General features: G+C 40.8%; 5 protein-coding genes across 8 annotated transcripts in view; 4 read left to right on the forward strand and 1 right to left on the reverse strand.

Annotated features, from left to right (window-relative positions):
- Positions 1-5,809: 5,809 nt before the first annotated feature.
- LOC117451980 (dmX-like protein 1) lies at positions 5,810-62,680 on the forward strand. Of its 2 annotated transcripts, XM_034090374.2 has the most exons (51): positions 5,810-6,146; positions 7,102-7,335; positions 8,224-8,349; positions 12,009-12,086; positions 12,631-12,709; positions 12,854-12,998; positions 13,281-13,347; positions 13,599-13,783; positions 14,666-14,870; positions 16,337-16,520; positions 17,133-17,309; positions 17,556-17,794; positions 18,613-19,330; positions 19,795-19,916; positions 20,376-20,465; positions 20,822-20,924; positions 21,047-21,166; positions 21,465-21,683; positions 22,456-23,672; positions 23,889-24,150; positions 24,327-24,460; positions 24,857-25,043; positions 25,165-25,275; positions 25,865-26,034; positions 33,072-33,169; positions 33,307-33,472; positions 35,471-35,599; positions 35,751-35,889; positions 36,829-37,604; positions 39,354-39,452; positions 39,816-39,983; positions 41,394-41,582; positions 41,846-41,922; positions 45,959-46,080; positions 46,982-47,239; positions 47,688-47,890; positions 48,240-48,388; positions 48,616-48,701; positions 48,796-48,997; positions 50,241-50,358; positions 50,755-50,817; positions 52,605-52,691; positions 54,810-54,928; positions 56,084-56,228; positions 57,625-57,685; positions 58,114-58,241; positions 58,737-58,814; positions 59,035-59,126; positions 59,276-59,328; positions 59,664-59,881; positions 61,847-62,680. In XM_034090374.2, exons 2-51 carry the CDS (start codon positions 7,249-7,251, stop codon positions 62,075-62,077), a joined length of 9,279 nt encoding a protein of 3,092 aa, XP_033946265.1. In that variant the 5' UTR covers positions 5,810-6,146; positions 7,102-7,248; the 3' UTR covers positions 62,078-62,680. The 2 variants fall into 2 exon arrangements, with proteins under 2 accessions (XP_033946265.1, XP_033946267.1); XM_034090376.2 differs by lacking the exon at positions 50,755-50,817.
- A 2,308-nt stretch (positions 62,681-64,988) lies between these two features.
- Positions 64,989-97,299, reverse strand: hsd17b4 (hydroxysteroid (17-beta) dehydrogenase 4). The gene is made up of 25 exons (XM_034090378.2): positions 97,154-97,299; positions 95,824-95,877; positions 94,143-94,250; positions 93,431-93,490; positions 93,319-93,340; positions 93,097-93,143; positions 92,706-92,790; positions 89,192-89,379; positions 87,740-87,831; positions 87,487-87,511; positions 87,032-87,160; positions 83,085-83,188; positions 77,133-77,245; positions 76,855-76,978; positions 76,637-76,688; positions 76,224-76,295; positions 73,680-73,783; positions 73,532-73,597; positions 73,085-73,154; positions 72,356-72,462; positions 69,021-69,107; positions 68,854-68,940; positions 68,578-68,716; positions 67,371-67,498; positions 64,989-66,116 (listed from the first exon to the last, which is right to left on the reverse strand). The coding sequence occupies exons 1-25, from the start codon at positions 97,203-97,205 to the stop codon at positions 66,027-66,029; spliced, it is 2,205 nt and encodes a 734-aa protein (XP_033946269.1). The 5' UTR covers positions 97,206-97,299; the 3' UTR covers positions 64,989-66,026.
- Positions 97,300-97,992: 693 nt separating this feature from the next.
- Positions 97,993-111,452, forward strand: prr16 (proline rich 16). The gene is made up of 3 exons (XM_034091668.2): positions 97,993-98,745; positions 102,254-103,298; positions 109,701-111,452. The coding sequence occupies exons 1-2, from the start codon at positions 98,608-98,610 to the stop codon at positions 103,103-103,105; spliced, it is 990 nt and encodes a 329-aa protein (XP_033947559.1). The 5' UTR covers positions 97,993-98,607; the 3' UTR covers positions 103,106-103,298; positions 109,701-111,452.
- A 12,064-nt stretch (positions 111,453-123,516) lies between these two features.
- On the forward strand, positions 123,517-128,477 carry pheta1 (PH domain containing endocytic trafficking adaptor 1). 2 transcript variants are annotated; one of them, XM_034091446.2, is made up of 3 exons: positions 123,517-123,656; positions 124,157-124,245; positions 125,588-128,477. In XM_034091446.2, exon 3 carries the CDS (start codon positions 125,623-125,625, stop codon positions 126,514-126,516), a length of 894 nt encoding a protein of 297 aa, XP_033947337.1. In that variant the 5' UTR covers positions 123,517-123,656; positions 124,157-124,245; positions 125,588-125,622; the 3' UTR covers positions 126,517-128,477. The 2 variants fall into 2 exon arrangements, with proteins under 2 accessions (XP_033947337.1, XP_033947338.1); XM_034091447.2 differs by having other exon boundaries at positions 124,163-124,245.
- Positions 128,478-131,026: 2,549 nt separating this feature from the next.
- sh2b3 (SH2B adaptor protein 3) overlaps positions 131,027-134,364 on the forward strand; it is a 43,674-nt gene continuing 40,336 nt past the window's right edge. For both annotated transcript variants that reach the window (XM_034091151.2, XM_034091150.2), the window contains exon 1: positions 131,027-131,309. The gene's annotated coding sequence lies outside the window, so the exon portion shown is untranslated. The remainder of the gene's footprint in view (positions 131,310-134,364) is intronic.

Genomic DNA, 134,364 nt, shown 5'->3' on the forward strand with positions numbered 1-134,364 from the left:
TCCTCTGACAAAAATGTGTTTCAGTTTCCAGTTTGTATGTGAAAGCAGCAGCGGGTGTTTAGTATCCCTGTTGCATTTTAGAGATCAGCTGCAGACTCAACAAAAGATCTGTGAACAGAAAGAGGGACCCTGGAGTTTCTGAATATGTGAGAGAAAATGACAGAGGGACATTTAGAGTGATGTATATCAAAAGAGCAAAAAGAGACAAATAAATGGCTGTGAAAGGAAAGAGAACTGGCGAACAGATGGAGAGGAAACAAAAAGTGAAAATCATAAAGGCAGACAAGAAGAAAAAGAAAAGGGGTGGGCGATCATAAAGAGCTAAAGCTGCTTCCAGGAGTAAAGGTTGAAGAGACTGGAGAAAGTTCTGTTGTCATCACAGACAGAGGACGGCAGGTGATGGAAGGATAATGACAGAGGGAGGAGCCTGCTTGACCTCTGCTGACCTCTGCCTGGGAAGGGATGAAGGAAGTGGGCGCAGCAGCAGCCCTAATGTGATGGGATATCCTGCCGCCTGCCTGCTCACCCCTCTTCCTCCGACCGTAATGTCTGTTCCCATCGTTCACAGTCACCTCTGCAGGATGAGGCTCAAGAGCAACACAAACACACAAGATACCCTCATGCACACCTTGTGCAGTGACACACACATATTCACTTTGGATGGATTCACATGCCAATGTACGCAGGCCTTCACACATGCTGACAGTCAAAAACACACAGACAGAAACACACCTCCAAGTTGACTCAACAACATTCACAGCCAAAGAGACATTTACTCAGGTCACTGCATTACACAGAAATGTAGGCCAGTGTTGAAATCATCGTGCAGATGAGGAGAAGTCGGTAGATACCAAAAACAGAAAGTCTGCCAGAGTGTACTCACAGAAACACTATTACGCCGTGCAGCTGGTTTGGTTTACTGAGTGCAAACAATGCCCATTATACTTCTATCCCAAGTTCACTTTTACACACAAAAAAACCACAATGAAAGCTAATAATTTCATGAGTGTTTAAAGGATACTCATAATTACCTTTTCATTTTGTGATTACAAAAGCCAAATGTTAAATGGGGAGACCCTTCAAAAGAACAGTTGTTTTATTTGCCATTAAGCTTCATTATGGTTAGTTGCTAACGTTCCTGTCTGTCAGACAAAGTTCAGCAACTTGTGGGTATTTTCTCCTGTGGAAAAGCTGCCTTTAGCTTCACTCTGCTCCCCCATTCACCCACCCACAAAACTTCAAAGCAAGGCCACACTGAAACTTCAAGCCCATTTTGGCATTGCCCTCCTACCTCTAGATCCAGTAATTACAGCTCATACAAGACATCAACATTATTACTCGTCAAACCACGGTATAATAATACCACAAAACACTTCAAAGAGACAACTCACATTTCAAGGGAAAAATAAAAGCTCATGGATTATGCATTAGAAAGGACTATATCAACCTTCCAAAGCAGCTGGGGCTCGGTTCATATTATCTGGAGCGAGAAACAAACTTTATCATAAAGATGTATGTGTAATTTGAAAATAAAGTTAACATCATTGTTAAAACTGAGAAGGCCAGTGGTTTAGGTTATTTTTACCAGCTTGTATTCAGTACTAGCAATGTGCTTACTTAACATATAACAACAGGAATGTGTAGCAGTCAAGGGTGTGTTTGGTCTTGAGGTTAAATTGCAGCGCCTTGAGAGTTAGGACATCACCACCCAAGATTACTTTGTTTAAATATGTATCAATACTGCCCTCTTGTGTCTCATGTTTACATTTTAAACATAATGCAAAGAAACTGCCCTTTCTATTTGTATCCTTAACATTTGTTATCCCCCCTAATTAGTTAAAAATACAACAATTTTGCACCAAAATCAGGAAGCTTGTGAATATAGAGAGCAAATAGTTTACTGCCCCCCCATTCTACCTTTTTAAGAGATAAAGGAAGATAACAGATGCATGTACAAGAATAGATGAGTATCTCAGAAAATATAATACAAGCATCTGCAATACACTTAATGAAGAATTTAACACTATAGACATCAATTGTACAACGACAATTGGAATTAAAAGAAATAAAGACCAGATTGCATTTGAGAGGATTTAATTGGGATAGTATATTTTCCGAGTGTCATCAAATGCAATACATGTAGTAGGAATGCAATGAAGCGTGGGAAAGATCATTGATGTTACTGTCAGTTGACAGCAGATAGCATAAATATGTATCTATGTTAGTTGCTAAATTATTGGGATAGAAGCTAAGATGAAGAGCATTAACTAACAACCATAACATGGACTGTGTTAATAAATAACCGCACTGGACTAGTTTTATATTTTACAATTTTAACAGTCTGGTAGGATTGTAATCTCTTGTAGTGCTGCTGCCAAATGTTGTTTGGGAAGTGCGCAGAGATTATATTTGTAGGACCTCCTCTAACTTTTAGCTTTCTGCCCCCAGACTGGAAAAAAAGCTGAGGCTGAGAATGCATGCACACAACTGGCAACTCTTTATAAACACAACATTATACAAAATTCGGCAATTCAGTATCAGCCTGTGTATCATTTATATGTTTTGACAAAGGAGTGTTCTAACCCAAACCTACAATGTTAATAGACTCGTTTCAGTTTGTAGACCATTATATATTTTTCTTTTTTCTTGTTGGATGTCTACAAAAAGAATATGTTGCTGGCAAAGGACTCTAACAGATACTCTGAGGATTCAACATCACACTGAACAGCAATATCCTTTACACAGAGGACAAGAGTTTGTCAATGAAATAATTCTCTTTTATTTTCTCTTTGAATGTTGCTCAAAGTCAAATCCACTGGTGGAAACTAACTGAGGTGGTTATATATGGATTGTGTGTGTGTGTGTGTGTGTGTGTGTGTGTGTGTGTGTGTGTGTGTGTGTGTGTGTGTGTGTGTGTGTGTGTGTGTGTGTGTGTGTGTGTGTGTGTGTGTGTGTGTGTGTGTGTGTGTGTGTGTGTGTGTGTGTGTGTGTGTGTGTGTGTGGCATCTGTTTACATAGTCACGTGTGGGGACTCGCCTCCCTTATGGGGACAAAATGGAGGTCCCCATGAGGGGAATCATTAATTTTAGGGTGAAGACGTGGTTAGGGTTAGGGTAAGGTTAAGGGTAAGGGTTAGGGTTAGGCATGTGTTGGTTATGGTTAAGGTTAGGATAAGTCTCCAGGAAATGCATGAAAGTCAATGTAATGTCCCCTGAAGTGATGTATACATGGTACAGATGTAGCACTGCAGATCAGACTCACATGGGTGTGTCCCAGTCAAAAGCCCAGCGGATGCCAGTGGCTGGGGGTGTTGCCAAATTGCTAGAGGGCGTTGCCCAATTTCCCCATTTGTTCAATTACAGGATTTAACCATGAGATGGCGCTTCATTCACAAAATACACAATGGGTGTTGTAGAAACATCAATATTTTAGATCAAATAAAGTATATAGTTTGCTTTATGCAGTATATTTCTTGTAATATTGTTGGGGTGTTTTTACACAGTACAGTAGATTGAAGTAAATCAACTTATACATTAAGATAAGATAAGATGGACCTTTATTAATCCCCTGGGGAAATTCAGTAGTTCAAACAGCAACAGGGTGAGAGTGAAAAACAGGACAGCACAGATTCACACAGATTAATAAAATCAAAAATGAGCTATAAAAATAATAATAATGAGAAACTATTAAATAAGAAATGAATAAAACTAAAATGTAATTATCATATCATATATTATAATGTTTTGTATTATTAAGTAATATCATACATTAACCCCATTATAGCAGATGCCACATTGAATGGATGTGTGTGTGTGTGTGTGTGTGTGTGTGTGTGTGTGTGTGTGTGTGTGTGTGTGTGTGTGTGTGGTGTGTGTGTGTGTGGTGTGTGTGTGTGTGTGTGTGTGTGTGTGTGTGTGTGTGTGTGTGTGTGTGTGTGTGTGTGTGTGTGTGTGTGTGTGTGTGTGTGTGTGTGTGTGTGTGTGTGTGGTTATTTGTAGGTGTGTGCACAATCCAGTGTGCAAGAATGTTTATATTGTCAATGATCAGTATTTACATCCAGTACAAATACATATAACCTGTGGTAATACAGTGGTCATATATGTGTGTAAAATCTGAAAAGCATTAACAATTTCTAATAAATCTTTAATAATGCTGTGACCTACTTCCTGACTATGAAAACAACCGTTTTATCATCACCACTATCCAACTGCCATGACGATGAATGTCACAACCTTCCCTAATGTCACCATCATGTCAGCCATTTTATTTATTTATGAAGACCGTCAGTCCCATTTATCTCAACATGCTTTAATTGAGTTTGAAGCCACTAAGCCCCTTCCCCCCATCCTCATTCATTTCCACATTCAACAGTGTTTTGCCCATTACAGTGACTTTTGGGTGGACAATGCAAACAAGAAGAAACTAAGAATCAAGCTGCAGGCTAAATATTGTGAAACACATACATTATTATACTTTGTGCTATGTTTATTCTGTGTTTGGTAAATGTCATATTTAAATTAGCTTTACCATATTTGCAGGTCTTAGACCACCTTTAGTCAACCTGATAATAGTCATTGTTATTTTCAACCAAAAATAGTAATTGTGTGAAATAATTTCATGCACATACTTGTATTTAAGAAGACACATGTGTTTAGATATAATACAAACAAATACAGAAAAAAAAATCATAATTCATTGACATAATTCATTACGTCAATGTGAACTGGAGTACAGTGTATTGAGCAAGAAGGACACCCTGTGGTCATTCAGCCAACTGCAAGACGTCCACTGACCCCCCACAACACCTCTGTCCCTCATCTCATGCCATGACAATAAAACTTTATAAATACAGTCCATGCAATAAATCCGAAATTCTACAACCTGTTTATAATCAACAGTGTGTTACATAGCATGATTTCAGATATAAAATGTGATGTTGTTGCTTAGTTTACCCTGAACTAGTTGACAAATTGCTATACAATACTTAGATTTAAGACTTCTCATATGCTTGTGGTGATGCTGTGCCTGTGGGTGTGTCCGTTTACATCGCTCTTACCAAAGTTGGGGCTTCAAACTATTTAAAATAAATGTATGCAGATCTGAGTTTTCTTAGTTAACAGATGCTGGTGGCTCATCTTGACACCTGTGAATAGGTTTATGTTGTGTTTGTTTCATTAACGTAAATGATGTGTTCCATGTCCAAAATTACCTTCTTATTATAGCTGATACTTAATCTATATTCTTCATTTATTTTCGATTTATGAAATACTTTCTTATGAAAATACACGTTATGTAATGTCTGGCCTGTTTTCCTCAATGAACAAGGACATTTGTTTAGAAAAACTATTTCCCAAATATAGACATGTTTGTAACATCTTAACCATTGTCTGAACAGATGAAAAATACTCACATTTCAAATAGCCAATTGAGTTTGAGCAAATTGGATGATTTGAGCAATGTGTTCATTCAAATAGTTTAAACAAATTCCAATAACGCCCGAACAGAGAAGCTGTTCACTAACATCACAATCTTTAAAGGTCATAATATAGGACCAAAATAACAACAACGAAAACAAATGGTAACCTTTATTAGGCCTACGTAATTTATTTGTACTGAAGCAGGTGAATGCTTTGTATGGAGCTAATTTCCTGCCATTCACTAACAAACTTTGTTAGTGAATCATGAGGCATTTGTTTTTAGTTTGTTTGTGGAGTTATGGCAGGAAATTAGCTCCATAGGTTTGCAGATCTCGCGCTGCTTTTGGTGAAAATGCAACTACAAAGACCACAATGCATTGCAGTGAAACAGTCATGACACATCTTCAACATAAGGAAAAGCTACTTCCTTGGAAACGTTTTATTTGCTAACCTTGGGGAGAGGTTTGCTCCTTCTTACGGTTATCATTTTGAGAAGTAATTTAAAAGCTTATTGTCTTGGCTCGCAGGAAATGTCAGGCACTGAATGTGTGCGTTAGGTGACCTACAGCTAGCTTTCTAGCTCGGGAGCTAAAAACGTACGCGCTAACGCTAGCTAACCGAGGGGACCGAATATGTAACATTTAACGTTGGAGAGCCACTTTTATCAACAACAGCAGCTGGAAGAGATACGTGATATCGCCAGTAGCTGTTATAAAGTAACTTCTCAAAGTAAGTAGTGCATTTCTGTCTCTAACACTGCTCATGTTACGGTGTTTATGTTATTAACTGCAGATGGCTAGCTTAACTTGACAGCTAAGTTAGCGTCATGAATCGACGACTTAAAAAGGAGGTCCAATGTATGAAATGTTTGCTTAAAATCATCGAGACACTTAACCAAGTATATGTTTTATCAATACGGATCACGGTGTTGGTCAGATGTGGTGTCATTTGCTCTGTTTAATGTGCTGCCGTGTTTATCCGTATCACGTGAGTCGCCACAGCACAGGCTCACTAACATTTTCTGCAGGTATAAAAAAAGCCTTAAATTACTGTTCTTTGTGATAATGGTACAGATACAACTTTGAAATGTAAGTATTTCTAACTTGGTACTTGGGAAATATATTATTTTATCATGTAAAGTTGAAATTATATTCATTTATGTAGTTTACACCCCAACAGTGAGATATATATTCAGTAAAGCTTGAGGAGGCGTCATTTGGATTAATTAATTTCATGTTACTTTTTCGTTATTCCTGTCTCTGCCTAAAGCAAAGATTGTTGAACAAACACTGTTGTAAAACACAGGGCAGTAATATGCCTTGCAGAGTTGCAGCTAGGTGTGTAAAAGTCTGCACAGTGGTGACCCACTTAGTTTGGTGACACCTTTCTTGCACCCTTTTAATAATGGCCTCTTTGTGTCTATGAGCTTTGTTGCCAGCATACAGAAATGAAATTCTGTCAAACCTGTGTTGGTCAACTCAACCTTAGTACCTTTGTTTAACTTGTAATACAAATTTACATTTATGATAATATAAAACATTTACAAACTGATGACACACTGCTTAAAGAAACCATGCCCCCTGAGATTATATGACAAATCATTTTGTTGTCATGAATTATGCTATATGCTTTATCTTAACTGAAGCAAACCATTATCTGTTTACATCTCTCTTTAATTTTTCAGCAGACCTATAGAGACGGGAATTCTCTGGATACAGACGAAAATGAACACATCCTTTCCATGGTTTCCCATGAACCTCACCTGGAGTGGGAGGGTGTTGTGAAAAGGGAAAGAGGAGGAAGGAACACAAGGGGATTATAAACAAGAGTCATGAATCTCCATCAGGTCCTCACTGGGGCTGTCAACCCTGGAGACAATTGTTTCTCTGTTGGCAATGTCAACCATGTGCCATTCACGGTAAGATATTTCAAGCTCTGGAAATATTTCCCTTCCAGACATTTCGGAGCTCAAATGCTGAGGATGTGGCAGAACTATCAGAGTTCTGTTCATTGAGTTGTTTTAAATATAAATGTAGTAGGCCGAACAAAAGTACAGTATTTCTAAAAATAAAAAATCCCTGCTAGCAAAACGGCTTTGCTAAGGGTAGTGTTGCCCTATTGACTAAGAATAAAACAAAAGTTGTGATCCGTTTGCCATGAATACATTTTTTTTTAAAAAGTAAGCCTAAACCCTCAAGTAGATGACAGCCTAAAAACAATAACCAGAAAATTGTATTTCTGTGTGTGTATTCGGATACTAGTGGATTTGCATGACTAAGTAACCAAGAAAATCCCAATATAATAATCATTAGCCATTCCGCAGGTGAACAAAAAAATGTCCACCCTTTATAAACACATAATATATATAAACACTTTAGACCAAGGCATTTGGCAAGTTGCAAGATGTTTTGTTGTTTGTTTGTTGACAGGCCTGTGTTAGCTTAAGCCTTACTTTTTTTTACCAATATTTGTTTAAAATTGCAGGAAGTCTTTGTTTACTGAAGGTTTTAGGGCTCTGTCTGGAATACAAAGGAAGGACATTACCTCCTTGCTCTCTAAACTCTATGAGATACTACTGCAATGCTATTCAGAGAGTGAATCAATAGGAGAACTATTTCTGTTCACCTGTCCTCTTGTGAAGGAGTCACCGTGAGTCACAGCTCATGTGAAAATCTCCCTCTGAGAGTCACAGAATTAGGGCATTGCATTCTAATCTTATTCTTAGGGACACTGGCTCTAAAACAAGTGTAGTTGAAGTGACCTAACATCTCTTTCCCCTTCCTGCTGTCCTCTTGTCTCTTGATAGGCTTATGCGTCAGGTTGTGACGTGGTGATTTTGGGCAGTGACTTTGAGCGTCTGCAGATCATCCCGGGGGCCAAACATGGCAACATCCAGGTCGGCTGTGTGGAGTGCTCACTGCAGGGTGGACAGGTAAGCAGAATGGAGAGGAGTTCTGTCATGGGGGGTTCTCAGGCTGCAGTGCAAACCAGGATGTTCCAAATACCAGATCATATTTGTTCAGCACAAACATTTCAGTTTTAAGTAATGTTTTTGGAGGTCAATATTGTGTTGTGGATTAATGGAATATAAAGCTCTATTAAGATGGCAACCATGTACAAACAGTGAAGAATGTGTGTGATATAATAATATACAATTATTTATACCTAACTCTTAAAGGTGGGGTAGGTAATTTTGGAGAAACCAGCTTGAGTGCGCTAGAATTTGAAAATACACAGCCGGAACAAATCTGCCACTTCCTTATAGAGCCCCTCCTCCAACACACACGAACGCGCACATGACCAATGAGGGCACGAGATAAGTTTGTGCACAGATGGAAGGCTGACAGGCAGGTAGGCCATCCAGTTATTTTAGCCGGGCCGGCTCAAATGATTGGTCGTGCTTTTTACAGTACTACGGCTTCCACAGATGACATTTTTTTTTATGGATTTTTTGTCAAAGCACTTAAGATATTCATTGCTATCGGGATGTTAAGAGCATTCCATGGAATATAACAAATTGTATCTCGAGCCGGTTTCTCAAACTTACCTACCCCGCCTTTAATGGCATACCTGATTCAACAAAATTGTGAATCAGTCGGGATGAAATGTTTTTGTTCTTCCGTTTGCTTTAATGACCACACAATAGGGGATTGTTTTATGCAAGCACAGTTCACAGGGTCAGAGGAATAATATGTATCTGATTTGTCCATCCAAAGAAAATCTCCTAGTAAGTCAAGTACATCAAACTGCAAAGCATTAAAAGCTCAGCTCTGAATCGTGAATGGGTGGGCTAAAACATCTAGCTTGTATTGTTTTGATATCAGTAGAAATTGTACCAAAGAGGAAATTATGTCCAAAAGCATAATAACTCATAAGCACCATACTTCTCAAACATGACAAAGCAAGCCTTCCTGCTTTACAGGAAGGCTGCTTACAGTCACATATTTTATGATTCCTTCTAGCTACTTAGTAACAATGCTGTGATGAATAACATTTGGAGCATTCCAGGATTACTATATCTGCATACATTTGACAAATTAGTCAATACATATATTATTGTTGTTCGTGAAGCTTTAACCAAGTTAGATCCTAAGAAACCGGCTGGCCCGGACAACGTAGAACCTTTCTTTTTAAAGATAGCTGCAGATTGTATTGCTCCACCTCTCACTACTCTTTTTAACCTCTCCCTCAGCACTAACACAATTCCAAAATTGTGGAAGTCAGCGTATGTCCTGCCTTTGCTAAAAGGAGGGGAGGCCACCTTATTAAATAACTATAGGCCAATCTCTAAGTTGTCAGTTCTGGCTAAGGTTCTTGAACGCTTAGTGAGTGAATAGGTAAAGGTGTTTTTATGTACAAATGACATCCTGTCTAAACATCAGTCAGGCTTCAGAAAGCAACACAGCACTATCACTGCCACAATGAAAGTGGTGAATGATGTGGCGAGTATTTTAGATAATAAGCAGAGTTGTGCAGCTCTATTTATTGACCTTTCAAAAGCGTTTGACACTGTCGATCATCACATTTTAAAGCAGAGGCTAGCCAGTATAGGCATGTCCAGCCATGCAGTGGGGTGGTTTGTAAACTACCTCTCTGAAAGGTCCCAATGTGTTCATTTTGATGGGCTGTCTTCTGAGTGGTTGAACATTGCAAATGGTGTTCCCCAAGGTTCTGTTTTAGGTCTACTTTTATTCTACATCAACAGTTTAGGTGAAAATGTGAATGAAGCTACTTTACATTTGTATGCGGATGATACCGTGATGTACTGTGCAGGTCCCTCCATTAAGGAGGCTGGTGTTAAATTACAGGCTGTTTTTAACATTATTCAGACTCAGCTCTCTGAGCTAACGCTTCTTTTAAATGTTGAGAAAACCAAGGTAATGCTGTTTTCTAAAGCTAAAAAGACACCAGAGCCTGTTTTAGATATTGTAACTACGCAAGGAATAAAACTTGAAGTGGTTGCCTGTTACAAATATCTTGGTACCTGGCTTGATGATTGTCTCACTTTTAAACTTCATGGGTTAGGCTAGGTTTCTTTTTCAGAAACAAGTCCTGTTTCTCGCTTGAGGCCAGGAAAAGGCTAGTCACTGTGACCTTTTTACCTGTGCTGGACTATGGTGATTTGATGTATATGAATGCACCTGCCCATTGCCTGGTCAAGTTAGATGCTGCGTATCACAGTGCACTAAGATTTGTGACAAACTGTAAAGCATTAACCCATCACTGTACCCTGTATGCAAGGGCTGGTTTGCCTTCGCTAACTGTACGGAGGCTCAGTCACTGGTACATTTTTATATACAAAGCCATGTTAGGGAAACTTCCATCTTATATCTGCTCCCTGATCTCACGGAGAATTGTAAGTGGCTACTGCCTGAGATCGAATGCTGTGGTTTTATTAAATGTGCCAACTGCTAGGACTGTCTTAGGGAAGATAGCTTTTAGATGCGCAGCTCCTCTGTCTTGGAATAGTCTGCAAATTAAATGGAAACTGAACAATCTGGTGCCACTAAATGTTTTTAAAGCTCGGTTGGATGCTACTCAATCGGAAGCTATTGGTACCTGTTTATGTGGATAATTATGTAAATGATGCGGTCTGATGTCCTTTTGTTGTTCTATTTATGTTTTTATGTTTCATGTGGAACTACTTGAGCAGGTCAACCTTGAAAAAGAGATCAATGATCTCAATGGGATTTATCTGTATAAATAAAGGTTTGAAATTAAATGAATCATACAAAAGCGTAGTTGTGACCAAATAAAGGTGACTTTATTTTTTAGAATTTTTTTTCTTTTTGCTGCTCAATTGCAGAGCCATGTTGACTGTTTTTCTCCACTGAAATTGGATTGTAACGTATCCTGAAGAAATAGATAATTACCTTCTGTATCATTATGCCATGAGCCATTGTCTGTCTCTATGAGACTACTTTGTGTGTGTGATGGCTTGTTTGTGTGTGCCTGTGTCAATTAAGACATGCACATTTACCCGTGTGAGTGTCTCACTCCTTCACAGTCCTCATTCTGTGACATCCAGCACATTATTTACCTCAATAGAGGCATGGCCCGACCTTATTATGCCCACTGCAACAGAAATGTCAGCCATTCAGTCGAACAGTCGACGGTTGCTTCCATGGAAAGACCTTGAGTAGTGCATGAATGTGAGGTGTGCTTTTGTTAAACAAGATGTTGACTTAACACTAGGTAGTTATGTCCTCGAGGCATTTTTGGTTTGTTTTCCAGGTACTATACATATTTACTATTGAGGCATGTCACTGTCAAGCTAATGTTCTTTAGTTAGTCTTCCTAATTAGGATCTTGAATAAGAATGTGCACTCATTATTTACTGACCAAATCTTCATAGTATTTAAATTGTTTTACTTTTACGTAAACATGCAGTTAAAATCTTCCAATGAGATACATTTTTTAAATGTTTTAAGCTTTTCAGATTGTAATTTACAAGAATAATAGTATTGGTAATGTATAAAGTGTAGTATTATTTGATTTTGAAAAATGTGTATTCAGTGAAATCGTTCATTCTGTATCAGAAACGCATGTCTTAAAATATAACATGTTTCCTTTTATTTATTCTTCTGATAGATTGCAGCTTCCTATGGAAGCATCGTGTGTGTCTTTGAGCCCGTTCAGCCCCCAGATCAGAAGGACACATCGCTGCCTGTGAGTAGCCTGCATTATCTTTCAGTCCCAATCAAGTCATGCATGCAATCACATTCTCCTGAAAAAGAGACCTTTTTCTTTCAGACAACACTTTATTTCAAATAAAGCAGTATATTGTTCCTTCAAACCCAACGGAAATCACCAGGGAAAAACATATTTCAAAGAACCATCCTCACAGAAATATTTCAAGAAGTTCTGCAGCCCTTTTGTTCTTTGTTCATGTTCTACAGTTAGTGCAGGAGTCCTATGTTTGCTACATCATTGTTAAACCGCCTTCTGTTCTTAGAGAAGTCAAAATATAGTCATGAAGAATGGAAATCTTTTACATATCCTAAAGAAGCCAGTTCCTCTTTTATGGCAGAAGGTTTCCTGGTGGTACAGCTGCTGTCCATGTGGTCTGATCACATGTTGCTCACATGAGAGCAGCTTCACTGTTGGTGTATGCACTTTTGCTACTGATATAAGGGACAAAATAACATGTTTTATAATCTACCAAACGTTAAACAATCATAACGTTTAACATTGTCTTATTCTTTGTGTACAGAAGTTGAACTGCCAGTGGCAGAAGACTGGTCAATTTGTGTTGAAGTCTATGGTACGGAACCTGGCCTGGCACCCCACAGGTACTTTAACAGGAACATACTGAATATTATACTCCCTCAAATAAGTGTTGGTATGTCAAACCTTCTTGCTATATATGCCTTTTTGTATGAATGATATGATGGAGCATGTCAGTCCTCACAGTGAACGTGTTTTTGTGTTTCCAGGCAGCACCCTCCTAACAGGCTCTAGTAGCCTCCAGTTGTGGTCTCATATAGATGAAGTGAACGATGAAGCTGAAGAAGGAGGAAGGCAGAAAGAGATGACCATAGGAGACTTTCTTTCAGCCTGGAGGTGCATCTGGGAGAGCAAGTAAGAACAAACTCTGAACATGATGCCGCCTATCTCCTTAAAGAGGCTATGCTTCCTTTTTTCTAAGGAAATAAAAAAAGGTGTTTCCCCCTATGTATGTGCTTAGTACAAAAAAAATTGATTTGTTTTGTGGTATTATTTAATACTCCAATACACTAATACATCTAACCTTAGATGTACTTGTTTTGTAATTGAATGCATTTCAAATAGTTTTAGTGTATTCAACACGATTTAGATAATATTTAATATTGATAATACTGTGTTTTTGTTTTTTGTCTGTAGGACAGCCTCTCCAGTGAGTTTAATGAAGTTCTCTCCTGATGGGGAATTCTTTGCTACTGCTGGACAGGTAAGTCAAGCTTTCGTGAGTTCTTTAATATCCTACACATTACAGAAAAGCAGTATTATAGTGATATTTCGATTAGGATGCTATTGTGTCCAAGTCATATTTGCACTCTCTTTTCATATTGATTCGTTAACTAACCAGTACTGCCTTTACAGGGGTTTTATTTTTAAGTTTTCAACCTAATAGCTTTAACTTCTAATGGCACACTCAACAACATGGTATCAATAATTGCCCTGTTTCCCTCTCCTCTTCAGGATGACTGCCTGGTAAAGGTCTGGTACAGCACCGGTAAGTGGAAGTTGGGTGTTTCCAGACGCTTCACACCTCCAGAGCCCAGTGACAGTTTCCAGGCAAAGCTGGCCTTCTCCTTTGTCTACCTGGCCCATCCCCGCTCTGTAACTGGCTTCTCCTGGAGGAAGACCAGCAAGTACATGCCACGGTATGGACCCTCGATTATTCCAACTGGACTTTGTCTCGCTTTGGATTGATAATTATGCATGTTGTTGCCTATATTTATTGTTTGTTTATTTGTTATATGGTGCTCTACTACATTTACTTTCCTACATACTTGCCATTTATCTCAACTAGTTTATCTGTACCTAAGCTTTCACAACTGAACACTACTAAAAAAGCACAAGTTAGAACATTTTAAAGTAGGTCACCCACAGTGCTGTATTAAAGTCTCACATTACTCTTTGTTACAGCACTGCTAATCTTATGTGACCTGTAAATGTTCTCTTGTCAAATTATTATGCGACACAGTTCACAGCAGGTTTAGCATGCAGCACTATTACTTTGGAAATGACTATAAAGAGATTATTCTTACTCTACCATTTCTCAGAGAATGACCACAGACAGTAAGACTGTAATGACCATGCGGACTTTCCAGTAAGCTTGTTTGTGCTATTAGGCTTCAGGAAGTACAGAAGTGGTGATCCGGATTGTACCGCTGGGTTAAAGGCCTGTCATTGGTTGCAATAATAAAACCGTTTCTATAATTCTATCTTGGGCAGCTTGTCTGTTTTGTTTTAATTGACTTAACTTTTGCCTTTTCAAATAAACAAGTGTAACATGTCTGTCATCAGAAGGGATTAGATGTAATCACATTTGTGTCACCAGTGTCATTACTACTCCTTTCTACCACTCTTCACTTTTTGACCTTACTTATCGCTCTAATGGTGCTTCTTCTTTGACCTGCTATCGAGTACAGCAATAAGCATTTGTTTATAAAAGTTATTTCTGACAGGTTCAATCCCCTCTTCTAAACCCTTTTCCATTATCCTTCCTTTACCCCTTCCCCTTCCCTTCTCTCTCCTACCAGAGGTGCAGTGTGTACTGTTCTGCTCACCTGCTGTAAGGACAGCGTGTGTCGGCTCTGGGCAGAGACGCTGTTGCCGGGTGACAGCCTCCTCTCAGGTTACCACAGCAACCACACTTCTGGCCAACACAATGACACACCAAGATCTGCTGGCCCTTCTTGGAAAAACGCCTGCAATGGGAAGTCTCAAGGAAAAATGGCACAGGGAGTAAGTTACAGTTAATACAAACAAAACTCTTACCATCATTGTTTGAAACAACTAGCTAAAACAAATGCAGTCTAATAGAGCAGTCAAGCAATTCTACTTTCAATTTTGACAGAAGTTTACATTTAAGTATATGGTCTTTTTTGAGGCTGTAGTTTGCAGCATAATTGAATTGTTTTATACTGAATGCTGTTCATAATATTTTGTCCACCCTTATTGGCATAAATGCAGTGGACAAAGTATTAGAGACAAAAAGAATCTGAAGCAGTTTTATATTGAGAATATCAACATCATTTTACTAAAAGTGAGAAAATAAAAGGCAAACATGCTTTGCCCTATTTAGCTCTTACTAATAAGCCAGACTTGGTAAGAAAATAGAAAAAAATGATGAAGAGGCTCGTGGAGTTTGAAGGGAATTTGCTATCTGACATGAATATGCTTTTAATGCTTTGTGCGGCTTCAGACAAGCATCAGTGAAAGATATTGGCCGTTTCTGTAATCCAAGCACTTGAAAAACATTTTTGAGCGTTTTTTTTCATTCAGCTACTGCTAACTCACATCTGTTCTGGTGGTGTTTTCTGCTTTAAGTGACCTAGAATGTTGCTGTAAGCCTAGCTAGGACTCACACACACACACACACACACACAAAACTGGCACCCATTTTGATATGGTGATTAAACTCTATGGGTCTCACTTGCAAAAACAGAGTTCACGGCACATTAGATTAAAGTAAAATTGGTATGTAAATGTCTCCACTGTGCCTCGAGGAGAGTCTGTAAGGGTACATGTCTGGAATTATTCATTAAAATCACAGACTGAGCCAGATAACCAGGCAGTAGTACGAAGTAACTCTCCCAAAAACTGAATAGATGCAGACGAGAACAATTTTAGTGTTTTGCCTCAGTGGGGATTTCATGCAAAATCTATGAAGAGGAGCGAGGCGATTTGTTTGTTTGTTTGCGAGTCCCCACAGGACGCAGTGATGTGGGGATTTCACCACAATCTCATCTTCCAATAATCAAATTAAATGATTTTTTTTTTTTAAAACGTTGTACTCATCAGCATGTACTTCATACAGAATTTAAGATTTCGGCCCATATTTCACTTTTGACAAATATGTCCTTTTCAAAATGGAGAATGCAATTTGGATTAATTGTTCGGCCCTTGTTGATAAGGGGGAAGTGTTTCCCATCTTTGCCCGCCATATAAAACACTTGTTGCTTTTCAAGTTATTCAATACATTTAAATCTCTGTGGAGATGCATGCAATATCTCATTGTCTTTGTGATTGTACATACCTTTTTATAAGATGGAAAAGCACACTGAAGGACGCAAGGCAGCATACATTCATATGATAAAGATTTAATATCTGTCAACAAATCAGATTTTCAGCACATAACAGCTCTTAGAAGTCACAATACATTACACTTGTTTATTAATCTTCTAACTTGAATAAAACATTTTCTCCAGTCAAATTTTCAAGAATCATTGCACGCCTCCTTTCATCGGGATGTCCCCCAGCCCTCTTTGACTAGCTGCCTGCCTCACAACCTGAGCCGACACTACAACCACAAGAGGAGCAGCAGCAGCAGCATGCCCCACGCTAACGCGCTCTGCCACTTCCACATCGCTGCCAGCATCAACCCTGCTACAGGTTAGACTCACACAGACATTATTATCTTTAACTCGATTGTTTTCCTTTTAATCCTCCTTACAAGCATCTTGCACAACACCAACAATTCTCCAAATGTAGTGAAGAACTTCAAGCCACAATATGGTAGAAAGTACTCCTAAAGAAAAGGACACCACAGAAAGTATTGAACCATATTATTTATTCACAAACCCCTGAGACTGCATAGATGGTTAACTCTGCTTGAATAAAATCAGCTGGAGGTCAGAGGGCTTCAACTTTTTATTTCATATGGCAAGAAATGGTGTAAATTTGTTGCATTGCCTGAGGTTGTTTATTTAACATCGCAGTGAGTTGTTCTGTTCAGCTACAGCTGCTCAGTGTTTCCCCCTCTCTGATTTTGCATGGCACTTTATTTAGACCTGAAGCCTTTGTGCCTTGAGGCTGAGAAGTGCTGTAGAATAGGATTTGAATGCTTGAATTATATATTACCAAACTTCAAATGATATACTCATCATTACATTTAATTTGCTACAACATATACATTTGTGCCTGCATGCCCCTTATCTAATGTAATGTAAATGTATGTAATACTTAGCTTTTTTTTCTCCAAACGTTGTAACCTCTTTATCACAGACATTCCTCTGCTGCCCTCCATCTCCTCTCTGAGTGCCGCCGATGATGAAGAACCTGGAGGCCCTTTTACTGTCCACTGGCTCAACAACAAGGAGCTTCATTTCACTTTAGCTATGGAGGTCTTCCTACAGCAGCTCCAAGGCAGCCTGGAGCAACAGAACGAATGCTCCAACGAAGGTACAGAATATAAGGATCAAACATTTGTTTGAAGGGGTGTGCAAATGAAAATGTAATAACACTACAGTTTTATGCTCGACATGAGATCGACAATATGATTTGTTTAAGCTGATGCCGATAACCAATCCATTACCTGCTCTGCTTCCCATGGCTAATGCAGACAACCAATACATTTACATTTGATATGGCCTATAGTCTTCTCAACTGAATTTTCAGGATTTACATTATGATTTGTATCTCTTCCAGAGCCTGAGGATGAGGAGAACTGTGATGAAGATAATGGAAGCAGGCCAGTCGACTCCCAGGAACCTGAGGCTGTGGAGCTCCCCCTGGCAGCGGTGAAGCACCAGGTGAACGTGCTGCTGGAGGAGTGGAACAAAGGGGCGGACATGTTGTTCAGTATCCATCCCATGGACGGCTCTCTGTTGGTCTGGCATGTGGACTGGTTGGATGAATACCAGCCAGGCATGTTCAGACAAGCTCAGGTACGTTCACTGCTGATGTGGTTTAACTTATGGTTTTAAGAACATAGTGCCTCACCTTTAACCGATTTTAGATCCAAATAAACACACTCTTTTTCCTACTTTGAATGGTCACACTTTAAAGATTTCAATTGGAAACTATTATAAAGTCATTGAATAAACTCTGAGCAGACCTTCTCTTGGTCACTCGTGGTTGTATTCACAATTGAAGCGCTTCTTGGGGAAATAATTAATTTATCTTCTCAATAAGGCTGTGAATCATTTTGACATCTGTGATTTTTTCTTTTAATGGTTTCTCCTTCAACTGAGGAGACGTATTCTAATGATGTGCTACTTTATATCATTCAAAAGTCCCAGGATGCATTTCTATTAGTGGTGAAATAATGAGTTCCTCGTGACAAGGCACCGAGGGAGTCAGGCGAGGCAGCTAAATGAATCCCTGGTTTCATTGACATTCCATTTGATTAGGCCTGGCTGCTCGAGTTAGATAAAACGCTATTATTTAAGTCACATCTGAAGAGAAAACGAAGAAGGCTGTTTCCCTCAAGTCTCCATCACTGTCTTAGTGACTGAATTCATTTTTGAAAGACAGTTGTCACTCAGCTTCTGTTCTGAATGTGTTAGTTAGTTAAATGAGTTCTGTAGCTTCAGTGCCATCTGGGTCATTATCACAGTCACACAGGACCTTAAGCTCATATTGAATGCTTCTTTAAGCTCTAATATAATAAGTTGATTGACTGAGCCATTCCTATCATTAACCCCGGAGCCTTATGTTTAATTTACTCTAAATTAGATGCTATCTTGTCTCCTTTCTCTCTCAGGTTTCCTTTGTGTCCCGTATCCCTGTGGCGTTCCCTACAGGTGATGCCATCTCCTTGAGCCACAGTGTGGTTATGTACGCCTGCAACAAAAACGTAGATCTGGCTATCCAACATGACAGACAGCGACCACCCGGGAGCACATTGCCTCAAACCAAATCGGCTCTAATAAGCTACAGAGGCCAAGGAAAAACTGCACCCAGCAGTAGTCTTCGACTGAGCATCTTCACCCCAAACGTCCTCATGATCTCCAAACACTCTGACGGCTCCCTGAACCAGTGGGCAGTCAGCTTTGCCGAGGACTCTGCTTTCTCCACTGTGCTCAGCGTCTCTCACAAGTCACGGTACTGTGGCCACCGCTTCCACCTCAACGACCTGGCCTGTCACTCTTTGCTCCCTCTCCTCCTCACCACCTCGCACCACAACGCCTTGAGGACGCCCGAGGCAGACAGCATCCTGGCTCCCCCCGACACCTACTCCTCTGGTTTCTCTCACCCTGCGTCTCTGCCCCGAGGGTCACGGCCCAGCAAGTCATCCCTGGGTGTAGTTTCCCAGGATCCAAATGCCATCTACAGCGAGCTTATATTATGGAGAGTAGACCCCGTTGGCCCGCTGTCTCTGTCAGGCGGGGTGTCTGAGCTTGCTCGGATCAATTCTCTCCACGCATCAGCGTTTGCTAATGTAGCCTGGCTGCCCACGTTCATCCCCAGCAGCTGTTTAGGTGAGAAAATATAATGTATTGTCTGGAGATTGTTAAAGCAACATATGATAAAGTACTTGGCAGTCAGCCTATGAATAGACACGGGTATCTTTTTGAGATTTGTTCTTTTGTTTACCAAGTTGTTTTTGTTTCTTACTACAAAGGGAATTGTCTTTTGCTGAAATATGCTTTGGGACATTAAATCCATAAATATATCATTTGTTCAGATCAGTTTGTGTACCCTCATTTGTGCATAAATAAAAGGCTCCTTTTGAAAACAAGTCAATGAAATCCATGAAGGCTTTTACATTTCAAATAATATCCCACTAAAAACATTGTTGCTGGATTGGATATAGTCTTTAAAACTTTAGAACAACAGTCTTTGATATATACAATATTTGCTTCTTTGTTAAATGAACTGTACCTAATTGTTCTATATTTAATTTTTTGGTTATTTGTTGAAAACACTGTCTTACTCTCTTTAGGTGTGTACTGTAACTCTCCCAGCGCCTGCTTCGTGGCGAGTGACGGCCACTCACTCCGGCTGTATCAGGCTGTTATCGAAGCTAAGAAACTCCTGAGTGAGCTCTCCAATCCTGAGATATCAGTAAGTCCTCAAACAAGTCTCTGCAGCGTATGTTCAGCAAATCAGTATTTCCCCTAGGACCTTTTTAAAGTGAGGTAATAAAATAAAGCTAATTTGCAGTCTTGTCTAAGAAGTGTTAATGTTTGCCGACTTGAGTTAATCGTTACACAGGATCATTTAATAATGTGAGAAATGAGATGAAAATACTTCTAACCCAATACAGCAGAGTTTAAGCCCTAAGAAGTAATGGTTGATTATTTTCTTTTTTTATGATGTATTTATTTAGTCGTTTTATATTTGTTTCTTTTTGCATAACATATAAACAGCTTGCTCTGGCTATTACCATTAACTTGTTATCAAGCACAGCAATGTTGATGGAAACCTTTCTTCTCATTATTAATTTGAATGATTTTTCTCATTTGGCTCCCTATTTGAACATGCCCTAATGATGTGTCAATGTTAATATGTGTTTCTCTTTAGAAATATGTCGGGGAGGTGTTCAACATCATCAGTCAGCAATCCACAGCAAAACCAGGGTGTATTATAGAGCTGGATGCCATTACGGACTTTGTGAGTATACATAAAGAAAAGTGGAGTCTAATTAAAGAACCTTACCTTTCTCTCACTCTGATCTGTCTTACAGTAAAGAGACTGTAAACATCTTCATTAAAAGGATATTAATGGAAACTTCCCCTCTGACATACAGAACATATTAACTCTAATATATGTAAAAGCTATACTTTAATAAAGACCATTGGTAGGATAAAACAGTCTCCAGTAGACTTCTGAATCTCCGTGAAAGGTCAACCATGATAAACTGGTTAGTAGGCAGTTTTCCGTGTGTGTGTGTGTGTAACGCTAACACAGCTGAGTGTCAGTTTGCCTGTACATTGTAGCTTAATAATATCTACTGTTATTCTTTACAGCAGGGGAAGCAGACCCAGCTTCTTCATGTGTTTGAGGAGGATCTGATCCTCGGCAGTGAGAGAACGGAGGACACACAGGAAACTCCTGATTCCCCTCACACTGGTACAGACAGAATAGTGTTTTTCCACTTAAAAATGTCTATCATAAAGGTTTAGTATTTGCACCACCTTCAAACATATTCACAGTGGCACTGTTCATTCATATTCTCTGTGTTTCCCCTGCAGCCTCAAGCGATACAGCCTTCTCTGCACGTTTCTTCCTTGTTGTGGTCGAATTGACCCCGACAGGTCGCTCGCTCCTCCACATGTGGCATCTCCATCTCGCTGCCCGACCCATCACCACGGGTGGGTACTTTAAACAAAATACTCTACAGGGTATGGGAAAATGTTCTTATCATTGTCAAATAAGTAAGACGGGCTAAACAACCGTTTTTCTCAAAGAACGGGAAGCCTGACAAATTGATATTGTACATTATTAAGCAGTGTCCCACTAATGTGAAGTTTTGAATTGTGTTATTTTTGGACTGACCAGGCATCATTTGTAATAGTTTATGAACATCCTACAATATATATTTATATTCAAATGAAAAGAATGACTAATGTCAAAAAGTAAAGTGAATCGATTAATTCCTTTTCCCCACAGAAGAGACCTCGACGAAGAACGATTCCAGCTCAGCTTCTGATATGAACAGCTCTACGTTTAGCTTTGACACGTTCGGTTCTCCAGTACCTCAGAAGAGTAAACCCTGCACTTCAAATCTGCAGAGTGCCTGTCGCCTCAGCCTCACAACACACAGGCTCTACAGCCAAGAGATGGCTCTGCCAGAAGGGGTGGAGGCCATCAGTGTGACACCTTCAGCAGGTGAGGGACAATGAGGACACGCACTCGTGCACGTAATACAAAAGTCTGTGAACAGCACCTTGTAGTGACATGCAGTTTCGAGCACACAGACCCTGAGCACAACACAAGGCTTTTTAAGTATGACAGTGATTATTAATTATAGTAGTTGCAGTATTGTGATCATTTGTAATGAATAAAACAAGATGCAGTAAGCCAGTATAATAGCTGAGCACAGATGTGGACACTTAGCAGCTTTTTTAGGCATTTACAGACACCATTATTGAGTAAGGTGCACATTTGTTGTTGCCAGGGGAACTTCATTTCTAAAGAAATTGGCCTTTAGTTAGAAAGTGATTGTACACATTGACCTGAATAACCTTCTCGCAAACATATTGATATTCTGACTAAGAAAGAGCTATTGATCCAGAAAGATGTTTTTTCTGTTTTTGTAACTATTAAATATTTTTCATACTGACAAACATGGGGATATTTTTCAGCAATTTATACAGGACTTGGATTATTTTCTTTTAAAGTTCACATGAATGATGATTTTCAAATCTGTCGAGAAAGCCCACAAAATATCCAATACACAGGCTTTTTCTAACCATGCAATCGCCTCAGTCCTATATACATTTAGACAGTTTATAAACTGTTTTTAATGTTGCTATCTGCACAGCCTATAGCCTAACTAAACCTTTTTGAAACTGAAAAACTTCACAGAAGTTATAGTCTGAAAGCAAATTACATTCTGTAATTAAAACTTCATGCAGAATAACAATGTTCTTCTTTGCAGGTCACCTGAGCGCATCATGCTCTCTGCCAGCTGATCGTCTGCCTTACCTGCTCGCTACTTCCTGTTCAGATGGAAAGGTGCGTTTCTGGAGGTGTACAGTCATGGAGCCTTCAAGTATGGACAACCTGGTGTACCAGTGGGAAGAGTGGCCTCTGCTGGTGGAGGGAATGCTTCCTAACAGCAGCGCAGTGAGTGTGCAAGGTCATCCCATAGAGGTGAGCTGCTGCCACTCGGGACGGATTGCTGTCGCCTACAGGCAGACACCAAACTCCCCTCTCAACTCAACACCTTACCTGAACTCTCAGGGACTTTTGACTTGTCCTCCTACTCTGGCCTGCTCCCCTTTTATAAACAGTATCAACACCCACATGACCCCAACTGTGACTGTACAGCATAGCCCAAATCTCACCCCCAGCCCCAACCAAGCAAACACCAATGAGCCATTGGTCCAGGTCCACATCAGCATCTTTCAGTGTGAGTCCACTGGTGGCTCACAGTGGATTCTAGAGCAGACCATAGTCCTGGACAGCACAGAGAGTGCCAATATCCCAAGTGCCATGGACTGTCCTATACCTAACCAGTACTGTCCTGCCTCTAGTAGTGCGAGCCTGGTTCATTTGGACTGGGTCTCGCAAGAAGACGGGTCACATGTCCTCACTGTTGGTATCGGCACGAAGATTTATATGTACGGCCGTCTCTCTGGGAAACCTCCAGAACTGGGTTTGTCATCAGAGGCCAGTAGAGACCTGAGCTCGTCCCGTCTGGTTCTACTGCGCTCAGTCAATCTGGTCTCCTCTGTGGAAGGCTCCTTACCCATTCCTGTGTCCCTCTCCTGGGTGAGAGATGGCATTTTGGTAGTAGGCATGGACTGTGAGATGCACGTCTACTCCCAGTGGCAGCCCCCGGCCCCACTCAAAGCCAGCGTTGCCCAGGACACAGACATGAGCAGCAGCGTCTCCTCCATCATCTCTGCCGTCAGACAGAGCCAGGAGGAGGGGCTCAGCTTTGGGGCCCCCATGTCTACACTGGCCCCTCCAAAAAGGGCCCTGACGAGATCCATGATGAGTCTTGCTCAGAAACTCAGTGGGAAGAGAACAGCTTACGACCTGCCGCTGGAGAAGGAAGATTCTGGGCTTTTTGAAGCAGCTCACCAACTCTTTCCCACTCTGCCCCAGTACCACCCTGTACAGCTGCTGGAGCTCATGGATCTCGGGAGGGTACGTTAAAGAAATTACTTAACTAATGTCTTATCTTTTCTTGTGATGATTTCCTTCCATAAAATCACTCGGCTCAGTTTATTACATTTCATAAGGTGTGAAGCAGAAATAACGCAAACTTAAACATTTTACAAAATAATGAAAAATTCAGATTTTCACCCTTTGTTGTGACTTATAATTTTAAATATATATTGTCACATCATCCGTCTGTCTAAGGTTCACCGTGCCAAAGCCATCCTGTCCCATCTGGTGAAATGCATTGCTGGAGAAATTGTGGCTCTTAAAGACAGTACGACCAACCCTGAGAAACGCCTGCGCTCTCGAACCATCAGCGCCGGAGGCAGCACGGCCAGAGACTCCAAAATGTTCAGCAAAGCAGAGAACTCCCCCCCTGACTACACAGAGATAAGCTCCATCCCTCCGCTGCCTCTCTACGCCCTTCTGGCAGCCGATGATGAGGACACGTCACCAAAACCTGGTGAGGGTTCAACTTGTGGTTTAATAATAATAATAATAATTATCCTCAAAGTGTAAGAGACTGAGAATAATATCCCACTCTTTGGTGAGAGTCCTGCTCTTTGCTATTTTATGACAATCTACTCTTATGAAATGCATATCTTGTGTAATGTGTCTCCGTCTTGTGTCCACCTACAGATAAAGTGGGCAGTGTGAGTGGAGACAGTGGGCACGGTTCTAGTCACGCTGATGTCTATGATGAGCTCTTTCAAGCGCCCAGCATCGTGGACCTGGACCCTCTGGAAGATGATCAAGAGGAAACGGGAAACAAGGTCCGTTTCTGTTGACTTATGCTTGGTTAAAGATATTTTTAAAAATGAGAGTGGACAGCAACATTTTTGGCTCTTTTGGTACTTGGGTTTAAAAGCATAGATATGCATAATTGCGCATGTCAAGTTTCATTTTTTACCTACTGCTGCCTTAAAGGCCCACGACAGCCCTAGCTAATGCATACAAAATCTATCCTTGTGATGGCTAGGTCTCTAGATATTGCCAAAAGATTTACACATTTAGAAAAGCTTGTATATTCAATAAATTAGTTTTGAGTTTCAGCCATAACATATTCTCTGTTTTATCCTTATTTCCTGTCCCGCTCTATTTTATGAAACAAATAAAAAATGCAATTCCAATCATTTTACAGACTGTCCTGTCTTATTTCCTATCTGTAGGTTATTGACCTTTCGCAGTACAGTCCGACATTCTTTGGTCCAGAGCATGCTCAGGTTCTGTCCAGTCACCTCCTGCATTCCAGTTTGCCCGGACTGACCCGTATGGAGCAGATGTCTCTCATGGCGCTGGCCGACACCATCGCCACCACAAGCACAGACCTCAAGGACAGCCAAGGCAAGAGTAAAGGTACTTCAGGAAAATGACACAACAAATAAGGCCTCTTGAAATAGATAGACCTGCAGAAGATAAGTGCTTCACAACATCATGTTTAGAGGTTGTAATAAGAGCTGTCTGTCTGATTGACCAGGTGGTGAGACGCTGGATGAGTGCGGTCTGAAGTTCCTGCTCGCCGTCAGACTCCACACCTTCCTCTCTACCTCGCTGCCTCCAGCACACCGGGCACAGCTGCTACGGCAAGGTAACGTGGGGAAGTGGGTTTCAAATAGCTTTCATTGGGGGCGTTTTATAGCTGATGCACACTACATTCAACTCATTGTACAGGGCAAATAGAATATATACATGTTCTAATCCAACAAGAACTATATTTATGTTGCTCAAAATTGGCAAATATTGTCTAAAATGTCCATCATATTTTCCCCTTGTACGATTTTGCAAGACTTAATTTTAGTTTCAAGGTAGCAGCCTGAAGATTTGTCTCCCGGCATACTACTTTTGGATATATATTCATTGTCCACCTAGGTATCATAGAGGTATTTCTATAAAGAACTCTAAAGCTAGGCATAAGAGGTTACTGATGTCTCCATTGTAGATCTTTGACAGTAAATGTCTAAGCAAAAAAGGTGAACAAGAGGCACTTCATCGCTGTACACTACGATGTCAATTCTCAATGGCCCCTTGCACAACATTGCAGCTGGATGATGCAACTCACTGCTTTTAATATATACTGCACATCTGCTTTTACTCACTAAACAGTGTTGATACTCTACCTATGAAATACAGAATCTTCTCCCTTTTCCATTCTTTAATTTTTTCCCTTCTCTCTTCAGGCCTGTCGACATGTCATTATGCCTGGGCCTTCCACTCCGAGGCTGAGGAGGAGCTGCTGAACATGCTGCCTGCTCTACAGAAGGGAGAGCTCACCTGGCCGGAGCTGCGCTCCATGGGCGTGGGCTGGTGGCTGCGCAGCACCAACAAGTTACGCAAGTGTATAGAGAAGGTGAGGCGTCCAGTGACAGTAGTTAACTAATGAATGCACTCAGTAGAGATCTCTCAGGTGTCTCTGCCGTTTGTCCCCCGTCTAGACGCAAGTGCATCAGATGCATTCTTCTCTCCTATGTAAAAAATCCTTTTAAAGATGCTAAAATCCAATAAGTTGTCACATAAAGGCTTTGAAGGTTGGCCATTACTGTTAGTCTACTACAAATAAACACGACGTTTATCTTCTGTTAACTTGATTTATTCCATCAACGTACATAACACCAATACAGAGCCATTAACGAACAGTGGACCTCATGCTCCAGGTCTCACACAGACTCACTGCGCATGCGTTACACAGCCTCAAGAGAGCAACCTAGACTACCGTATATCCTGTAGTATAGGCGCAAAGAGATTACATGTTAACAATCTCATTCTATCTTTTTAAAGAAATACACTAAACAAAAATAACTTTACATTGCATGAATCATAAAACAATCATACAGTGACTTAAGGCAAGGCAAGTTTATTTATATAGCACTTTTCGACGCAGGGTAATTCAAAGTGCTTTACAAAAAAGAAATGAAAGACATTAAGCATTAAAAAAGAAAAGCTAATAAAATAAACATTAAGGAAAAATACCTGGATAAAAGTTACAGTGCAGTCTAAAATATGAATAGTTCAATTAAACATTACAAGAAAAAGTACATGGATAAAAGTTACAGTGCTAATAAAATAAACATTAAGGAAAAATACATGGATAAAAGTTACAGTGCAGTCTAAAATATGATTTAATTTAGACAGACTTTCTTCACCATATTTTGCTCGCATGACATCCACAATCGGACCCTCAGGAGGCTGTACACACCCCCTCCCCTGCTTTGCTTCCATAACAAAGTCTTTAAAGTGTTACCAAAACACTCCGTGTTACCAAAACACTATTTTTCATCCGTCGATGCCAGATATTCCAAATATCTCTGCTTTCGAGCAGTCCCTCTCATAAATGTCATGGAGTTTAATTACGTTTAGAAAAAGTACATGGATAAAAGTTACAGTGCAGTTTAAGATATGAAAAGTTCAATTAAAAGCAGCGACAAAAAGAAAAGTCTTCAGCCTGGATTTAAAAGTAGTAAGAGTTGCAGCGGACCTGCAGGTTTCTGGGAGTTTGTTCCAGATATTTGGAGCATAATAACTGAACGCTGCTTTACCATGTTTAGTTCTGACTCTGGGGACAGAAAGCTGACCAGTCCCTGAAGACCTGAGAGATCTGGATGGTTCATAGTTTAGCAGGAGGTCAGTAATGTATTTTGGGCCTAAACCATTCAGTGCTTTATAAACCAGCATCAATATTTTGAAATCTATTCTTTGACACACAGGAAGCCAGTGTAAAGACTTCAGAACAGGAGTGATGTGGTCCACTTTCTTAGTGTTAGTGAGGACTCGAGCAGCGGCGTTCTGAATCAGCTGCAGCTTTCTAATAGATTTTTTAGTGAGACCTGTGAAGACACCATTGCAGTAGTCGAGTCTACTGAAGATAAAGGCATGGACAAGTTTTTCCAAATCCTGCTGTGACATTAGTCTTTTAATCCTAGATATATTCTTTAGGTGATAGTAGGCTGATTTAGTAACTGTTTTAATGTGACTGTTGAAACTCAGATCAGAGTCCATGACTACACCTAGATTCCTGGCTTTATCTGTTGGTTTGAACATTGCAGACTGAAGCTCAGCGCTAACTTTTAAACGTTCTGCCTTGGCTCCAAAGACCATTACCTCAGTTTTATCTTTGTTTAATTGGAGAAAGTTCTGACACATCCAGTCATTGATTTGTTCAATGCACTTACTCAGTGTTTGAATTGGAGCATAGTCTCCTGGTGAAATTGTTACGTAAATTTGTGTGTCATCTGCATAGCTATGGTAACTTATTTTGTTGTTCTTCATTATCTGAGCCAGTGGTAGCATGTAGATGTTAAAGAGAAGAGGCCCCAAGATGGAGCCTTGAGGAACCCCACATGTCATATTTGTCAACTCAGATGTGTATTTACCTATAGAAACAAAGTTGTTTCTATCCTTTAAGTAGGATTTAAACCAATTTAGAACTGTTTCCGAAAGTCCCACCCAGTTTTCCAGTCGGTCTAGTAATATGCTGTGGTCAACAGTATATTAACAAATGTTTAAATTCCCTGAGTAGTCAACATAAATTAGGGAAACATTTAAGAAACAAATACATAAACAAAGGTGTTTTCAATGTTCCATTTCAACAGACACTTTAACCCAGATCCCATTGTCCTTCACTGAGTGCTTTTAAGAGCACAAGAGCCGAAGCTCCTTTTTTTGTGAGACAGTCAGCGAGCTGAGATTTTGTGTCTGACCAACGCACCTGCTTGATCCTCTTGCTCTGTATGAGCTCCTTAATGCTACTGATTTCCAACCTGAGTCTCTTCTCTGTGACTTGTTTTGTGGACTTGAGCACATCGAACAGAGAGTGGTTATCAGTCACACAGAGTACAGGGGGTGCATTCAGTCCAGCATTTCCAGTAGTGAGCTCAGAAAATAGTGTGGCTAGAAAAATTGCATTGTCTACCCCATCTGACATGGCAAGAGTTTCCCCTGCAAGGGTACTGCGAACCACTCGTCTGATTTTCTTTGAATGCCAACAGAGGGGGGAAAACTTCCCTCTTTCTCCCATAAGTGTTATAAAAGTACCTCCCTGTGTACCTCCGTCTGGGAGGTTTCCAAATGAAGCATCACTGAAAACTATCAAGTTCAAAGCATCACTGTTTCCCAGATGTTGAAATCTGAGTGTCACCTTTTCAGACTTTAGTTTACGGATGATCTTATTAGCATCATGAACAGACTGTACTGTTGCCCCTTTTATATTAGAAGCCAAACAACATGAATCAAACATTACATCAGGTCTTGTCTGTTTAGCAACCCATAGGATCTGTCCTATTTTTGATCATAACTGCTCTCTCTCAGTTTCGTTGAGGGGTTCATTTCTCTGTGTGGCCCGACTTGCTTGTATGGGAATAGGCTCCAGGTTCTCGATGTAACTTTGTTGATGTACCTGAACTTCACCGTTAACAGTTACCAAATCCATTCCTACATAGGAGAACTTTTCATGCTCCTCACGCCCAACCTTGAATGCAGACTGCAGTTGGGGGATCACATTGGATGAAAAGTTTGATGAGCCTGCCCAAAGAAAATCATCTACATGACACGCAAGCACCCCAGTGACCTTACATTGCTCATCCAACCAGTAAAAGACTGCCGGATCCACCTGTGACACTCTACCACCAGTACTCAGCATGATTTCCTTCACTTTCTTGTACCAATATAGTGATGCATCTGCAAGACCATATACACATTTCTTTAGTTTCCATACAACATGTTGACATCCTGCCTCTAGAGGGGGGCGGATATAAATATCCCTGGATAGCTCCATACCTTGCAAGAATGGAGATTTGATGTCCATAGAATGGACTTCCCACTGGTTTTGACATATCACTGATAACATAAGTCTAAGTGAATCTGTGGCACATGTAGGGGAATCTTTCGGTAAATCTTGAATATTCAGCTCTTCAAAACCTCTGGCAACCAGTCGGGCTTTAGGCACTATACCCTTGGGAGTGTCCTTAAGACTACAAACCCATCTGGTGGAAATGCATTTCTGCCCTGCATCTTCAACTTCCTCATATACATTATTATTGTGCCAGTTCTTTATTTCTTCCTGTTTAGCTGCATCAAATGAGATGTCTTTGGTTACAAGTACATCAGCTTCTCTGTCTTCTGTTTCAATGTTGAGATTATCAACCTGTGAGATATCAATTGATTCCTTTTGCCCATCACTACCATCATTCTCTAGATGTTGCATGTTATACCAGGTTTTATATTTCCCCGTAGCCTTGCCTGATCTCCCTAAGACTCTTGCTTTAAGTAGAGTATTGTCACCTCTGTTCATATATGTTACAGTCTGTCCTGTTTTTAAACTCACACCTGCAGAAGGGGCAGGATTATTATGGGCATTAGGCCTATGCGCCATTTCAGTTTGTGTTACACTACTCAAAGTATTTGGAGGATCGATCGCTTCACTTGTATTGGCTTCCCTGTCACCGAATTGTTGTTCATTCTCTGTATTTTGCTCACTGTCTAAACTACCAGTTGCATTGTTTATACCTTGCTCACTTCCTGCTTCTGTGTCAGCATCATTTTGTACCATTTGCTCTTCATTAACCTTTGTGTTCACCTTGGAAAGCCTAGAGTGATGCACTCTCACTAGACAACCACCATGCCTCACAAAAACAACAGCCCCATCCTGACCAATAACTATCCCTGGTCCTTTCCACTCAGTGCATTCAGCTCGTTTGTAATACACCTTGTCACCCATCTCATATTTCTCATCTGTGGGTCTGAGCTGCTTACGTAGTGCTCGTCTTATCCTTTCTGAGCACTCTGCTTCAGTAAATGCTTTTCTAGAGGCATGCAAGGCTGAAATGTGCTCTCCTACTCTAGCACTCATAGTGGTACCTTCTAGCGCAGGTGGTTTATCAACCAGTACAGAAGGAAGGTTGGGGTTCTGGCCAAACACCAGTTGATGAGGACTGTAGCCGTGCAAATTGAGCATACTGTTCTTAGCCATGAGAGCCCAGTCTAGGGCGGTTTGCCAGTCACATCCATTTTCCCGTCTGACCTTCTGGATGATGTTGGTGAGGGTATGATTGTGTCTCTCCAGTAGCCCATTGCTCCAGGGGCTGTATCCAGCCGTGGTTTTTGTCTCAATGTTAAAGTTCTCTGCCATGTCACGGAACTCTGCATTGTTGAATTCTCCTCCATTGTCACTGTAAATTCTCCGTGGTGGGCCGTGGACACTGATCCATGTATGAAGGAAAGAGTTCACCATCACAGAGGAGTTCTTTGTTTTCACAATGCTTCCAGCGCTGAAACGTGTAAATTGGTCAATGATGTGGAGGTACCATAAACTTGGTTCCAACTCGTGCAGGTCCACTGCCACCGTTTCATTGTACTCTGAAGCCAGAGGCAAGCCCACAGCAGGCTTCGGCTTGGTCTTGCTGTATCTCTGGCATATGTCACATTCCTGTACTATTTGTTGTAAAATAGTGTCACAATCTTTGTCTTTATTTCCCGAACTGCGGAGGAGTCGCTGTAGTCTTTCTGCGGAGGCGTGACCAAACTGTTTGTGTAGTTTCAGGAGAGCTTTGTGTTTCTCATTTGAGGTCATATTTTCTGTGACTGTAAGGACCTCATCTTCATTCTGGCTGTCTTCTGTGACTGTAAGGACCTCATCTTTCATTTCAATTTGATTCAATCCTGTGTCCTTGTCTCTGATATCTATACAGTAGTGTCCTGAACTGGTGAGTTCAAGAGGGATATTCTGTTTAAACATCACAGCTCTATCATTCTCCATGTCCAAGATGGTTCCTGCCCTTTTCAGTGAAGTCTTACTCAGAAGTAGTGGGATATCAGCTTTGACTACTTCAGTTTCCACTCGACATTTTGTCTGTCCTATTTTGGCAGGCAGGTGCAGTATTCTGGAGGAATGCACTATATTTCCATCTCCAAAACGGAATGGTCTGGAGCTTGGAGTTTCACTTTTCACAATCTGGTTCACTTGACTTTGACTGAGATCAGCGACAAAGCTGTCCAACCATTTTTCTCCACACACTGTGCGGGTACATGCAGTGTCAATGATAGCCGTCCCTAAAGACTCAGTTAGGAATACCTCTGATTCAGACAGTGAGGCTTTAGTAAACAGTGTAATGTCACATTCCTCTACCTTTGTTCGATCTTCAGTTAGCTTTACTTGTTCGCTACTCTTGTGAGGACAGTCTTTAGCCCAATGGAACGTGCTCTGACATATAGCACATTTTGATCTCTTACCGAACCTATCCAGTGGATTGGTACCCTGTGACTGTTGCCTTTGTTGTCCAACTTGTCCAAACTGCTGCGTTGTTGGACGTCTGAATCTTCCTTGTGAGCGTTGCTCTGTGAATAACGCTTCATCGTTAACATGTATTCCGTTTGATGTGCCGCCTTGCACTCTCCCCCCAAAGATCCTCTTCAGCGCGGACTTCATTGCAGCAAACGTTAAATCTGTACACGCAGTCAGCGCCATTTGTCTATTTTTCTGGTCTAGACAAGCCGTGTCCAAAAGTTTAAAAGCTAGCACGGCGTCAGGAAGAGTCATGTCGTACTTTTTCATTCGGTTGTATCGCTGTTCAAAGTCAATCACATAGTCCGCCATGGACACGGAGCTCTCCTTTTTGATACAGTCAAAAAAAGAGTAAGCATCGTATGCGCGGTCTCTCTCTTCTTTGAGAAACATGCCATCTAGTTTTGCTAGCAGTGTGTCCATACCATTGTCGTTGTTCAAATCCACAGCGGGTATTTCCATGGCGATGTCCCTTGCCCTTCCTTCCAGCCCCAGGACAACGGCGAGGGCTTGTTTCTTCTTATCAAGTTCAGTAACCAGCTGCCAAATGGCGATTTCATTTTTCCAACACTCGTATGGTCGGGATTCGTCGAACTTCGGTGGAACTTTGTAGTTAGCAGTAGCCATCTTCTGCTAACCATCCTCTGCTACCAATGTTAGTCTACTACAAATAAACACGACGTTTATCTTCTGTTAACTTGATTTATTCCATCAACGTACATAACACCAATACAGAGCCATTAACGAACAGTGGACCTCATGCTCCAGGTCTCACACAGACTCACTGCGCATGCGTTACACAGCCTCAAGAGAGCAACCTAGACTACCGTATATCCTGTAGTATAGGCGCAAAGAGATTACATGTTAACAATTACCGTTGGCCACACTGCTCCCCGGGCGCCGTTCAAAATGGCAGCACACTGCTCCTAACACTAGGATGGGTCAAATGCAGAGAAACTATTTCCCCACGAGGGATTAATAAAAGTCCATCTTATCTTATCATTAGTGTTAGCTCTATCTACTGCATATTGATTGCTCATCAGGTAGGTGAAAATTACATTTAGCTGAGGTTTCTATAAAATAAAAATGTGTTTTTTCCTCTGTGTTGTCAGGTTGCCAAGACTTCTTTACAGAAAAACAATGATCCTCTGGATGCAGCTATATTTTACCTCGCAATGAAGAAGAAGGCAGTGGTCTGGGGATTGTACAGGTAGGAAAAACTGTTATTATTGCATATAAAATCAATCTTTTTCCCCTGCCTTTTGAAACAAGATTGTTTCTGTCAGATAACTAAAGATCTATGACACAAGTATTGTTGTTTTTAATTCATAATGTCTTTCTCTCCAGATCTCAGAGGAATGCCAAAATGACAGAGTTCTTCCGCAACAACTTCAGTGAGGACAGGTGGAGGAAGGCAGCTCTGAAGAACGCCTTTTCTCTGTTGGGGAAGCAGCGGTTCCAGCATTCTGCAGCCTTCTTCCTTCTAGCCGGCTCCCTAAAGGATGCTGTGGAGGCAAGTGGAAAATAGACACACTGTTTGCAAGAAGACTTGTTTCGTTCCACTTGTCAGCCCTGCTTTCAGTCAAGTGCTCATTTTAAGTTAAAGGTCCCATGTCATGGCCATTTCCACTGATCATAATTCCATTGTTGAGGTCTACTAGAATAGATTTATATTGTGCAATTTTCCAAACTCACATTGGTTTCTCATACAGCATCTCTGTAAACTACGTGCATTCACTGAATTTCACTCTGCCTTTAACGGCTCGTTGTAGCTCCAAAAGCGCCAGCCCCCACCCTCCCTGTGAGCACAGTGTGCTCTGATTGGTCGGGACATTACATTACATTATTACATTGCATTTAGCTGACGCTTTTATCCAAAGCGACTTACAATAAGTAAGTGAAATCGCGCGCTGAGCTCCGTGGAGGTGTGGTTTCCTTGTTTAGCGATACACAGCCGAACTCATCCTGAGCACACACAAAGTCACAGCCGAAGTAAAAACAATAAGTGTGGCTTGATATTGAGTAAGAAAAAGGTTGATAAGCGCTGTGAGAATGGGTCTGCAGAGAGAATTTCCCAACGGTCTGTTATCAGCCTGCAGCCAGGGAGGAGAAATCAGCAGAGCTGCCTGCACTGAGTGTGTGAGGAAGTCCGTGGATTGGTCAATTTGGACCAATCAGCGGGGGCTTAACGTAACGGCTCCACTAATTGGTCCATTTGGTTCCGGGTAACGCATGACTGTATCGCGTCATAGCTCTGGGCGCGGCTACTGGCCATTCCTACGTCACAATACCCAGGAAGTAAACAATGGACAATGACGTATCTTCAACGAGGCGTTTTGGGGAGGTATTTTCTGTGTTAGAGTTTTACTTGCTACAGGGTGTACTTTGAGGGTTTTGACTCTGCACACCGTTTACATGCATAAAAACCTTCATAACACACAAGGGGACGGGTAATAACTGGAAAAGCATGACATGGGACCTTTAATTCAATTCTGAAGCATTGTACGCACGTCTTTTTTTCCAATAATTCCTAGTCAAGGGTAGTGTTTGACTGCTTAATATTAAAAGTGGAGAAACCACATTCACATAAACGGATCTTGGCTGCAGTATTTCTGTAGCGTGTGGCATCCTTTTTATGATTGAAACGGCTCAATAGATTCCCACATGGGCTTCTTTGTCAAGCGCTTTTAGCACAGTGCAGAATTATTGATGCTCTTGGGTGTTGCGGTCTATCCGGCTTTTGTGAGAAGCATGTTGATACATTTATAAACCAGCATCAACACATTCTTGTTAAAGCCTTGTGAATGGGGACACTACCTACTACCTTCATTTCTTGAAAATATACTTGCATCATTTTTGTTTGTTAATGTGTACAATTGCGTATCATTATGCATAGTTGTTAAAAGAAAAGCTGTAGTTTAAACGATGTACATAGCTGTACTCGGTTTACTGCTATTTATGCTGGTTAGGTTAAGCCACAAAAACACACACAAATCTCCATCTTTTTGCTCGCATATCAAGAGGGATGCTCCGGTCATCTTGTTTGCTTAGCCCTTAATTCATCAAGGACATTTCTGTTTTGAACATCCCTGAAGCAATGGGTCTCATTATTTAATCTGTGTGAGTAACTGGAGCTTCTCGGAGCATTTTATGTAAATGAGTGTCACCCAGGTAAAGGGCTATCATTGACTTTGACTCCGTGGATGGGAGGTAGTCTCATTTAAAATGCAGCTCACACCTCACCAGTTGGGAGCAACAACAACCTCAGCTATTAACTCTTTGCATTGCGCTGAGACTTTATTTCTAGCATTATTGTTTGCTTATTTTCTTTCCTTTTCAACAGATAAACAAACCAGAAAGCTATACCTTCTTATATTAATTAGTCCTTCTTTGTCCGGAATATACATTAATTGTCTGCTTATCTCACACAATTCAGGCCTGTGTGAAATGCTCGGAAAGCTTTTTTTAAATGAGAACAGTCAGTGAAGAAATGCTTTTTCTCCTCCTCTAGGTGTGTATAGAGAAAATGCAGGACCTACAGCTTGCACTGGTGATCTCCAGATTGTATGAGTCCGAGTTTGAAACGGCATCCACCTACAAAAAGATCCTCCGGAGAAATGTTCTGGGACAAGACAAGCAGGTTTGTGTACATCCTCCTGAAGCTTGTGTTTTTACTGTAGAAGATGCACATCTTCATTAAACTGTACAGTGTTATTTGACTCTCCAGCATTTAGCTAATTAACGAACAGCAGAAACCATAATGAGCCATTGTAATTCTCCCCAAATGTCAGATTCCCGCCCAGAAGGATCCGTTCCTGCGTAGCATGGCTCACTGGGTCCTGGAGGACTACAGCAGAGCGTTGGACACTCTCCTCGAGCAGCCTGCTGACAGAACCAGCTCCCGGTCCACGGAAGGCAAATGTGACACAGGTAGGTCTGCAGTGCTCTGCTTTTATTATTCCTCCATTCAAATGTATAATTAGGAAGGTAGAATGGGGAACTTCAAAACAAATATAAACGTGTGTTTTGTTCTTATTATGCTAAAGTTTCACTCTTTATCTAATACTCAATTTTTTTTTTAGGAATACCTTATATGGAAGGGAAAAAAACGAATTTTTAGTAGAATCTGACAGTTTCAAATATCGCAATCTTAGAGTCGATGTAGTGTGTACTCCCTGAAGCCTTTAAGATATTTGAATGCTCAAATTTCCGGCCTTTCAAATGCAGCATTGCAGGTAAAACACAGGGGGTTCGACTATACTGCAGAATGTATTTTTACACTGAAAGGATGAATCTACTTTTCACAAAAAATTGCTCAGCTTTGCAGCTATTTTTGACACTTTAGGTATATGTAATTGTGAAAGTAATTACAGCTTCTCGCCACAGGAGACGGTTTAAATTAAAAAAAATGTACACGACTTATGAATGGATGAAGAACTGAACTGAATATGAACCTCACTTTAACTTAGGAGCCAAACCAGTCCCAGAGTCACATCTCTGTGGTACATGCGTTTCATTAATGATGTTCTCAAAGCCCTTTCTTATAAGCTTACAGAGCAGGAAACACTGGCTTAAATTGAAATGGCTCCTATACTTTAGGGATTAGGTTGCTGGTTTTCAGTATGAGTCATACAGACCTGGTTTTTGTCAGTCAGCGGCTCTCAATAAGATGACCGTTTTTGAACTAGTATCTCCACTCTTTACCAGGCTTTAAGTAAACACAGAGGGCTGTTTTTCACTGTTTAAGTGGTTACATGGTTGGATGCCTCAATTTGTTGAGAAGTTCAATGAAAATACAGCTCAATTTGTTTTTGCAGGTACTTTTGTTAAAGCAGTAAACACAAATAACATGTTCTGCTCCTTTGACAGGCTCCTCTTCAGTGTCTGCCTGTAACCCTGAGGTTTTCAACTTTTACACCTACCTTCGAACCCACCCACTCCTCCTTCGCCGCCACTTTGGCTCCTCGGAGAAGGCTAAAGTTGGACTGACCGCTGAGCGCCGCAGGGCAGACTCCATCAGCCTGGAGGAGAGGAGACTATTTTTCACAGCTGCTTACGCACACCTTCAGGCTGGGTGCCCCATGCTGGCACTTGAAGTCCTCTCCAAGATGCCCAAAGTCCGCAAGCATTCCAAACTCCCACACCATGAGGGTGCAGGCATCGCGGCTGAACTCAGCGTCGGGAGCAAAAATGGAAAAGGTTCAGAGCAGGACTGGTCTCAGTCGACTCTGAACGGCTACGAGTCAGACAGGAACAGCTTGTGCAACAGCCGCTCAGATTCAGTGTTGAGTTTTGACTGGAGCGGCCAGCCGTCGATGGCACATCCTGATGAGCCCCTGGAGCTGAAATGGGAGAGTGACAAAGATGATGATGATGAAGAAGAAACAAAAAATGGTAAGAGCGGCAGAACTGAAGACGGCAGCAGTGTGGATGCGCAGGAAGCCATGTCGCCGCTCATTGAGACTGTGCCAGGAGAGGAGAGTGAGGATGACTTCCTCGCTCCTTCTAATGACATCTTGGCGGCCCAGCTGAAATTCACCGCCTGCCTGAAGATCATGACCAATGAGCTACGGACACTGTCCACGGGCTATGAACTGGATGGAGGGAAGCTACGTTACCAGCTCTACCAGTGGCTAGAGAGAGAGGTAATGGCACACACATTATTAAACACTTAAACATACTAAAAGGTCAACTCCATAATATTTGTTTAGTTAAAACCACATAACATATTTATTAATCCGAGCACTCCCATTCATGTAGCACCAACAGTTCTTAATATTTGTTTCATTTATGAACGGTATAAACTCAGCAGGGAGAGAAGCATATAAACAGCTGTTTGCCTCTTATCAGGGGCCCTTTCTCATTTCATCAAATCCCCCTCCTCGGTCCTCCGGTAGTGACCCGGAAATGAATTTCAGCGCGCCATGTTGAAGGACATCTCATTTCTCTAAATGCACTTCAAGGACCGAGGATCGAGCGTCGAGGAGGCTCTCTATAGCCATAACCGAGGATACACTGATGGGTCCTCCACGGTCCTCCACGGCTCTCCACGGCTCCTTCATGCATTTCCGGGAACAGAGATGTTTCAAAGAGTCGTGATACGCGGCCGGACTTATCTCAGCCAATGAGAGCTCTGCATGCATCCCCTGGATATTATTTTATTAACTGCTCTCATCGCTACGTGATGTTTACAGTGAGAACAGCTGTGAGGTCCGTGCAGAAAGCAGAGCAGTGTGTATAATATGTATCACTCAGTATAACAGGCCTACTCTCTTTATTTGCTGTAGTTTAGTAGATATCTACAAACAGTCGATATTTTTCTAAAACCATTTAGTGCTTCACATAATAAAATACACAACGGCTGTAGCCTGATTATATGCTTTAGGTTAGGAGCTGTGTGTGTTGTGTAGGTGTGTGTGTTGTACAGTGCGTAGATACAGACAGGTCTCAGTTGGTTTGGTGTCCTCTGCTTACTTTTAATACTTGTAAATAAAACGTTTGGCCCGTAATTTATTTTCATCATTATAGCGAGGGGAGAGGGGGGGGATATATCCAGTCTCTGATAGTGTTACGTTATTATGAGAGTGCTGTTTGATTCTGAAATTGTATATATATTTATACACACATGTATATATTTATATTATATTTATATAAATATATACGTGTGTGTGTAGCCTGTTATTGACTCATTATACCGCACTGTGAATGAATCAAAAATATATAAGTGGTCATGAACACATCTGTCCATCAGACAGAGGGCTGCTGTGCCTTCTGTCATCATTGATGGACGGCTCTTTAAAATGACCGCTCAGAGGGGAGGAGTTCTCATTTCTCTAACCGCCTGCTGCTTCCCCTCCTCTCTCCTCGGTTCCCCTCATCGGCTCCTCCGTTCGCATCTCCTGTGGGCGGGACTATGTCTCGAGGATAGGAGTCGAGGAGGGGAGTTAGAGAAATGAGAGAGGCCCATGTCTCTGTTGTTGACTGTTTGTTTTCTCAGTGGTTTGCAACAATTGGAGGAAATTCAGTTGGTCCATAAAGTTATATTCACACCCAAGCAAAGAAAGCATAAATTCATTCATTTATTTTTAACTGATTCGATGACCTTGTAGTTACAGATTTTACCTTTATCAACCCTGGTTTGGTAAAGCATTAGTCTGGCTGCACCCTTAAGTTCACTCAACTAAAGTGTTAAGACTTGCATGACTCCAACTCTTATCTTTAAGTTTACTGTTTTAAGATCTGATCTCTCTGTTAGTGCATATAAACATCATATTGATATTGAATTTCTCTTGTGAATTTGTTCTGTTTGCAATTTGGTAAAACGTTTTGTCTTTCTCTCCCACGTATGCAGGACAAATTGACCCTAATATATATGTTGCATCTTTCTAACCCAGGTCGTGGCTCTCCAGCGCTGCTGCAGCTACAAGCCCTGCTTGCCAGAGCTGTCTGCCCCGGGGGGGGCGGCTGTCTCCGGGCTGGGCGAGGAGGAACAGGTGGGTGTTCATAGTGGAGGCTTATAGAGTTGTCCGATGTTCATGACAAAAATCAATGCAACACAGCGGAACAGTTTGTCTTGACACAGTTTGAAAAATTGAAAAGATTGTTGCACTGTTGACCTTGGATATCTCAACTGCTGCAGAACATTTTGTTCTATTTCAGTTTGAAGAGCAAATCGAATTATAAATGGCTTAACATTCAATTCTAACTATGTATTTAAATACATGTCATAGACCTGCTACTTTATTCATTGTTGACAGAACACATTAATGTCTGTGTTGTCAGCTGGAAGACATTGGCTTATTTACATTGGTGTTGATAAATCTGACTATGAAACTAATAAAGTAAACATTTCCCAGCCGGGGAGCCCTCGTGCTGACATCCAGAGGAGCAGGTGGCACTGGCTGCAGAGCAACCAGCCCCTACTGAGGATGTTTCTGAGCTACTGCAGCCTACATGGCTCCCACGGAGGAGGACTGGCCTCTGTGCGCATGGAGCTCATTCTGTTGCTTCAAGAGTCTCACCAGGTAAATACAAATGCAAACTAGCAGCCACTGACGGACGCTTTTCAGCGGCTAAAGTTAGTACGGCGCTGTCGTTGATGTCACTGTAATAAATGAAGTTGCTGATGAAATGGATAAAACAATTGGTCTCCATCGATAAGTCACTTAATATGGTATTCTTGACTTAACACTCAGAGATTCTTTGCTGAGATGGGATGTTAAATGTATTCACTGTTCCTGGTCGGCTTTTGTTTTTGTATCTTTGTTTTAACATATCATAAAGAATGAAATATTTCTGAATAAAAGGGACATACGGCTTATCACTAAATATTTTCCAAGTCAATTTAAGAGGCTGATCAGTTATACATTTACAGCGTGCCTGATTCTCCTTAATAAAGGTTGTGCAGCCTCACCAAATCGTATAAGTCAGTTGGTCTGAACATACCTGACTCGACAGATGTTAAAAAAACGTTTTGAAACACCAAAACCAATGAGCTGCATGTAAATACATTTACACTGCAAAGCAGAGCTGCAGTATTTTCGAACAGATCAGAGAAAGACGAACATGAAACCATCTGAAACGCACGCTCACTCACTCAGACCCACTCATCGTGCACTGGCGATAGTCCCCCCCCCCCCCCCCCCGAGTACTGGGCTGGCAGGTTGTGCTGCTTCTCCGAGCTCCTGAGGGAGACCTTGCCTTCGGCTTACTTTTCGAAGAGTCAAATTTCAGGAAGTAAACAACTCTCTTGAATGAACGAACCGTCAACTAGCACTGGGAGTTCTGTCTACTCTTCCTTTGATTCTGAAATCAAAGCAGTTGTTGTCCCATCTCTGGTCCCATTGGTTGTCAAGTTTCTCTATTGTTGTCGAGGAAATGTCAGTGTTTTTCTTTTTGTCTAAACTTCACTCGGTCTGTAGAGCTTCTGTTTGGGAAGGTTAGTACAACTGAATGTGATTCATCAAGCGTGACGAACATAAGCCTGTGGTATTCTTGCACACAGTCATGTTCAGAGATGGAGTAAACGCAGACAAAACCAGGCACCCCTTTGTTGCTATCTCTTCTTTTTAGGTCTTTAAATGTCATTCACACATGCACTAGAAAACACGTCATAGAACTCTCTCAGTATTAGAGGGTCTATGATTTTGTTTCACAGATCAAAGCATCACCTCTTATATCCCTGGTCCCTTTGAGAGCTGTCTCTTTTACCCTGTAAAAAAAGGATTGATATTGAAATCTCTGCTCTTACTTTTAAGGCTAACTGTGGTGTGAGGGTGACTTGTGGTTATGCAGTTGTCCCTTTGCATAGGTGCTATGAGTCTTTATTGTGAACACTTAAATATTTGTTGTTGTTACACATAATCTACATTGTCAAAACTAGCATTTGTATTAGTGTACCTGTAGACGCCTTACTCTCTGATTCCCCCCCACAGGATGACTCCCTGCAGGCGGTGATGCCATGTTGCCAACCAACATCCATCCCCCTCCTGATGGCCTGCACGGCAAACGTAAAGACGGTGGTGGCCAATCCCATCGTCTACCTGACCAACCTGGCTCATGACATCTTACAGACCATCAATTCACTGGACTCTCCTCCACACCCTGATGTTGTCAACAATGAGGTAAGGGTGGATAATATAAGCGTATTGCAGATATATGGGTGTCATCAAACAGTATATGTTGGCGACTAACTAATAATAATCTGCAGTACAGATATGAAACATATATGTTGGAGGTTTTGACGAAACATGGCCACAATTGTGAAATTAAATTGTCATCTATAAAAGGTACATTTCAGGGTTCTTTTTAAATGTTTGTGTTTAATTGACTTAGTTTTTGTGTACTTCAAACTTTATTTAATGCATTGGATTTCCCTTTATTTCAGATCTACGTGATGCACACATTGGCTGCCTCCCTGTCCGCCTGTATCTATCAGTGTCTGTGTGATGGACACACCCACAGGTTAGTGTCCCAAGTAGTGTTCATTTTGTCAGCTATTTTTTTATTTAGTTTTAGTCTTAGTCCTGTGTTAAATTTCCTCATTTCATATTTAGTCACCTTCATCCTGTTTTTATTTAGTCAAGTTTTAGTCGACTAAAAGTCTGAGTATTTTAGTCAAAGAAAACTAATTATTTTTAGTCTACTTTTTGTCAATGAAAACTGTTGAGTCTTTTTTAGTCATCAGATTATATAGAACATTTCAGTCAAACTAGTCTAGCCAAAACCAATAATTTGTCATTTTAGTATATAAATAAATAAGATTATTATCTTGTCCTTATTTGATGAAAAACACAGGTTGAATGATTGAGCAGCTTTGCAGAGAGTATCTGGTCAGGTTTGTGGTGTTTTTACCAGCTGTGTTATGGCCACATTGCTTCCCTTCTGAAGAAACAATGCATTCGCTTTTTTTCTCCGCCTCATTGTAGCGAAAATGGGCCCAAATATCACATCGTTTCTTTCTCCCAAGCAGTGGTGGCTTTAGACTTTTTCGGTGTCAGTCATTTTGACGGACAGGATCGTAACATTTCCGTCATAATCCATTATTACCCGTCGAGTGCACAATGCATCACTCACTCGCGCTGACGGGGGGGTATTCGGTTAACGCGAGTGCGACCACTGCTCCTAAACCCTGTTGTTGCCATTTTATTTTCTGTTAAATAAGGTTAGTTAGACCATGAGTTAGACCCGAGTCTTCCTGACAGTTCACAGTGTGCCACTGCCCGGTGTAATTCAAATGTACCGCCGGGCGCAGCACAGACACACAGCTGCTGCCCTGCCGCAGCACCGGAAATGGAACTGCTGGGAGAAAAACTGACTATCAGAAATGTAACGTTATCTTTGATAATATTTCGTCTCCTCATTTTTCGTCAACGAAAGTAAAGAGATTTTCGCATAGTTTTTATTTAGTAAACTACATTTTCGTCTCGTCACTTTTCGTCAACGATATTGCATGATTTTGTTGCAGTTATTATTTACTGCCATCTCGTCATCGTCTCGTTTTCGTCATGGAAAAAAAGGTTGTTGACGAACATATTTCGTCATAGTTTTAGTCAACGAAATTAACACTAGTCCCAAGCTGGGATATTAAGATATTGAGCATCTGGGCTGTCATGTCACAGGGGGGGCGGGGGGGGGGTTACATCTGCAGCTTCATAGTGAACTTTATTGCATCATTAATCCTGAGCAATTGTTGAGCCATCTACTTATTTTGCACATTTAAGGGAACATAGTTTTGCCTATCCCATGAACCCAGTGTCTGAAACAATGCTCTCATTTAGCCTGACTCTTAAGGGTTTGAGTTCAAAATGTGCATCTTCTTCCTAGCTTCTCTCCGACCAAGCTTCTTGAATTCTTTATATGACCTAAGTGATGATTACTTTGATACATTCTTTTTTAATTTCCCGCCACATTCACCTTGATACAACTCCATAACAGCTCTATAGACATTGGATTATTTATCAAGAGTGATCTGACTTAGCTTTCCTATTCTTCGCATTAGCATTTGAAAGACAAAATGATGTTGATTTGCACCCTCGTGTTGGTGTGTGCGTCTGTGTGTGTATGTGCCTGTGTTTAAACTTATTGGAGCAGAATAATAAGAGAAAAGGGGGAAGGGACATGTCTACTGGTAACCAAGCTAAAAGAAAATGCACACATCTTAAGTCAAACATAAGAAATATAATAAAGTAGTAAAGGCTTTTCAAGATGACTTTGTTTATGGAAAACGTCTCAGCGTCTAGCACATGCCCTAGGCTGCTTTTACAAAGTGCTATGGTGGTGTGATTTAGGACATTGATAGAGAAGAACATGTTGGTCACTTGTCTGATGAGATCATGTTGAAAATGATTAATGATATTCCCAAGGGTGTTGTTTGTCACCCTTATTGTACATTTTAATTGGATGTTTTACCCATAGTCTTTGTTAAAGACGTGTATGTACTATAAACTCCAATCACTTTCACAAAAACCCAGTGGGATCTTAACTTTGGATGGGTGGTTGCGTGTGTTTGTATTACAGCTGTGCTGCTGTGTGACTTCCTGTCATGCTTCTGCCAGACTGTTTGATATTGTACCAATCATTTTTATTTATGCTTGACCAGACTGGGACCTTTAAAGCAACAGTGCTGTGACCCCAGAGATAGTTTTGCTTGTATGGATTAAAAATTGTCAAAAAGACAGTTTTTAGAGAAAACATTCATTATTCTTTCAGCGGAAAAAACGCAGTGGATTGCTGAACTTGTGCTTCTGTGTCTTTCTCTTGGTGTGCAAGAGAGACTCAGGGATAAGACGGTGTGTGTGATTTTTCAAAAAGTATTTCAGGATATAGGTTTCTATGGTTTAGAATAGAGTTTCCACCACGTTGGCAGTGTTTTGATACATGTCATGCTCTTTACTGTCGGTTTACATGTTAATTCAGTTTAATTGTGTTGGTACTTCCATATATATCACAGTATATAGAGGATACTGTGACTGTACATTTGCAGTGCTTTCTGTTGCATCATACAATTATTTTTGATTCAAATTTGTTCTGAGAAATCCAGACAGACACTTCTTCTGAATAAAGTTCTCTTGGTCTTTTAGATTATTTTCGATGTGGAGTCAACGGTTGATGTTTTTTAGCAGAGGCTTAAAGTGGATTTATTGAATGTTGAAAACTTAAAGGTGGGGTAGGTAATTTTGGAGAAACCAGCTTGAGTGCGCTAGAATTTGAAAATACACAACCGAAAAAAATCTGCCCCTTCCTTACAGAGCCCCTCCTCCAACACACACAAACGCGCACATGACCAATGAGGGCATGAGATAAGTTTGTGCACAGATGGAAGGCTGACAGGCAGGTAGGCCATCCAGTTATTTTAGCCGGGCCGGCTATAATGATTGGTCGTGCTTTTTACTGCGCCACGGCTTCCACAGATGACATTTTTTTTATCTATTTATTGTCAAAGCATTTAATTTATTCATTGCTATCGGGATGTGAAGAGCATTCCATGGAATATAACAAAGTGTTTCTGAAATAAATGACATACCCCACCTTTAATAGACTCCCTGCCGTGTTATACATCCCATATTCCCTGTTGTATTTCTTCCGCAAGAATCCAAGGTTTTTGTGTTGAAAAGCAACTTGACGTGAGAAATTGAGTACTGAATCTTCCGTCATCAGAAAGCTTTTTCTTCTCTACCACTGTGACGAAGGTAACTTCGTCACTATGGACTGACGGCTTCGAGCCGGGTAATATTGCACTTTATTAGCATGATTGTACAGTTGACATTTGCACATGATTTATACTAATTATTGAGGTAGTATTTTTTAACTGGTAGTATTTATTGGAATGTCGTCTGGCAGGTGCTGGTCGGGTCCTCGGCTCCGCCTGAATAGATAGGGGAGTTTGCGAGAGCGCCGGGAGTAGTTATGCTGGTGTAAGGATGACAGCGGTTGAGAGTAATCAGGGTGCAAATAATATGTTGTCTGTGGCTGATGATTGTGTGCACCTGGTGTCCTGTGTTGTCTCCTCCCCCCTCACCTGTGTCTTGTTAGTATGTGTGTATTTAGGTGCTGTTTCCTTGTAACTGGGTGTGTGTGAGAGATCCTTGTGTCGTGTTAGGATGTGTGCAAGGAGAACAGCAGGATTGAGGCTGTGAACTTTGTGTACATGATTTTAATAAATGCCCACGTCGGGTTATATTTTTGGACGTTCTGCCTCTGCCTCCTTGCTTGGTCTGGGACGCTCAACGGCCAGTCTCACAACCACCAAATGGCATAGATGGGTCGCTAGCCGGAGATAAAGCCATTAGTATTTCATATCTTGACAGAACAGACTGTTGTTGACTCTAACTTTGAAAACATCATCCCTGAATTCAGATCAAAGTTAAAACCTTTAGACATTTTATATATTTACACCACTAAAATACATATTTGAAATTCCACTTTTCAGTCAAACATTGAATGTTTAATATGTGTCCTCATACTGTCTTGTGTGCTTGCTTTCTTTTGTCTCCCTCAGCCACGTGAACCACTTCACAGGAATCGTGTATCAGAGTGTTTTGCTGTCTCAGAAGCAGCCTGCCCGAACCGTCAGCATGGACGAGTCCGTTCAGCCCAACACCCCCCCCGCTCAGTGGCCAGGTAATTCAGCCAACACTAACCTCAGCTTAACCAGCGTTAAAAGAGAAAAGCATATTTCTCAAACAAGTAAAAGACCCAAACGAACAATGTATTCGTCCAACTGTCAGTAGTACTTATTAACTGCCTTATAACTGCCATTTATAGTGAATATGTAAAGTTTGATAATAAGAACATTTAAAAAAGGCTTAATATTATCTTAAACAAGCGGTTGTTTTGAGAATATGAGCACACATTGCGTTTGCAGACGAGTAGTTTGAGTGTACAGCATCAAGATGGTTTATTTTAGATTGATCAAATAAACTACACTGCTTATGTTCATTCAAATAAATGAAGATGCCACCCAGTGCAGCGATGTGGCTCACGCCTGTTAGAAACATCAATTCATTGTTGTCTTTTCCTTTTTATGGCGTGGCATTTGTTTGCAAAAGGAAATCATTAGTATTGTCAGCCTTTTTTGCTAAAGTATTAATGAAAATGTTTGGTTTATTGCACATTTTAACATATTTATATATATATATATATATATATTACATTGCATTTAGCTGATATATATATATATATATATATATAAAAAACACAACTGTGTCCCTTTGTTTGCTGGTTTTTGTCTGGCAACTGAAACTAAATCAACAGCCTTCTCTTTTGAATAATCCTTTTAATGAATTGATCAATAAGTGGACATACTGTACATTTGGCTTTACATTCTGCTTTCCCTCATTTTAAAGGCAAATTGTTGACGTTTTTTGCATCTTTGTGCATTGGATATTTTATTCAGTTAGCTCAATATCTTTAGTCAGCTATTTTTAAATAATGTAGTATTTTTTGTTTACCCATTGAAAGTATTTATTAAAAGCGGTTCCTTCTCCTTCCCCACTGCTCCGCCTCCCTTGCTTCTCTCCAGGTATCGCCTCCCTGATTCGCCTGTTGAGCTCGGCAGGCGAGGAGAGCCAGCCAGGCTTAGCTGTGCTGCTCTGTGAGATCGTGACTGCTGTCTTCCTCAGTCTATTTGTTCACGGCATGGCCACTCACTCAAGCAACGAGCTGTTCCGCATCGTGGCCCACCCTCTCAACAGCCAGCTTTGGGTGTCGGTGTTCGGAGGAGGCGCTCGGACCCCTGTCATAGAGAAACCCACCAGCCTCACAAGAACACCGCCACCAGGTTGGAAAGGATCTGATCTAGTTTTCCTTCTCACAGTCTTCCTTAGTGACTGTCTCTCTGTGAGGGTTTTTCTGGAGGTGACCCAGCAGCTAAATCAAATCAGTCCTGCTAAATGAATCAGGTTCTTGTCTGTAGGTCAAAGTGAAATCCATTAACCTATTAGTGTGGGAGCTGTTTCCCTCACACTCTCATGGTTGGCAGGAAACCTAACCTACTATACCTTCTGCCTATTTGACCAAATGTCTACAACAAACTACTTTTCTTGTACATATTTACGATTTACATTTCAACATCTAAAGCTAATGTCATTATCATAAGCCATGATAGAAAGTAGGCTTGTTATTTGTATTGTATATCATTTGTAAATGCACAAGTTGGTAGAGGTGGAATTGCAGCTGAAATCATAGATGCAGCAAATTAACAAACATCCTGTCTCTCGACACCCCAGCCTCACCAAGCGGCTCAGACAGGAAGTCCAGGCGGTTCAGACTCCTGTCCTCACGCAGCGGATCCAAGGACGAGGCGGGGATAGAGCGTGAGGGCCCATCCAGTCCCAAGCACAGCCCTGTAGTGAAACAGGAAGCTACCTCCATCTTTAAAGAACGGTTTATCCCGCCGGAGCTCAGCATCTGGGATTACTTTATCACCAAGGTAATCAAGAAGATCGAGAACAAACCCCAAAGCTAGTAAAACATGGCCTTTTCATAACCACTGAGTGTATTACATTTTATTACGAAATAAATCAAATACGTGGTTAATGTCGAACAACGTCATTATATTTTGACAGTATTTTGATTATAATTAATATTTATATAGACTGGGCGTTTATAATTTGTATCTACCATATCGACCTTTAACATGTTGTACAACTGACCAGTAGTAAACCAGGTAAGCAACAGCAAGATGGGAAGCATATTTCTTCTATTCTTTGGATCATTTAGTTTAGCCAAAACCATTTGCCTCTATCTTAATTTTAGTTTTATGTTCTTCTGTCTTTTAGCCTTCACTGCCACAATCAGAAAACCAAATTGAATACGACTCGGAGGAGAGCCAGGACAGTCAAGATGAAGAGGAAGATGATGATCAATATGAAGATGTGTTTGACCCCAGCTCTCCGCACAGAGAGCATTCAAACCACAACTCATACAGGTAACGACACGGCACTGAGCGCATATTACTGCAAAGAGCGACTCATCTTCACCTCAATTCAACCTGCCCTCTGTAATCCCGCAGCTGTTTTTGTGTTTGATTTTCTATTCAGTAGCACTGCCAGAACACACTATTATGCCTCCAGTTTTCAAGGGGCTTTGAACCCTGTCAGAGTATTCATGTCCAAGATTGTAATCTTGTTTGTAATGTTTTCTTTCCCCTCTCAGTTGGTGTTTGATGCGTCTGGCAATGGTTCAGCTGGTGTTGGTCAACCTCAAAACCTTTTACCCAATGGCAGGATATGATCTATTAGGTAAACATAAGAAGGCACGCACACTGTTCTGTACAAAGTCCCAGGATGTGGTTAAGAGCTCATCTTATTGCCTTCTTGCTTCCACTTGACGCAGACCTGCCTGTGTGCTCTCCTCTGTGTCACGCTGTGCTGAAGACGCTGCAGCGCTGGGAGCAGGTGCTGCAGAAAAGGCTGGAGATCTTCGGGGGCCCCCCTTCAAAGTACATCTCCACCACCCCCCAGGATGAAACCACGGCGCCTGGCCCCGCCCTGCTCAGACACAAGGCCCTGTTCGAGCCTTCCAACACCCCATTCAGGTACAAACTTGAGCGGTAGCCAATAGTGCGTCAACATGCTTCTTAGATGGTCCCGAGTTTGGAGGATGTGTTTCCGACTTGTGTCCTTGTTTTCAGGGGCTTTAATAAGTTGTAAGGCTATAAAGAATATGTGTTGTATGTAATTTCTCGGAGCGTTTCAACATCCCATTGATCCCATCTGTTTCCGAGTTATTTTTCGGATTTGAGGAGACGTTAACCTGAATCTGAGGGAACTCATTTGTCCAATTATTCAGACGCCAAATGAATGCAGCCTAAAAGCTCTATCTTGAAGAAGAAGATTGAAGATTCAACTTATTGTCATTACGTAGTACAGGTACTATGTAACGAAACGGTTTCTCTGCATTTGACCCATCCTATTGTTAGGAGCAGTGTGCTGCCATTATGTACGGCGCCCGGGGAGCAGTTAGGGAACGGTGCCTTGCTCAGGGACACCTCGGTAGCACTTTGTCTGTCCGGGACTTGAACTGGTGACCTTCCAGTTGCCAAGCCAAGTCCCTATGGACTTTGCCACCACCGCCCAGTGTTAATGGAAGTGAAGGATAATTCATGATTCGCCCCATGATTCCAATCACTCATCCAATTTGTTTTTGGTTCTTACTCCGCCATGCAACGTCTTCCATCAGGTAGTTCTTCTGCAATCCTGCTGATATACCAATGTGCACAAAAACTCGAGCAGGAAACATAACCTCCTCGGCGTAGCTTGAAAAATATTTGTTTATTTTATGAGAAGATTTAAAAAAGGTATTAAACTTGGATTGAATTTGAAAGTACTTAGCCTTAGTGTGTTTTTGTGTTGACAAAGCAGATGACTTATCTTTTATGATATCGCTTGGAGCCTACAGATAGACCCTTTTAAACATCATGAATAAGTGATGCTATTCAATTGATTGCATTTTAGCATTCAGCACCAGATATATCTGTAAGACACATCCATAGCCGTTAAATGTATCTAGAAATTGTCTCAAGATATCCATGGAATCTAAGCTTTATCCTTCATCTGACCCCTATCGATTTCCACATGGCCCGCACAGCACTCTCTGAAGGGATTTACTGTTCTCGGAGCATTGTTCTGTGCATTTGAATGTGGAGATTTCATATCAGCACCGATGGCTCAAATCTGACATGATATCTCGTATCACGTGTTGTTGTGCTTCAGTGATCTGATGCAGCTGATTAAATGAGTATTAGTGTTAATATGCGGGAGGTGTTGTATTATTTTCAGGACCAGCCACCATTCAGCGCTGCCAGTGAAGCGCCTGTGGCAGTATCTGGTGAAGCAGGAGGAAGTGCAGGAGACTTTCATCAGAAACATCTTCACCAAGAAACGGGACCCCAATGAGGTACCAAGTGTTTACATCATGCTGACCCTCTGCATGAAGTGCCTCCATGTTTCACAGCTAGCACATCCTAATTAACCCTGAATAACACATTGAGTATTTTGTTATGCTAAAATTCACAAGCATCTGTATTTGGCCCAAGGCAAACTGCATCGTGACGGCTTTTACATCCCTATTGGTGCATTCATTATTTTTATTCTGCATGCCACCCTCAGGTATTATTACCGCCTCCAGTTGCATGTTGATGCTTTATTACAATAATAACACCCTGTTTGATTAACAGCAAAATAATTCATATTCTGTTTGTGTTTGACTGCATGGTTCATCACTGGTTGTTGTTCTATGTTGTGTGTGTTTTGTGTGTGTGACTCCCCTGTGCTGATTCCCCAATCATTAAAGGCGAGTGAGGACCAGACTGACAATATGAAATGTTCAGGGATTGAGGAGACAGGAAACCATCAGGTACTGCTGCTTCAGATTCAGTGTGACTTTATATATAAGAGTGGGATGGGCTCCAAATCTCAGTTTTGTGTCTTTGGCACCAATTACTGAGAACTGTCAAGAACCAAGATCTGCCCCGAATGATTTGTTTAGATCTATTCATTGTTGCACATAGATAAAACATTGTTTTAAGAAGTGCTAACTTATACACTAAATTAATTGTATAGTATTCAAACTGATATTTGGAGAAAACACAGAAACTCAACCTTGGAGATTGTAATCATACAAAAAAATGATTTCTTTAAGTTACAACATGCCATTTGATTGTTTTTGTAGCATGTCAATTAAATGTTTATTTTAAGCCTTCATTTAGGATTGCATGATTGTGACATGCAGACTGCAGGAAGTACTTTCAAATGAATTCACTTCATATGACAATGGCAAAATGATCAACTTTGTGATTAGTCACACATATTACCCCCAAGCCTTTCAGCATGTGACGGCCCAGAGCATCACTCTAAAGGTTTTTGATAAAAGACAATTGTGGAAGCTTAAAGTTTACATATCTATATATTTAACCATGCCCGTCTGATCTCTGGTAACTCAAAACAGTACGTAATACAGTATGCAATACTTTGTACTTTGTGTACTTTTAATTTGTGCAGATGTTGAATACTGTATGAAACATAATTCACATCCCCTTACTGTAGTGTGGGCAGTACAACGTATACCATTGTTGGATATGAGAACTGCACATCATGTTCCTTCTGTTTGCCTCCTACTTGGGAAGAGTAAATGTGAACTGTCACATCAAATCTCAGAAACATATATTGTCATCTTCACAGAATTACAGTATGTCTATTTTCTGGGCAATGAACACTGAATGTTCCTGTCAGTGTATGATATTAATCCAACATCTAGCTGCCTAAATGTGAATGTGAACCATACATCTGAAATTGCTCTGTGCGTTGATGCTTCAGAGAGGTTTCTAATCTTCTGGCTCTCGCTGTGCACGCTGCCACATTGTAGCTACTCCATTTGGCTCAGTGTTAATTAACCCAGTCCCTCGGAGGACAAGCACAGAAGCTGAATAGCTTCTGATTAATGGGCCAACACTGTCGGAGTGAATCTGCTCCCCATAGGGATTATGTGCTCGGCCAAAATGGCAAACCACCATATTTAGATTTTTGCAAGTCAAGTTTTACTTTATTCCATCTGACAGAAGAAGACATGGTCTTTTTCCCTTGAATAAATGCAGTAAAGACTTTAATTCAATCACATGCTCAAAGGATGCCTGTCGGACAATAACATCAACATGTTACGTCTCTATACAATATGCATAGCTACAGAAAAGCCTACTTTGCCACTGCATACATCCCGAAGGACCTCCAGTGCACAGTGTGTGCTAAAGCTAATCGCTCCAGGGCTGTTGTGCTCATGCAATCTAATGGCACTAACCCATTTATGTTGGCTGCTGTGGTTAACAGGGTGGCCTGATGCACCTCACATGTCATCTCTTAACCTGTAGAGGCAAGATAAACAAAGTGCACATATAACATAGTGTAGAAAACAAAGAATAGGCCTGTGATAACATCAGCCCTGTTGTCTTCAGCTACAGCAAATGATTTGAGACTTCATTCATCATCCCCTCTCATGGATGTTGTCAGATCATTGGTTCTGTAACTTGAAAGGAAATGTGCCTTATCTGAAGTAATGGCTGTTATTTGTCCTCTGGAAATGTTTACCAACCTATCAACCATAATAATTGAATCTCCATGATTTGTGTCCGTTTGTATTCCTTTGTGCAGGCTGAGTCAGATCTGGGCTCCCCCGGAGGGAAGTCACGCATCATCCACAAGGAATCTGACATCATCACCGCCTTCGCCATCAACAAGGTACAACCCTCACACACAGATGCCAGTGAACTGTACAATATAATTATATCATCGTCCATTCATTGTCTATTTATCTGGCCATCTGAGGCCTGTACGACGAAGCCGGATTTTTGCTTAGCGTGCTAACTTCAGGGAAAACTCGGGGTTTCCGGTCCTACGACGCTGGTTCTCTTTTTAGCGGGCTAGATCACCATGGTAACTTCTGCTGAGCGGCTAACCTGCCCCGGAGCAGGTTAGGTTGCAGGCTAAGAGCTCAACTCAGTGAAAGCACCGCCTGCTGACCAATCAGAGGTCAGTGTACGGAGTTTAAAGTGATCAAGTCATATTACAGGAGAAAGGAAATACAGAAAAACTGCCGTTGCAGGAAAGACGGCCGGCAAAAATCAACTGACTGTGTGAACGTGAACATTAATAGAATATCACCTCCCATCTTCAGAGCAATCTGACTGTTATAACATTAGCGTTAAGAAAGCTTACTTAAATATCTGCCACAACAAAAGTAACCGGATCAGAGTAACATTAAGTACAGTCCGGGGCACTGTGAGTGCAGACGTCGATGTGTGCCAGTATCATTCATATCACATCTGTATCACATATTTCCTTATCTGAGTCAGCTGAGCCGTATCTGGCCGTGCAACACTCACAGTGTCACATACTGTATGCAGAAGTATTATTTTAAGCAACACATTAAGTTGACGAAACACTCGAGTCAAATGTAATGAAAGTCAGATCGTGTCTTAGACGGGGCAGTGATATCATAAACCTGTTAATGTACGCATTCAAACTTTTTCTTTTTCCAGCTGTATTCACCTTGCAGGTGCAGCTATGTGGCTTTTATCCTGGATAAAGTGTTTAAGTCATGGATGTTTAAAGTTTAACTTCTTCATATGTCTAATATTATAGTTGACTTTTCATTCAGGAAGTATGACGCTGCGCTGTCAGTAAGCTTCTCCATGTTTGTGATTGGTCGAATGCTCCAGATACCACCCCTTTCATGTGAACGCGCACCTAACTAGATAGGACACGGCTGGCTTGAGCGATCCACTTGATAACCCCGCGTCATAGGACCACTTAGCGAGAGTGCGTATGTGTTTGGATTAGGCCAAACATCTCGGAGCTGTTTTCATCAATATAGTTGTATTACCAGAGTGTCAACAAAGTTAAAAGGGGTCTGTCGTTGTGGCAAAAACCTACTAAGAATAATCACCCATTTCTACATCCTCCAACGATTTCTTTTTTAAAGATATTTTAGATTTTGGAGAACTTGGAGTTGAATTCAAACCGGCTTGTTAGGCAGCGGGGACTTCATATGGACTGAGCTATCCGGCGCCACCCCCAGCCCCTTCCCCTCCTTTTTTCCGAAGGGGAATTTTAGCATCTTTCAGCTCATTGTTTTGGACAGACACCGCCTAGTGGAGCGTTTCGCAGCTAAAGAGCCAGACATTTCCCTCTGGTGTCTGTGGAGACCAAACACAGATCTGCAAGGAGCATGCCAGAAACACAAAATAAATGTTATTGTTGCTCTTAGCCTGCTGGATGTGTAAACCGATTGTTTCAATTTGCTTAAACGTTATAATATGTAAATGTTACTAGTCCCAGAGTGGCAAATCTAAAACATTCAATACAGCAGTTGATGGCAATAATGCTTTGCAGTAGAGACAAACAACGTAATAAAATGCTCAGCTAACTGCTGAATGTTTTAAAATGTTGGGGATTCAAACTGAATTTTTACAAACTTCATCAAATTAACTTTGTCCAACAGTCTCAGAACACACTTTTTCAATTCAAAGCACATATGAAATCCTTGGCCAGTGGCACAACTCTTACACCATATCCTAGCCCCTTTGATGTTGCCCGTGTTTTCTTTGTTTGATATAGGGAGAGGTTCACACGGATTATTTTACTTTAATGTAGCTATTTATTTAAAGGGAAGCAGTGCTGCTGGTGATCAAAGGAAGGTTCACCTCAGGTCATCATTAAAGGAAGTTTGATGGTTTTATGGCCGCAGGCAGAATGAAGTTGAAAAAGTTAAATTAAGTCGCCCTATTTTCCTCACCCTTATCGTCTCTGTCACCCCTCTCTCTTTTCCCATGTCATGTCTGTCTTTCTGTCTCCCAGGCAAATCGTAATTGTTTAGTCATGGCCTCCACCCATGACATCCAGGAGTTGGATGTGTCATCCATCTTGGCCACACAGATCTTGACATGGATCGATGACGAGGAGGCCGAAGCCAAAGGGTGTGTGTGTGTGTGTGTGTGTGTGTGTGTGTGTGTGTGTGTGTGTGTGTGTGTGTGTGTGTGTGTGTGTGTGTGTGTGTGTGTGTGTGTGTGTGTGTGTGTGTGTGTGTGTGTGTGTGTGTGTGTGTGTGTGTGTGTGTGTGTGTGTGTGTGTGTGTGTGTGTGTGTGTGTGTGTGTGTGTGTGTGTGTGTGTGTGTGTGTGTGTGTGTGTGTGTGTGTGTGTGTGTGTGTGTGTGTGTGTGTGTGTGTGTGTGTGGTCTGTCGTTTGCTGTGAGAGTTCACCCAAAGTAACATCCACTCACTTTTCACCCTCATGCCAAGAGAGCTAAATTGAGTGTGGGCTGGCGATAATGTGATTGGTTCTGTAATTGTGTAGGTGGTGGATATGCATCTCTATTATGTGTTTATTATTGCATGTGCCACATTATTAATAGATATATTTGTGTATAGCTGCTTCTTTCTATGGACAGGGCCACTTTCCGTCAGTGTGCGTTGTTCTAATTATCTTTTGTTGTTGTTAAAAACATCAATTTAAAAAATAACAGTATACTTTTTTATTCCTGCCTTTAGTGTTCTCTTTCTTGTCCAATGTTCCATTTCTTTACTAAAAGAATGATCCTGTTCTGAATTCAGAAAGCAATGTATGGCATTTTAGCAGTAAACTGAGAGCAGCATAAAGAGTGAACTGAGAACACTTTGTTATCTGATTCATCGCAGGGAATATCGTTACTGTGATATCCAAAGTGTTGGGGTCCTCATATTGTGTATCCCTAATACCTGCTACCAGTTATATTTACCAATAAATGCACACGTTAACTTATAGACAAGATCCTTCTGGTTTGATTGTTATTTTCCATACAGGGTTATCATTTCTTCTTGGAAGACTTTCCTGTGTGTTTAAATGGCTAATTTAACATCCGACCAACTGGGAAAATGTGCCTTTCATTTTTGCCACTGATGCATTACAGTGATTTTAATCACTTTCCATCGACTCTTAGGAGAATAAATAGGTCAGTTAAAGAACATTAAAATCTGAACGCACAGAGATAGCACTGATATTCATCTTTTTTTTTCTTCTCGTTTGTCCCTTTTTAAGATTTCACTAGCTTAATGAAATTCATTTCACAATTTAACCTAATATTTTGTCCCTGCAGTGTTGCCGATGACTTCCTGGTGGTGCATGCACGCGATGACTTTGCCACCATCCACGGCACCACGCCGTACACTCACAGCAGCCCGGGCACCCCTATCAACATGCCGTGGCTGGGTGGGGTGCAGACAGGCCGGGGTGCAGCCGTGGTGAGCAGCTCTACATCTAGTGTTGTGAGATGAATTTACCTGAGCTGTTCTTTGCCCCATCTGTGTTCTCATGCTTTAGTGATTTGCATATTTACATACCTGACAACTCTTTCACAAAGCATCTTACATTGCACCCTTGGAGCTTGAATGTAGGTGGATGTGTTAAGAGGGTGTCATCCATTTAAGAACAAAAGTGCTGTTCATCAGCCAAGTCTAAGACTACCAAACCAGTCTAGGAAAACTACCATGAAATGATAAAATGGCCCAAAACCAAAGCTAGATAACTATTTGCCAGATACCTCAATGATAATTTAATTGATCCTCTACTGTTGTAATTTGGAAATGAATCCAAATCTATTATGGAGTTAAAATAAACCTTGAAAAAAACCATTAGTATTATTTCCACAGGTTTAATATACTATACACACATTTTCTGGATTTGATTAATGAGGTCTGTTGCTCTGGATCTGCCCTTATTTGTACTGGAAGCAAAATCCTCAAAGCAGTTTAAACAACTTTAATCAATAATTGATTTTAATCTGGCCTCAGTTTACCAAAAGCGTCTTGGCTACGAACATGAACTTCCTTCCATGATTTACAAAGTAACACAGATGCTCTGACTGCTACAGCTTGGAGACAGCAGGTTCTGTCATTCTTATACTTGTATTTATAAAAACAGAAACATCTTTCAAAGCCATTTTACTGAGCAGATACATTTGGCATTAGCAGTCAGCAGGGGTATTTATTTTGGTGGTAGCAGTGTTTTGGAAACGAGTCAGCGGTGAGTCATGTTGTGTTGATCTCGATAAGCAGAGCGGACAGTTGGAGCCCTAATTACTTCACCAACCAGTCAGGCTGGAGCTCAAGGTTGGAGCAGAATACGTTTACAGACAATAATAAATAAAATCCCTGGCAGACATTGCTGTTAATGTCTGCCTTTCTTGGCCACCAGTCAAAACACATGACAGGAAATAATAACAGAGCTTCACTACATTAAGACAATTTATGCTACAGTATATGATGGTAGAGCCACCATCCATTTATGCTGTTACTTATGCAGCATTATATATGTGCCTTGGCATAATTACGATTAGCATTTTCTGACCTCATTAATTGGATTTTATCTACAGATGAGCCTTTTTTAGACCTTGTTGGGTAAATGTTAAGGCACTTTTAACATTTACATAAAACTTAATGGCAACCCCATTAGTTTAACAGAGAGGAAGCTGCAGTGATGAGAGCTTTAGTATAGCGTCATATTGTTTAAGTGTCGACTGGTACATTGTTCTCTGTTGTAAAGAACTAACGTTTATCATAATAAAGTTTTATATTTGTTTCTACTGAAGTTGGCTTACTAAACATCTTCTTCTCCTCCGTTTCACTTTTCGTCACCCAGATGATCAAGAGAAATATCAACAATGTGAGAAGAATGACCTCCCATCCCACACTGCCGTACTGTAAGTACGACTGTCGGTGGATTAGAACCGTAAATGCATATTACATTTGCTATAAGGACATCATGTCTCTTATGTTAAAGGGGCAAACTAACAAACTTTATCATGTGTAGATATCTAGCAAGTTTATTTTTTTCTTCTCGTCCCAGTTTGGTGGATTTAGTAAGGCTGAGTGAGCCCTGTTTGTTACATCACTTATCAGTCATCCTGCAGAGTGGGGATTCAGTTGTTAGGTGTTTGGCTGGGATGATTCCCAGCACGTCAAAAAATGGCTGTTTTCTTTGTTTGTGAATAAACCATTTCCCATCCATTATACATATGGAAGATTTTGCGGAACTAAGAAATGCTAAAACCTTGTGTTGGGACTTGCATTCTCGTTGAGATGCACGGATAAACGAGCTGACGGCACACTTTGTTTTTCTGTATTTCAGACCTGACAGGGGCACAGGATGGAAGCGTCCGGATGTTCGAGTGGGGCCACTCCCAGCAGATCATCTGCTTCAGGAGTCCAGGCAACTCCAGAGTCACCCGGATACGATTCAACCACCAGGGGAACAAGGTGACACCTTAAACACTTAACCACCACACCCAGAAGTCAGACTATTCTTAGCTTTGAACTGCTTTGTGATGTGAGGTCTGATTTAGCAACATATTCACTCTTTGCCGTTCAGGCACAAACCTCAGTGGGGGGTTTGGCTCGAGCACATTTTGTTATTCAGCCGAGTGATTCAACTGCTCTTAACTCAGGCAGTCGCCTCGAGCTGATAACTTTCTCAGATGGTGCTTCTCCTGTGCCAGTACCGTCTTCTCTGGCCAAAAGAGTGAAATATGCTTGAAAAAAAAAAATTGGAAGAACCATCAGATTTAGATTTTAGTTTGAGTGTTTGTTAGTCGCTGTTGACGTGTTTTGGAAGATAGTTTGAGAACAAGCCAAGCCAAGTCACGCAAACACAGCAGGAGGACAGTATGTTATTTCTCTCTGATGTAAAATAAAAGATTATTCTAACTTTATTTGAGCAAAGTCTGATATATGCTCTCTGGATGTTGTTTTTAGTTTGGTATCGTGGATGCTGATGGAGGTTTGAGTCTCTGGCAGACCAACACCAGTGGGACTGCTCCCAAACCATACCTGGTAAGAGACTCACTGAGCCGATGGACCTTTATTTAACCGACATGTTTCTCTTTCAAGATATTATTATTATTAGAAATGTTATTTATTTTTTGATAAACCCCTTGAGATGCACCATCTCGTTTTCAAGGGGGTGCCGATGTTCTCGCACTTTCTTCCTGTTATTCTAATGTGTTGTTTAATCTCCTGCTTCTCTCTTTCCTTCTTTGTTCCTCTCTGACAGACGCTGCATTGCCACAACAAGACAGCAAACGACTTTGTCTTCGTGGGCTCCTCCTCCCTCATTGCCACTGCAGGACTCTCAACAGACAACAGGTTCGAGAGGAGAATTTTCCAATTGAATTATGTTTCATGAACTTCTAATGAACTGCTGCATCGTTTGAATTCAGCTCCACTGCGCTGTGACCAGTGATAATGGCCTGCCCTGATTGGATAGTAATATTGTTGTTCTTTCGCCTCCACAGGAACGTGTGTCTGTGGGACACTCTGGTGACTCCTGCCAACAGCCTGGTGCATGGTGAGATGCAGCTCAGCAGAACTGCTTATTTGATGAATCACCTAAAGCCATCTGCAATAATACTGCTAATCATTTAATAATAAAAAATATATAGATAACCCCTTTCCACCGTCTCAAATGTGAATATTCACTTTTTTAAATAAGAAAGTTGCTTATATACTGTAGTAGTAATTGGTTTGGAACTGTTGGTGGAACACAACAAACAAATGAAAGACATCTGCTGAGACATTTGTTTTTTTATTTTGCAAAAATAATTGGCAGAGAAAATAAACATAATTTCCAGCCCTTATTCCAAATATTATCCTAAAGTACAAATATCCCATCCTTCTCCTCAGCGTTCTGCTGCCACGAGTCCGGGGCCACGGTGCTCCTGATGGCCTGCAGACAGCAGCTGCTCATCACGGGAGGGAGGAAGGGCTGGATCAGCGTCCTGGAGCTCGCCCCCCGCCACCAGCGCCAGAGCTTCCTGGCTCACGACTCCCCCGTCAAAGCTCTGGCTGTCGACCCCACCGAGGACTGCTTCATCAGCGGGTCAGCTGAGGGCAACATCAAGGTATTAACAACACCTGTGTTGAATACATTTGATAGATTTTGAGATGTATATTTCATTGACATTAAGAATAAGATGGACCTTTATTAATCCCCGAGGGGAAATTCAGTTTTTCACTCTACTGGTAGTATACAATTATACAATTACACACATACGCCGGAAATACACACACATGCAAACAGGACCTATGCATTGATGAAAAGGTGGTAGAGCATAAGGGCTGCTAGTATTCTGGCACCAGGGAGCAGTTTGGGGGGTTTCGGTTGGGTGCCTCGGCAGTGCCCAGAAGGTGAACTTGCACCTCTCCAGCTGCCAGTCTCCGTATTTTTTGGTCCAATCGGGACTCGAACCAGAGACCTTTTGCTGTCCAAGCCAAGTCCCTTCAGACTGAGGCAAGGTGGGTTCCTAAATTACTTTTTTTAATATATAAAAATATATTTATAAGCATCTTTTTTATTGAAATCCCCCCGAAATAATGATTTCAGTCTAGACTTTTCCCAGAAAGTCATTGTTTTACATGAGTGATTCACTGGGGGCAGTAATTTGTAAGAACTTGGATTATAGAAACAATTTTAATAAAACCCTCGACACGAAGTTCCCTGTACCTGTCAGAAGAGTCCTGCAGGGCGCCTGGTCCCAGGAGGGTGAGTGTCTCCCCTCCCCCCCCCCCCCCCCCCCATCAACAATCAGATGTCGCACATTCATCCCTGGAGACACTGAGCCCTATCAAAGTCATTCAAACAAATGTCGCTCTTATGATTAACCACCTGCTGGGACGACAGTGTGAATGACGGGGACTAAAATGTAAGGTGAAAGCGGCGTGACGCAGTTAGAGCGCAAAGGAAAACGCTTCGACTGAGCAGGCAGGAGACGTGACGGTCTGCAGATATTATATCCCCACAGACAGCAGCTCTTTCATCTTTCTGACTTAAATGTGTTGGCGAGGATCACACAGCTGTCACTCCAAGGTTGACACTGCAGACGTATGAGAAATGGTGCAGTGCACATCTGCTTGAAATACAAATGGCTTTTATTCTGGATGATTGCTACCAGAAACTCCATCATCTGAGGCCATTCATTGTATATCGACTGATTGGAAATGTAGCGTGGGTGAGCTGCAGATTTCTGAGTATTTAAAATGTTGAAGTGATGAGATGAGAGTCCATGAAAGTGGAAAATTAACTAACATAACAGCCTTCAGTCTTTGAAATACCTTATCAAATAATAAAGCTCCCAGGCCGGGAATACCACTCAAACAATGCAAGTTGCTCAGAGCTATCCGTGGTTCCCTGAAGATTTAAATATTTGAAAGCAGGTCACAAATGTCTAGAATTTATGTTTGGTGTATACATTTTTTATTTAAAGTGTATTTTTACTAGGCTATTTTAAAACATTGATGTGTGGAAATATATGCATAGTGTATACACAAGTACACACATATGTGTATCTATCGAATGCTACATATCAAATTATTAAGGAATTATTGCACTTATACAATGGCCACTTTCCAACAAAATGCAAATATGTAACCAAATACATATTAAACAGTTTTTAATTTACTTATAAAACACATTTGTGAAATAAACAGACGGGGTGAGCATTACCTGATTTGGCTATTCAACAAAGCAGTGTACATGAGATAAAGCTAATTCCTGAGTTTGAGGATCCTTGTGGGGCAACACCTAGCTAAATAGGAAAATGATTTACAAATGAAATTGAAATAGAGAGAGAAAGAGACATTGTACTGGTAGCTGGAACATAAGTCCTAATCATACTCAACCTGACAAGAATAAAATGGTGCTTCATCCTGATGTATAAGTACCTTGGGAAAATGGACAATCAACGTAGCAGTTGAATGCTCCACTGTCGTGGAGCTCTGTGTTTATCCTCAGAGGTTCTTCAATATGCAGCACTTAAACACAAAAATAATCTCTTTGTTAACTTTTCTCTTCCTCTCTTCTCTCCCAGATCTGGAGCCTGGCCACACAGTGTCCGCTCTACAACTTTCCCAACGAACACGCTCGCCAGTCACTCTTCAGGAACCTGGGCACCGGCGTCATGCAGATCGAGGTGGGACCGGCCAATCACATCTTCTCCTGCGGCGCTGATGGGACCATGAAGATGAGGGTCCTCCCCAACCGCTTCAGCGTCGCCAATAACAACAACAACCACAACAGTGACGTCAAGTTCATAATATAGACGCATACATTGGTGAAAGCTATTTAATATTATAATGTGAATCTAGCAGTACTGCTACCGTGGAAACGCCTCTACACCTGGAACAGTGTTCGTCAGGCCGTGACAGAACAATGATGAGTGTTTTGAACCAGTGTAAATGAAGAATTAAATAACAAGGAGGAATACTCAAAAGACTACTGAAAAGAGTGAGATCCAGTGAGTCTGATGCCAGGGCCAAGAGTGAAGCGATCGCATCGAAGCTCTTTGATTAGGACATGACCCGAAGCCGACCAATCACAGGAGCCTCTACACGTTTTTAACCTGCAGTTAAAGTGGCCACCGGGTAATGCCGAGGGCACAGTCTATCGGAATTAACTGAAGGAGACAAAAAACTGCTGCAGACTTATTAAAGCTAACTGCTGTCTCAGCGAGGACTGGACATCACGTGGGGAGCCTTTTTTTGCACAGGAAGTGAAGCTGTGGAAGTGACTGTGAAGAGTCTAACGCCGCAGCGCTGTCCTTCTCATCACAGTCTATTAGTCCGTATTAGCAAAGCATCATGGGGGTGGAAGCTGAAGTGTTAAGGTGGTAAAATATAGTAGACTGTGTTGTACAGTCAGGATAATTGGGGGGGGGGGGGGGGGGGACGTCACCATAAGCACAATGCAGTAAGGCCAGTGTCCTACAAAGCACATTATATCCAGTCACAAGGCGCATTATGGTGCTCCATTTTTTTGTTTTACACAAAGAGTCAGCTTGGTTGGGAAAGCAGGTGTTTGTCGTGGTAAAACCACACTTTGGGAATTACACCATTTAATATCACAATTATCACTTCAGGTTTTAATTACAGGCAATTGGCTGTTGTTAACCAGGAAAATGCTTTCGTATAGGCTTAGTGCAACAAAAAAAAGCAAATATCTTAAGACACTTACTACGCAAATGCACTTTCTGGCATAAATGTTTGAGAAGAGTACATCCTTTCTCCACTGGTAACTGTACGGTTACTGCCAGCAGACGGCTACCTACAGTCTTTGAGCCAAGCTAGCCATTTTAGCACAAAGGCTAAGACGTACAAAAACGTTTCCAGAGCCACGCTAGGTAAGCTAAGCTAACCAGCTGCTAAAACTTCATAGTCAACCCGCAGCAAAAAAAGAGTATCATATCTAGTGTTCGGTTAGAAAATAAGGATATTTCCCTAACTGTTTAAACATTCTTTTAATCAAGCTCATGGTAAAGTGGGACATGAGTGTATGTGTGTGCCGCTATCCAACGTTCTACCTGAATGCGCATTTTCTCAAATTACTCTATTTGCACATAATCATGAAGCTAGATAAGATGTAGTGTAGTGAATATGACTATGAGGCCGGATGTCGGTAAAGCAGTCTATCCTTTGGTAATAATAAATTGAATATATAGGAAGTGTGTTTATCCAAGCCTAGATTAAACTGGTAGTATTATTAAGTGTCCTTATTATCTGAAAACTACTTAAACCACACTGGCACAGTACTTTGTTGCTCTTCACAATATTGATGATTATTGATATTAAGTTGCACACAGTAGTTTTAATTTACAAGGACTTGTTTGAATGGGACACGTGAATACCATAATACATTTCTGGCTGCATATAGTAACAGTAAAATGATAAGACATGTAGCAGGACACTTTGCTGTTGACAATGGAAAGGGGTTGGTGTACGATTGCAATGGGGGTAGTAGTACAATTTGAATGAACATACTATTTTGTTGTGAAAATACTTTATTCCGATAACAATGCACTTCCCTTTCATTTACTGCCAACTCTAATTTCCAAACGGACCATGATTGCAAACCGCCTTGGAGACGATATTGTTTGCCTTGTAGTGTTCGGAGTATTATCAGCTTTGCTTCATCAGTTGCTTTGTCACGGTTATAGGAATAACTCTATTATCATTCAGTTGCTTTACTTTTCATCCTAAATCATAAGATTGCCTTCAGTATATGCTTTGGAAATGTAATCTAGGTTAGTGTGTAATATGAAGGTTCTTCCACATGTGTGAGGAAGAGGTTAATGCAAACTGTCCGATAGTCGTTTAGTCTGAAGGAATATAATGAAGCTATTTACCCATAAACCCTTGTTGTGCTGCTGTAGAGAAACACCTTTGATTTCAGGGAGGATACGTTTTCGGATGTATTAGTTATGTATATACATAGATCTATAGGCCTCTCATGATGACTGCATAATCATAAATCGTAGATATGACCAGAGCCACTTTATGAAGAATATTCTGTATAAAACAGGTATATTTATTAAACATATTATGGATTATCGACTGAGCCATCTATCAAGGCAGACGTAATGTTATTTTTTTCCTCTCGATGGGTCACGAATACTTTGATTTTGCTCATTATTTCCCGCTTGAACAACCAGGATGTGTTTCATTTTTTCCCCCCACAAATCACAGTGGTTGGAAACTGAAGTGTACTCCTGCAGCAAATGGAGATTAAATATTTTTTATCAAAGCCAAACTAAATGTACAGAACGGGAGAATAAAGTCAATTTTATCAAAGAAAGTGTTTTTTTTTCTTTCTAATTTTGCTCATCTTTCTTTAAAGACTCATACACAGATCAGTTTACCACATCAGGGTCAGAGTAAACAAACTCAGCTAAATAAAAATCACATTCAACTCACACGTATTGCTTTTTCCCCGATTGTAAATGTGAATTTGATCAGATAATTCTAATTTTATAATGTCATGTAAATTGATGTATTAAAGACGGAACATATACAGATGTAATAAAAATAATGATGTGCTAAAAGCAGATGTTATTTGTAATTTTAGAAACAAACGTGACTGTTGATCAAATATCTCAAACCAAAGGGCCATGCGTTTATTAGAAACAGAAAGATTAAACATCTACTTTCCATAGTAAGTATGACATTGACACGTTTCAGTTGTTTTAGTCTGAATAACTTTATTTATATTGGCGCAAACAAAATCATAATCAACATCATTGCACTGATATAAAGATATGTTCATAGTTAGTTTACATTTCATGACTCACTTTTCCTGTGGAGCTTTATCTCAAACAGTTATGTTTACATTGATTTCTTTGCACCACCAGATCAATGGGATAGTGTGAGAAAAGGACCGCTTGTGTCCAAAAACAAAACAAACCTCTACCGGTGCTGCACTCCACAGGGGAAGTTGTTTTTTTTAAGGTGTTGTCACTAAATAACTCGGGATTGAGTGTGAGGCGGACACAAAAACCAGCTGAAAATAGCGACACAGCTCCTTGGAGTTGAGGAGAACTTCAGATCCAGACGATCATTCTGTGTGGATTCATCACTGCAAGCAACCCTTTTACTATAATCATCCGATACATTGTTATAAAAATAGAAGTTAGACATTTTAATTACCTTCCATAGTCCAGCAGTATTAAATATACTGAAAATGAGCTTTTAGTTGAAACTACTTAATTATTGTTTTTGAACAAAATGATTACACTCCTCAAAGGTTCAACTGAGGTTGCTGTATCAGAGTTAACAGATATATAATTAGTCAGTCTAATGAAATAATTACGACCATAAAACAGTTTGATTTGAATTATCAATTCTGGGCAGAATGTTGGACGACTGTGTTAAAGCCTGTGTGTCCTATCTTCTTAAGATAAAGAAAACTGAAAGAAATCTTTAAAAGTATTGGTTCATTTTTGGATCTTAAAAGGCAGTTGAGTTAAGTGCATATTTTCAGAAGCAAAGAGACCTTATGGACCAAACTCGGTGAACTCAACGATGAAATTGAATACATTTAAGTAAACCGTCTATTTTGATCAAGTCATGTTTCTACATTTTGTATCTTCAGTGAAAGTTATTTTACATGAGAACATTTATTCTGAAGCGGTATAAATCACAAGTCTCCCTGGAGAAGAAAATCATATTGACACACATGGACGGAGAGAGCTGCTGAGTTAATGGAGTCGTCTGAGGAGCTCACAGCTTGGCGTGGTCTTTCAGGATGACCTCCAGCTTCTGACTCAGCATAATGTTCCCTCTAACCTTCAGTTTGCCGGAGAAGAACGCCTAGAAAACGACAAAGGTATACTTTCAGTTGGGCTTTTAGTTTGATTCAAGTAAACGGGGAGGGAAACAAGGCAAAGATTTCTACAAATGAAAAAGTTGGTGCTCTGGCAGCAGAAAAATGAAAAATATTCATAAGGTTCAGAGCTGCGAGGTGCAGTCTCTTTATCGCTTTCCTCTGCTAGAATCGATCAGGGAGCGGCCGCCATGACGACCCTGGGTGACAGGTCGCAGCATCCTCTTTAACTCTGACAACTTATATTCCTCCTGCTGCTCTTTTCATCATCGGCAAGGCTGGAATTCGCCCCCTCCCCGCCTAAAGGAGCTTCAGCACTGCGGCCTGTTAAAAACTCTTTGTCGCACGCACGCACACACACACACCAATATCCAGCGCTCCAGGAAGCATATCAATACCGTCCTGTGATGATCAGTCCCTCAGACGTAACATGCAGCGTGGATTGATTGAGTGCTCTCTGAACTCAGTTTGATTAATTATTGTATTTACTTCTTTGACATGATGAGATCAAGGACAAAGTCATTAAAGATTTAAAGGTCTCTTCAAAGGCACTGCTTTAATTAAAATGTACAAGGTGGGATATTAACACGGAGAAGACAAAAACGGGATTTAAAAAATGAAGATAGTTTTCCCCAAAAAATATATCTGTTCTGCAAAACTTGAATTACAACACTCCCTCAGTGTATAGATGCTAAGCAGGTGGTGCTCTGGAACAATGTAACAGTATAAAGCAGGGGTGTCCAAACTTTTTTCACAGAGGGCCACATACAGAAAGATATACGAAGGGCTGGGCCACTCACTAGAGGTGAGGTATATTACCTCAAAGGTTATCTAAATTAATCAAATGAAGGTAAATTATTCTTAATACTTGAATATGCTTTAAGAAAAATAACAGCCTACATCCCAGCTCTTCAGAGGGTTTCATTTATTTTGTTAGCAGCTCATTCCTTAAAACAGGAGCTTATCATAAGAGGAAATAGGAAGGGTTTATTTCAAGCGTATTATGAGAATAAGTTATTGGGCTTTTTTCTTATCAACTTTGATTTGATAAATCTAATACATTTAATTGACTTAATTGTTTGAAAAGTGGGCTTCTTAACACATGAATACTGTGTGATATCTGCTTTGATCTATATTTAAGAAGTACAATACAAGACAAGTTTCATTTGTGGGCCATACTCCATTATACTTTTTGAATTTGCTGAGGGCCGATTCAAAATGGCCTGCATTTTGTGTGTTACCTTCTGAGGGTTGAGTTTCCCCTGCACCACCTCCAGGAAGTCCTCGTCTGACACGGTGATGGTCACATCCGCCTTCCCGCTGTGAGGGCCCTTCTGCAGGGAGCCGCTGCCGTTCTTCAGATCAATGGCTGCAGGAAGAAGAGGAAGATGAGAGAATGGCGCGTTTCCAATGCAGGCCTCGCTCGGTTTGGTTAGGCCTTATTAGGCCCGGCTCACGTTAATGCTGCGCTTCCATTACAGTTTAGGAACTGGGGCAGTTACTATAGTAACGCAGTGTAGGCGGAGCCGTGACGTCATCTTCAATGAGCGCCCCAGAGAAACAACACAGCCGTTAACTCTTAGCACTCAGAGCTCACAGCTCTTCATATCTGTTCAGAAACTAGACAAAAGTTAAACAAGTACAAACCACAGACTGCCTGTGTCATGGCGAATACAGTCGCTGGTTTATTTATGTCTGTATAGGCCGTTGTTGTGAGTGTGGACGGTCGGAGCATATAACGTTAGCTTAGCCAAGCTCCATTTAGAAAACAAACATTTTAAAAGGGTTTTCCGCCTGCCGTCTGTCTGCAGACTTGTCAAAGCATTAATTCATGGTTTTTACTAACCGCTATCAGTATGTTGTTACTTCGGCATCATTTTGAAACGTGTATTACAATTAATTCACGGTCAAATATGTTCATCTTGTTGTAGCCCCCTTGCTAGCGATTCTCTCTCTTGTTTAGCATAGTCAGCCCGACTCAGCCTGGTTGATCCTGGCCCTAGAACCACGATTTAGTCGGGCCAGATAAAAGGTGAAAAAGTAGCCCCGGGCCAAAACTAGGCCAAGTGGAAACGCAACCAAAAACGGGCCCCACACGGCTCGGCACGCTTAAAGCCAGCTACCCGCTGCATTGGAAACGCACCATTGTTTGCTGGGTTCTTTGGCTTTGCTTTCACATCTCATTGGGTGATTTATTCTGTCGTTTGATCTGATATTTGAGAGCTTGTTAGCAACATTTGAATCTGAGTCAACTGTATAGCTCATAGTTATAATTCATACTTTTAGTTTGAGGTGCCAGTGTCAGAGCGAATAAAGTTTCCAGGCTGATTTCTGAGTTTAGGGTGAAACAAATCTATTATATCAGTAATCCCTGACTTTCTCAGTGAGTTCTTATCATGGGAGGTTAAATGAAACAGAATCCACCGTGAGAGTGACATCAGTACTCACTCCACTGCGCAGCAATCTTCCCGTCTTTGGTGATCTCCCAGCCGAACACAGCATTCACCTTTTTCACCAGCTCCAAGCCCGTGTCTTTGATACGACGGCCAATCTCTGCAAACACCAGCTCACTGTGAAGACCCCCTGCCTGAGAACAGAGAGAACAAAAACCCTTTTAGTGTTTTCCCTATAGAAATACTAAAAAGAAAGGGGCTCCATGGAGGACTTCTATAGCAGAGAGAAATAATATTTCTGTTTGATTGCAGCATTTTTCGACTGACGTACTTGAGGGAGGTCTTCTGGAGAGGCCTCTGCTGCTCCATGTAGATCCACATAGGCCCCCGTCAGCACCACAGCGTCCGTCTCCTTCACCTGGACCAAAAGAAGTCACACTCATTTATCCACAGATCTGTTCACGCTGATTGTAACCCACACTGACGCTAAATACTGACTTTACACTGGATGTGAATTCTGTTGCCTTCCTTCCACATCTCAGTCTGAATCGACTGACCCGGCATCACTGGCTTCGCAAAGCGGACCTGAGAAAGAGGACGGATTTAAGAGAAGGTAGTGGACCGATGGATCTGTAATTAAACATTTCCTTTAGCATTTAAACACACTTGATAAAGGCTTCATTATGTATCAAGCATTTCAGTTTTGGATGTGCCGCCGAAGAACAAAATGTTCCTACAAGTGGATAGTGCTGCGTACCAGCAAGCCGAACCGGTACTGGACTTGTAAAAAGTTTCGGTTCAAGTCCGGTTAAAACCGGAACGTCGGGAACCGGTACTTGGACTCGCAAAAAAACTAGCACTTACGTATATTCTGGTGTCTGTTGTTATTTAAACATTCCCTGATAAACGTTATTCAGCGTCAATAAATGAGTGCTAATCCCAGTGTGCTCAGTGTACAACATCACATGTCATTTCACCTTCGATTCACGGTTTGAAAACGTAGCCTTTCGCCACATGCTAATGCTAACCGGAAGTGAAGAATTTTCAGAATAAAAGTATTAGTTAAGTTAATAGTGTGAACTTCCGTTTTATTCAGAATAAAACTGATTTAAATTAAATAGTGTATTTAATTCAAAATTACGCCATATCAACATTGATTTTAATTTTTAACAGTATGTATGTACATCACTATGTATGTAGTATGTACTGTATAATGTACACATGTAGAGTTGTAGAAAATGTACAGACAGTACACTCTGACTGTACAGTCACTACAGTTTAGCCTATACTGTATAGTAGGTGTGTAACAGTGTAATGCGTATAGTCTACTCTACACTCTACCTTTCAGCAACGTTTTAGGGATTTAGGCTCAGTCAGCTCAGGGACTGTTTGGTTACTTTAGTTTGGTAAATGAAATAAATGTTTGAACTTTGTAGTAGTTCACTGTAGTTGCTGTCATAAGTCATTTGTAGACTAAGTGGCAAAAAGTGTTTTTTCTACATTTGTACTTTGTAGAGAAATGTGGACACAAGTTAGATGGGAGCACAATAAACCTGATGAGTTTGAATTTGAGTTGATTATTGTTAATTTTAAATTGATAATTAGCTCACAATAAGTTCACTTTAGTTACTCACACAACTTGACACAAGACATGGGTTCAGGTCCGGACTTATAAGTCCGGACCTGAACCTGAACCTCTGGACTTGAGTCCGGACCTGAACCTGAATGTGAGTCCAGGTACGCAGCACTACAAGTGGATGTTGCATGATAAACACAAGTGTGATAGAAACTTCTGAAGCAATGGAGACGAGACACGGGGAGAGATGGAACTTTGATGGCAAATACTGACAATTTATTATGGAGTTACGGCCGGAGAAATGACAAGACATCTGCTGCCGCCACAAGGTGATACAACGGTTGCCAAACAAATTCTCAAGATCTCTTCTGGAGTTCGAGGTTTTAACTAGTTCGGAGTGTAATAATCAACATTCTTCATCAGCGAGACTAAACAAATATGGACCCTTAATCTAACTAGAGCTGTCGTCCGTAGAAAAGACTGTGCGCCAGGGAACCTACGTTCCAGAAAAGAAGGGCCTCTAGATGTCCCTGAACAATAAACTTATGGAATGCAAGTGTAAACCCTCTCCTAAAGAAACCCACTCTCAACCCGTCCGATGTTATAAACTACAGGCCTGTCTCTCTCCTCCCGTTCCTGTCTAAAACACTTGAACGCGCTGTCTTTAAACAACTCTCCTGTTATCTCCATCAGAACAACCTTCTGGATCTGCACCAGTCTGGTTTCAAGGCAGGTCACTCAACAGAAACTGCCCTCCTTGCTGTCTCTGAGGAACTGAACACTGCTAAAGCAGCATCCCTCTCCTCTGTCATCATCCTTCTGGACCTGTCTGCTGCATTCGACACGGTGAACTTGGAGTTTCAGGCTCTGCACTTTCCCTCCTCACCTCATACCTCAAAGACCGTACCTACAGGGTAACTTGGAGAGGGTCCGAGTCCGACCCTTGTCAATTAACTACAGGGGTCCCTCAGGGCTCTGTTCTTGGTCCCCTCCTCTTCTCCTTGTACACAAACTCGCTCGGATCTGTCATTAGCCCGCATGGTTTTTCATACCACTGCTACGCTGACGACACCCAATTAATTCTGTCCTTTCCCCGCTCAGAGACCCAGGTCGTCGCACGCACCTCTGCTTGTCTAGCGGACATCTATCAGTGGATGTCTGCTCACCACCTCAAGCTCAACCTTGACAAGACTGAACTGCTTTTCCTTCCAGGAAAAGATTGTCCCACTCTTGACCTGACAATCAACATCGGCACCTCTATTGTTTCCCCGACTCAGACTGCAAGGAATCTGGGTGTGACCCGAGATAACAAACTGTCCTTCACTGCAAACATCGCTGCTACAACCCGCTGCTGCAGATACACGCTTTACAACATCAGGAGGATACGTCCCCAGCTGACCCAGAAAGCGACGCAGGTTCTGGTCCAGGCTCTCGTCATCTCACGCCTAGACTACTGCAACTCCCTCCTGGCTGGTCTACCTGCATGTGCCATCCGACCTCTGCAGCTCATCCAGAATGCCGCGGCTCGTCTGGTCTTCAACCTTCCTAAATGTTCCCACACCACTCCGCTCCTCCGCTCCCTCCACTGGCTTCCGGTAACTGCTAGAATCCACTTCAAGACATTGGTACTTGCGTACCATGCTGCGAATGGATCTGGCCCTTCCTACATCCAGGATATGGTTTAACCGTACACCCCAGCGCGTGCACTCCGCTCTGCATCAGCCAAACAGCTCTCTGCACCCGCACTGCGAGGGGGACCCAAGTTCCCATCAGCAAAAACACGTGGGTTTGCTATCCTGGCTCCAAAATGATGGAATGAGCTCCCCATTGAAATCAGGACAGCAGATAGCTTGCACATCTTCCGGCGCAGACTGAAAATTCATCTCTTTCGACTCCACTTCGAGCGATATAATTACTAACAAAGAACTTATATACTAATAAAGGACTGGCTTATCTAAAGCCAGTTGAGTAGCACTTGAAACGTTTTAGCTCTATGAAACCTGATGTACTTATATGATTCTGTTTTCTTCAAGTTTGTATCTTGTTGGTCGAACGCACTTATTGTAAGTCGCTTTGGATAAAAGCGTCAGCTAAATGCAATGTAATGTAATGAATGCCCCTCCTTAAGAGAGATAGCAGCAATACCCGAGGACTGTAGACCTATGCCATGGGGAAAGAGACTGTGTCAAAAGTTAAATACCTAAGTAAATGATTTCCCAACAAGGAGGACAGGGTTTGAATCCTAGGTGATGCTTACTTTGATCGCCTTAAATCTGGAAGGGTCGTTGTCTGCAAACTGCTTGAGGACGTGTCTCGCTGCGAAGCCGAACGAACACAAACCGTGCAGAATGGGAGCCTTGAAGCCTGGTCGAAGAGAAATGATGAGTAAAACACATGACTACCTGAAATCCCAGGAAATATTAGGTCTAGACCAGAGGTGTCCAAACTACAGCCCGGGGGCCAAATGCGGCCCGCAGGCATTTTGAATTGGCCCTCAGCTAATTAAAAAAGTATAATTAAATATGGCCCACAAATGAGCTCTGTGCTTGTTTTATATTGTAAATCTTAAATATACATGTCAAAAAATATATAACACAGTATTAATGTGTTAATAGAGAAATAACACTTTCTAACACATCTAAGTTGATGAGAAAAAACCCAATAACTTATTTACATAACAAGCTTGAAATAGACCCTCCCTATTTCCTCTTATTATAAGCAATCTGAGGCTTCCATTTTAAGGAATTAACTGCCAAAGCTGTGATTTAAGCTGTTTTTTTCACGCATAACTTAACTATATTTGATTGATTTAGCTAACTTATGAGTTAACTGATAAGGCGATATACCTCTAGTGAGCGGCCCAGCCCTTTGTATGTTTTTCTGTAAGTGGCCCTCAGTGAAAAGAGTGTGGACACCCCTGTTCTAGACCAAGACAAATACAGATGTTTTTGACTGAAAAGCAAACAATGGATGCACAGCCTCTCACCTCCCATGGCGGCGAAGCTGGGGTCTATGTGCAGGGGGTTCCAGTCCCCACTCAGACGGTACAGGGCCGCCTGCAGGGAAACACATATTGTTTAGATCTACAACTAATTCATAAACCCCTGAACTTTTCATATACAGATGTAGTATGAAATTAAATCATCATGACATTGGAGGAGATACCTAAAATAAGAATGTCTTTGAAGTGATACAGTTGCACTCTTTAAAGTGCTCTAGGGATGTCGTTTTTCCCCCTTCTTCCTTTTGTTATCTTTTGTATCATAAATTCATTGTTCTTATTTTATAAGTGTATGAAAACCTTCTTCATCACTTTTTCACATTTTGTCAAAAGGTTATTTCAGAGCAAGAAAAACAATATGTCCTAATTCCACCCACACATCATCAATGCGGATGATTTATTCCGCAGCTAAACCCACACACACTCACTCACTTGGTCTGTGCTGGTGGAATCAATCACCACAGCATCTGGTGCCCGCTGAGGGGGGGGCAGAGGAGCCTGCAGGAAGTAACACAAATGAAATGTAAGCCAGCAATATCTCCAAATGTCTGACTCTGTAACTCAAACATGGAATACTTACTATTGCTTTGTCCGAGCTCCTCTTCCCTCCGAAGCCCCCGGCCCCCACCACAAACACTGAGAACTGGTTGAAGCAGATCAGCTCTTCGCCACAGAACGTCTTCACTGTAAAGCAGCAACAATGTGGCTTCAAGCTCAAATTTATGGTGTAAGAAGTGGTTCTCATTTATGTCAAAGTAGCAATTTCTACTCAAGTACAGAATAATTACTTTGGGGAGAGAGATTACAACATCCTTCAATTCAATTCAAAGGTTTTATTGTCATTGCACAAAGCTACAGTGTAGAAATGGAAATGAAAATCCTCCAACAATCCAACATATATAATACACAATAAAAAGTAGTGCAAAAACTCTATATACATGCAAATAGAATATGATAAGATCGCAGTGCAACCCAATCCCTTAATATTCTTTATCCCAGGATGCCTCTCCTCTGCGTCAAATCCAAGAAAGAGGTAGGGTCTACATATTGTTCATTTGGCGCGACCTTCTAATATTTACAACTCTACTTTTGATAAGGACATACAAATTAATCTGGGGTTTGTTTCTGGCAAAGGGCTCTCTGACAGCGGTCTAGCCTTTGAACGAGCTTCTCCTATTAGCAAAAAGTTACATTTGATTTCAGAGCAATAAGCCAGGACCTCCTACTGTTGACCAGCAGCACGGAGACATCTTTAAAGTGTTGCACAGAAAGCACTCGGCATTGAAGGGGAATGAATGAGAGGGTTTTTGATGAGCGCCTTTTCTTAACTACCTCCCAAATTGCTCAGCAGACGGTACACATTGCTCTGTGGCCTGGCACACTTTCAGGGACCGAGACCCTCTCCCCGGTAATGTAATGCTCTGCTTCAGTTGTGCAATGTATATAAGCTCTGAATCATAATTATTAAGTTAGTATATCTTGTTTGAATAATACTTTGACTGGGATGAGAAACAGTTGCTACTTCAGCAACACGGACGGCTCCATGGATTTATCAACACACTGTTAGAGCAGCTTCTGGGGGGGGGGGGGGGGAGTCACAGACTGTGTGCAGACAGGAAGTGGTGCAGCTGTGCCAGGTGGAGGCTACCGACAAGCCAGTCAGGTAAAAGATAACCAGGCAGACTGACACATATAACTTCACCCTGCTCCCTCTGCTGCTAGGTGATGGAGAGCGGGGATGGCAGGTTAACAAGTGGGATGCATTTTGGTAATTATGCTAACAAACTGGATGGCATCCCCCCCTCAAATAGCCAACTGCTTACAGCCTCAAACACAGTGGAGAGAGAGCCTGCTTCAGCCACATTTCCTCACTACAGCCCATAGAGAGCCTAAGTCCCGCCCTTCTACTTCCGACCCATGGGACCTTATTACGGAACAAATATGTATGGTTGTCAATGGCAAGAGAGAAATAATTTTTCGATCCCGTTTGAATTGTGCCATAAATTACATATGATGTTTGTCAATTTAAAAGATAATTTTGCAAGTCAAGAAAAAAAAGTTTGTCAGTGAGTAAGTAACACTTAGTTTTGTGTGAAACCGCTCAATGAACTCTGGTCTCGCACAACACACGTCACCAACACCAAGATGGCCGTCACCGTGGCACATTTCTGAATGAGGTCAAAAGTATTAAACAAGGTGAAAACCATTACACGTCTGGGCATGTTGAGAGCTGCTATCACACAAAAGGGGAGTTAGTCGGTTCCGTAAGAGCCAGCATGTGGGACCGGCTGTACAAGGTTTCGGTGAGTGTTAAACGAGTTATGACATCACTTACGCGACTCTTGTAATTGTGGTCTTTCTAGTTGCATATTTTCATAGTTTTATATTTCAATAGTTTTACGACAAATTTCCACAAACTGTGAAATTATTTTTTTTAATTGACAAACATGTGTAATTCACAGCACAATTCAAACGGGATCAAAAACATTTGTCTCTCTCGCCATTGACTACCATACATATTTATTCCGAAATAAGGTCCCATGGTGGTCCACCGGAAAGGGAGGGACTTATGCTCTCTATTGAGAGTAAATTAGAGCAGGAGGACACGCCCACATGGAAGCTGACTGTGAAGGGACCATTAGCAGCTGTCAGGAAGAAACAAATCCAGACTCCTGTTGACATACTCGCCGGTTAATTTCACTGGGTCAATTAAAAATACAAGCAGGTACAAAACAAACAGAGCGGCTCCTGCAGTGACCTGTTGTCTCACACAGAAATAACTTTGCCTCCAGTCGAGGAGAATAACAGAAGCAGATGTGTATAAGGAAATTACATCTCTATGTGAATCCTCAGGGAACTTCCAGTCCCGTGTTATTTGTTTAAAGTCGGATTAATTATAGATCAGAGTGCCTATAATATCATCCATCTCTATGGAATTGACTAAAAATATGAGCCGTTCTCAGTCCATTATTTCAATCCCTGCAGACACAGACTGAAATTAACTTTGATGAATTCAGCCTGAGAGGCAACTTTCAGGACAAGCCACATTAAAGTGATGAAAACAAATGAGTGTGGAATGAATACACTATAATAAAAACAAGTTGTGAAAGGAAAAGCAACTCACCGTCCATTAGGATGACGGCTCCTGATCCTTTGTCCAACACGTCTGCTATGGTGGTCTCAGAGGTGAGGGTCCCTGGGAAAGGTCATTTACACATTCCACTTTAACAAGTTTTTCACAGTAAAAAGTATTTAAGCTTTTTTGATTATCAATTCATCACTTAGGTCAAATATGTGTACCAATCCTTTTTGGTAGATTGAAAGGGATTCATCTTCCAGAAAATCTCAAACTAAAAGACTCAAGTTTTCAAATAAACTCAGACTGCTCCCCGTTATACATCATTCAATTACATGAAAATGGCTTTTTGTAAATGAATGGCTCAAAACTATTTTATTTTATGAAGTGAAATCTGCACAGTACATGTGTTACTTCTATCAAATAAATGGTATGTACTATAACAGTAGAGAGGGAAATACCTGAGGTGGGTAAAGGCTTGTAAAGCTCCAGATACTGCTCTCCGTGCAATACCTGACACACAACATTAGAACAGCGGTGATATAACATCAAACCAAAGTCTTAAAGCCTCATTAACATGAATTATGTGTGCAAGACCGTGTGAAATACATGCATGCATACGAGCACACAACACATTCACACGGACAGAATCAGACTTGAAAGACGTATATGTTCTAACCTGTGTGAAATCTATGTTGAGTCCAGGGACTGAGGTCAGCCCCCCCCCCATCAGAACTGACTGAGCCACAATGACCCCAAAACTGGGGAGGCAGACAAAGTCTTCATGGCCCTCATACAGGAACCTGCATAGAAATGTTAACAGTGACTCAACTGTGACAAATCACACTTGCACAGCTCTGGTGGGTAATCCTGGATAGATTCAATTTAATTTCACACAGGCTGATTTACCAGACCCCTTAGGGCGGTTACAGTCATTAAACACACACAGATACACACCTAAGATGGTCGGGGTCCTTGGTAGACATGCCCACCCCCAACGCATAGAGGATACACTGGATGTGGGTGTAGCTGAACGAGGATGGGGGGAGTTTGGTGCCCACTGCCTCAATCTGAGAGGAGGAGAGGAGAGAGTCAGCTTCTCCAAATTAAAAATAATCATATAGAGGGCAGAAAATGAAAAAGGTATCTTTCTACTGAGACTCTGATAATTAATATTTAATTTGAATAGATAGAAGACCAGGATAAGGTTTACATGGTTGATTAACTCCACACCCTGAATACAAAAGCTTTAATTAACACCGCTCATATAGTCAGAGCAAATGAATCATTTTTTATATTGTAAGGTGAAACAAATATATGCACTTGGGGAATAAATAATGAATCCATCTTTGTTAACCTGTCTTAACAGTTATAGAGTGTGTTTTAGCAGCCTGGCTTTAGGGATGTCTGTACACCACTGATTGAGATGTGATGCACCTAAGGGTGACATGATCATTGAGTGTCTCTGCTTAACCTCTGCCTGTCAGGTCATGACAAATGAGGGCTCGTCTATTTAGTCTATGTAAGTATTAGATTGTTAAGGTACTTATTATATATGCATATACTGAATTAGTAACCTTAAAGGTCTCCTATCATGCTATTTCTAGGCATATATTAAGGGTCTCAGATATATATATTTATATATAAAAAACATATCTATGAAGTGTTTGGCTCAAAATACCAAACAGATCATGCATTTTAGACATCCCTCATATCCCTCTATTTCAGCCCTGCTAGAGAAGTGCTGATTCTGGTCAGCTTCTGATTTCAACTGGGCTGATGCTGACCCCGCCCCCTTTTGAGCACACAGGCACACTGTGAGTTCTGTGACGAACAGCTCTGCTCAGATACAGCTAAATGCTGCCGTGATTACATGCCATATCATGTTCCAAACCACATCAAGGATTATTTCTGAACCAGTATGGCGCTCAAATGGCGTTTCTCTTGCGGGTTTACCACAAGGTGAGTTCCTTTTTTTATTTTCTGCTTCTTTACACACACTCTTCAGAACAGTGTTAGCGATGCTTGCTAATGTAAACAAAGACCATATTACGTCCAAAACACGTCGCGCATCGTTTCTGATAGCAACGTTTCTGATAGGGCCGTGGGCGTAAAGCCCCATATTTTTACATATTTATGTATACAAGACATCAAAAAGTGCATTTTGCATGATAGGAAACCTTTAAAACAGATTGTCATCAAGTTTTGTACAGACAGTCAGGGTCAGAGGATGACGTCCGCTCACTTTTTCTCAAAATCTCACTCCCATTACTTTTTTTACCAGCGCCACTAGCAAGATTAAGATTTGACTTTAACAGTGAAATAAGATATTACTGAATATAGCTGAACATCTAATGAAATGATTGGCACTTCATATTTTCTTCATAGTTCCCAGACGATGAATCTTAAATGATGTTGATGATCCCTTGTAAGTGTTTGTACCATGTTGCCATGCCAAAATTATTAGCATTTACCACTAAACATCATGAAACTGTAGAATCTTAGACTTGTTAGGAAAAAATACATAGAGTCAAAGAAATAAATGAACACACTTGAGTAGTAGTAGAAATGTTTAATCAAAAACAAATCCAGAATCTCTAGTGATTTACAACTAAATATACGGAGAGCATCAGTCCTGTTAAAGACAGACATATGGGAAGAAATGTAAATGTAGAAAGCAGCAAAACAGGTTAACATTGTTTACATTTGTGATCATCAGCAGTAATTAGTTTGAGGACCTGTGGGATTTCACGGAATAAAGAGGAATCAGCGGTTCAGGAACGTTCTCATGGGCAGAGCTTTGTAGGGGATCAGCACAATTTTAAACGGATCCTGAACTTGACAAGAGGCCATGAAGGGAGGCCAGAGCAGAGAGGCCAGAAATGGAGCGATGTTCAATCTGTGCTTGTACTTTTGTTAACAAGGAGCCTGAAAACGGTTTCGGACAGAGTCAAACGATCAGTCAAAGTGTTAATGACACAGAGTCACAAATGCCGTTTTAAAGCTCAGGAAGGCGGTATTGTAAACGTTTTAAATCAGATTTTTATTTCAGTGTCAGATCCTTGGCAGAGCTTTTTTATCCCAGCTCATAATGGGATTTAGCAAAATACTACACCAATCTAACTTATTACAAAACTAATGCATTTGTCATTCTTATGATTTGTTGAAGCATTTTCTAAACATGTTTTATTCCAGGGCCGTAGCCAGGGGCTTAAAAATACTAAACAGTCATGAGTTGATTTTTCATATTTTATGTATGCAGTTAGCTGAATGTTTTGCATGTTTTCTCCAGCAAGTATTATACACGTTGCAGTGACACAACAAATTAAGTTCCACATACAGTAGAGGAGGATAAGCTATATTAGGCGGCTGGGTCAAATGGAGTGGGACGAGGGGTGAAAGGGAAGATGAAGAGTTTCCCGAGATATTAACTCCACGGTAGTCTGTCAAGTCGTGTTATTAAATATATGAAATATTTTTGGCCCTCAAATCTAACTCATCCACATTCCAATATCCTGTGGAGCCCAAAATAAACAAACATCTGTGAAAACACTACAGTCAGAGTAGTCAGGTGGCTATACATATATGTGGTTATACGTCACACTGCGTTGAGCTATATTGAAACAATATTGGTGGTAAAATGATTTGATTCTCCCTCTGCATAACACCACTCCTCAGCTTTTCTTTTTTTTGCATATGTAGGGGACTCTACATACTGTATGCGTCATGCGCTCTCACACGCAGATAAAGACTAAAGTTACAGTTAAAGAGCTGCAACAAAAATATGTGGTTGTAAGTCCAGTAGTTCTGTCCCTTGGTGAGATGAAGTAAAAATCCCTTTATTAAGGTAAAAATTGGGTTTGTAGCCAAAGGGATTTGGTTTTTTGGGGCCTCCTGGTGGTGGCCTAGTGTTTGAGATGATGATTTGGGACGCTGTTGGATCGCTCTGACTCCTCCGCCGACTTCACTCGAGACAGCTCACTCACAACTGACTGGAGAGATTCTATACAAAGGTGGAGAAGGGCACCAGAAAACAAAAATCAAAAGCTTGTAAGATGAGGTGAAAAAAAACGATATTTAAGTGCCACTCATTACACCTGAATCTCTGATGCCACGAAAAGTACAAATTGCTTGAATATAACCGACAATTATTTTAAAGGGCACCTATTATGCAAAATCCACTTTTTCATGTCCTTTATACTGTACATAAACATGTCACCTCTGTGTTAATAGATTCAGACATTTTCAGGAAGAAATACTCTCTCTTTTTGTCCTGATCCATTTATATAAAAACCTGTCAGTAAATGAGGTGATCATATTTGGCCACTTTGTGATGTCACAATGTTTTTGTTGTAACCATTAGCCAATAACCAACCAAGGTAACCCCCCCCCACCTATAATACCTATAATATATTGTTGAAAAAGAGCATAATAGGGGACCTTTAAAAAAAAAAAGAGTTTAACTTCATCCGTTTCCTTTTAAATGTTGTTATGTCCGACCACAGTTCTTAAATCCATATATTTTACTATCACAAAAGACAAGGGTAGTTTTTTTGCTTGGAAAATGACAGCCAATTGTTGTAACTCTTTTCGATATCATGAAACTAAAGTAATTTTGTTATTATGTGAGCTGGACCAAATATGTTGGCATTATAGACCAACTACATAATATCGGCCACACTCATGTTTAACACATGTAAAGATAATACAGTTGGATGACATTAAATCACATGTGAGTGCACTGAACTGCAGTAACCAGACCTAATGAAATACTTTGCAGGATATTAAATAAATATATGAACAACAGTGTGTTGTAATTTAAGCAATACGTGCACTACTTAATCAAACACACACACACTCTCTAAGTCAGCTGAGGACACAATAGTGATGTTTGTCTTGAGGCTACTTTGTGACCCTGTTCCAAATATACACACACACACACACACACACACACACACACACACACACACACACACACACACACACACACACACACACACACACACACACACACACACACACACACACACACACACACACACACACACACACACACACACACACACACACACACACACACACACACACACACACACACACACACACACACACACACACACACACACACACACCAGGGACAGAGTACACCTCATTTAACATTTTAGTTACTGAATCATGATATTATTGAAGCAGGAGAATTTGTAATATCAATGCCTTACAGGATGTTAAAGAAGAGAGTAGAGTGTCTTTTAAAATGTTATTGGTTAAGTGTACTTACAGACAAAGACACAAAAGTGTAGAGACACTTGGGGGGGGCCGCAGCTCAGTCTGCAGGGACTTGGCTTGGGAACTGAACGAGGTTGAGTTTATATTTCGGGCCTATGTTTGTAATTGTAAAATTACACCAGATTAAAAAACGTAATCTCCCCTCAGGGATTAATAACATTGATCTTAATTGTAATTCTAAAGATATATGAAAACTCAGTTTACCATGTAGTGTATACAAATGTAGTGTTTTTACCAAACCAAAACAGATCAAGTTTGGAAATATATGAGCGTAAATATAGACAGTGGTGATGAGGATAAAAATAGTTTTAGCATGCAACAACGTCCCCCCCTGGAAGCAAGCGTTGACATTAAGGTAAAATGCTTTACATTATACAGCAGGACCCCACCATTACCAGCCAAGTGCAACAGTGCATTGTTTCCTGATGCTGATGCAGCCTCCACTGCACTTAGTGAAGCATTCATCCTGATTAATCTTTCACTCATTGGGTAGTGATGATTCTAAAGCTTAATCAGCTGTTTTGTCATTTTTAAATATGTGTTCAGTCATCTGTTTTGAGTAATATAAGATAAAAAGGATTCATCTGTTGACTTCATGCTACAACCAGTTTAACAGAAAATGGTGGCCTTTTCTCTGCATAATTATTTAATGTGATTCAATTATACTTGAGGCTCAATGTTTTATGCAAGCAACGCAGCCGCTGAAGTGAGTGAAAGTGAGCGGGAACCAGTTCACTTTCTTAGACTCCATGATAGGGAACACAGTGAACTGGAGGAGCCCCCACCCGGGGAGCTGTCACTGCACTGCTGTGCTCGATGTCTTTTGTACGTCGCTTTGAAAAAGCTAATCTCAGTTGGCTTTTGTCCGCTGTAAAAATGAAACAGTGATGCAACAGTCATCAAAGCAATTATGTATGTTGAAGGATCTTTTCTGAGAAGGTTATTATCGTCCCTGACTTCGTACACTGTGGTGGAATTAAAGAGTCATGAGTTGCCATGTTTGAAACAGTCGGAGATTTTTCAGCTCCACAATTTCAGAAGTCATCATCAACCAACCGTCACAGTCTCGAGCTGCAGCATTATGCAGTGTAAATGAAATAAGGAGAAGATCTGTACTGCAGAGGGCAGACATTAATGTACAGTAGGAATAAAGGCAAAGGGCAAAATGAGGAGGAGGAGGACAGGTGAAGGGAATAAGTTACATAGTAAGTGGGACAAAGGTTATCAAAGTAAATAAGGGCAAATTATGGTCAGGTCACATTAATGTTTACTGTAACTAGCATTTTGTTCACGTCCATTTACACCAGTGTTTCTTCAGAGTTCACCAAGTCAAATTCAGGACTTTTTAAAGCATTTTTCCCACCACAATGAATGGAATCTTAAACCCATTTCAGACTGATATCAGCCAAAGTATGAATACAGGATGGCTATTTATTAACCATTTGTATTTCTTGCAACACATAACAAACACTGTCATGAAATAATTTATCAAATTACTGCCACATGAATGCTTGAATGTATCGGCGGGAAAAAATGATTAAGTGAAGAATTTAAATATTTTGGAAGACCTGCAGAGACCCTGTACATTATAGTCAAAGACAATATTCAGCGGTGTCTACTCACAGGATTGATCCCTGAAGACGAGGCTGCTGCAGCTGTAGGGTTCCCACTGACTTCTCCACCAGACTCCACTTGAGACAGCACACTCACAATCGACATCATAGAATCTACAAAAAGGTGAGAAAAGACCAATGAGTTAAAGAGAGACGATTCTCAGGGCCAACAATTAGACCTCAGGAATGTGAATCGATGATGCCACAGACTCTTTCAAAAAGATAGATACTTAAAACCTCTGTAAAGGAGATATTGACAATGCAACCATCAGTTGAGTTTACTTTAGCAACCATCATTCAAATGTGGTTTAACTAATGCAGACTATCTTTGTGTTGGCATGCTAGAATTCTCATCTATTTATGTTCCTCAACAACAGTTAGAGGATTTATCTAGGTTACATGCACTTAACTAACATTGCACTCTGAACATGAATCCCTTTTTCTTATCACTCTATCACTTTTTACTGCAGCTGCACATCCGTTCATACAGATGAGGAAAATCAGACAAACTTATAGTTCAATATATTTTGGATAGATTATTTTATTGATACTTAAAGGTGGGGTAGGTAAGTTTGAGAAACCGGCTCGAGATACTCTTTTTGTTATATTCCATGGAATGCTCTTAACATCCCGATAGCAATGAATATCTTAAGTGCAAAAAATCCATAAAATAATGTCATCTGTGGAAGCTGTGGTACCGTAAAAAGCACAACTAATCATTTTAGCTGGCCCGGCTAAAGTAACTGGATGGCCTACCTGCCTGTCAGCCTTCCATCTGTGCACAAACTTATCTCCTGCCCTCATTGGTCATGTGCGCGTTTGTGTGTGTTGGAGGAGGGGCTCTGTAAGGAAGTGGCAGATTTGTTCCGGCTGTGTATTTTCAAATTCTAGTGCACTCGAGCTGGTTTCTCCAAAATGACCTACCCCACCTTTAATGACCAAGTCATAACTGTCACAATTACATTTTTGTGTTGTAAAACGCACAATCAGACCTTGATGAGTTATCAATAATGGGATCCGAATATATATGGGGTTCATCTTCCAAAGCCATCAGCAAGATATCATTAAACCTGCACAAATGAATACGCTTAAAGACTTTATTTTTTGCCTCAATAGCGCGGAATACCCTTAATCTCAAGTTAAATTGATCGAAGTAAAGTTCAATTGAGTTTCAGGGGGAGATGTCAACACACGATAAGAATTTCAATCCAACACATCCAGGAGCAGCTTTAAATGGACGAGTGATATGAGATTCATGGGAGTTAAAAATAAACATAGTTTGCCTAAAAATAGAACGAAAACAAACTCAGGTAACACAAGCTAGAAATACCCATGAATATTAACAGAAAGAAACATAGAAACCGAGGAAGAGAGACCGTGAGAAGAAGACCACAGCCCATAATGACTGTCACTCAGTTACAGAGCAGAGGCAGCAACAAGTCTCTCTAATAAGCTACAAATGAGGAGGCACTACAAAGTCATGTAGTGTAATGAGGCCAGCTAGCGCCCTTTGGGACTGCCACCCTCGTTCGGGTAATTTTAACACCGCCGCCCTTTCCCCGAATGTACATCTGAGAGAGTGATGCAGGATGGAGGAGGTGGAGAGAATCATAATCAACATTTGCCACCCTCCTGTTTGCAGGAGACCTTTCAGGAACAACACTAGGCTTGTGTTGACATCGAGTTTGGCTTCACCCTTTTCCTCCGCTTGATCTATCTTGTCGCCGCTCAAAACTCTCTGTAATAACAGATGAGCTGACAGAGCTCAATAGGCTAAGATCATGAAGAAAGTTGTCCCTGTTACAAAAGACCAGTCATGACTACATGAGTACTTTACTGGCTACATGCTTTTAAAAATCATTTTAACCACAATTCTTCCTTAAAATAGTGTTTGAGCTCTCTAATTGCCTTCATATATTTCCTTGTTTTACCAATATCACACACTGTCACACTGAAATAGCATTGAATCAAATCTAAGTATGTTTTACAGTACAGTAAGTTACAGTAGTCCTCCTTGAAGTGCCTTCAAGAAACTCGAGATACTGTATGTCCCTCTGCTAACAACCTTTGATTAGATTCAGTGTAGCTGTAGTGTTGCACGGTGTACCGATACTTGAAAGGTACCGCGATACCCTGCCGTTAAAAACGGTACGATTCCTCCGTTTCATTAGTATCGGTACTTTAAGAATGACGGGGAAAAGTACTCCCGTGAAAAAACGCCGTTTAATAAGAGCCGTGTGTGTTCAGCGCTCTGCTTCCACTCCCTGCACTGCAGTCGTGCCTGCAGTCCCGCTCCTCTCAAGCACGTTCTAAGTCCCTCCCCTCTCTCTTGCACGCGGCCACGCGCTAGCTGCCAGAGCATGTGAGAAAACGAGAAGCATGGCCGCAAGTGGGAGTGCAACTGCCGCTGCGCCTCGGCTTGTTGACAAAAAAGACGCCAGAAGTCTGTGAACGGGCCGTTCAGGTGTTCAGAGCAGAGCTTCCTGTCGGAGCAGCAGAGCGTGATGTGCACTGAAAAGTTTTTCTGTCGCAATATTATCGTTGAGCAAACTTAACTAGCAAACTAGCATCACTATCTGCTAACGTTAGCTTTAGCCTTCGTTTTCTATTAGTTTTTTTCATAGGCTATAAACGGAGGTGGTATAAGTAGCCTATATATCTTGTACTTGAGTAAAAGTAGAAGTACCCAGGTCTTGTACTTGAGTTAAAGTAGAAGTACCAGAATGTAGGAACAATCCTGCAATCAAAATGTTCCTCAAATAAAAGTACAAAAGTATTATCATCAAAATATAGTTAAAGTAGCGACAGTAAAAGTAGAAGTGCTCAGGTCTTGTACTAGAAGCACCAGAGTGTAGGAATACTCTGTTACAGTAAAAGTACTGCATTCAAAATGTTCCTCAAGTAAAAGTATTAAAGTAGCGACAGTAAAAGTAGTCATTGTGCAGATTGGTCCATTTCAGAATAATATATATGATATGTTTTATAATGATTGATCATGAAAGTGTTCTCAAAGCTGGTAAATGTGCAGCTAGTTTGAATGACTTTGTAGACTGCAGGGTAGCTGGTGGATTTACTCCAGGTGGAACTAAAGTCTGATTTAACACTTGATTATATTTCACATCATTCATCCAGATCTGTGAAGTAACTAAAGGGATTAAATACATGTAGTGGAGGAAAAGTACACCATTATTTCTGAACTGTAGTGGATTAGAAGTGCAAAGTAGCAAAAGAAACATTGAAATACTTAAATAAAGTACAAGTATCTCAAAATTGTACTTGAGTTTATGAATTTAGTTACTTTACACCAGTGGCTATAAAGATAGAAAGACTAAGCCTTGCACAGAGGCATGAAAATACATTTTCAAAATGCTCAACAGTGCTGCCAAAATGTTAAACTCACTGCTACACAATTAAAATAAATGCTTTTATATATATTTATATTAGATGTGACTCTTTGGCGTTTCTGTTCTTAGTAACACTGCTGCTTTAGTTGATCTGACTGCTAAAATCATCTGTTATTCCTAATTTTAAAGCCGATATTCCGTGTTTCCCTTTTTTTAAGAAAAGTATCGAAAAAGAATCGGAATCGCAATTCTTGACTTGGTATCGGTATCGAAACCAAAATGTTGGTATCGTGACAACACTATGTAGCTGTGAAGGCGACCTGCAATCTGAATCATTCTGAATAAACACAGAATGAGTCAAACAAGTGTGAAAGCAGACAAGCAGGGCTATGAGGGAGTGTTATCCAACCAAGATTTGGACTCAAATAAAGTGAAAAGGGCCTTAGTAACAGCTCAACACCAAGCAGGAATGAATAATGAGAATTATGAGTTATTGTGACATACTATATGGTCCTTATGAGAGTGCGTGTCTTGCCTATGAAAGTATCAGGTTGCCTATGCAGTATTTACCCAAGACACTAATGGTTTTGCGTGTTTTCTGCCCATTACTGACCTTGCAAGCTCGTCGGCTTGGTAGCATCTGTGAAGTCACAGATCTGGTCCCACTGGTCCCTGACAGCCTCGGGGGTCATGGGTTGGTTCTTCTGTCTCACAGTGCGGCCCAGAGAACGCTCCCAGCGCACTGCACACACACAAAGAAAGAGGTTGCTGCATAGTCACACACACAGTCACACACACACACACACACACACACACACACACACACACACACACACACACACACACACACACACACACACACACACACACACACACACACACACACACACACACACACACACACACACACACACACACACACACACACACACACACACACACACACACACACACACACACACACACACACACACACACACACACACACACACACAGTGAACCAGGAGCTAATGAATATCATAGATGCATACAGACATTTCCTCAGGGGAAGATGCACACAATACTCACATTTAGCAATCCAGCCTGCACCAGTCTGAAAGAGCATGGAACATGAGCAGATGATCAAACACACAGATCTAAAAAATGTATATATATATATATATATATACTGTCAATGTATGTATAATGAATATGTCAATGGTACGTTGCTGTTCTCAATGACAAAGAATGTTACAAACTACAGGGAGTACAGTGGGAGTGAGATCTTACTCATCTTATGAAGAGAAATAAAGAAAGTGTTTTATTTATTTGTATTTAATACCTCAAACAGTGCTCCATTTTCTTGGCATTGTTCATGACAGAGCCAGAGGACCAAGGGAGCGACAAACTCAGGCTTCAGAGATGCCACAAGGTCTAAATAAAACAAAACAAAGCATATACAGCTTATGTTCATTGCACAACTGTTACACAATTGTCCTAAAAAGCAAATGGGTGCTTTTTAGGACAAAACACTGTTTGGTAAAGTGTATTGTTAAAAGGATGCTGTGTTAATGATAATTTGTAATGTCAAAGTCTTATTATAACATTGTGTGAATTGTTTATTAGAATCTGTCTTCTACTGGAAAAATAACACAGACCATGCACTGACACCGGAGCAGGAAACAGAGCTTTTGAATGCATGAGCACATAGGTCCAGATCAAATTCAGTTTGACGTGATAACTTCAGATTTAATTTAATAAGTTATGACTCATATTACTTAACATGTCGGCATGAAGTCAAGCAAACAAGGCACAGGCTTTTAATTCCCAGTATGAAGCGTAAAAGGTTAAATACAGAACACCATATGCGTGCTGAGAACATCTGCATCCTTCCATCAACAAACATGAAGGAGAAAGATCAGGCATTCTGTTTCACTGCACTCTGCAATGTTTAGCAAGATGGGTTTTTTTTTTTAGAAAAGCCTGTGTCAGTGAAAGCCAACATATGGTACCAAGTCATTTACTAAGGTAAGGCCATCCTGTGACAGTTGGCACAGATGCTACGGTAGACCGGCACAGCAGGGCAGCAGAGCCATTCCTCTAATTTGTCATTTAACACCCCAATCAACAGAGCTGCAGTCACAGCGCAGGCACAATATGCCCGTAAAGAAGTGAGGATATTTATACACACTGGGTTTGGTGGGTTAGACAAACATTCTCCATCTTCACAGCCGCTTGAGATCTTTTTAAAACATGGCAGATTCCTACAAATCATTGCCTTTTCAAATCTGACAAGTTGTCTTTTTTAAATGTTTACTTTTTGTTTGATATAATGTTCAAAGGCAACAGAGTATCCAAGACTGCGACATCTTCCGTCTTAAGACATATTTTAAACATGAAAAATATAAATGTTCCATTTACATATTTTCTCATACTTTTTGAAAGTACTTGGAAGCACGGCTAACACCTAGAGCAAAATAAGGAGGTCAGAGCTGCCTGTTTAAATCAAGGGCTGACACATTCAAACTTTTAAAGCACTTACAGGATGCATGGTTTCATCATGGCCGTCGGAACAGTAAAAACCACAGTTCTTGAATATTGAAAAGGCAAATTTGCATGTCAAACGGGAGTGCTGTTGCCTAACATTTTGTAAATCAACATTACGTGGACATTACATTATGCAGAACAGAGACTACCGGGAAAATCCATGTCTATTTTGGTCTTATACAAAACAGTATCCCAGTATGTGTTACACAGACCAATAGTGTGTGTGTCGTTTAATCTCCGGGCTCACCTGGGGGCATGACAGTCTCTGTGAGGCGGGAGCCGGCCACAGGAGCAATAGTGTTGCAGTAGATGTTGTACTTGCGTCCCTCGATGGCCAAGGTGTTAGCCAGCCCCAGCAGGCCCAGCTTGGCGGCGCTGTAGTTGGCCTGGCCGAAGTTTCCGTAGATGGCTGCGCCGGAAGTGGTCATGATGATTCTGGCCACAGAAAACCAAAGGGCAACAAGTCAGTTACAAGCATTGCTTTTGACTAGTGGGAAAAACAGACATCCCACACACACATAAGCTCACTAAGTGGTGTGCATTTTTCATGCATTCATAAACACACTAGAGTATGAACATGTAGGCGTATAGTCATGTAATGATAGCTCATTCACACATAAAGCAATCTATGTGCAAATTGACTTGAACACTGTACATGTAGAAATAAATACATGTATGAACAGCCGACACACAGTCGTGCGCTTACAATCTTGCTAGTAATCTCACGCAGAGAGTTCAATCCAGTCAAGCAAACGTGATGAGGTATAGCACCAACTCCACATTAACAGTAGGAGACATCTGAAACGTGCCGTCTCTCAGGTCATCAGAAGGCAGTGATCCATATCACGGCACACTGTGCACTACAATAGAACACCAGGAGGATGGGCAGTGTGGAAATTGATGTGAGATATTGTACCAAAGAAGTGTGTTACATGTGAAATGGCAGAAAGTCTTGTTGCAATTTCCAGACACTAAAAGAGGTCTGTTGAGTTTCTCTGGTAATTATCAATAGTAGCAGTTAAGTGAATACTGTTCAAGCAATACCTGTGTTTGTGTTTTATAGTGATTTCTCTGTTTTATCCTTTCATAAATGTGAGGACTAAAATGGCGATAGACAAAGGGCTGTTAAAAGTAAACTAGGTTTTATTGGTGTGGGGGAGGGGAAGGTATGCAGGACAGGGTACTTGGTGGGGAGAGTATATTCTGTTTTAGATCTCTGGCAGGCCAGGTTTTAAGGAAATCTACATATCTTTAATGGTATATGTGTGGGTTTATACATTCCTGTGTGTTAATAGTTGAAGGAACAAAAGGTACATTTTCCCTCTCAAATATAGAGAGGTTTTTTATAGATTTCTGAAACAATGTTCCCTTTTTCTTAAAAATAGATGAGCACAATAGTTTTTTCTTTGACTTTTTACCTGTTTATCAAAAGAGTGTTTTAAGCTATTTGTGAAGAAGGAAGATGCAGAATTAATGGTGATTTCTGTTTTGAGTGTAAATATTATCCCTGAGAATGTTTTCTGGGTTAAACCATCGATAGGCTTTGCAAATGGGGAGGGATATTTCCCCTGATTTTTAATGAGGTGCATCCTGCAGGCCTTCCCAACACCTGTGGCTTTCATAGCTGCCATGCGCTGATTCCCTGTGAGATAGTGTTTTGGTATCTCCCAAATGAAACGCCACCCCTTCTTAGTATTAGGGAAATGTTTTTCTGGTTGTTGGGTCTCTCTCCATGCGCTGACAAGACGAAAGGATGTCCGCAGCGCGTGAATAAGGGGGGGGGGGGGGAGTACTCCACACGTTGCTTATATGATTCTTTGAATTGTATAGTAATGTATTATATTATATCGTATTGCATTATTACTTTGTTTAATTAAAACGGATTATTGTTTAACTGGTATCCTGGTGTCTTCTAATTCCCTCCCTGTTATGATTTCAAGCAGGACTCGTCAAAACAACACGCGGTGAGGAGTTGGGTTGTAAGAACCCCACCCCCCAACAGCAGCGATACAATATTTCTCAAATCAATACTTTTATGCACTAAAGTCTATGATTTAATTACTGAAGGGACCTGTAGGAGCCAGGAATGTCAGAGTGGGGATTTCTGACGTATGATTTATTGGGGTTCTTGATTGTTTATATTTTGGCATTGGGCTTTGTTTATAATATTATCACTTATTATATCTGGACCTATTGTGGGTTGGGTCACATGGGTAATATAATCACCTGTTGACCTGTGTGAGGTGTGTGTGGAAGAAAGGGTGAGAGGGTCGCTGTATTTTATGTTGACCGCAACCTTTTCACTGCTGGATTAATCAGACAGTATATATGTGTACTAATATCTATCTTTCAACTTTTGCAGAGCTTCAGAGCACCAGCAAACAGGTGTTCATTTTGAAACTAAGGTTACATCGTTTTATTATGTCTTAGTGTCGCTTCGTGCTTATTTATAATCTTTGTTTCTACAGTATGCCCATTGTGTCTAGGTAACATATCACGAACATTTCTATTTTTTATTTCTTTCTGTAAACGTTTTCAGCTATGAATACACAATGTATTTGTGTTTAAGTTGTGGACAATAATGTATAACTCCTTCCACCATGAATATTAGAAAACACGTCTTACATCAAAACCTTGACTTAAAAGCAGCAGCATTTATGTTCATCTGTATTTTTCAGTTTTATAATAGGCTTCTCTTAGGCTCAGTGCATGAAAACCTTCTGCAGGATGCTACTTTAATGTTTTTGGACAACTCTCTTCATCTCCAATTCAAGTGAAGCACGTGTGAAGGACATCGGTTTCCTGAAGTAACATGGGAGCAGAGCTGGTTGTGTAAGCTTCTTTTGAAAATTAAAATTCAGAACATGCAAACCTGCAGAGCACACATTTTAACTTTTTATAGCAGGAACAGAAAGCACAGGTGTTGGGTTTAGATCATCCAGAATGCTGCCACTGTTAATGGTATGAGTAGAACCTGTGTTTGACGAGTCAAAATATCTTCACCATCTTTCATAAGATTATGATTAACCCTTAAAAACATTTTCAATATATTTCTACATACATCCTCACTGCTTTAAGTCAGTGTAAATTAACCACTGAATGTTTCGCTTCCCATTGAAGAGACTTTTCTAGAGATAAGGATGTTGAAGGTCTGACAAAACAACCTCACCTCTACAACCTCAGTGATTATTCAGAATTGTTTAAGTTGTGCTACTTAGAAAAATAAGATGAGCTTCTTGTGGAGTCATCAATTTAAAAAGAACTCAAATTGTAAGATATTAATCTGCAGTGTGCTGCATAACCAAATTAAGTAATTTCCTTCATTCTCTGGTGATTTACATATGTGCTGTCTGGGGCTTTTATTAGTATGCAGATTTTTTTCATTGCTAACCATGAAACCAATGAAGCCAGAAATATTAAGGGGTGTCAATCGACTAAAGTTGGGAGTCATAATGTGTGTATAATAAATGTGATGGTATATTCATTATAACTTGAATTGCATATCTGTAAAGGCCACATAAAGTGGGTCATATTCAAACTTTTTGACTACCTTTGGTAATTTAGCCGACATCTGAATCAGATCTAACCAAACAGCATTTTGTGCCACGTTTAAATCTTCTGGATTATAGTCCAGCAATGGACTGCTAAGGAAATGAAACATTGTTGGATCTAAAAAATATGAACAAATCCTCCCAATATAAGAGCACACATCACATCTATCTACCTCAAATGCTTAGTAGGCTAGTAGCTGGGCTCCTTACCTGCCAAACTTTTGATTTTTCATGTGGTTCCAAGCAGCTCGCGTCACCAAAAAGGAGCCTCTCAAGTGAACTCTGTGAATCAGGTCTGAAATGGAAAGAAAGTGAAGCAACATCGTGAACACCTTTTGCACTTTTGTTATTTCACATTAGAACATTTTGGATCAGATCCAGCTAGTTGCTTCTCAAACTCCCACACAGGCAACTTGTTTTCATAGACATCAAGTACATCCACAACAAACCAACGTTAAAACATGTTTTTACTTATAGCATGGTGGAACATGAGACTATGAGATGAAACAAACAAAGGTAAAAACTGTGATATGAGTTTCCTCCCCCCCCCCCCCCCATACACAGTAAGAGTTAATAAGAGTAAAGAAAATATTTAAATTACCCCAGTCCAAATCACTCGTCCGAGCAAATGATCGGTCACGAAGGATCCTTGGCAGAGAATACACAGAGAATACTTTTTGACACAACTGAAGGATCTTGTTAACATGATTATAGTGGTGCATACTCCAATTAATAATCTAACTACAATTAAAGCACACCTTAAAAAACAGATGATGTTATTTAATATAGAAAACTGTTTAATTATTAGAGTGCAAATACTTACCCAGCATTGTTTACAAGAACATCTGGAGAAAAAGATAGATTTCAAATATCAGTTAAAAACAATGATTTCATTGAGATGATTTCATCATGATAAGTATCCAAACAATGCTCACCAATTCTTCCAAATGCATCCAATGCTGATTGGATCAATTTTTCTCCATCTTCCACAGAATCTGTGTGTGCATTTAAGAGACGGTCACAGAGTACTTTTGGACATTTTCACATTTCATAAACAATGAATCTTACATTATTTCTGTATGTGTGGGTTTCCTGTAGGACTGTATCTATTAATCTGTTGTTGGTTGTTTAATTATTGTTTCTTTACATTGGTATTGGTTGCATGTAGGTAGGTCCATAGTGCCACCCTAATATTAGTGATGAGGAGAGAGGCTTATGAGAAGGTTGAAAATCTCCCCTACATGCTCAGTATGTTGAGTAATGAAACGAGCTGAGTCACCTTTTTCAATGGCAAAGAAGATTGCTATTGATACCAAGATTGGCATCATAGCTTGTTATACAATGGATAAAAGTATGCCAACATTTGAATTACATTTAAAAATAAATCCCTGTCTAATCTGCCTATACAACACATTACAGCATTGTCTTGAATTGTAATTTAAAGGTTTTCTAACATATGTCAAATGTACAATGGTGAGAGGGGACACCTTATAAAACAGCTAATATTCTCACATTCATTATTTTGATTATCAAATTCATTATTACATAAGCTGAACACCACAAGGTAAACAAAGCCAACAATGAGAGATGTAGATAATTATGTGCTAGAGGAGAGAAAGACTCAAGACAAGATCTTAAACTTCTCACCATAGTTCGCCACGGCCTTGCCTCCCTTCGCTCTTATCTCCTCCACCACCTTATCCGCAGCAGCAGAACTCTTTCCGCCCCCTTTAGTGTCGGCCCCAAGGTCATTCACTTTATTGCAACAAAAATAAAAAGATTAGCAATAATGGGGTGTGTTCCGCAACTCTCCACAAGTGATTAGGTTAGGAGAAAAGTATAGCTAAGCTCATTCATTGTCAGAGTTCAAGGGCAAGTTCAGTCCAGGCAGCAAGGAGAGCTACTATTTTGGGATGGGCAATATTCTTGCCAACACCTGAGCCAGCTGTGTAATCTAAAAAGTAACATCATTACAGTGAAAGTCAATGAGATGCACATTTCTGTATGACATGCCTACATTTGAAGGAATGATTTAAAGGTGACATGTCATGCTTTTCCAGTTATTACCCGTCCCCTTGTGTGTTATGAAGGTTTTTATGCATGTAAACGGTGTGCAGAGTTAAAACCCTCAAAGTACACCATGTAGGGAGTAAAACTCTAAAACAGAAAATACCTCCCCAAAACGCCTCGTTGGAGAAACGTCACTGTCCATTTGATTCTTCCGGGTACATCATGATGTCATGTCGTCCCCGGAACGAAATGGACCAATCCGTGGAGCCGTTACGTTACGTCCGCGGAGCCGTTACGTTAAGCCCCGGCTGATTGGTCCAAATTGACCAATCCATGGACTTCCTCACACACTCAGTGCAGGCAGCTCTGCTGATCTCTCCTCCCTGGCTGCAGGCTGATAACAGACAGTTGGGATCGCGGCGAAATTCTCTCTGCAGACCCATTCTCACAGCGTTTATCAACCTTTGTCTTACTCAATATCAAGCCACACTTATTGTTATTACTTCGGCCGTGACTTTGTGTGTGCTCAGGGTGAGTTTGGCTGTGTTTCGCTAAACAAGGAAATCACACCTCCACGGAACTTAGCGCGATTCACAACGTGACCAATCGGAGCACACTGCGCTCACAGGGAAGGGGGGGGGCAAGAGCTGCAACGAGCCGTTTAGTGGAGAGAGTGAATACTGCTAAATACACATACTTTACAGAGATGCTGTATGCGAAACCAATGTGAGTTTGGAAAATTGCACAGTATAAATCTATTCTAGTAGACCACAACAATGGAATTATGATCAGTGTAAATGGCCATGACATGTGACCTTTAACTCCTAAATCTCTAATGATGCACCCATTCAACTTTTGCTCTCTTGATAATGAGTACACATTTTATACTGTGCTCTTTTTTTTTTTCTTTTACCTTTTTTTTTTAAATCACTCACAATTACATATAATCGTTGGGGTACATTTCTTAAGTATCATTCTGACCATGAGACAGGGGTTGCTGTGTGAGCTAAATCGAACTGGTAGCAGAGACAATATAACGCTGATATCCAACCCTCTTAACATCAGTATCTAAATCTAATCAGAGTCCGGTGTATCGGGTTGATTAATCATTGAAAAGATAACCAGTATCAGGAAAAAAAATCATCTGGAACCATGCTGGGTGAAATATCAACAAGCACAAACTCTCCATGGCAAAGAAAACATAAATTGGTTGATGGTGCACTTAGTTCACCAAGTACTAGTGGTTAAAGCCTGGACAGTAATATCCACAATAAATGTTCAAAAAATGTAGGTAAAGGGGCCAATATATCTTATTTACCTATAACTGAGGCGCCTCTTTCAGCAAAAGCCAGTGCATATTCTCTGCCGAGACCTGTGGAAAGAAAGACAAAGATGTAAAATCCCAGATTGTGCTTTAACCGAATAAAACACACTCATCAGTAAGGCTGCTCAATTAATCGTATTTTAATCGCAATTACGATTTTGGCTTGCAACGATTATGAAAACAACAAAATCGAAATAAAACGATTTATTTATTTATTTTTTGGTTTTTCAGTTGAATTATACTTAAAGTTCAGAGTAATCAACTGTTAAAAACATACTGTTCACATTTTTTTTTCAATAAATGGATGTTTTCACAGTAAATGGATAATCGTTTTTAATAATCGTGATATCAATTATTGACCCAAATAATCGAGATTATGATTTTTGCCATAATCGCAGCCCTACTCATCAGCCATGAATGTTTTATAGCCAGGCTCAGATTAACCCCTTTGTAAAACATGAACAAATACATGCAGATAATGAATGCCATATAACTTTGTTTTAATAATGTAATTTGACAGTCAGTGATGACTACAGAAGAAACAGGAATATATACAATTCCTTACATACATTTTTAAATTGCATTTTATATTAAAAAACATTATGGTACAGTAAATTATAACAAATTAGTGCAACAGCAATAACAGATCTAAGATCTAAGAACAAACTAATAAGTGCAGACGATACGACACATTTGAATAGTAGGCAGTATACAGCAGGAACATAATCATTCAAAATTAACCACAATTTCCATTTCATAAATGGTTAGCAGTAGATAGCTAAAAAATTAAATATATGTGGTTTTAAAACACACTGCTTAAAGGACTGAAATGCTTTATTTGTATATGCACGATAGATAGCTAAGGGTTGTTTTGGAAACTATCCTCTGCAGTGTCGGTTGTGTAACCCTTTACCCACTTTACCCGGAGTATTACAAGCCATTGCGTTACATGTACTTTAGACCCTGTGCTGCTCAAATAAAAAGGCTGACGAGTACGCTGCTACTCAATATTGAACTACTTGTTGTTTATGAACACAAACCAATGTGATAAAGGCATTGTTTACTGGACTTTGCGACTGTTTAGCCAGTGTTAGCAATTAGCAAGATATCGAGTTTAACTGCTGGGCAGCTAAAACAACAGAGGGAGAAAAGGAAGACTCGTGTGCAAGACTTAGCTGTCTTAATAACGCTCACATTGATACCAGAGATACTAAATCTCTGCAACTAGCAGGTTAGCAGCAGGAGCTAAGGTTAGAAAACATAAACGCCTTGTTATAGAAAGCAGCCTGGATAACATTCAGATATCTTTGAAAGACGACCTTACCTCCTCCGGCCCCGGTGACGAGCACAACTCTTCCCTCGAAAGTCAAAGACATCCCTGTGAGTTTGTATCCTCTGTTTCAGAAACTAACAGGAGAGCAACACTTCACTGACAGCACAGTGAACTTCGACAACTTCTACTTCCGCATTGACGAGGGGTGGTCTCAGCAGTGGCCAATCAGAAACCAGGATTCTATTGTCTTTTTTCCTCGACCATTGCTGAAGTATCTCTCCTCATACTTATATTAGACATCTAGATATTTCTTTAACTTTAACATTTATTTTGTACTATTACACTTGCTTTATTATGCTACAGTAAAGTGAACCCATACTATATATTTGAAATGTATTATTTTCCATCTTATGATTTCCTATCCAGTTATAATCAATTACTTCATTATCTGAGATGTATCTAAGATCCATCCACCATGATTTAAATGTAAATATATTGTGTTATTATCTCAATAATGATGCAGATACACAGGTGCCAATTCTAATTATTATTATAGGCTATGTATTGACTTTACAACAGCTGACAACCTAAATGTCCTTGTTTTTTTCTGGATTTACTTTTACTTTTTGAAATGTATATTCTTCAAGGCTTCAAAGGATTCTAAAGATCGTGTTATGATACTTATTTAGACTAACACCCCTTTGGTGAATCAAACTTCACTTTTAATATAAAAATGGGGAGAGAGAGAGAGAGAGAGAGAGAGAGAGAGAGAGAGAGAGAGAGAGAGAGAGAGAGAGAGAGAGAGAGAGAGAGAGAGAGAGAGAGAGAGAGAGAGAGAGCATCGTGTGCTCTGCGCCCGGACGTCGGTTTCGCAGACGCTCCGAGGAGGATGCTGCTGAGACAGGATGATACTGACCAAGTATATTTCTGGGGTGTCGATACCTGGCGGCTTTCTGCGATGGCTCATTATTAAAGAAGTGTTGCCTATATTTGTGAAAAAGGATTACATTTACCATGTTGTCGCTGCCTGAGGATATGGACTGTTACAAACACGAGCGGCGGTGTAACGCTTTGGATATATGCCTGTGTATCCTACACTCTTTCTTCGTGTCATTCTCTTTGTTTTTTAAACCCTTTTGGGCTGCACTGTTTCTCAAAACTGTTGAATTTAGCGCTCTTTGGACGTGAAGGACGTGTCGTTGTTGGTCGTCGGACATGAGACAGTGAGGTGCAGAGACCTGTGGACAGGCGCCTTTTCGCAGACAGTATGGTACAATATTTTTTGACATAAGCTTTATTTGTTGTGTTACGCACTATTGCGCATGCCTAGTGGAAGATTCAGACCGCTGCCTGTCGCCACTTGGCTCCGTCCTGGCCGTGATGTAGGAGCAAAAGTGAAGGCAGCCAAGGACTAAATAAAAAATGCGTTGGCAAAGTGGTAGCGTGGCGACCCAAGGATTTGACTTTGGATCCTTCACGAAATAGACTGTGTCATAAACTGAAGAATGTCCGGGCCGCCTCATGCAGGAGCTGAAGGAGCAGTGGTCTCCAAAGTTAAAGTGAAAAAGGAGATCAAGACAATCGTGGAGAATTTGGAAACCATCCTGGGAGACCTCAAGGATGTAGCCAAAGAGCTCCAAGAGGTAAATGACCAGGAAATACCATATCTTTACCCATAAGCAGCCCACCATGTGTTGTGTTCTACAGTACAGGCTTTTTAAGGATTCTTACCTGAGAGGATATGGGAGGTGGACCTCACTGGGGCCTGGGAAAGGCCACACACACGTACAAACTCTCCCTGTATACATGTGATCCTCATCTCCCAAATGAGACACATTTGGCACAGGAGAATGTGGGGTTTGATATCACAGGACATGGCAGCGTCTTTGCCCTGACTCACATGCTGCCATGAAAGTGAGAACATTTGAATCACTGTTCATATTTAATGGACAAGTTGGTTCAACCCGGAAGGCGCTTTTCAGTGCATTTCATCATCTTAATGCTGAGTGTTGTTTGCTGCGAACAATCTCCTCCCAGACTTTATCTTTTGTCATCACTCTCAATCTCTCGAAGTGGCTCTCTATTTCTTTACCTTAATCTCTTTTTTTCTTTTGTTATCTTTCCTCCCATGTCTGTGTTTATCGCAGCCACTCATCTTCATCCTTTCATTATCTTGTGTTGCCTTCTCTCTCTCTCTGTCGTTCTCTCTACATAATTGTTGAAGATCAAAGCTCTGTGAGCAGTCTGATTGGATGCTCAAATGAAGTGATGAAGAAGGTTAGGGTTAGAGGTCTCTGAAGGAACCAGAAAGTATATTTGACGTTTTACCTATTTACAGCAAATTCTTAGAGTGCTTGCTTCAAATCAGTGTTTCATCAGCTGCCAATCTCTGCATGCCATCCTGCCATCTCAGTAGAAATAACCCACAGCCTTACCTGCTATCGTGTTTACATTCCTCCACCGGCCACACACCAGGCTTCTGGACTGCTTTGCTCAACCTCTTGCCCTAACATGACAGGCTGTCATTCTAATAAACTAATATTGCGTACAGCCTCGGGTTCCTACATTATGGATGCGCCGTCGACACAGCATTTTTCTCCTTCTGCCTCTCTGCTCCTCAGCTGAATTACGCTTCTTTTGTGTTTTCCAGCGGTTAACAGTGTCTTACAGCAGGCACCAGAGGAAAAATTAGAACAAGAAGCCATTGTAATCTGTCTATTGTGTTTATGTGTGTGTGTTATGTGCCCTGTATTTCTTTTGTAATTGTTTTTCCAGGAAATTATGTAAGGGATCAGTTATTCTGACACTGTGCACACTAAACACATACCTCGAGGGGTGTTATATCAAAGCCAGTATTTAGGGTATAATCCATTTGAAATGCAGTTATCTGTTGTAACTCACAGACAGGGCTGGAGCTGAGCCTGGCTCTGAGGAGGGACCCTGCCCAGATGCTTGGCACAGCCACAGAGCTGCCTGGCCTACAGCAGGAACTGCACACTGGGATACATGGTATTACCTTACAGTGTGTGTCCCAACAAATTATCCCTGTAAAGACTGCATGGAGAGTTTAGCTCCATTGGCCTCTCTGCCTTCTATCTTCCTCTCCCTCTCAGTCACTCTTTCTCACTCTCTCTTTCTAGTCCTCATTCTCTCGTAGCCTCCTCTCAAGCTACTGTTTGGACATGCACTTCAAACTCTTAGATGAGCACTGGCGTATTCTAAGATGAGCATTACTAATTCAGAAAATTAGCATAAACACGTTGTCATTTTAACAATTATCTTTGAAATGTTGTGAAGGAGAAACAAGTAACCTTCCTTTCTGGATTTCTTTCTCATGGGTATTTCTAACTGTATTTAAACTATGATATAATTATCTTAGGTTTGCTCAGACTTTATGTTGGCTTAAGAAACCACATTTCATCTTGGGACTTCAAAGAAATAATAACTCCCACAAGGGAAGAGAAACAGAAACATATCTTCTCAAAGGGGAATGATTTTGGATAGACCTCTTATTTTTAAACATATGTCTATACTTTTTGTTTAATTCACTTTTTTACATGTGATCATCTATAATAATGTCACTTTTGGCACGTTTTATATAAATAACTGCAATTGTATTCCTTTCAGGTATTGTCACAGCATGAAATATGTATGGGAGATGTACTGTGTCCATGGATGTGCAAACCAGTGCAAGGGCTTTCTTTAAGTAGACAGAACGGGATCAGCTTATGGGACTAGACATCAATAACCAGAAGTATTTAATTTCTAAGAAAAACACTATGTCACTCTTTAGTCGTGTAATCAGTTTTTATTATGCATTTGATTGGTGGATATTGCATCAAGTTCAGTTCAGCATCATGCCCTGAATGAGATATGCAGCATGTTTTATACAGCTATAATCTTTGTATGTTTGTACAGAACAATCACAATGTGTGCTTCTGCATCCTTACAACTATAACTCCAGTATTGCTTGTTGAATTTAGGGTGCCAACAAACCACATTTCTGCTCCAGCTGTTTTTTTAATATGTCCCAAAGCAGGCTGTGAAAACACATTTCCTCAGAACAAAGGAAGCACCTTTGTATCTGAATACCTTCTGTCCTGAAACAGACTCTCAAACTCGGTTCTTCTGCTCTGAGCAGGGCATTTCTACCATTTTCTCTTTATTCCAATCGTGTTTATTGCCCATCCTTTACATGGTCTGCAGTGTACAGTTAGGCCTGCAAATTCTTTGAAAGGTATGTGGTTCTCTTGTGCCCCCCTTCATTTCTCAGAATATATTAACTGGACTATACCACAGTGCATTTCTCATGTGTCGTTTCCCCCCCTTGGCACACTGTGTATGTTTCTGAGTCACAACTGATTCAGAGTGTTTGCTCTTTCATATTGTGTTGCTTGCAGTTAAGCCTTCTGGTGATTTTGCATGTCTCTTTATTAAAGTATTCATTTTTTTACTTCTACTTTTGGACATACCAAGGTTGCTTTCACGGAGTGAATTCACAACATGATGAATTGTTATTTGTGCTGTTGTTAAGACATGTGAAACTTTTGTGACTAGAAATGCATCTTCTTCTCTCAGATCATTTGATTCAGTGTGATCTATTTATGCTGTTTCTGGTTGAATTGTACGTGATCTTTTCAATCATTCTTTTGCAAGATTCTTATCAATCTGACTCGTTCACTTGCAGCAGAATATTACAGGCCTTACTGCTGTTTTCTTTTCCCAGGAGAAAACTGACAGTTTATTGATTTTTCTCATCTGTCTCTTTTATCCCATACCTGTTTTGTCTTTGTCATCTTTTGATACATAAGAATGTTTTTTACATTGATTTCTCATAGTTTAGTGTTATAAAGATCGTTTTGTGTTTACAGGATCTGGTTAGTATTGTGACTTCTCTCAGTTGGTGCACTGGATTGTTGTTGTTTATCACTTACGTCTGGCAAGCTCAGGGCTCTTCACATAAATTGCAGTAATATTCATTTTTTGTTTAAAGCGGCTGTCATAGAGATCTTAAATCCCATTAATCAATATCTTTAAAACAAAAAGGTCTTTATTTACATTTCAAACAATAGTGTTTTTCATCACTAATTAAGAACCTGACGGGATAAAGACATCAGCTGTCTCAGTGACACTTCTCCTTCTTGTCTCCAGGTTGTTCATGAGATTGACACCCTGACTGGGGACCTGCAGCTGGAGGAGGACGGACTGACAGACAGCTCCAAGACAGACACGCTCAACTCCAGCTCCAGCTCCACCACCACCACCGCCTCCAGCCTGGAGAAAATGAAGATCTTCCCCGATGACTGCATCTTCAGACCACCCGCGTTCTTCGACCCGGTCAACCCTCTGGCGGTCCTGACTGTACTGAAGAAGCCCCACCCTCCCCTGCCTCCACCCAGACTAACCCCACTGCGAGCCGAAGATCACAACATTAGGAATCTGCCTCATCCGACATTAGTGTTATCAGGGAATGTATCCAGGGCTACCGGGTCTCTAATGAGGAATGGCGGGGCTTTTCAATTCAAACCAAACCGGGATTTGTTCTCCTCCATGCCGTGTTTCATTGCTAATGACAGTGGAATCCCTGAGTCGGGTCTTGTTCCTACATTACCCAGGCCCATGCCTCTTCTCCGCCATGAAAAGAACAAATGCCGGAAGGCCCCTGGCAGGGAGTCTCGTGAGAGGGAGCGTGTACGTTTCAATGAGAAGGTCCAGTACCATGGCTACTGCCCGGACTGCGACCTCCAATATGATGTAGACGACACAGAACTACATTTACAGGCCGAGCTGAACGTCATGAGGCTCAGCCCGGTGCATTTTTGCTCTTCGTACTCCACTCCTCATGCTCTTCCTCATGAACTAATGTTGGAAAATGGCGGCCTCTCGGTCAGCCACAGTTTCCCGCCAACAGCAAACACACCTCTACCTTGTGTGCCTCCTCACATGCCTCCCCACAAGCCCCAGAAAACAATCCTACGCAAATCAACCACCACCACGGTTTGACGCCGAACCCCCTTGTTCTGTTTACTTTCATCGTTTGTTCTACTTTATGAGCGCTTTGTACTCCAATTGAACATTGGATTATACAAACAGAGAGAGCAGGAGTTTGGAAAAGCGTGGATATAAAGTGAGTGGAAGAAAGAGAAAGGCACCGCCATGGGCGCTGAGACGTACACAGAGAGATCAGGAAGAAGCGGTGAGTGTTTGTCAATCAATCAATGTTTATTTATATAGCCCAATATCACAAATGTTACATTTGTCTCAGTGGACTTCACAGTTTGTACAGAATATCAGTATGACAATACGACACCCTCTGTCCTTAGACCCTCACATCGTACAAGGAAAAAGTTCCGGAGAAAACCCAGTTTAAAGGGAAAAATGGGAGAAACCTCAGGGAGAGCAACAGAGGAGGGATCCCTCTCCCAGGACGGACAGACGTGCAATAGATGCCGTGTGTAAATTGAAAAGATAATACATTTGCAACATAGGTAGTCCAAATGTTTGTAAATGCATGTGTGTATAATAGGAAGATGAATCCACGAGGATATCCATCCAGGACTTATGATCCAGGACCACATTTGTGCATGTATTAGTGTGTTTGTCAGGAAGAGAAAGGGAGGAAGAAAGAGAGAAATTGCATACGTGCATTGACGCATATCTGTGAGTCTGACTGCATACATGTTATTTGTTTATGTCCTGTAATCATGTATGTGTACAGTATGTGTGTGCAACAGGGGATGTTTATAGGCAGTGAGCTTCTGCAAATAATGCACTGGGACCTTCAACATTTCACAGAAGACTGCTGACAACACTAACATTAAATTGTATCTGTGTCTTTCTAAGAGCTTTTATTACTAACGAGTCTCAAACTCAGGAAGTTCTTTCCGACATGGGCTCTGATTAATTAATGTCCTTCAGGATGAAACAAGAAAACCTGCTTCCCTTACATTTCATCAAAAGCCTTACATATCATCTCATACACTAGCACCTGCACATTCACATGTAAAGTCAATCTCCTCACACTAGGCCAATATAGAAGGCACCCACATCTAAGTTGTTTCAGAGAATTAGTGTCATCTTCACACAAGCCTCCCAAGATGAACAGTAATGGCTGAAAACTGAGGAATAGAAAGTGAGTTCATACTTCCTTCATCACCTCTTGTGTGCTCTTGCTGTGTCAGCTGCTGTGTCAGCTGTGGGAGTAAATGACATGAGAGTGGCATGGTGGCTGAGCAAGAAGTGTTAGACGACAGAACTGCCATTTTGATTTGTGTATACTGATAGCTTTGTAGCGAATTGTAATTTAAAGAATCTTGCTTATCATTGTCTAATATAATTTCATGTTTAGCAACTCAGCTCCCATTTGTCCAGTCCCCCACTATCACTCAGTGTGATATTTGTGAGACAACGTGAGCAGAAAGCTAATAGATTCTGCTCTTGAGTGGAGAGATTCAGGCACAGACATACTGGACTTTATTTCTTTATTACTTTATTTCCGCAAGGTAATATAAATCAGCAGTAATATCGCTGTCATCGTCTATACAAGCAGTTTGTTTTCTCCACTTTATTAGCCTTTATTATGCAGCATGTTTAATGAAGCCAGTTTAGCTTTTTTTATTGTGCAGTTTGTCTCTATTTTGACAAATGTATTGCGTTCAAAATACAAGTGTGGAGAGGTGGAGAGAGAGTATTTTACCATGACTGGGCAAAAGCAAAATAAAATAACGATTACACTAATGGATAGTGAAAAAGGCACCCAGATGAACTGATAAACAAAAAGGCCACAAAGCTAAACATCTGCCGGCACCATAATCTGATTTGTCTGTTTAGAAAATATTAAAATGTAATATTTGAAATGGTGATAAGCAATTCTGGTATACAGTATTGTCACACCCCTAGTCTAAAATCAGTTTTTAATTGAGTATCAAGCAGTTTTTAAGTGTGTCTGTGCACTGTCTTTGTGTGTGTGTGTGTGTGTGTGTGTGTGTGTGTGTGTGTGTGTGTGTGTGTGTGTGTGTGTGTGTGTGTGTGTGTGTGTGTGTGTGTGTGTGTGTGTGTGTGTGTGTGTGTGTGTGTGTGTGTGTGTGTGTGTGTGTGTGTGTGTGTGTGTGTGTGTGTGTGTGTGTGTGTGTGTGTGTGTGTGTGTGTGTGTGTGTATAAAAGCACATGTCAGTTTGGCAGACTTGGGGAGACAGCATGCCCTGGAGATGGATGAGAATAGTAGCACTTACCTTCTAGCGATGCCCTTAATTAGCCGGATTAGACTACAGGAGATAACAGTACTGCTCAGACAGCCTTTGTACCAACACTACCCTCAATAAAGCTCTGAACCGCTGCAGCTGCACTTATATTGAATGATAAACGGACAGAAAGAAAAGGGAGAGAGAGAACGCTAACTAAAGTAAGTGAGAAAAGGTAAAGAAGTGTGAGGAATGTGTGTGTTTAGAGGACATGACATTATATAAAAAGAATATTTAGTGTGTGTGTGTGTGTGTGTGTGTGTGTGTGTGTGTGTGTGTGTGTGTGTGTGTGTGTGTGTGTGTGTGTGTGTGTGTGTGTGTGTGTGTGTGTGTGTGTGTGTGTGTGTGTGTGTGTGTGTGTGTGTGTGTGTGTGTGTGTGTGTGTGTGTGTGTGTGTGTGTGTGTGTGTGTGTGTGTGTGTGTGTGTGTGTGTGTGTGTGTGTGTGTGTTCAAAGTTGTGGAGGTCGGAAGCCTAAAAGCTAAGACTGATGAAGTCAGGGTATGAAAAAGCACCCACTTATGAGTAAATCTAAAGCACGACCTCGTTGACCTTCAAATCTAAAATTACCGTCCGGATTAGGGATCAGTGGATATTCAGCCATGAGAAAAACAAGTAAGAGTGTGTGGTGGGTGAGAACACAGAGGTGGAGAGAAAGTGTGGCAGAGAGAGGGAAGAGAGAATGTGTGATGGGGGGAGGCAGAGAGGGAGACTGTAAAAGACAAACGGTGCTGCGGTGAAGGCTGATGCTGATGCTGTTTTGGTTGTATTGTATGTGGATGCATGTTTGTCCTCAAGATGATTGCTCTGAGTATAGAACAACCGTTGTATTTACCTTGTGTGAATGGATCTTAATAAGTCACTCAGCATGCTATAGAGTGGAGTGCAGCCAGTATTCCTTTTTTAGCCTTTATTTATACAGGTGTAAAATCTCATTGAGACACAAGGTCTCATTTTCAAGAGAGACCTGTTCAGTGGTAACACTAGTCTACCACACAAAGTTACAGACAGACAGGACACTAAACACAGTGGCAACACTAAAATAAAACATCGTAAAAAGTAGTCATTGAAATCCATATACAGTAGTCAGATATAGCAGGTGCAAACACCCACAGATGATTTCTCCAGCTTTTTTAAAATGAGTTTAAAATCTGTGATGGGTATCAAACTGGTCAGCTTAAGTTCCTGCTGAAGTGTGTTCCAGGTCGAGGGGGCAGAGTATGATGCACCGTGCGTACTGAGGTGACGGACAGAGTGATGCCATTTTGAGATCATAGTCTATAGCTGTACTGTTTGTGTGATATGTAAGTGGATATGTAGAGGGGCAGCAGTCCAAGCATAGCGGTATAGATGAGTTTGTACCAGTGCAGTGATCTGCGCATTGATAATGATGTCCAGTTGACTAAAGAGTACAGCGTGCAATGGTGTGTGAGGGGTTTACAGTTGGTTATGAACCTCATGTATTATCAATACATGCAGCTCAGAAAGACTTTTGCTACTGTAGCACTGACTTAGTGGCTATTGTACTATTCAATTGACACAGTGGCCTTGGCATTGTATCATTTACAGAATACACTGGAAAACGGAGTTCTGCACCTTGTTTCTTATCCATGGGTGTGTCTGTCTTTTCTCTCTGGACGTTAGATTTAAGGGTTTGAACTGTGTTAGGGAATATAAGGTTACATTAATTATTTATTTAGGTTAACAGCCACCTCACTGAAGTAAAAATACCTGGATGATATGTACATGTTGCAACTCCATAGTTAAGAATGCCTTAAAAATGTTGACACCTTTGATCATTTACATTGATGGACATTGTAGTGGTTTTCAGCTGGTATATCGTTTAAAAAAATGTTCCACTTGATACCATTTCCCCCCCCATATATTTAGTAGGCATGCTCGCCCTTATTGGGCAGTTTACAGTGAAGAAGCAGACAGGGAACAGGGGAGTGTGGGAGTATGACATACTTCAAAGGTCAACCAGCTGAAAACAATATGGTATTGGTTATGTGCATGTGCATGTGCTGTGGTGTAGAATTCTCAAGTGTTAAATATTGCTCAAACACAAGCAGATTAACAAAAACGTTGCCTGAATAAAAGAGAGTTGACAAATTATGACCAGATGGACCAAACACTGCTGGCTTTCTGTAATCAGATTTAATTCGATGCTAGGGGATTAGGGCACATTCCAATTAGTACAAACAAATCTAGTAACTCAATTATATCCACAATGTCAAGCCTATTGTTGCACTTTCAACAATATAAAATGTCAAGACATATCCTGCTTTTTAATCTCCCCTATGCTGTTACATGTTATTGTAGATAACATATAAAGGTCATTATTTTCACATAAATCAGTTCAAACCTCATATTATGTCCATGATTGAATGGCCCTCACAGCGGGACGAGGGAGAAACTATTATGAAGTGTTGTGCCGGCTGACCACCTCTTGTTCCAAAATGGGCCCTTGATGTTTGTATTCATCATTCACTGTGTCTCCATGACTTGTTATCAGATTGTTCCTGTACCACAGGAACCACTGCTCCTCTGACCATGCATGTAGGAGTTTTTCACTGTTTTTGTAATGGCTATCTGAGCTTCAGTGCTCAAGGCTTGAGGATGAAGTTGTACTGTAATGGGCAGGGAGGAGGTGGATCTCCACCGCCTCCATCATGAGTCAGGACTGACTCAATTGCATTGACCTACTCCCTACAGCTCCAGTTCATAGCCCACGCTCTCTCTCACTCTTTCTTTAATTATTTCTTCCTCTCCCCTTGGATGATGCTTTACTCCCACTCAGGCAGCAGCTGTATGCATAATCTCTTTGCGCACATGTAGCTCTATTATGTGGGTGAAGTATCTATTAGCATAGCATATCTGACAATTCGTACAGTAACACCTTTGGCAACATTTCAATTTTTAATCAAAGAGTTCACTGACTTTTTCTTTCTAGAGCTGTAGCACTCTCTCCATCCTTCGTTTCCTAACCTTATATTACTAACAGCCTTTGTGAGAAAAACAAAAAAAATCTTCTCCTGGTTGTTATGTTTTTGTTAATAAATAATAATGTGCAGTAGATCCTCCATTTAAAGGTATTTGCTCATTTCAACCCCACGTCCTGCTGGTGTCAGATAACCCACTTCTTCCATAATTAGTGTAACATCTCATATGGTTGGATTGTTACAGTTTTTGTAAATATTTGTAAATGTAAACCTGTTACTCTGATGTCTCATTATAATAGGCACATGTTTGCTTTTAGTTATTCCTCTAACTTTATTGTCTTTATCCTTTTTTCCAACCTGGCATGTCCACACACAAAAAACTCCACAAATGTATCAGAGTGAGACACATATTTTGTGAGTGAATATTAATTAGCTGTTGTTTCTCCATCTGATTGTTAGTGGTGATAGTCTGCCATGAGACACACTTGTCTATTTGCTTATCCATTTCTGCATGCATCATTTACTTTGATTTGTGTTTCCCTCAATGGAGAACAGTTCATTATGATCATTGAAAATGTTATGAGGAAAATATTAAACAAATGAAAGTTAGATAATTATAGTGGTGCGTGCCAGAGGCTTTACCTCTGTAATAGAGATACAATATGCCAGGTTCATTAGAAAGTGACCTACATTGCCAAACATTCAAAAGTAAATCTGTTGCATTTTGGGCATGGATAGAGGCTTGTCTTGGTACTTCTTTTTCGGTGACTCAGACAAAGTCATGATGTGGGAAAGTGAGTGGGCATGTTTGTGTGTCCTTGTCAAAATGTGTGTGCACACTCATATGCATACATTTTAATGTCAAAGAGAGGCTTGTGCATTTAAATGTGCACGAGAGTGCAAAAGGCATGCAATAGCACATGCAGCCATGTATGTGAGAGAGTCAAAGGGCTTGAGATGGCTCAGTGCAATTTACAAAGCTTTGGGGATGAACAAACTTAATATGAGGATTTCACGCTTCTTTGGAGATTGTTAAAAGTTAGAAGCATCAGCTGCACCTTACGGTACATAATATCTCAACAAGAGCCTCAAGGATCCAGATGGGGTTCTCTGCTCGTTGAACCACTGCAGACTTGACTAAGAAATGCTGGGAAAATGGCAGCTATTTACGGAGAGACACAAAGCTTTTCACAAAAGGGAAGGCTTTTTAATCCATGGAGGAAAATATGCCAAACCTTTTAACTTTGACTATTTGTGTGAGTGTGTGTCTGGGTGCTTGTGTATTGGCAATGATACCTTGGTATATTTGCATTTTGCTGTGAAAAGCGACTGTTGGTGCTGTGACTGCTCTGTCAAAAGTCTCTCCTCATTTGCAGTTAGTAACTCTCACTAATGTGATTCCTCTTTTTCCTCTCCAGGGCCCAGTGAGATACTTGAGATACGAGTGGAAGGGATGCTTGTTCCATACACTGATCGACCCTGGTTGTCCGAGGCACGAGGAGCCAGAGCTGAGGCCAAGCATCTACTTTTATTTATTTTTATAAATCGCTAATGGATTTCAATCACCAGGAGATAATTTAGACACTTATAGACTTAAAGAGCACTGAACAACCTCCAGGCATAACAGTGTCAGGGCGATATAACTGTGAAACTGGGCATCAGTAAGTGTGAGTGTAGATGAATTTATAGAGGAGATATTTTTGTTACATAGAAATAGCTGTAATAAAGATTAGAAAGCTGCTGAAACCCTGTCACGAAAGTAAAGAGGCAGGTTAAGATGAAGAGGTACAAGATGGGGTGAAATGATGTCGGCCAATATTTGATTGATGTCTACACAGACTTTTGCTCTGTGCATACTCAGATAGAAATCAATAGCTCTACTGAAGCAGTGGAATTTGCCTTTTAAGAATTGTAATTGTTTGCCGGCGAGTGAGCTTCTCGACTGCAGATAAGGAGAAAAATGACATTTGGTCAGTGTACGCCATGGTCAGTCATAGTGTATTTTTTGAAAGTTTTGAAATAAATGGAGATGTGGTCGCTGATCTGTGTCCAGACATGTTCACCGTACATCAACATCTATGTGCTCTGGTGCCATGTAAGATATGTTTTTCACAATAACATGCAGAAATACATTAGTGCCATAGTTACAGCTTTAAAAGATCGTGGCAAAAGTAATAATTTGCATCACATTTTCTTTGTATACAAATACACATAAACATGTTTGATATCTATATATTTCAGGCATTTTTCTACAGAGACTTTAACATTTAAAGAGATGATATTTTTTATATTGTGTGGGATGACTGAGAGGTATTTTGACGAAAGCTGACAATCCCTCAAGGTGCGTTTTTTCAGCAGGGTATAGCATGATGAGTTATTTATATATAGCAACAGGATGTTGTTTGTATGGATGAAAACAAGTGGTTCAGTCATATCACTTTAAGAAACTTGACAGAATGGGCTGTAGTGTGAGAAGAACATGTAAGGTAGAGAAGATTAAAGGCGTAAACCAAATACCTAGTTGTGCTTTATCACACGGTAGAACTGGGGCTGAATAAATGCATGACTGACTCTACACTTTGTCCTGCCATCACTGTGTTTTTCTATGCATTTCTGTGGAGAGGCTGTCTGTTGGTTGCTCCAACATGCAGGTTGCTCTGCTAAATGGCACATCCACTGCAGCGGGGTAGCCCCGTTTAAGCGTCCCTAAGCGTCCTCGCTCAGGCCTCGGGCTGCCTCGCTGGCCGTCCGAGGCCGTGGCGCATTTCCATTACAGTTTAGGACCTGGGATAGCAACGCAGTGTAGGCGAGGCGATCGGCTTTTTGGGCGGAGCGACGCTGGTTAAAACTGCAGGGGCGTCATCTTCAATGCGACACAACTCACAAAACACACACAACAATGGAGGATGTGGAAGCGATCGTTTAATTGTTTCTTGTGAAATCCATGGTGCTGACATGCTGTGCTCTGCATAACCTCTGCGAGAGTCATGGAGAGGACTATGATGATGGGTGGAATGCACCAGCAGCAGCAGAGCCTGGGGTAGCAGTGGCTCAAGCCAGGTGCAGAGGAGGAGGGCACTGACATCAGAGAGGGTTTGATGCGCTACCTGAATACCTAAATATGCATTGTATTGTATTCATTGTATTGAACATAAATAAATCTTTTTTTTTTCATATACATGTGTTTGTCAAATGTTTTAAACAAATGTTATCTGAATTGAATATTTAGTAAATATTTGAATTTTAAGCACCAGTAAGTACTGCCCCATAATAAGAACATTTGAGGAAATATCAGATCATGAAAAGAAAATCTTTCTAATAAATTAAGCGAATATCAAAGCTAACTATAAACATAAATACTAAAGTGTAAAACACAGCAAAACTATATTCATAAATGCAAGTGTAAAATAGTGTGGACAATTGTAAACATGGATGGAGGCTAAAGTATCCACAACATAAAATAATATATTAAATATAACCTCAATCTTTCTTCTAGACATGTTAAAATCTTGCTTGAATGGGTTATAGGTTTCTTCTTTTGTTCTCTCGTCTTTGAAATATATAAGGAATGTGTTGTTTGAGTCTAGTAGAACGAGGGTATTACAATTGAGCAATTTCTACTACATGTATTATTAATACTATTACAAAATAAACATGTAATAATGTTTTAGAGGAGGACCTCAAGCTAGCAAACTCAATTTCTTGCTTTAAATCTCTTAAAACTAACTTATCTTATGGGCTTTTTCCTAACTGATGGTGTTTGTTATTGCTTTATAAATTCATGTATGTTTAGATCTTCTCTAAATCAAGATTATGTGAATCTGATTTTTTTCTGTTGGGTGCAATTCATTATCAACAAGAGATAAGATAAGTCAAAGAAGTACTTTATTGATGGCAGTATAAAAATACAAAAAAAATGTTGTATCAAAAAGGCATGCCATTAAACAATACAAATAAAAAATGTAAAACTGTATTGCAGCCAGCATAAATATACATGGCATTGTAAAAATAAATATAAAATGAACATTTTAAAGAAAATAAATAAACAAGGAAGTACAAATGTTGCATTTAAAAATTAACTAGATAAAAAATATATAATATGTACAATAACTATTAAGGTTATTTGAAGTATTACGGAGGAGATGGGCCACGTCGGCTGCCACGTCCCCCTAACACCTCGCCAAGAGTGCGCAGGAAGGCTAGGTTGAAGGTCTCTGCTTGAGCGGCCTCCTCCCTTCTCAAGGCCGCATCCAACTCCCATCTCCGCTCAGCAGAGCTTTGGCCCAGTCCAAGTGCTGTTCCTGCTGGTCCAAGTGCTGTTCCTGCTGGGCCATGTGCTGTTCGGTGCCGTTCCTGCTGGGCCCGATCCTCTCCTCCTCGTTTCCTCTTGCCTGGGTGACAATAAGATAATAATTAGCAATAAGGAAAAAAGACTGGACAGGTACAGGTCACACATGGATATAAGAATAACATGTATAAAGTTTAAACTAGGGCTGTCAAGTTAACGCGTAAAAAAAAAATTAACGCCACTAATTATTTTATAGCATGTGTATTTTTTTTTTTTCGGCCGCCCCGTAGTTTCAGAGCGCATCGAGTTTAAAATACCATCTACAAGCTGATGCTGACAGCCCCGCTCCTGCCGCCCGCTTGCTGCAGACCACACTTCCACGCTCACCGGCAGGCACCGACTGGCTATTGGGAGGACGTGTGTATGAGTGGCCCGAGCGAGCGAGAGAGAGACCTTAAGTGCATTGTTGTTGTTAGCATCTGGTGCTAGCTAGCTGCGCTAACGGATATAAGGAGCTGTTTAAATGAAAACAGAGGAGCGACATTTCGCCACAACTGCGCCGAGCACTTGACTTTATGCAGGAAGCCAGACAGTGGGACATTGTACGAAAAGTCAGCACACTCAGCACGGATAGTGCGCAACATGATTGCAGTGTCCAGGCAGCTCCCGTTCGAGCATATGCCTTGAGTTGCACATAGGATAGCTCCAACGATCCATCACACACACACACACACACACACACACACACACACACACACACACACACACACACACACACACACACACACACACACACACACACACACACACACACACACACACACACACACACACACACACACACACACAATTTGTATTGTATTATTGTATGAGAGAGGTTCCAGGTTGAATTGAGGCGAATATTTGTAATGTTCAGAGGTTGTTGTGTTTAATATTCATGAGAATATTTGTCATTGTTCAAATGATAATAAACATTAGCATAAAGCATATTTGTCCACTCATGTTGATAAGAGTATTAAAAACTTAAGAAAAATATTCCTCTAAGGTACATTTAGAACAGATCAAAAATGTGCGATTAATTAGCGATTAATCGCGATTAACTATGGACAATCATGCGATTACTCGCGATTAAATATTTTAATCGACTGACAGCCCTTGTATAAACAGAACAACAGTAAAGTGAACTAAAGAAAGTTCTGGCCCTAGATGTTTACAATGATTGTGAAAGTGAATTACATTATGTCCAGCCTGTTGATAATGAATATAAATATGTATATGATAGGATGTCACACACAACTGTACTAGCTGCTTACTAGCTAAGACTTTACTTGTAACAGAGCATTTCCACACAGTGGTATAGCTTATTTTAATTACTGACGATGGATGATCCAAGGTTTAAAAAAACAAAACACAATTCCAGTCGTTTTGCCATTTCTATTTCTTACCTAGAACCACACGCTGCGGTGTCGTGATGGCACTCGGCGTTGGTGGTTGAGTTGGTGTCGGTTCTTCGGCTGGTGTCTGTGGTCGAGCTGGGGTCCGTTCTGGATTCGATGACGATGTTGTGGACGGAACACTGCCATCACTCGTTGTTCGGGAATGTTCCTCCTCACTAGTCCCAATGTAATCATCTAGAACAGCAAAATGACTTGACATAAATGCATGGGTTGTCGAACATTAATGTAAGGATAAAATAGACTTCTTTGTTAGAAGTGAGCGTACCTTGCAGGGACTCCAGTAAAGCCGTTGCAGAGTCCAGGCCTCCCTCCCAACGTTGGCCGGTGTTCCGGAAAACTGGTTCCCCGATCAACTGGTTGACAGATGTGGAGGCGTGGCCTTCGACTGAAATACACATTTCGATCGCTTCTTCTGTCGTTTACATAAATATTTTGGTATATTTGGCTAGATAGGAACACTTTGATGCACATTCAGTACCAGTGTGTGAGGTTGTGGTTACGATGGCGATATCCGGACGCGAACAGCGAGGACTGCAAAAAGAAAAACGAGTTGACTGGGGATTTCTGTTCAAAACATTGCGAGCTCCAATAAATCATTTAAACCAGCTATTGTTGCCAGACTTATTACTGAATATCGTTCTTAATGTGATACCAAGTCCATCTGAGACCTGTGTACACCTTCAGACAGCCTCCAAGTGAAGCACACGTTGTTTACTCACAGTTTGAAAGCAGCGTGGAGAAGTCTTCAGCTGTGTTAAGTTGTGATCCGCTCGAATAAATCCTTAAAACCAACTATTGTTGCCCGACTTATCACTGAATATCGTTCCTAATGTGATACCAAGTCCATCTGCGACAATGAAAGTGGTAAATGACATTACTACTATTTTAGATAATAAGCAGTGTTGAGTAGCTCTGTTTATTGACCTTTCCAAAGCATTTGACACCGTTGATCATCGCATTTTAAAGCAGAGGCTACTCAGTATAGGCATATCCAGCAATGCAGTGGGGTGGTTTGTAAACTACCTCTCTGAAAGGTCCCAATGTGTTCATTTTGATGGACTGTCTTCTGAATGGTTAAACATTTCTAATGGTGTACCACAAGGTTCTGTTTTAGGACCACTTTTATTCTCCATATATATTAACAGTGTAGGTGATAATGTGGATGAAGCTACTTTACATTTTTATGCGGATGATACTGTGATGTATTGTGCAGGTCCCTCCATTAAAGAGGCTGTTGTTAAATTACAAGCTGCTTTTAACATTATTCAGACTCAGCTCTCTGAATTAAAGCTTCTTTTAAATGTGGATAAAACCAAGGTAATGCTCTTTTCAAAAGCTAAAAAGACACCAGAGCCTGTTTTAGATATTGTAACTACGCAAGGAACAAAACTTGAAGTTGTTGCCTGTTACAAATACCTTGGTATCTGGCTTGATGATTGTCTCTCTTTTAAACGTCATGTCAATAACCTGCTTAAAAAACTGAGGGTTAGGCTAGGTTTCTTCTACAGAAACAAGTCCTGCTTCTCGCTTGAGGCCAGGAAAAGGCTAGTCACTGTGACCTTTTTACCTGTGTTGGATTATGGGGATTTGTTGTATATGAATGCACCTGCCAATTACCTGAGCAAATTGGATGCTGCGTGTCACAGTGCTCTGAGATTTGTCACAAATTGTAAAGCGCTTACACATCACTGTACACTGTATACCAAGGCAGGTTTACCATCACTCTCTGTACGGAGGCTCAGTCACTGGTACACTTTTATTTATAAAGCTATGTTGGGTAAACTCCCGTATTATATCTGCTCTCTGATAACACAGAGAGTTGCAAGCAGCTATTGTCTGAGGTCACATGATGTAGTCTTGTTAGATGTGCCAAGAGCAAGGACTGTTTTAGGTAAGTCAGCTTTTATGTGCGCAGCTCCACTTGCTTGGAACAATCTTCAGCAAGAATTGAAACTGAGCAATCTCATTCCTCTGCATGTTTTTAAAGCTAGGCTAAATGAAATGCTTGCTGATACAATGGGCACTTGTAAATGTCTATAACTATGTATCCTGTAAATATAATGTATAATGTCCTTTATTGTTTTATGTTTCATGTGGAACCTATATGCTGCAGGTCTCCCTTGAAAAAGAGATCTATGATCTCAATGGGACCAATCTGGTTAAATAAAGGTTTGAAATTAAATGAAATGTGTACACCTTCAGACAGCCTCTCAGTGAAGCGTACGTTGTTTACTCAGAGTTTGAAAGCAGCGTGGAGAAGTTTTCAGCTGTGTTAAACTGTGATCCTCTCAGGTAAACTGTGATTCGCCCATGGGAAAATGGGATCCGCCGAGGTTAAACTGTGTTACGAGTTCTGTGGCTATCTACCAGCGATCATGTTTAATATGAAAGACACACACATATACATCCCTTATAAAAACGCCATTCTGTAGCACTCATCCAGATAAGATGTGACTGTTAACTCGTTTTGCAAAGATAGCAGCAGAAATGTCATTGCTGCATGTGCAGGGATATTATACTTTAAAATGCTGATGGGTCATTAATGTTGGTCTCGGCAAACAATATTAGGAATCCTCTATTCAAACATAATAATTCAGTGTGCATCGACATGAAAATAACAACAAGTCCTCCAACTCATACGACCAAATGGGTCGATTGTTTAAGAACCTTATTACGACCAAATATGTCGTTTGTTCAAGCGCTTAATACGACCTATAATTACGTTTTAAAATGGTCGGCCTCTAGTGCTCCCGTTGAATGCAAACGTTACAGAGGGTTGTTTATTCACAAATAACCCTCTCTGTAAAATCCTAAATTGTAGGATAGTTTGGCCATTAAAACGCGTTATGATTAGATTTCTAGCGAGAAGTATATATTGTACTTTTAGAATCCACGTCCAGTCGATATATAGGATCTATAGTTTGATAGATATTACGAAGATGATTTGAGATTTCGTCAGGAGAACGTGTATATGCGACAAGCTTCCATGTAAAGTTACGGGTTGAAAACAGTATTTCCGGTCTCGCCGTTTTCATAATAAAACCAATGATCAAATGATTTAACAGTGATATCTGCACTACTCATCCACTAAAAAAACATCAGTTTATCCTAGTTAATTATACGACATTAATTGGTTTAAATTGTGTACAATGCTTTTGTGTTTTTCCCATAGGTTTTTCTCTTTCGATTCTGAGAGACACGTTTCTTTTTTCAGAGGTTTTGATAGGCTAAAATCACGCCGCAATGCACGTCGGGATATGGTGTTTATGTGATATGAAATCGGAAAACATTAAAAAAAAAAATAATAATACTTTATTCCGAGTGTTCTTGCTTTTCTCTTTGAAAGTCATCACATAACGGCATTGTAATACACGGTTCGGCTGCATTAAATATGACATACCTGCCCTAGATATGTATTTATAGAGCCCTGATCAGAAGACCTTTTGACAAACTGGAAGAGATGCCGCCAAAACTGAATACGTGACGTGGACCATAAATATATCAACAATTAAACAACATCTTCCATTTCTTTTCACAGAATACGTCTCCTTGCAGTATCAACACTAATTCGGCTGACTTTTATATTTGATCCAATTAGTAGATAGTCTGTATTTACACAGCTGACAGAAAGGGACTTTTTTGTAGTTTTTAAAGATATTACTGATTTTCTGAACTACCTTTCCAACTCCTCATGCAGTTGACTGTTACAGGTCTATACAGGTTCATGGTACAATGCATAAGCTTCACATCGAGAGACTGAAACTGTATTTTCCTTTACTGTTCTGTTTTAAACTCACAATAAAGTGAATAGTCATATTATGTACGATATTATTATGTTTTATTAACTAGACCACTGGTCTAAACCGCACCTCCTAGTGGTTAAAGCACGTTATTGAATGTAGTTGTTGAATAAGTTATATTTATTTAGTTATTGATGAAAACATTTAAATATTAAGAGTAGCCTACATACAAAATAGGGGTCAATGATAGAAATATAGAATGGAAAATATCTAGAAGATACTGTAGTGATACCTACAATAAAACAGTTTAGTGCAGGACGTCCAAAGATATTAACAGGAGGATGTGCAAAACAGACAAACTGATAAGGCTGAATTTTACTCAGGTGTAACTAAAGTCTGATTTAAGGGTTGTTTATATTTCACATCATTAATCAGAATCTGCAAAGTAACACAAATAAATGTAGTAGAGTAAAAATACCAGGTTAACCTCTGAATTGTAGTGGAGTAGAACAAAGTAGTACATGCTGCTGTAACAAAAACATTTCCCAACTTGGGATCAATAAAGTATCTTATCTTAAGATGATCGATGGCTACTGCCATATTTGCTAAATGTGCATCTGAACCTTGACAAGTGCATGTTTCAGGCTTATCAATTAACAACAGACATAAGACCATAAGACACAGACATAAGACCAGCTGTCATGTGGTATTAATGCTGCCCATTATGGACACAAGCAATTTTCACCCATGTATTAATTATATGTTTTAAATTTGATAACACCAATGTGTTTCGTGTCCCCTAAACCTCCAGGGATGTATACAGTTTAATACTGGCAACTTCTAATTGTGGGAAATACTAAAACGTCTTTTAAAACTACATTTCCCAGTAGAGACGTGCCATAGAACATGTTGCGAAACACACAATAGCCAGCAAGTGTAATTCTGGGGGGGAGGGCCGGGCTGGACCCGTCCAAGTCCAGTTTTGGATAGTCTGGCGTGGTTCCATTCCATTTCAAAGAGCTTTGACGCTCAGGGTATCCTTGTCGCACTGCCACTCCAATATCCAATCACAGAGCTTGAGGGCTAATCACGGGGTTTGTAAAGCAAGGCGGATGTTGTAGTCCCAAACGATAGCTGGGGATTCTGGGTAGTGTAGTGTCTTCGGAAACTCTGCAGTGTCTAAACTCCGAAAAAACTATTTGTTTCTCCGAATCCTAGTTTATCAGCCTGCGAGCCCACATTATGTTGTGATAACTGTTAGTTTTACCGTGGTGTCGTGTTGATCCGCGGCGCACTCATAACGCGCAGGGCAGGAGTGACTTTTGCTGTTGGGACTCGGGTTTGAGTCCAGCATGAACTTTTGTTATTTTCATGTCGATGCACACTGAATTATTATGTTTGAATAGAGGATTCCTAATATTGTTTGCCGAGACCAACATTAATGACCCATCAGCATTTTAAAGTCTAATATCCCTGCACATGCAGCAATGACATTTCTGCTGCTATCTTTGCAAAACGAGTTAACAGTCACATCTTATCTGGATGAGTGCTGCAGAATGGCGTTTTTATATGGGATGTATATGTGTGTGTCTTTCATATTAAACATGATCGCTGGTAGATAGCCACAGAAGTCGTAACACAGTTTAACCTCGGCGGATCCCATTTTCCCCTGGGTGGATCCCAGTTGACCCTGAGCGAATCACAGTTTACCTGAGAGGATCACAGTTTAACACAGCTGAAAACTTCTCCACGCTGCTTTCAAACTCTGAGTAAACAACGTACGCTTCACTGGGAGGCTGTCTGAAGGTGTACACATGTCTCAGATGGACTTGGTATCACATTAGGAATGATATTCAGTGATAAGTTGGGCAACAATAGCTGGTTTTAAGGATTTATTCGAGCGGATCACAGCTTAACACAGCTGAAGACTTCTCCACGCTGCTTTCAAACTGTGAGTAAACAACGTGTGCTTCACTTGGAGGCTGTCTGAAGGTGTACACAGGTCTCAGATGGACTTGGTATCACATTAAGAACGATATTCAGTAATAAGTATGGCAACAATAGCTGGTTTAAATGATTTATTGGAGCTCGCAATGTTTTGAACAGACATCCCCAGTCAACTCGTTTTTCTTTTTGCAGTCCTCGCTGTTCGCGTCCGGATATCGCCATCGTAACCACAACCTCACACACTGGTACTGAATGTGCATCAAAGTGTTCCTATCCAGCCAAATATATCAAAAGATGTATGTAAACGACAGAAGAAGCGATTGAAATGTGTATTTCAGTCGAAGGCCACGCCTCCACATCTCTCAACCAGTTGATCGGGGAACCAGTTAAACCGGAACACCGGCAAAAAAGAGGGAAAAAGTACCCCCTAGCCGGTGCTAGGCTATATGGAAAGGCCACCAAAAACTGGCCTGGCCGCTTGAGGACGGTTAAGGACGCTTAAACGGGGCTACCCGCTGCAGTGGAAATGCGCCATAATACAGAGTTAAGCAGCACTCCCCCTCATTTCCTCATATGAAGTCACTTTAAAACTGTCAAATGTCTACTTTGCTTGGACCAATCAAATACGGACAATAATACATTGTATTTGTATAGCACTTTATAAACCAGAGATTATAGAGTATGCCATCAGGACAAACTGAATATAAAGAAACAGACAATAAGAGACAGGCCATTTTTGATCAATAACATTTGGAAATGTACACTGGAGAGCAACAACACAGCCTCTCTTCCTATTCAGACTGGAGGCATCACACTTCTAAACTCCACCTCTTTGTTCTCACTGGACACAGAGGCCCTTTCTCATTTCTCGAACTCCCCTCCTCGACTCCCCGACTCCTATCCTCGATACTTAGTCCCGCCCACAGGAGATGCGAGCGGAGGAGCCGAGGAGGGGAACCGAGGAGAGAGGAGGGGAAGCAGCAGGCGGTTAGAGAAATGAGAACTCCTCTCCTCTGAGCGGTCATTTTAAAGAGACGTCCATTAATGATGACAGAAGGCACAGCAGCCCTCTGTCTGATGGACAGATGTGTTCATGATGACTTATATATTTACTTTGATTAATTCACAGTGCGGTATAATGAGACAATAACAGGCTACAGATGCGGACACGCACACACACATATATATGTATATATTTATATATACAATTTCAGAATCAAACAGAGCACTCATAATAACGTAACACTATCAGAGACTGGATACCCCCCCCTCCCTCTCCCCCTCCCTCTCCCCTCTGGTCGCTACAATGAGGGAAATAAATTACGGGCCAAAAGTTGTATTTACAAGTATTACAAGTAAGCAGAGGACACCAAACCAACTGAGACCTGTCTGTCCGCTGCATCTATGCACACACTGTACCACAAACACCACACACACACACACACACACACACACACACACACACACACACACACACACACACACACACACACACACACACACACACACACACACACACACACACACACACACACACACACACACACACACACACACACACACACACACACACACACACACACACACAGCTCCTAAAACAGGCTACAGCCGTTGTGTAAGCACTAAATGGTTTTAGAAAAATATCGACTCTTTGTTTGTAGATATCTACTAAACTACAGCAAATACAGAGAGTAATGTAGGCCTGTTATACTGAGTGATATATATTATACACACTGCTCTGCTTTCTGCAGACCTCACAGCTGTTCTCACTGTAAACATCGCGTCGCGATGAAAGCCGTTAATAAAATAATATCCAGGGGATGCATGCAGAGTCCGACCGTGCGTCACGACTCTTTGAAACATCTCTGTTGCCGGAAATGCATCCATGAAGGAGCCGTGGAGGACCGTGGAGGACCCATCAGTGTATCCTCGGTTATAGCTCCTCCAGAGAGCCTCCTCGACGCTCGATCCTCGGTCCTCGAAGTGCATTTAGAGAAATTAGATGTCCTTCAACATGGCGCGCTAAAATTCATTTCCGGGTCACTACCGGAGGACCGAGGAGTCGAGGAGTCGAGGAGGGGGATTTGATGAAATGAGAAAGGGCCAGAGACTGAATTCATGAATGAATCACTCTGGATCAACGAGTTTTATGGATAACGGGACTGGCTGAAAAAAGCTTTTGGTGATATTTTGTCGTGTTTTCACAAAATGTTGGAAAATACCCTGTGAGAAGTAAACACTTTACACTAAATGTCAGCGTGTCTGTGTATTTTATGAACCGAATGATTCAAGTGCAGAAATGGTTGATTTGATGTCTTTAGCATTAGCTGTGTCAAGTCTTTGTGAACTGTGAGTTAAATAGAAGAAATTAAACCGGCTTCAAGATCATCACCCTTAATCCAAGCTACCAAAACACAGTGTGATGAAACCTTTCAGAAAGAGGAATATCCTACATGAAATGGCACCAGCAGCTGCGTCAGTTAATTGAAGATTAGTGTGATGAGATAGCAGGCTGGCGATGCTAAAGGCCATCAGCTGTCTCCAGAAGACATTCCAATGAATTCACAGTGACTCATCATGATCGTACACAGTAATTAAACGGGCCAAAGCCAAATCTCCATGCCTTCAAATGTAGGACAGGGTCACAGGATAGCAAATAGTGGAATACCACAAAATGGGCATAGAACATTTGCATGGGAATAGTACATCTTTAGCTCAATGTTTTGTATGCTTGGGCGAGATGGCAACAAACTCAAAAAAGTAAAAATGGTAAAGGAAGGTCTCACCGGGCAGCTCTCATGATATGTAAATGGGCAACAAATTGTTGCTGAAGAAACAAAACCTTTATGTTTTTAACAACTTGGCAATAATCATTGGCATTATTGTCAATGTTAGCAGTTAAAACATACTAATTATTATATTCACAATAAAATGAATGTATTGTAATGCTCATTGCTCATCATATTCTGAACTAACTCCAGTGACAGGTCTATAAACCAATGGGCATAGTTTGGAAAACAAATTGATGTTACATCTCCTGTAGCTACACTGAGTTAAGTCAGTCAGTAGTTGGGTCCTTGAAAAATAAGTATTTTTTATTGACTATAGTCTAATTAACCTACATTAACCCTGCTTGTAACAGTTCATTCAAATGCTTTTCCATCTCCTTTTGTAAGCCTTCACATTTTCATCAATTAGTATGCATAGCAGCATGCATCATGCATGAACTGCTCATTTATTACATGTTTTGTGCATGGATGCTAGGTGTAATTACTCTTGCAGTGTGTGTTTAGAATGCTGTCGGCTACAATGAGATGCTATGATTGGCTGCGGTTCACCACCAGTAGCTTTTAATTAATATAGTGGGACTTTAATACTCCCCTTCTCTCATTATGATGCACTTTTGTTACATTGTAATCCAACTCCTGAAAATCCTGGGTCACCTACAGCACCTTCTGGTGATGCATGATCAGGCTCTCCTTTTTCTCTCCACATCAGACAAGCCGAATGATGTTGCTTTTTTTTTAAACAATACAACTAAAAACAAAAAGGTGTTGCCGTTTACGTGTGACAGAATTGGGGTTGGAATTGGCTGTATATTGTTAAGGGGCTCAAGCTAAAATCTTGCAGGTGGCTCTCCATACATGGTGCCAGCTACAATCAGCCTGTAGCAATATTGTCTAAACGCACCCACTCCAAGGGCAAACACAGGGTGCGTTTGTTTTAACGTACAGCTCATCCGGATGGAGAACCTTCCATCCGCAGGAGAGCTGTAATGACATCCCCGCCCAGTCGTGCTGGTCGCGCTGTACACAACAATGCGGCTTCTCAGTCGGTCACGTTACAGGGAAGAAAAAGGAAAGAAAGTACGAAGAGAGATAAAGCAAAAACAAACGACAGTGATTTTATCTATATGACAGGCGGTGGCGTCTTTATCTCCAGGTAATTAATAGTTATTTACCACAATACTGCCATACATGTGGGTTTCACTAACTGCCAGTGCACAACTGTAGGTGCTAGCTAGTGCTCAGTCGAAAATGCTGACGCCAGATGCTCATTTTTATTCACGAAAGACGCCTAATGCGTTAAGCTAGTTAACACAGAGATAGACTTTCTTTATTTCCGGCAGTGTTCATGTAAAGTGTTGTACTACTAAATATGTTAGATGTATCCCGAGATACATTTCCGCAAATTGCTGATGTGTCAAAAGCTTGTGACCATTCCCAGAAAGCAGCCAGCAGTCTGAATCATTCGTCCAAACTATTGTTGCTAGCAGAGGTGGAAAAAACTGCTAATGTGTGACATGTTAGCCTCTCATGTCTGAGACAAACTTGGCTTATTTGCCACAAGCTCTTGTACAAAACAGAGACACTACGATCTGATTGATAATACCAGCAGTTTTGGAGTAAGTGTGTGTAACATATCTTTCTTTTTATTTGGAGGGGCAGAAAAACCCAAAAGAAGATGGAGACATTTTAAGTAATGAGCTTCAGATGTGACAAGAGGACAGTGGTGGCTATGAGATAAACACGTAAGTAAAAACTAAATTAACACAAACGCATTGCTATATAAGGTGATAGAAGAAGTAACACCATTATCCAGTGCTATAACTTGTTAACAGATTAGTTGGATTAGTTGTTGTTTACAAAGAGGGAAGGCTGAGTCCTAGTTTACAGTTGAACATGTGATTACAGAGCGGATAACACAACACATTTTAGGCCTATATGGGCATTGAGTCGTTTTTTATACTACAATATGGTTTTACTGTAGCAGAACCATGCCAGAGGTTATGTCTATGCACCTTTAGTGTGATGGGTAAACACAAAAAAGGTGTTTGCACTGCCATGAAGGCTGGCAGGAGGACTCAGAAAGAGGAGACCAGAGAATGTAGGTTGAACCTCGGCAAACATCTTCCCCTCTAAAGTTCCCAGGAGTCCAACCCTTTTTGTTTTGTACCTTACCCTTTGTGCTGACCTCTTTTTTTCCCTTTTTTTTTAAACAAGAGACTTGCAAATAAACTGTTCCGCCTACTGATCATAAAACAACTCACATCCTTTAATATGATATTACCATGTCAATAAACTGAAAGTAAACAGCCAGCAGCACTGAGGGCAAAGAGTAAGCAGGTTCTTCTTTGAGTAACACTGATTAAAACACAAGAGGGAACTAATAAGGCTCAAAACCCGAGGGCACCGAGCCTTCACAGCAGCTGGCCCCAGGCTCTGGAACACTCTGCCCCTCCATGTGAGGTCGGCCCAGACCCTAGGGGTTTTTAAATCTACTCTTAAAACACACTTCTTCTCCCTGGCCTTTTAGTCAGAGCGGAGCACGACTCCTGACTTTTCCCTGTGTTTTCTATATATCTGTTGTAATTTATTGTCTTTTATTGTGATTGTAGTAATGTGTTTTTAAGTGATTATAGTATTTATTACATGTACAGCACTTTGGCCCGACCAAAAATCGCTTTTAAATGTGCTTTATAAATAAACTTTTGAATAAGCCAAACCTGCTGGAAGGAAAAGCCACAGAGTCTTGTGACATCCTTGAACTCCATTACTTTAGCGTACAGTAGTTAATGCGTTTTGATGCACATCTTTCTGGACTATTATCTCTGTACATTGCTATGCATCTCTGCAAACATGTGCATATCTCCTTGAATATATACTTGCACATTCTGCCTAGCTCTTTCTTTTTATACAGTTACATTGTGTAATTGAATTGACATTCAAAAAAGTGTTCTACTTTATATTAATGTTTCTTGTCTCTGACCAATACACCATAGCAAATTCCTTGTATGTGAAAACCAACTTGGCAAAAATATTGGAGTCTGAATATTGAGTAATCCCTTTGGCTTTCATTTACAATGTTCCAAGGTGTATAAACAACCAGCTGAGGAAAAGTAGGAGGGATGAAGCTGAACGAACGCAGCGTGGCGCACTACGCCACCTGTGACTCACCGCCAGACAAGACAGGCTTCCTGTTCAAAAAGGGTGAGCGCAACACAGCGTATCACCGGCGCTGGTTTGTCCTGAAAGGAAACATGCTCTTCTACTTTGAGGAGCGCGAGAGCCGAGAGCCCATCGGTGTCATCGTCCTTGAAGGATGCACCGTGGAGCTGTGCGAGTCAGCCGAGGAGTTCGCCTTTGCCGTCAAGTTTGACTGTGCCAAAGCCCGGGTGTACAAGATGGCTTCTGTCAACCAAGCAGGCATGGAGTCGTGGGTGAAAGCGTTGTCGAGGGCCAGCTTTGACTACATGAGGCTGGTGGTGAAGGAGCTGGAGAGGCAGTTGGAGGAGATCCAGGAGGCAGTAGGAGGAGACTGCGTCGGGGCTGGAGGCCTGCAGGGTAGGTCCAAGCCCTCCAGGAGACACCAAGTTTCACGGTCCAGATCAGGAGCATCCTCTTCTTCATCTTCATCATCTACATCCTCCTTATCCTCATCATCAGGGGCCCCTCCCATGGCAGTCAACTATTCTGCCCAGAGGAGCTTCCAGGATGAGGTGCAGCTCATGTCTGATTGTCCCAAGGAGAACGGAGTTGCGTGGAGTAAACCAGCAGTCTCATTGGCTAACGGCTTTGCTGAGGAAGCGTCCTCCTGTGCGGCCTGGGAGGCCTGCTCAGACTCTGGGAGTAACAGTGGTCCAGGGGCCGATGGGGTGAGGGCTCCACCGGTGCCACGCAGGAGACGAGGAGCTTCTCTGGAAAGCCCCGTCTCCCCTGGCACCGGCTGCTTCTCCAAACTCCATGACTGGTACGGCAAAGAGGTGGAGGAAGTGAGAGTGCAGTGGCTGCAGAGCAAGTGAACTTATTGAGATAGGTTATCTCTTTTTCCACAGTTTTATTATTCCTTCCTGATCATTCTGCGACCCAACAGACGAGCGACAAAACTGAGACCTTTTTTCCACATTGCAGTCTTATCACAGATAAAAAAAGACAAATAGATTACTAGATTGATTCCATATCTTGGCTGGCACAGGGGAATCAATCTTTCTTAAACATTAACACTATCCATTGTACAACGCAACACATTACACAGTATGCTAACAGGTTTGAATGTCATTTGCCAAGGACAATTATAAAATATTTGACAATCAAAATGGTAATCATTTATTAAAAGCATCAGTTTTTCTGATGCTACACTTAATTTAGAAATACGCTGTTTTATTTTCACATTGCCAATTTTAAAGAGTTCTTCTCCCTTCCTCTAGATTACACATATTCCAAACATATGCAATTGTATTGGGGTCAGATCTCATTAAAGCTAAAGCAACCTTGATAAAGTATGTTCTCTATATGCAAAATCTGGTGCTAAGCAACTGAAAATACATAAAAATAACTGCTTACCGTGAGGGTAACGGTGTGTTCTATGCAAATGAAATAAAGAAGGCCACACAAGTAACAATCTGGAGACATTGCGTAAAAACAAATCCTAATCCATGGATCAGGTTGCTATAGTCACACGTTATCTGCAGCATACAGAGGAGAAAGATAAGGGGACATCCTGTTGCTTTAAGATTGATGATGAAATAGAGAAAGAGCACTGTTTGTACAGCTGATGGTATTTTAATAATCTCATGGCAAAGGCACCAAGACAATTAACATCAATCCAGCTTCCTGTAACTTTGAGATAAGAATTAGTGTCAGGGAACACTAGACCAATTTCCGCTCCGTTCTCCGAGTGCAGCACATCTCGACCGAGAGAAGTTGCGGCGGCTAAGGTCATCCTCTCGGCAGTGGCCGTGGTGGAGCTGCATGTCTCGCTCAGAGCTACACACTGGTATTTTTAGCCTCTGTTGGCTTGCGGCCAGATGATGCTGTGTCACAAGAGTACGTGTCTGTCACTTAGTTCTCGTTTGACTCTTGGATTTCATAGGAGATGTTTTGTCTTGTCTCGCAGGAGTTTTTTATTTGCCATAGTTATTATGTTATAATTCCTTTTTTTACAATCAAATAATTTTAATTCAGTCATACAGTGTATTGTGACCTGTATGTGAACATTAGCCTCTTGGTTTGTATATCAATATTTTATTCTTCCATGTTGGAAAATAACACCAGCAGTCTTGGGCCTTTTTTAAATGATTGTGTTACTATAGTTATTTTGTATTTCTATATTCAATCACAAAGCACTCTTGATTTATATTTGCCTTATGTTAACTTTATAACTCTGGTATTGTTCTTGCAACCATTGCCACTGTGTTGAGAGGGTTACTGTACTGCTGCTATTCTTTCTTTCTATCTTTCTTTCTTTCTTTCTTTGCAAAGGCTCTTGTAATCACTTTTGACAAGTCTGCATCACAGCGCTATCGTTTCTCTTATACACTTGACTTGTATAGAAATGACAATGTGGGGAGTAGTGGTAAAGTGTGGAGGTTTGATGATTTCAACAAAATTATACTCGTGCCGATTTGATGAACTCCAGAAGAGCACTACTGTAATTATAGATGACAAAAGTCGTTTTTTAATAATAACAATATGTAAAGAAATGTGTCAAAGTGTCAAACGAACCATATCATTATTTATTTTTAGTACCAACAGAGAAATGCAATCTAAATTCACATTATTAAAATGGTCAAGGCTCTCTTTCTCTATTGAATTCCACAATCGTAGTCAAGTATTATCAAGTGTTATAGTTCACAATATGAGTATTATTTGAAATAACCAATAATGTTGTGGATTTGACACATTTTTCTGATATGGTACCATGAAAAGAGGTTTGTTTATAAAGAATTGAATGTAAACCCTTAAATAAACAGTGTTAATATGATATCTGACTAAGTTTAGTTTCTTCTTCAAAATATATATATTTTTAATTAGTATGGCTGGTTTAGACATTGGATTTTTTTCTCACATATTTGTTACTTTTTCAGAACAGTATGATGGGCAGTGGCGGAAGAAGAACTTAAATGTTTTAATAAAGTAAAAGTATAAATACTACAGCGCAGATGTTAATTCTATTCTTCATTGATAAAACATAATGGTGATTTAACCTATGATAAAAGCCCATTACATTTGCATGAATAAGAACTATATGTCTGGCGACATTGCCGATAGAAAGCACAAGCTAAAACACTGTGTATATCCCTGAAAAATGATAAACACATGTAATTACTGCTTGTTGCCATAGATACAAATGCCATAACAGTGGTCTCTCGAGATTGTAACCTTAAAGTGAAATCATAATGCAGAATGTCCCATTTCAGAAGGATATGCTGTATGTTAAATCACTGGATTATAATTATTTATGCATTAATGTCTAATTCACTAATGTTTCGGCTGGTAAAGGTAGGGCTCATTTTCTTTATACACCGCTGGGTAACATCTTCTTTGCATACATGATAATGTAGGATTGTTTTGAAATATGAAAAGTAAATTAGAATGTAATGGGAAATCCTCAAGTAAAGTACCATTTTTTTTTTTTTTTTTTTAAATGTATGTACAGTACCTGAATAAATATACCAACATCGCACATCCCTTGAATTCATGTAAAGCCTGGGCACAGGCCTCATGAAACCACACATGCTGGTGCTGTTCAGCCTGACCCTCACCAGGTGGCGCTGTGCCACAGTTTGTAGTCTTGTTAGAGTATTCTCAAACCTTTCAAGGAATTCAAAGAGGCTTTCCTTTTTGCTGGAGATTAGAATGTAAAGTACTACTGACAGAACCCAGCAAGTCTCTAGAGTAGAACAAATATACATTTCCTAATAGATAACCCGTTTGTTTTGATGTTCTCTTCTCTTTTTGTGCAATTTTAAAAACCATAAATACAAAAGGCAAATGGGACGCTTTAGGTCCTCTGGTTGCACATGTTCAACCTCATGTGCTGTATTTAGATTGACTGTCATAAAATATAACACCCATGGGTCGCACCACCTGAGTTTGAGTCAACAAATGCTCTTTTTAATCCGCCCTTGTTATTGTCCAGTTTAGGCTCCATCATACAAACAGTGTAGGATACTTAACAGTGTAGAATTGACTGTTAAAACAGTGACAAATATTGACATATTAAAGCTAACAAAGTTAACCTGAGTATCTGAATTATTGATAAAGTCTGGATCCTTTATGTACTTTACATCTTGCACTGTACTTAACTCCAGTACTTCACTTCCGGTCTGATTATTTCAACATAAAAGTACATCTTGAATGCATTGCAGAGGTGTTTCTGTTTTTCAAAATATTCAAATATTCTAAATATAAGCAAATAATGTGCAGTTTCTAAGAAAGTAACCTTTTAGAGTTCAACTATTGAGCTCAGTAAATTAACACATTAAGTTGTTTGCATCGTTAATCTATTTGGCAATGCTGTTTAAATGTTAATGCATTCAAAACAATACAATGTGTAATATAAAATCATTCAACTGACCGTGCCCATTTTGCATGCCGATCAAGTACTTGAACTTTTATGCTTTTATGCTTCTTTTAAGTAGCCTACATTTTGCATTAGTAGCTTCAAGTATAATTTTAAATGAAGGACTTTACCTTCAACACACAAATATATAATGGTATTTACTTTGTGGTGAAATGTAACTAAGAATGAACTCATATTAACTATTACTTGAATACTATATGTTTTGTTTGTGACGAAAAGGGAGCTGAGCCAGAAGGCAAAGCTCTCTGTCTACCGGGCCATTTTCGTTCCTACCCTCACCTATGGTCATGAAGGATGGGTCATGACCGAAAGAACGAGATCGCGGATACAAGCGGCCGAGATGGGTTTCCTCCGCCGGGTGGCTGGTGTCTCCCTTAGAGATAAGGTGAGAAGTTCGGTCATCAGGGAGGGACTCGGAGTTGAGCCGCTCCTCCTTCGCGTCGAAAGAAGCCAGTTGAGGTGGTTCGGGCACCTAGTTAGGATGCCACCTGGGCGCCTCCCTAGGGAGGTGTTCCAGGCACGTCCAGCTGGGAAGAGACCAAGGGGTAGACCTAGGACCAGGTGGAGGGATTATATCTCTTCGCTGGCCTGGGAGCGCCTTGGGATCCCCCAGTCAGAGCTGGTTGATGTCGCCAGGGAAAAGAAAGTTTGGGGCTCTCTGCTGGAACTGCTACCCCCGCGACCCGACCACGGATAAGCGGGAGAAGATGGATGGATGGACTATATGTTTTGAGATATTTGTGCTTTTTGTATTTTCTATGTTCTGCTAGTTTATATATCTACTCTTGAAGCCAATATTTTACTTTAACTGCAAGTAAATCAATATATTTTTGGAATATTATGGATTAAAATACCAGGCCTCTTATTTTGAAAAGATAGCAGCCGGAAGTGTGATTGTGAATTCCCTCTTGACAGATGGAACGCGGCATATTTTCTTGACAGCGGAAATGAGGAGTCGCCACTTTTTTTCCGCGTCAAGTTCGTTGCTGAAAGTTTTCTTTCCTCTTTTTGTTTGTAGCGGAGGAACTGTGGCGTGCACTCACAATGAGAGAGAAAGCCACGGACTTTTTAACATGCAGCTTTTCCAATGATGTCCAGTTTCCCGTTGCTCACCAACGACACCGTTTTGAGTTACTTTAGATGCTTCTCAAAACATTTCCGTTATGCGAAGTCCAACTTGTTGGTTAGTCGTCGTGCTGCGGTGGGTGCCCATCCGAGATAACGGAGAACGTGAGTATGTTTTGAAGACTGTATAATCGTTTCTTGTCTGGGCTGTAACCATCACTAAACTCTTAACCACATGGGGGATAATCCCAAAAATGACGAATTTCCCCAGAAATGTGGACACATGTAATGCTCCCGTCCAAAATTACCCTTTTTTCTACACAATACATCGTCGAGAAAATGATTAGTGAGAGATTTAAAGGGCTCTACCTCCCCTCGGTGTGGCCGGGGGTGATGGCGCAGACCTTTTAGCCCCAAAAGTGAACTTTTCTTTTGAAGTCCCGTCATACCGCCGAGCAGGATTTTCTGTCTTTGAGTTGCTGGGCGTCACATCTACAGGGATAGTTGGCACAAAAGATGTACACAGCATGTTGCTTTTGGTGACCTTATAGTAGTTTAATAGTGCGTGTTTGCGTGGGTGCATGCGTGCTTATGTGTGTGTGTGTTCTCACAACTATTTGGCGCAAATCTATCAGTGGTTGTTTCCATGGGGATGTCACAATATACAACCTATTGTCACTTATGTGTGATGCATGTTAACAGGCCGTACATGGATTTTAAAAGTGTCTTAACTGACAACATTTTCATCCATAGGAAAAACTAACACATCATTAGTGTGTACTGGAAATGTGAACGTTATGGTTGAATGTGGCAGACGTTGATGTGTGTTTGGTTAAGCGCCAGAGAACCCCCCATGACTGCAGGATGGAGGAACAGGAACAAGTGGGGAGCAGTCACTGGCTTTCACAATCCTCTGTTGTGTAGCAGTAAATCAAAACACTACTGTGTGTGTGTGTGCCTCTGTGTGTGTGCCTACATTTGTGTAAAGGAGGATATTCCTTCAAAGTAAAGCCCCCTCTATCTCACATTCTGAGGCAACAGGTGTGGAGTTGTGGTGTTTCCCTAAACAGTCCTGATCAAAACAGTAGCTTGTAGGGAGTGAGTTGTATGGATAACATCCTTTGAAATGTTGTATTCAAGTTGAAGCCATTTCATATTTTCACTCCACAACTTTTCTAATGAAAATATTGCAACATTTTTACTTCACTACATTGATTTTCCAGCAGCTTTGGTGGTAGTGACTTTCGGATTAAGATTGTGAAAACAAAAACCTATGATTAACAATGAAAATATGCTTCATTTTCAAAGATTAAACTGTCCAACATTATATAACATAAACAAAATACTTGAATCAGCCATACCTCTACCACAACATCATTACAATGCTATGTTTATGCATCAGTATAATATAATTGAGGTGACATACCCTTTTTTAAGTTCACATTGCTGATAATACTTCTGCACTTTATACACTTACTTTATAACCCAAGTGAAAAATATACTTGGGATGGCTTCCTCCATGATCTTTTTCAATCACAATTATAGAACAGGCCTTAGATGAAGGTTGTCAAATATAATAAGTTCAATGTTAGCTGAATGACTAACATGGATTTTCATTGGATGAACTCTAGTTTTTTAATACTGGCGATTGTCAACAAAGCCACAACTATTCCTTGCTTTGGCTAGCGTTCAAACAATGTTGTACTTTTTATTATTTTGAAAAAACAACAGTGTATAATGTTAATGTAAATGGTTGGTGTACATGTGCTGCTCCTTGGGACATATTTTGGCTATTTGGAACAAACTGGATGAGGGAATACTCAATAAGTAATCCACTACTTTTAAGACAATATTAAGTTAATAAATATATATATATATATATATGGACAGCCAATACTACACACAGTACTAGTGCATTATATATTTTAGAAGAAGTTGGCTATTTATTGATATGTATTTATCCAACTCCAATATGACCATCAAGCAGCTTTTCTAGCTGTTTTGCAACATTACCAACATTGACCTAAATACATAAATTAAATAAATATATAGATTTTTAAAGGGATTTCCACCACATTAAAACGGTGATGCAATATTCCCAGCAGCCTGCTGAGGTCTGCATTCTTGTTGTTTTAGTCATTAACATGTAACTGTTATCCCACCTTGACTCATTGATTTACGACAGAGAGAAAAAAGATGCCCCTGGGGTGTGGAAGTAACGCTAGGAAGTTTGCTAGACTGCACATTACATTTTCCGTGGCAGGCAGCTTTAACTCAGTAAACCTCCAACAAAAGGTTCACGATATTTCAAGGTTTCAGTGGAGCACCAGATCTCTGATTAGCGTTTTCACTCGCAGATTTTTCCGATGAATTTCATAAGAGAGTTTACTTCCTCACAGATTTCCTAGGTTTCTGAAAGTTGGATATTTTGATGTTGTCTTCGCTTCTCTTTTGCTCAGTGTGGTATGGACACGAGGATATCAGTTCTGGCCACCAACGCAGACCATCATAAAAACATTTAAAACTGAAAAAGTAATGCGACTACAAACCACAATCAGAACATCATTTTTTAATGACCTTTAGGTCTGATGACCATGTGAGAAAAATTCCATTTTTACATTTTCAGCTCTGAAAAAATCTTGGACTCTCCCTAGAGAGGGGATGTCGCTTGTTTAGCAAATAGTGATATTACTTGGTTGAGGATTTTCTTCTTGGTTAGTGTCCGAGACATCTTTCCTAGAAAGAAAGGACTGTAACTCCTTGGACTTAAGATTTGTAAGCCCTGTGCACATTTGATGTCCACGTTTTGCATATGTGTTGTTGCAGATGTACAAGTGTAAGAAAGAAGTGGGCTCTGCAGTTGGCCCTCAGCCGTGGACCAGACAATGTCATGGTTCAATGTCTTTAACTGAGATTATATCGGATGCCAGCGCTCCTGCTTCCCTCAGGGGTTCCAAGAAATCCAGTGATGAGACCACGAGAGAGGGCTGACCCACAGCCCCCCTGTGGGGAGGTGGGGGGGCAGAGAAGGAGAATGAGAGGGAAACCGTTGGAGATAGATTGGCTGATTGTAGACAGGAGTAGGATTCCAACAAAGACAGACGGAAGACACTTATTAGAGCAGAAAATGGCAGAACAAGAAAGCAGTTTTCTTGTGTCAACAGGGGCCTTTTGCAACGCAACACACATGAGATTTAAGTCACGTAGCACTTGGCCACCC

Source organism: Pseudochaenichthys georgianus, chromosome 9 (assembly GCF_902827115.2).
Source record: "Pseudochaenichthys georgianus chromosome 9, fPseGeo1.2, whole genome shotgun sequence".
Lineage (NCBI taxonomy): Eukaryota > Metazoa > Chordata > Actinopteri > Perciformes > Channichthyidae > Pseudochaenichthys > Pseudochaenichthys georgianus.

Bases quoted from the DNA above. Each gene is read 5' to 3' on its own strand.
- LOC117451980 (XM_034090374.2), top strand. From the start codon at position 7,249: ATGAATCTCCATCAGGTCCTCACTGGGGCTGTCAACCCTGGAGACAAT. The intron at 54,929-56,083 runs GTGTGTGTGTGT...TTGTCCCTGCAG, and splicing joins GAGGAGGCCGAAGCCAAAGG to TGTTGCCGATGACTTCCTGG. The intron at 59,882-61,846 runs GTATTAACAACA...CTTCTCTCCCAG, and splicing joins CAGCTGAGGGCAACATCAAG to ATCTGGAGCCTGGCCACACA.
- hsd17b4 (XM_034090378.2), bottom strand. From the start codon at position 97,205: ATGTCTTTGACTTTCGAGGGAAGAGTTGTGCTCGTCACCGGGGCCGGA. The intron at 93,341-93,430 runs GTGAGCATTGTT...CTTTTTCTCCAG, and splicing joins GGATGCATTTGGAAGAATTG to ATGTTCTTGTAAACAATGCT. The intron at 68,941-69,020 runs GTCAGTATTTAG...CTTTTGGTCCAG, and splicing joins GAATTCACATCCAGTGTAAA to GTGAAGGAGACGGACGCTGT.
- prr16 (XM_034091668.2), top strand. From the start codon at position 98,608: ATGTCCGGGCCGCCTCATGCAGGAGCTGAAGGAGCAGTGGTCTCCAAA. The intron at 98,746-102,253 runs GTAAATGACCAG...TCTTGTCTCCAG, and splicing joins TAGCCAAAGAGCTCCAAGAG to GTTGTTCATGAGATTGACAC.
- pheta1 (XM_034091446.2), top strand. From the start codon at position 125,623: ATGAAGCTGAACGAACGCAGCGTGGCGCACTACGCCACCTGTGACTCA.